Source organism: Oryctolagus cuniculus, chromosome 19 (genome assembly GCF_964237555.1).
Source record: "Oryctolagus cuniculus chromosome 19, mOryCun1.1, whole genome shotgun sequence".
Taxonomy (NCBI): domain Eukaryota; kingdom Metazoa; phylum Chordata; class Mammalia; order Lagomorpha; family Leporidae; genus Oryctolagus; species Oryctolagus cuniculus.
In genome coordinates, this window is record NC_091450.1 from 62,529,051 (window position 1) to 62,673,229 (window position 144,179).

General features: G+C 40.6%; 2 pseudogenes; both read left to right on the plus strand.

The window, feature by feature from the left end:
- Window positions 1–13,531: 13,531 nt before the first annotated feature.
- LOC127488734 (uncharacterized) lies at window positions 13,532–86,429 on the plus strand (annotated as a pseudogene).
- Window positions 86,430–141,428: 54,999 nt separating this feature from the next.
- LOC138846899 (structural maintenance of chromosomes protein 4 pseudogene) lies at window positions 141,429–142,718 on the plus strand (annotated as a pseudogene).
- Window positions 142,719–144,179: the final 1,461 nt, after the last annotated feature.

Genomic DNA, 144,179 nt, shown 5'->3' on the forward strand with positions numbered 1-144,179 from the left:
TCAAGAAAGGTAAGAACAATGTGGACATCAACCGAACTTCAGATATAAGCTATTCAGGAGCACCTTCTTGGCTTCTGTTCAATGGAGTCAAGTCTTACAAAGTTTTTGGTTCATGGATTCAGAAAATCATAGGCTATAATGTGCGGTTTAGAAGGAAGCTGTTTAGATATAGATTATGAAAACTTGTAAAATCTGAATAAATGTGTCATATTGAGGAAAGCATCATATTTATAGGTTTTTATCCTGTATTTACATCAAAGAATATTGCCCATATTGGAAAGAAGGGTTAGACGATGAAAGAAGGGTTAGACAAAAAGGAAGTGAGATACAAACTCACATCCAGAACAAGTTTATTCAAAGCAATAACCTTGAGAGGGGCCCAATACCAACATATATACAGGATGATGATGTGTCAGAGAGCTTGGATGCTTTCACAGGCTAGGCTGATAGAACATAAGGCAGCTGAGGCATTAGGTATGGCTGAGCTGGCTTGCTCAGGAGTTTATGCAGGCTAAATGAATGAGGCAGGTTTGAATGGTTTGAGAAAGAATCCAAGGGGCTAGAAAGTCCCTTGTGGGGGATGCACTTTCAGACATTTAGGCAAGGAGGTAAGACTCAAATGCTTATGTCCTGGCTCCATCATTTGTGACTACTGCTATTTTTTCATACATTTTATTTATATATATGAGCAAGTTTCATGTATTTTCATATATACAGATTTAATACCATGGTGATACTTCCTACCCTATCCTACCTCCCATCCACACTCTCAACCTGCCTCCTCTTTGCTTTTCTAATCTTTATTTTAATTTTTACAATGAAATATTTTCAGTTAATTTTATAAGCATAAGCTTAACCCTTCATTAAGTAAATAATTCAATAAACAGTAAAAAGAAAAAAACACTGTTCCTCAACAATAGAGACAAGGATTGTAAACAATCACAAAATATTAAAATGTCTATCTTGGTCTTATTCATTACATTTTTTGTACTATATCAGTTACCACAGATCAGGAAAAACATAGTATTTGTCTTTTGGGGACTTGTTATTTCACTGACTATAATGGTTTCCAGTTGCATCTATCTAGTTGCAGAATTTCATTCCTTTTTTTACATCTGAGAAGTATTCTGCAGTATTAGTGCCTGTGTGTGTATATAACTATATAACTATATGTATATATAAATTTGTTCATCTTATATAAAAAATGTGTAAAAAAGTAGAAGTACCTGGGATTAAACATGACAATAGGTCTGATCTGATTTCATCATCATTTAAAAAATCATCTATTATTTTTCACTTTATGTTTCTGTGTGGGAGCAAACTGTTGAAATCTTTACTTAATGTATGCTAAACTGATCTTCTGTATATAAAGAGAATTGAAAATGGATCCTCATATGAATGGAAGGGGAGAGGGAATGGGAAAGGGGAGGATTGCGGGTGGGAGGGACGTTATGGGGGGGGAAGGCATTGTAATCCATAAGCCATACTTTGGAAATTTATATTCATTAAATAAAAGTTAAAAAAAAAAACTTGTAAAATGTCAAGTAATTTCATGATTTCAAATGTTTATAAGGATTAAAAGTATAATTAATGAACTGTAAAAAAAAGTAGAAGTAGTCACACATGATGGAGCAAGGACATAAGCATTAGTCTTAGCTCCTTATGTAAATGACTGAAAGCACATATAACTATATATAACTATACATATAAAATAATATAACTACATAACATTTTTATTTATTTGACAGGTAGATTTACAGACAATGTGAAGTTTTTATTTATTTGACAGGTAGATTTACAGACAATGTGAAGAGAGACAGAGAGAAAGGTCTTCCTTCCATTGGTTCACTCCCCAAATGGCTGCTACAGCCAATACTGCGCTGATCCAAAGCCAGGAGCCAGGTGCTTCTTCCTAGTCTCCTATGTGGGTACAGGGGCCCGAGCACCTGGACCATCCTCCACTGCCCTCCCAGGCCACAGCAGAGAGCTGGACTGGAAAAGGAGCAACTGGGATGAGAACCAGTGCTCATATGAGATGCCAACGCTGCAGGCAGAGGATTAACCTAGTGCATCACAATGCCGGCCCAATAACATTTTCTTTATCCAGTCATTGGTTCATGGACTACTCAGCTGGTTCCATAGCTTAGTGCTTGTGAATTGAGCTGCAATAAACATGGGGGTACATATTAACTCTTTCTAAAAAAAATATTTATTTATTTGAAAGGCAGAGTTACAGAGAGGCAGAAAGAGAGAGAGAGAGAGAGAGAGAGAGAGAGAGAGAGAGAGAGGTCTTCCATCTGATGCTTTACACCCCAGATGGCTGCAATGGCCAGAGCTGTGCCAATCTGAAGCCAGGAGCCAGGAGCTTCTTCTGGGTCTCCCATAAGGGTGGAGGGGCCCAAGGACTTGTGCCATCTTCTATTGCTTTCCCAGGCCCTATCAGAAAGCTGGATCAGAAGTAGAGCAGACTGAACTCAAACCAGCGCCTATATGGGATGCTGGCACCACAAATTCTGGCTTCACTTGCTATGACGCAGCACCAAGCCCACAAATAACTCTTCCATATATCCAAAAGAAATGCAATCTGTCATTAACTAAGATATGTTTAGGTTCATACATGTCTATTAGCTGAATAATTCCAAGTAAAATTCAGATAGAGCAAAGGTAAACATTGCTATTTATAATTTTCTAATATTTAATTTATATACATACATACACACACAAACATATATATAGTTTATATATATATATATATATGTTTATATAAATGTTACACCAACATTTATCTATGTAGGTGCTCTCTACTTATCAATGCCTTGTCAATATCTTCTCTATCCTCAGGGCATCTCTTTTGGAGTAGAAATATTAATCCCAATGAGGAGGTACTAAAACTATAGTTTGAAAATTAGATTTAAGGGGCCAGTGTGGTGGCTCACTTGGCTAGTCCTCTGCCTGTGGTGCTGGCATCCCACATGGGCACCAGTTCTCGACATGGTTGCTCCTCTTTCCAGTCCAGCTCTTTGCTGTGGCCCAGGAAGGCAGTAGAGGATGGCCCAAGTGCTTGGGCCCTGCACCCGCATGGGAGACCAAGAGGAACCACCTGGCTCCTGGCTTTGGATCGGCATAGCTCCTGCCATAGCAGCCATTTTTTGGGGGGGGGGGTGAACCAACAGAAGGAAGACCTTTCTCTCTGTCCCTCTATCGCTGTCTAGCTCTGTCAAATAAAAAATAATATTAGATTTAAAGAGAAGACAACCATGCAGAAAAATATGTAGCCATTGCAAAATGCACAGAAGCCTTGAAGAAGGTATTTAACCTAATAGGTTAAATACTTGTTAATTAGGAAGAATCTCTGTCCCTAACAAGAATAGTCAGGATAATTTAGGTGTCAGAACAGTAAAATGACCTCAGAACTCCCAGTGGCTGAGTAACATAAAAGATTCTTCTAGGACAAAAAGCAGTTACATTCAAATAATACTTTCTAACAACATTCTTCCTTGAATGATTTTAATCTACTGAGAATTTAAATAAAATATATGCAGACCCTAATTGTAGTTTTCTCTTGGCTCTAGGGAGACCCTCCCCACATAATGACTTGAAATTTGTGATTTGACCTTAAGATCTCTCCAGGAATCTGGCTGCACATTTGCCATAGCATGAAGAGAGCTCTGAGCTTGCAGTTCAGTGTTGGATTAAGAGGAAAATAGGCCATTGCAGGAAGTGTGACAACTTACCTGACTTAAAAACATACTACCAAGATATAGTGCTCAAATCACCATGGCATTGACATAAATACACACACACACACACACACACAAATACACACACATTGTCTTTCAATTAAGCAAATACATAAATCTTTTCTAAAAATCTCATATCTGTTTGGCTTACATTGAGAAATTTCAATCAACTATATGCATTTAGGTTATAGTTAGGAAAACTGCGTTAAGAAACTAAGAATAATTCAGAGGCATTTTACAGAGAGTGTCCTTCTCATACTGATGTTTAAGAATTCAGTGAAAAATCCTTAACAACTTTGATCATATTCTTTATCTTAGTCTTTCTAGGCTGAAGAGAGAATCATTGACATAGAAAATTTGAGCATAGTTTAAGAAATGATGTTGTAATATTTAAAAGTTAAGAGATAGGAAACACAGAATGAAAAAAAAAAAGAGAAAATCTGACTGACATCTAAGCCCAGAAGAATGTTGGAGACACATTATTTGAAAATATAACTGTGGTTTTCCAAATCCCCCAGTGCAAGAAACAATGTTTCCAAAGTATGGGTGTGCTAAGCACAGTAAGTGACAAGAAATCTACACCTACAGATCAAAGCATAACTTCTTAATAGAAAATAGACAAATAAAGTTATAAAACATCCATAGGAAAAAGATGATTGAAGAATGAATAACTCGACTTACAGAAAACATTTCAGTATGTGAAACCAGAGGCAATTGAGTAACATCTTTGAAGTACTGAATGCAGTCACTATAATCCTACACATATCTGGACAAATTAGCTTTCAGGATTGACAAAAAAATGAAAACATTCACATGGACATAAACAAAGAGTTGAATTAAGAGATCTACATCAAATGTGAGGTAAACCATGTCCCTCAAGAGGAAAGGACGTAATTTCAGAAGAGTTAGATGCAAAAAAGAATAGTGAGAAATACAATGTGAATTACACATGTTTATCTAATCATCTATTTAAGATAATAAACATGATGTCTAATGTGTGGAGCTGAAACAAGAAAGGACTCCAGTTCTGAGTAAAAACAGCTGTAAGTCAGGAGAGAAGCGATTATAGTTTCATTATAACACTCCCTACAATCTTGAAGAAAGAGGTAAAAACTTAAACTTATAATTTATTAAGAAAAAAAGTCTGAGTAATGTGTAAAGATAATGTCTAGGATAATAAAAATTGTATGCACAAATCTCCAAAAGGGAGGGGATGAAAACTCCATAAAATAAAATTCTGAATTACTAAGGTGGAAATAAACATAGATGTGTTAATGATAACAATAAACATAGCTAAATAAATTCTCTGAAAATTACCAGAATTTGTGCTGCCATTGCAGTGGAGTAGGTAAAGTTGTCACTGTGACAACAGCACCCTATATGGGCACTGTTTCATGTTGTGGATGCTCCACTTCCAAGCCAGCTCCATGTTAGTGACCTGGGAAAAGCAGCAGAGGATGACCTGAGTACTGGGGGCCCTACCATACAAGTGAGAGACCTGGATGAAGCTCTTGGCTCTGGGTTTGAACTGACTCAATTTCAGCTGTTGTGGCCATTTGGGAAGAAGTGAGCCAACAGATGGAAGATCTCTCTCAGTCTTGCTCTCCCTCTCCGTCTCCCTCTCTCTTTGTTGTTCAGTAATTATGGCTTTCAAATATATCAATAAATATTTTTAAAAAATTATCAGGAAGGGTATGATCAACAAACTCAGCTTATTTCCAGTTTTTAAGAGAAACACCAAAATATAAAACAAAAGCCAAGGTTATGAAAATGTTAAAGTAAAAGATGGGACACATTATTTCAGCAAAACACTAAAAAAAGAAACAATCACTAAATCTGACAAAACAGACCTTAAGCAATAAAAAATATTTTTAGGGAAAAATTATCAATTAACGAAAATATGCTGATCTGAGCCTTATGTACCAAATCACCTGAAGATATATAAATCAAAAAGTATAACTGAAAAAGTAAATAAAGCTAAAATCATAGCAAGGCTCTCTACTGTTAAGCAGTTAAAGATAAAAACTCACAATGAAATTAAAAAATCAAATAAACAAATTCAAATATGCCTACATGTAAAATATAAAGCACTTGTACAATTCAATAACATTCTCATTCTGCTGCACCACTCCTCAAATCTGCATAAGTCTGTGAAAATCTACGTGCTACTGCTACACTTTAAAGTAGTCTTCAACAATATCAAGACACCTTGTGATTTTGCCCATGTTGTAATTAGGTAAAAAAAAAATACGTTTTAGAGCTATTAAATATTGCAAAATAGCATGGATCAAAATAACACATGGTACCTCAATTAAGCTTTTATAAAATAGAGTAAAATCACAATACTTGTTGATTGAAAATAAATCATTAATATGTTTTTAAGATATAAAATAGATAAATATGGTAGAACTTGAAGGTATGTGGCCCTAAGCAGAAGGAGGATGATAGAAACTGATGATGCTGTGTTAGCCATCCTCTGAAACTTTACCTATCATTTCTGGGCATGTATTCCATTGATATGTTAAAAGCAATTTTTGATGTGAACAGATTTTCAAATTGATAATGGGAGAGTTTATTTTGCTTTTCTACTAGAAGCAAATAAATTCTGAAATTCTCTAATATTTTAGTAAGTTTTAGCAGATTCACATCAATTCACTTTGATTACTTGCAAGCTTCAGTTAATCGTGGATAACTGACTAGAATTGCAAAACCATAGAGTAAAATTTCTAGGCTGAGTTGATTGTTTTATAGAACAATAAAATGTGACATGAACTAAAACTGCAAATATCAGATGACAGACATAATTTTTATCCTACCTAGCATCTACATTCCAGAGCATTCTTCCCCTTTTCCAGAATGTGTATTAGTAGCCTAAGGCACTCCAAACAGAAGAGTGAGGGTTTTAAACATCTTCTTTGATGAAGATCATTCTCAGTTTTCACCCAGGCACCTGCCTCCTTTTGCTAGTCATCTCTTGGTGGATACTGGTTTTCGTTGGATACTGGATTCTTCATACCTATAAAGTCATATATGCTTGTATGATGTTTTAAGACACTAAATTGAAAATTGGTATTTAAGTTTTCAATAAATTAGATTTAAATACTTGTATTTTTTCTTTAAGTTATTTTAATAAGTAGTAATAATTTTTTTCAATTTATGTACTTAAAATTTTTTTAGTATTTTGTAAATGAAATTTTAGTGATGTTCTTCAAAAATACTCCTTTTATGTACTTGGAACTCTATGACTTTTCCAAGTAAATTTTCCAGTGCTTTTCACAGCAATCAAAATATAATGTATAGCATTACACTTGAATCTTTTTGTATTTTAGTTGGTGATTGAGTTTATTCTGTGTATTGCATCAATAACTTGTCCTATGTCATTTCTAGCACAGGGAACCTGGCTCCATTCTGGCTTGTGCTTTCCTTTTAAAGTTATCAACTACTCATTTATTCTGAAAGTTGTTCCAGCAACTTTCCCACTCATCACTTTTCAGAAACCACTAGGCCTTATTGTCATAATGCTCATCTCTAGATAATATATATATATAGTATATTAGATATTATAGACATATTACATATATAGTGTGTATGTTTTCATGATTCTCATGGAATTAAAATATTTTCTTGGATTTTTTAAAGTTTTTCAATTACAATTCTCTCTACCAGTATTTTCTCACTCAAACACTGATCCTATCATACAACTCTGTTGTTCAGGGGATTTTACATTGCTGGCCATGTGCAACAGATTTCTATTGTTTTTTTCATTGCTCTCAACTTTGTATATCATCAATATCCATGTGGAAGACAATTTGAGCATACAAACATGTTCATTTTTTTCGACATTCACAGTGTAATGTCATGAAATCACTCAAAATTGTTCTTTTAGCAACCTATTTTTCTAGTCTATCAAAAATGTTAGGACATTATACACACATTACTGAGGATACTTTTTTAAAACAGTTTCTTGTTAGGGACTCACAATTCATTCACATTAAAATTTCTATGCATTAGATTGAGACAGTATTGTATAAGCTTTATGATACTGAATTAAACTGAATAAGATTTTCTTGTGTTAAATGCCTGATATATTTCTATATTTTAAAATATAATTTTGGAACTATTTTAATCTCTATTACATCTCCTTGTGATGCTATTTCTGCATTTACCAAATTTCCCATTGGTACACCCAACAGTAAAAAAAAAAAACAATGTATATGGAAATGTATACATTTTTCTATTTTTAATGCTATATTTAAGTTTATTATAAGCATCATAAAAATCAATAACCTAATTTATGCCAATTCTAGCACAGGAAACTTCAGGATAACTTGGTTTTCTTTATCATTGTTTGGTCATCAGTTTTCTAATTTTCTGGAACTTCTCCAAGCAAATTTTAGTTCACAGTATCTGAGCACAATCTTGGGCCAAGCCCATCACTCGCATTAGCAGGGGATTATTTTAGACTTTATGGACTTTTATGGAACTTGATATTAAGTTTTATTTTAGAAATTTAGTTTAATTTTTTTGTTTCATATTTGAATAAATAGAGCTCACTTTTTTCATTAACAATCTATTGTAGATAAAACCCAGCTCTATGAACTGGTGGCCATGATGATTTAAATTTTCATTGTGAGATCATCATCACCCCCAACATTCTATGGGTGTCCTGGAAACCTTCATGTACATAGTGTCTTTGAGCTATCCTAGTGAAGGTTGATCATTCTCTCTTCTCAAGGTAATACACAGATTTATATGTAGAAATAATATGTGTAAATATATATGTGCATTTCTGGATTTTTTATAGAACTCTGAGCAATCATTTATTAAATTTTGTTGATTATTCAAGTTTTCCACTGTGGTTCTAGATACTATGCACATCCTGGCAATTATATCAGTAAGTGGCTGGATCATGAAATGATTTTTGGCCCTAAAAGTTTATATATATATTTTTTTCTTTATTTAATTTTAGAAATTAGTAGACAAGGGGACAACAGAGGGACAGGGAGAGTGAGTTACAATCTGGTACTTCACTCCCCAATTCCATATTGATCAGGAACTGGATTATTAGGGAACTCTGAGCTATCATTCCTTGATTATAAAAAATATATATAAGTATATTAATAATTTATACATTAGTATATGTTTGTGCATATATAAATTTTGAAGGTATAGTTCTAGATACAAATATCTGCTTGATTAGTTATGCATGATCTTTATTTCTATTCCTTAATTTTTTTTCTTATTTTCTCTTTTTAATGTAGAAGTAATGGACTATTTATCACAAAAATCACTTACATGTGCTTGTCACATTATTTTTGTTATCAAGTAATTGAATTTCATGCACAGTAATGAAAATATAATTTCTATTTTAAATAGTACACCTCATTTCAGATTCTGTTTTGGATTTCAGTTTATTCTTTTTTCTTTTTCTTTTTTCTTTGAAAGACAGAGTTACAGAGAAAGAGGGACAAAGATCAAGATCTTACAACTGCTGGTTCACTGCTCAAATGGCCACAATAGCTAGGGTTGGGGTAGGCCAAAGCCAGGAGCCCGGTGCATCTTCGGGGTCCCCCACATGGGTGGCAAGGGCACAACTACTTGGGACATATTTCAACTGCTTTCCCAGGCTATTAGTAGGGAGCTGGATTGGAACTAGAACAGCTGGGCCATGAACCAGCACCCCATATGGGATGCCGGGTGTCGCAGGAGGCAGCTTAACCCACTATGACACAATGCCATCCCCTCTTTGGATTTATTCTTATCACCCCTGTATATGATCAGTATAATGTATAATCAGTATAACTTAATGAAAGGCCATCTTATGACTAAACCTATCAGTGTGTTGGCCTGACTTTTATGTTGGAAGGTCTTCAACATACTCAAAACTGTGATAATTTTGTTGACCACTTTTATGTATGCAGTTCCATCAAAAGCACTTTTGGACCATAATATAACTTTCCCTTCCCATATGATATAGTTTTAAGTTTTGTGGGATATGAATGTAAATAAACTTTTGATAATGGTATTTTTAAATATCTATAGAAGTGAATAGCTTTCATTTAAGGTTTTTCTGGGAAAGGGCTTGATATTTTCTTTACTTATCATTTTTGATCTTCTCTTTCACTTATCACATTTAATGCACACTTAATACACATTGGTTCACACAATTTTTTGTATATCTTTATCACACTGTTGTTGCCCCTATATTACTGCTTACTGCTACTTATGGTAATCAGAATATGTTATATACTGACATATGCAGTTGTTTTAATTTTTTATTCTATATACACGTAAAATCATGTATACATTTATACATAATGATGTTGTAGTGCAAGCCAATCCTAGTACAGAGAACCTAGCCCATCATGGTTAACTTTTTCATTGTGGATTCATCAATTTATGAAAATTAAGTTTTCAACTTTCCTTGATTTACTATTTTGACTTTAAAAGTTTTCTGATAGGCCGGCGCCGTGGCTCACTAGGCTAATCCTCCACCTTGCGGTGCCGGCACAGCGGGTTCTAGTCCCGGTCGGGGTGCCGGATTCTGTCACGGTTGTCCCTCTTCCAGGCCAGCTCTCTGCTACGGCCTGGGAGAGCAGTGGAGGATGGTCCAAGTGCTTGGGCCCTGCACCCCATGGGAGACCAGGAGAAGTACCTGGCTCCTGCCATCGGATCAGCGTGGTGTGCTGGCTGCAGCATGCTGGCCGCGGCAGCCATTGGAGGGTGAACCAACGGCAAAGGAAGACCTTTCTCTCTGTCTCTCTCTCTCACTGTCCACTCTGCCTGTCAAAAAACAAAAGTTTTCTGATAGTAAAATAATGTACTGGACTATTGTGCACCAAATTCCTTTATGTCTGTTGATCATTGTATTACTTATACTCTTCCTTCTAATAACAATTATTAAAATTTATGTTCTGGCTGGCGCCGCGGCTCACTAGGCTAATCCTCCGCCTAGCGGCGCCGGCACACCGGGTTCTAGTCCCGGTCAGGGCGCCGGATTCTGTCCCAGTTGCCCCTCTTCCAGGCCAGCTCTCTGCTGTGGCCAGGGAGTGCAGTGGAGGCCCTGCACCCCATGGGAGACCAGGATAAGCACCTGGCTCCTGGCTCCTGCCATCGGATCAGCGCGGTGCGCCGGCTGCAGCGCACCGGCCACGGCGGCCATTGGAGGGTGAACCAACGGCAAAGGAAGACCTTTCTCTCTGTCTCTCTCTCTCACTATCCACTCTGCCAGTAAAAAAAAAAATTATCTTCTACAACATATATTATTTTAGTTAATCATGACTTTTAATTCAACTGTGTGACCTATTTATCTTATCAGTCTCCTGTTGGCCGGCGCCATGGCTCACTTGGCTAATCCTCCACCTGTGGCACCAGCACACCAGGTTCTAGTCCCAGTCAGGGTGCCAGATTCTGTCCCGGTTGCTCCTCTTCCAGTCCAGCTCCCTGCTGTGGCCCGGGAGTGCAGTGGAGGATGGCCCAGGTCCTTGGGCCCTGCACCCACAAGGGAGACCAGGAGGAAGCACCTGGCTCCTGGCTTCAGATCTGCCCAGTGCATTGGCTGCAGCGCACCGGCCATAGCAGCCATTTGGTGGGTGAACCAATGGCAAAGGAAGACCTTTATCTCTGTCTCTCTCTCATTAACTCTGCCTGTCAAAAAAAATCTCCTATTATAAGTTAACCCTACTACTATTAAATTTAAACCTTCTTGGGTGGCTTTTTTTTGTGATATCAACTTAATGGAAACTATATAAAATCTCTTTGTAACTATTTTATGCCCCTAAACTCTCACAGCTATGTTTTTTTCTAAGATTTATTTATTTATTTGAAAGGCAGAGTTTCAGAGAGGCAGAGGCAGAGGCAGAGAGAGAGAGAGAGAGAGAGAGAAAGAGAGATCTTCCATTTGCTGGTTCACACCCCAGATGGCCAAAATATCCAGAGCTGCATGTATCTGAAGCCAGGAGCCTGAGCTGTTTTCATGTCTCCCATGGGAGTTCAGGGGTGCAAGGACTTGGGCCATCTGCTTTCCCAGGCCAGAGCAGAGAGCTGGATAGGATGTGGAGCAGCTGGGATAGGATGGGACATGAACTGGTGCCCATATTTGATGCTGCCATAGGAGATGGCAGTTTTACCTGCTACGCTACATTGCCAGTCCCTCTCAGAGCTATCTTGACCCATTCAGTCATTCTCAATTCTCAGTTTTTATGCTATTTGAGCTTATCTAGAATTCTAGAGGACTATACAGTTCACTTTAATTTTGAATTTCCAGATTGTAACTATAGATACAAGTAATTCATTTTCTCAATTTTTTTTTGGTAATTACCAAGATCTTTGCTTTGATTTCATTATTTTTCCTTTATTTTCCATTCTAATTGCAAGTTAACGTACTTTTTTCAAAAAATACCCTTATATATGTTTATAATTTTATTATTTATTTTTGTCTTCTTAAAAATGATCTATTTATTCATTTATTTGAAAGTCAGAGTAGCACAGCATGTGCACTTGTGAGAGAAAGAGAGAGAGAGAGAGAGAGAGAGAGAGAGAAAGAGAGAGAGAGAGAAATCTTCCATCAGCTGGCTTATTTCCCAAATGGTTGCAATGGCTGAGGCTGGGCCATACCGAAGCCAGGGATCAGGAGCTTCCTGGAGGTCTCCCATGTGAGCAGCAGGGGCATGAACATTTATGCCACACTCCACTGTTGTCACAGGCACATTAGCAGGCAGCTGGATTGGAAGAAGACTGGACGGGATTCTCCTCAGTGCCTGTATGGGATGCTAGTACTGAAGGTGGTAGTTTAGCCCACTACAGTACAATGGTGGTCCCTGTCCTTGTCATTTAATTATTGCTCCTCAAACTAACAGTTCTACTCATAGTAATCACAATATAATATATACCCTAGTATGATAAAAATGTTATCTTTACTTTATGCTTGAATATATGAATATTGCCTGATTATGTCATCAAATAGCAGTGTATACCAGTGTTAGCATTGTGACAGTGGTCATGTTTGTTGGATTTTCATTATGCTGTCAATGCACAAAAGTTTTTTAAGAAAGTCAAGAAATTTTTATCTATGAAACTTATTGGATCATTTAGTGCCATGGTGCCCTTTTACTCTTACAAGGATTTCTTTTCTCTTTTTGGTATTGTAATGGGACTGTGTTTCCCCTTGATGTTGAACTTTTCAATAGTATATTTCTAAATGCTGGTGTTGTTCAACTAATATCATTTTTTACAGCCAGAGTAGACAATGAGAGAGAGAAAGAGACAGAGAGAAAAAGGTCTTCCTTTTCCATTGGTTCACCCCCCAATGGCTGCTGCGGTTGGCGCACTGCAGCTGGTGCAATGTTCTGATCCGAAGCCAGGAGCCAGGTGCTTCTCCTGGTCTCCCATGCGGGTGCAGGGCCCAAACACTTGGGCCATCCTCCACTGCACTCCCGGGCCAAAGCAGAGAGCTGGACAGGAAGAGGACTGTGCTGGTGCTGCAGGCGGAGGATTAGCCTATTGAGCCGTGGCGCTGGTCACATAATTTCATCATAACATTTATGTCCTTTTTTCTTTTCACTTTGAATTCAATGCTGTTACCTATATATAATTTTAGTTTCTTATAGTATCTTGGTCCTAGCATCATGAGTCTGTATATTTTGATTTTTGTTTCATTATAAGTTTAGCAGCACAACCTGTCTTGGAATCTTTCCTGTAAACAATATCTGGACAGTCTAATAGTAATATTTTTTCAAGCTATTGAATCATACACTTTCTGCATATTTGGAATTTTTAGGACACTCCAAATTTATCATTAGTTTTGAAATTTTCCATTCTTTCATTCTAAATGAAGGAGATCTTCCATGAACATTCTTCTCTTCTTTTTTTGCCAGGCAGAGTTAGACAGTGAGAGAGAGAGAGAGAGGGAGAGAGAGAGAGAGAGACACAGAGAGAGAGAAAGAGTTACAGACCATGAGAAAGAGAGACAGAGAGAAAGGTCTTCCTTCCATTGGTTCACCCCCCAAATGGCTGCTACAGCTGGCGTGCTGCACCGATCCAAAGCCAGGAGCCAGGTGCTTCCTCCTGATCTCCCATGCAGGTGCAGGGCCCAAGCACTTGGGCCATCCTCCACTGCCTTCCCAGGCCACAGCAGAGAGTGGGCTGGAAGAGGAGCAACCAGGACAGAATCCAGTGCCCCAACCGGGACTAGAACCCAGGGTGCCGGTGCTGCAGGCGGAGGATTAGCCTAGTGAGGTGTGGTGTCAGCCATTCTTATTCGTTTTTAATTTTTATTTAATAAATATAAATTTCCAAAGTACAACTTTTGGATTATAGCGGCTCCCCCACCCATAACCTCCCTCTCACCTGCAACCATCTCCCACTCCCTCTCTCATCCCATTCATATCAAGATTCATTTCCAATTACGTTTATATACAGAAGATCAATTTAGTATATACTAAGTAACAATTTCAAAAGTTTGCACCCACACTGAAAAACAAAGTATAAAGTACTTTTTGAGTATAGTTATGCCACTAATTCACATAGTACCATACATTAAGGACAGAGATCCTACATGGGGATTAAGTGTTGTTGATTTAACAATTGACATTTTCATTTATGATGTCAGTAATCACCCGAGGCGCTCGTCATGAGTTGCCAAGGCTATGGAAGCCTCTTGAATTCGCCAACTCCAATCTTATTTAGACAAGGCCATAGTCAAAGTGGAAGTTCTGTCCTCCCTTTAGAGAAAGATACCTCCTTCTTTGATGGCCCATTCTTTCTGCTGGAATCTCACTCGCAGAGATCTTTCACTTAGGTCACTTTTTTACTTTTTGCCAGAGTGTCTTGGTTTTCCATGCCTGAAATACTCTCATGGGCTTTTTAGCCAGATCCAAATGCCTTAAGGGCTGATTCTGAGGCCAGAGTGCTGTTTAAGACATTCGCCATTCTATGAGTCTGCTGTGTATCCCACTTCCCATGTTGGATTGTTCTCTCCTTTTTAATTCTATCAGTTAGTATTAACAGACACCAGTCTTGTCTATGTGATCCCTTTGACTCTTAATCCTATCATTATGATCAGTTATAACTGAAGATCACTTTGACTAGTGGTATTGGTACATTCCACCTTGATGGGATTGTATTGGAATCCCCTGGCACGTTTCTAACTAAACCATTAAGGGTAAGTCCGATTAAGCATGCCCTAAACTGTACATCTCCTCCCTCTCTTATTCCTAATCTTATATTTAACAGGGATCACTTTTCAGTGAAATTTAAACACCTAAGCATAATTGTGTGTTAACTAAAGAGTTCAACCAATGGTATTAAGTAGAATAAAAAAATACTAAAAGGAATAAAGTAGTAATTTATTCTTCGACAGTCAGGACCAGGGCTGACCAAGTCACTGTTCCTCATGGTGCTCATTTCACTTCTACAGGTTTCCTTTTAGGTGCTCAATTAGTTGTCACCAATCAGGGAGAACATATGATATTTGTCCCTTTGGGACTGGCTTAATTCACTCTGCATCATGTTTTCCAGATTCCTCCATTTTGTTGCAAATGACTGGATTTCTCCTATGCCTCCATTGAATTTCAGCATCATTTTTTCCAGATCTGAGAAGAACGTCTTTGGTAATTTGTTGGGTATCACATTGAATCTATAGTTTGCTTTAGGGAGAATGGACATTTTGATGATATAGATTCTTCCAATCCATGAGCATGGAAGAGTTTTCCATTTTTTGATATCCTCTTCTATTTCTTTTTTTAAGATTTTGTAATTCTCATCATAGAAATCTTTGATGTCCTTGGTTAAGTTTTTTCCAAAGTATTTGATTGTTTTGTAGCTATTGTTAATGAGATTGATCTTAGCAGTCCTTTCTCAGCCATGGCATTGCCTGTGTATACAAAGGCTTTTGATTTTTGTGCATTGATTTTATATCCCACTACTTTACCAAACTCTTCTATGAGTTCCGATAGTCTCTTAGCAGAGTTCTTTGGATCCCCTAAAAAAAGAATCATATCATCTGCAAAGAGGGATTGTTTGACTTCTTCCTTCTGAATTTGTATCCTTTTAATTTCTTTTTCTTGCCCATGGCTCTGGCAAAAACTTCCAGTACTACATTGAATAACAATGGTGAGAGTGGGCATCCCTGTCTGGTACCAGATCTCAGTGGAAATGCTTCCAACTTTTCCTCATTCAATAGGATGCTGCTGGTGGGTTTTTCATGAATTCATTAGCATTCTTCTATAAAGTGCCATTTTCTTTTCTTGATTTAACTTCCTATAATATATACTGGTTCTTTTTTGGCTTTTAGAAATAATTCAAGACTTTTTTCTCTGTATTCCTTTACATTTGCTTGGTAATTTGTAATTATTCCTACCAAACTACTCAGCTCCACAAAAATTAATCACAATTTACAGTAATATGAACATCACTTATTAATTTTTCTTTGATTTTATTATTATATTAGTATATGTCATCAGTATCCCATTGTAAACAAATAGACGCATTGTTGGTTACCATTTGTATTAAGAGTTTATCAACTCAATGAAAGCATGTAGATTTTTCGGGCCATTTCAAGGGTACAGTCTTTCAGCATTATCGATGTACAGCGTATTCTTTCATCAACTGAAGTTGAATTTCTTTTACTGCATTGTGATAAGACTCAATTTAATGATGCTTTTGCAATATTCCACAGTGTCTTTGTAAACAATGTCATCTTTGCATTATTATTTTCTATTTTTTTTTTCACAGGCAGAGTGGACAGTGAGAGAGAGAGACAGAGAGAAAGGTCTTCTTTTGCCATTGGTTCACCCTCAAATGGCCACCGCGGCCAGCATGCTGTGGCCAGTGCACCACGCTGATCTGATGGAAGGAGCCAGGTACTTATCCTGGTCTCCCATGTGGGTGCAGGGGCCCAAGCACTTGGGCCATCCTCCACTGCACTCCCTGGCCACAGCAGAGAGCTGGCCTGGAAGAGGGACAACCGGGACAGAATCCGGTGCCCCGACCGGGACTAGAACCCGGTGTGCCGGCGCTGCAAGGTGGAGGATTAGCCTAGTGAGCCGTGGCGCCAGCTATTATTTTCTATTAACTTAAGGAATGATATTTGCTTGATTTCTAATTCCAGAGTGTTATAACATTCATTATTTTAATTTTAATTTTAAAATATATATATACAGGTAACAAATTTATTTAATTCACAGTTTTAAGAACATAATGATACTTGCCACCCTACCTTCACTCCCTCACCCTCACCTTCCCTCCTCTTTCTTTAATATATTCTGTTTAATTTTTCTAATGACATATTTTCAATTGACTTTATCAACTTTTTCAATTGATAAGATTAACCCACCACTAAATGAAGAATACAAAAAGTACAAAGTAGAAAAGCCACTTTTTTCAGGTGTATAGACAAAATCTATAAACAATAATCAAATCTCAAAATGTCAGCTTCACACATATACATCATATGTTTTGCATTCTGTGTATTAGTCAGCAAAATCAGGGAAAATATATTTGTCTTTTGGGGGCTGGCTTATTTGTTAAGCATAAGGGTCTCTGGCTGCATCCATATTGTGGCAAAAGACAGGATTTTTAAATTCTGTTTATAGCCAAGTAATATTCTATCATGTATGTATGTCACAATTTCTTTATCAGTCGTTAGTTTATGGATGTCTGGGTGATTCCATATATCAGTTATTGTGAGTTGACCTGCTGTAAACATGAGGATACAGGTAACTATTTCATATGCTTATTTAATTTCTTTTCCCAAGAATGGAATGGATGAGTCATATGACAGAACTATTTTCAAATTTCTGAAGAATTTCCATATTGTCTTCCATAATGCATGTTTGAGTTTATAAACCCACCAATAGTGTATCTGGGTAGCTTTTCCCTCATACCCTCAATATAATTTATTTATTATTTTTTAATTTTTGGATGATACCCATCCTAACTGTGATGACATGAAACCAGCTCATTTTGGCTCTTTTTTTTTTTTTTTGACAGGCAGAGTTAGACAGTGAGAGAGAGACAGAGAGAAAGGTCCCCCTCAAAATGGTCACTGCAGTCGGCGTGCAGCGCCAACCCGAAGCCAGGAGCCACGGGCTTCCTCCAGGTCTCCCATGCGGGTGCAGGGCCCAAGCACATGGGCCATCCTCCACTGCCTTCCTGGGCCACAGCAGAGAGCTAGACTGGAAGAGGAGCAACTGGGACAGAATCTGGTGCCCCAACAGGGACTAGAACCTGGGGTGCCAGCGCCACAGGTGGAGGATTAGCCTAGTGAGCCATGGCACTGGCTCATTTTGGCATTTATTTGCATTTCCCTGCCTAGTGATCCTGAGAAACTTTTCATGTAAATGTTGGCCACTTGTTCCCCAACACCAGTTGTTGAAGAGACTTTCCTTTCTCCAGGGAGCAATTTTAGCTTATTTGTCAAAAATTAGTTGGTTGTAGATATGTGGATTATTTCTGGGGTCTATACCTGGTCCATTGGCCCACATGTCTATTTTTGTGCCAACACCAGGCTGCTCTGTAATATCTTTAATTCTGGTAATGTGATGACTCCAGCTTTATTTTTATTCTTTATTCTTTAGGATTATTTTAGTTATTCAGGATTTATTGTGATTTTTATATGTATTTTATGGTCTTTTTTTCCAAGATCAGAGATGAATGTATTTGATATTTTGATTGAGATCACATTGAATCTCTAAATTGATTTTGGTAGGTTGGGCATTTTTATAATATTAATTACTCCAACCCATATGCATGGGAATTTTTTCCTTTTTTGTGTCTTCTTCTATTTTCTTAATAATGTTCTGTAATTTTCATTGTAAAGATTTTTCACATCCTTTAAATTTATCTCAACTTATTTACATTTGATAGTTATTGTGAATGAGACTGATCTTATAAGTCCTGTCTCAGACATGGCATTGATTGCATATGCAAATGCAATTGTTTATTTTGTGTTGATTTTATATCCTTCAAGTTTGCCCAACTTTTTTATGACTTCCACCAATCTCTAAGTGGAGTCTTACTGTTCCCTAATGGATAGGATCATATGATCTTCAAATAGGGATAATTTGACTTCCTTTTCCCCCATTTGCATCCCTTTGATTTCTTTTTCTTATTTAATGTCTCTGGCTAAAACGTCCAGGACTATATTGAATAGTAAGGGTGATATTAAGCATCCTTGTCTGGTTTCAATAGAAATGCTTCCAATTGGAAGTAGAAATGATTCCAATTGGAAGTAGTTCTTAAAGAGTTTGATAGAATTCAGCAGTGAAGCTATCTGTCCTGGTTTTCTTTCTTGAGAAAAGAAAGCTTCATGGAGCTTCATGACAGCTTCAATCTCCATGTTGGTCATTTGTCTGTTCGGTTTTCTGTATTTTTTATGCCTCAATTTTATATGTTTTTTGTGTGTTTTGTGCTTCAATTTTGTATTTTTCAAGAAATCTATCCATTTCTTCTGGATTTTCCACTTTGTTGGCATACAGCTGTTTGAAGTAATTCCTGGTTTTTCTTACTCTTTCTGTTGTATACCTCATAACATCACTTTCTGCCTCTCTGATTTAATTCAGATATTCTCCCTTTTTTAGTTAGTTGGTCTAATGAATTACAATTTTATTTTTTTCCAAAAAAAAACAGCTCTTCAGTTCACTGATATTTTGTTAAAATTTTTTTAATTTCAATTTTGTTTATTCTCATTTACTTTCTTTCCTCCTAGTATTTGTATGATTGGTTTCTGCTTTTCTGAGATGGAAATGCATTGTTAGAGCATTTATTTGATACCTAGGCTCAATTAAATGTGATTTTACATAGACATTCTTATTAAGAGACTTAGGCAAATATAATCAGTCATCTCTACTGACAATATACATAACAACAATAACAGTAATGATAAAGTGGAAATAAAATTTCTTAAAAGAAATATTTCTGGATATCTGCAGGAAAGAGTAAATAATGGTATATTGTTGACTAAAGACTTATGAAAATTGTATAAAGAGCATAAGGAAAAGAGTACATATGAAAAGGCCATGTTGGAGCTGATGGCTCCCACCCTTCTGCTGGCCTGTATTCAAGCTTGGGGCATTTTAAAGGAACTAGGATAATGCCTAAACCCTGGTGCCAGTACAAATCAAACAAATCACCAAAAAGTCTATCGACCGCAGATTAATTTGAGTGCATACTGGAAAAATGGGTCAACCACAATAGCTAGAGCCTTAGTTGATACTGGGGGTGGGGGACTTCTTAATTTATGGAAACACTAATAGCTTCAAAAAAGGGGTGCTAATTATTATTACTGGGATTGGAGGAAATGAGATAACAGCTTAAAAAGTAAAATTAACAATGAAAGCAGGAAAATTACCTTGGAAAGAATATTCTGTAGTATTTGTACCTATTGCAGAATGTATAATGGAATATATATAATTCAAGGTATGACCTTAAATTGACTTGAAGAAAAGCACCAATTTGTTGTAACAAACAGATATTAAAACAGTTTTAGGAGCCAGTATTGTGATGCAGTAGGTTAGTCCTCCACCAGCAGTACTGGCATCCCATATGGGTCCCTGTTCTAGTCCTGGCTGTTCCTCCTCCAATCAAGCTCTCCGTTATGGCTTGGGAAAGTAGTAGAAGATGGCCCAGGAACTTGGGCCCCTGCACCCACATGGGAGACCTGGCAGAATCTCTTGGCTCTTGGCTTTGGATCACTGCAGCTCTGGCTGTTGTGGCCATTAGGGGAGTGTACCAGAAGATGGAAGAACTTTCTCTCTTTCTCTCCCTCTCACTGTCTGTAACTCTACCTCTCAAATAAATAAATAAAATCTTTAAAAGACAGTTTTAGTAGGTAAAGCCACTATACCACTGATGATATTACCACAACCAAGATGGCTTCTTTAAAAGCAATATTGTATTCCTGGAGGAAATTGCTGATATTATTAATAAATACATACAGTCAGGAACATTGACCTACACTATCTATATACTGCTACTAGATATCTACTGTGCTATTTACATAGTTCCACTATATGCCATAGAACAATGGGAGAACATTTAGATGAAAGTAGCATAACTGGAATGTGAATAGCCCATTTTATCCAAGGCATTATTCAGGAAACGACTTTAGAAAAAGTATAAGAAACATTACATGACTTATTACACACATGAAAAGCAAAAAGGTGGGAAATTAATCCAGATAAAATTCCAAATCCTCTCAAAATGTTAAACTTTTAGAAAAACATTGGAATTTGCTAGTGCCGTGGTTCACTGGGCCAATCCTCCACCTGTGGTGCTGGCACCCTGGGTTCTAGTCCTGGTTGGGGCACCAGATTCTGTCCCAGTTGCTCCTCTTCCAGTCTAGCTCTCTGCTGTGGCACAGGAAGGCAGTGGAGGATGGCCCAAGTGCTTGGGCCCTGTACCCACATGGGAGACCAGGAGGAAGTACCTGGCCCTTGACTTTAGATCTGTGCAGCACGCAAGCCATAGCGGCCATTTGGGGAGTGAAACAATGGAAGGAAGACCTTTCTCTCTGTCTCTCTCTCACTGTCTAACTCTGCCTGTCAAAAAAAGAAGGAAATACATTGGAATCAATGACATCAGAAAGATTCTCCATAAAGTCCATCAAAAAGTTAATCTTATAGACCCTATAAATGAAAAGGAAACCCAAAGATTTATAGGAATCCTCACTTATTGGAGGACTCCCATTCTTCATTTGAGACAATTTTTATAACCCCTGTATAAATTTACAAAGAAAAAAAGTAATTGGGGACAGAAAAAAAAAAGATTAAGGCATTTGAAAAGGTCAAAGCTGCTACAAATCTGTCTGGTCTTTGAAAGAGAGACCAATGTAAATTCAGGTTTCTGTGTAACATGGTTATGCTGATTGGAGTTTATGGCAAAAGCAAGGGAGAATTTTTTTCCTTGGGATTTCTGTCTATATATGAAATGGAGCTAAGCTAGATAAACATGGAGTTGTACAATTATATGAAAAAATAGGTAATGAAAGATCCTCTCTAAAAAGTAAATCAATTCCTGCCTTGCAAAAAACATCTCTCCTGTTTGTTGAAATGCAAGATACAGAAAGTTAACTGAGGAGCAGAAACAACATGCTTGGTTCACTATTGAGATGGCAAAATGCATAGGGCAAATGTGTTGCTGGCTGGTGATTGTATGTAACCTTTGCACAAAAGTGATTTTAGAAACCACTGGTAAACAGTGAAGCAGTCAATTACCTGAACTAACATTAGGTCCTTGTTAATGAAAGGAGAGGAGAATGTCACATTTTCAATGACTCATGGGCAGTTGCAGATATAATAGCTACATAGATGCCTATTTGGAAGGGTAAAAATGGAAATTCATGAATGGGACTTATGGGGTAAGCAATTGTGGTAAGACATCTTGAACATTTCATGAAATACTGACATCTCAGTTTTCCATATAGATGCCTTTGCCACTTTGAATTCATCTGAACATGTGTATAATGATCAAGGGGAACAACTAGCTGAAATTGTATCTAATAAAAAAATCAAAAGAAAAGGACTATTCCCTGGCAAAATGGGTACACCATCATTCAGGCTACCTGGAAGCACAAGCTATGCACAGGTGGTTATTAGCCAAGGGAATATCATTTATCCATTTTAAGCAAATAATAAGAAGTTTTTAAAAATAAAACACCAAGAATGGGGAGTACTACTAACAATTACAGGATGATTGGCTTAAAGAACTTCACCAACTCAAATCTGGCAAATAGATTATATAAGGCCTTTACTTACTAATAGAGGGTGTCAATATATTTGTACTTGTGTTGATATGTATTCTGAAGTATTAGGAACTTGTCCTTATCAATGAGTTACTCTGAAGAATACTTGCTGTACATTGGATATACTCACTCTATATTTTGGGCCCCTTTACATTGTCAGAGTGACAATGGCTCCCATTTTAAAGGAAATTGAATAATATTGCAGGGAACACAATTTAGAACGGATGTATATTCTTCACCATCCTTAAGCAGCACACCTTACTGAGAGAATGAATGGTCTTTTTAAAATAAAGTTTAAGAAAACAGATTATTCTTGTACAAATTGACAAGATAATTTATTTTTAGGATTAAAACCAATAAAATGGACCCACAAAGAGAGACTACTCCTATAGTCTTAATGATGGCTTCAAATTTACAAATTCAAGTTCAATTCAAAGCCAGAGTCACCATTAAGTGACATATTCGAGATTTTTTGAGCTCAAGCTCCATACCAGGGGACTTTGCGGTCATCAGGTAGTGATGTAAGTGCTGTATTAGAAGACTGGGTTGATATAGAATTAATTAGAGGAATACCAACTGGATCAGGCATTCAAATTCCTTACAGGGTATTTTGGACATTTACTACCTCAATCTACCTTGGCAAAACAAACAAAATCACAAATTGCAGAAGGCATAATAGACTCTATGTAGGCAAAGTTCAAGTTTGGATTCACAACACTGGGAAGGAGCCTTTGCATATCCTTCCCAAGGATTATACTGTCTAGCTAATCATAATTCCTTATAAAGTGGGTGTTTTGGGAAGATTGTCACAGGCCCCAGATGTCACCACACATGAGGGAGGATTTCACTCCACAAATATTAAAATTGGATCTAAGTTTTGAGTAAAGAGACATGATAAAGATAAACCTAAGGTAATTGAGGTAATTCCCGAAGGAAAATATACTATACTGGTGACTTATTCAGGACAAGATGAATTAAAAATAATGCCTACTAAGCAATCATTTTTGTATGAATAGAAGTTTTTACAGAACTGCTGATCTTAAGTTGAGTCTTAATTTATGGGCACAGACACTGAGATCCCTCCTCAGGTTGAAATTTCAATTACGTTAGATTTAAGCACTGCTATATTTGCTTGATCATAGTTTTACTTAATAGCATGACATGATTTAATTTCATATTCGTGCACATTTTCTGTCTTATAAAAATTTTATGAACTTTTCCCAAACATATCTCCTTTATCCCCTAGAATTTCAGGACTTCCGCAAGAAAAGTTTTCTTTGCTACTCAGAGCAATCAAAATAGAATGGGGATTGCCACAGCAGCTTTATTTTACATGTTTAGGTTGTCTTTTAATTGATTGTTTTCATGCCTGTATGTCATCAATACTGAGATTTATGTCAATTGTAACATAGTGAAACAATCCTCCTTTTTCTTTTTTTTTCTTTTTTTCTTTTTTTTTTTTTTTACAGGCAGAGTGGACAGTGAGAGAGAGAGACAGAAAGAAAGGTCTTCCTTTGCCATTGGTTCACTATAATGGCTGCCACGGCCAGCACACTGCTGCTGGCGAACCACGCTGATCCGATGGCAGGAGCCAGGTACTTCTCCTGGTCTCCCATGGGGTGCAGGGCCCAAGCACTTGGACCATCCTCCACTGCACTCCCTGGCCACAGCAGAGAGCTGGCCTGGAAGAGGGGCAACCAGGACAGAATCCAGTGCCCCGACTGGGACTAGAACCCAATGTGCCGGTGCTGCAAGGCAGAGGATTAGCCTAGTGAGCCGTGGCGCTGGCCAACTCCTTTTTCTTTTAATGTGATGTCACCAGGTTCTTGTTCATTCCAGAAGTTGTTCTAGCAACTTTCATTTTCATATTTTTTTCAGAATCAACCAGGCCATAGTTTCCTCATGCTCACTTGCAGGGAACAGAGTTTTGTACTTTTTTGTCATTCTTTTGGTGTATGGATTTTTTCCTGTTTTTGAATTTCCCCAGTATGTGAATCTATAAACAGGTATACTCTGTTTAAGTCTAATCTATGATTCTTGGTATTTTCTTGATGAAAATTACTGCAATTTCACCTCCTGCCTCTTTCTTATGTTTAAAGAATTGATATTGTCCTAGCTTTCCCTGTATTTGTGTTTGTGACTTCAGTATTGCTCCTTCCAAATCACTGAGTTCCAACCACAGGAACGTGTGCATAGATGTCTTCTTACACTATGCATCGTTTTCTCATTTTTCTCTTCCATTGTATTGTGTTCATGTGTGCTCTTCATGTACTTCTCTGCCAAAGCCACACTTAGTGTTTCCTCAATGTGGTCTTGCTGAAATGAAATGAAATGAAATGGCCATTCACTTGTGTGGTCAGTTCTTGCAGGAAAAGTCTCTAAATCATCTCACAGTTTGGATGTATCATTTCCTCCTAGCCATCTTGTGAGAAAGCATCCTTTCCCATTACAAGATTTACATATGCATAAGAAAATTACATGCTCTCAATTAAATTTGCACACCTGTGGAACTGTGGACTTTCTACTTTTTACTTGTTGAATAAAAAAAGAAAGAAAGAAAGAAAAGAAAAAAGAATGTTATACTTGGGCCGGTGCTGTGGCACAGCTGGTAAAGCCACCACTTTCAGTGCCGGCATCCCATACAAACATTGGTTCAAGGCCTGACTGTGTCACTTTAAATTCAGCTTTCTGCTATGGCCTAAGAAATCCTTAGGCCACTTTACCTATGTGGGACACCTGGAAGAAGTTCCTGGCTCTTGGCTTCAGATCCACCCTGCTCCAGCCATCTGGCCATTGCAGGCATTTGGGAAGTGAACCAGCAGATGGAAGATCTCTCTCTCTCTCTCTCTCTCTCTGCCCTTTTGTGTCTCTACCTTTCAAATAAATCTCTTAAAAAGAATTCTATATTACTATAGTTTTCATAATAACATTATTTAAAAATTTATTGATTGAAATGACTATCATTCCATTTGATATTTGTTTATAGCCCTTGCCTATATTCCCACTGAAGTAGGGTCTTTTATTTTGTATTTTTTGATCTCTTTATTTAGTGGAACATTAAGTCCTTGACTACAAAGTTAATTAAAATATCTTTAAAAACAAAAATTAATTCCTTTGACCAATTTATTTTTTAAAGATTTATTTATTTATTTGTAAGTCAGAGTTACACAGAGAGAGGAGAAGCAGAGAGAGAGAGAGAGAGAGAGAGAGAGAGAGAGGTCTTCTATCCAATGATTCACTCCCCATTTGGCCACAATGGCTGGAGCTGTGCCAAATCAAAGCCAGGAGCCAGGAGCTTCTTCTGGGTCTCCCACGCAGGTGCAGGGGCTCAAGGACTTGGGCCATCTTCCATTGCTTTCCCAGGCCATAAGCAGAGATCTGGATTGGAAATGGAGCAGCTGGGTCTTGAACCGGCACCCACATGGGATGCCAGCACTTCAGGCTAGGGTGTTAACCCACTGTGCCACAGCACCGGACCAACCAATTTATTTTTGTTGACCCCAGTTACCCACTCTGGTCTTGCTCCTAGCAAACTACGGAGTTACAGTATTGCTGTGGTAATTTGATCTCCCTGTCAAATTTCAATTGTATTTCTTTTGGCTTCCATTTGATTTAATACATCTACATCTAAAATAAATGTCTCAAAAACCCCAAACATTGACTTTCCTAAAGGCTGTCATCTTGGATGCCAGTTTCATTATCATCATGTCCATAAAATTATTACATCAACTGTGTGACTTTCATGTACACACTTTCTAAGCACCACATTGGAATAGGGAAACTTATACATTGTGAGATCCATCTATTCTTTGACCATGTATTGGTCCTTTGGAACACCACACTAAACAAAGCTTTTGAAATTTCCATCGGGTCCGGCCCATGGCTCACTTGGTTAATCCTCTGCCTGTGGCACCAGCATCCCATATGAGTGCTGGGTTCTAGTCCCAGTTGCTCCTCTTCCAGTCCAGCTCTCTGCTGTGGCCCAGGAAGGCAATGGAGGATGGCCCAAGTGCTTGGGCCCCTGCACCCACATGGGAGACTAGGAGGAAGTACCCGGCTCCTGGCTTCGGATCGGCATAGCTCTGGCCTTAGCAGCCATTTGGGGGATGAACCCATGGAAGGAAGACCTTTATCTCTGTCTCTTTCTCTCACTGTCTAACTCTGTCAAATTAAAAAAAAAAAGAAATGTCCATTATGTTAGAGTGAGCCACTGCTAATATTTTCTTAGCCATGGTTTAGCTAAATAGCAAGAATTGACATGGACTTATATTCCTGCATATTTTTTATAAACTTTAGGACCTTTTACCAAAATAACATTTTTATCCCCTAGAATTTCAGGATTTCTGCAAGTAAATTTCTTGTTGCTACTCATGGCAATCAAAATGTAATGAGGAATATAATAGCTGGTTTATTTTAAATACTTGACTTGTCTTTCATGAGATTATTGTCACATGTGTATATCACCAGTAACCATTTTTCTGGCAATTCTCACGTTTTCACTTTGATTGTGATGCCTCCAGGTCTTTGTCCATTCTGGAAATTATTCTATCATCTTTTATTTTTCAAAAGCAATGAGGTTCCAGTTCATTCATAGTCACTTGCTGGGAATATAGGTTTCTACTCTTTGATGATTCTTTCTGTATTATGGGTTTTTCCTAGTTTTGAATTTCCACAACATGCAATTCTGTATCTGGTATGCCCTGTAAGTCTAATCTCCTATGAGGCATGATATTTCTTGATGAAAATTTAATTATACTAAATATTTCACTGCTGTAATACAGACAGATACGTGAGACTGGGAGGAAGACTGAGTCACTCTCAGATACCCTCAGTTCTGGTGGGCTGGTAACAAGTTAGCCTGGTTCTAGGGGCAAGAGAACTCATGCTAACACCTCACAAGTCTTAAATTTGAAGGAAGTTGGCACAGAAAAAAAAAGCAACTCATTTGTATGTTCAACATTTCCATGTAAAGACTAAGTCATCTCAGAATTTTGATGCACCTATAGCCATGTTGGGGAGGGGGCTTTAAATAACATCCTCAGTGCAGACACTTGTACATAAATACATTATCAAAATCAGAAGTTTTTGATGGCACCGCGGCTCACTAGGCTAATCCTCCGCCTTGCAGCGCTGGCACACCGGGTTCTAGTCCCGGTTGGGGCGCCAGATTCTGTCCTGGTTACCCCTCTTCCAGGCCAGCTCTCTGCTGTGGCCCAGGAGTGCAGTGGAGGATGGTCCAAGTGCTTGGGCCCTGCACCCCATGGGAGACCAGGAGAAGTACCTGGCTCCTGCCATTGGATCAGCACGGTGCACCAGCCACAGCGTGCCAGCCAGCTGTGGCAGCCATCGGAGGGTGAACCAACGGCAAAAGGAAGACCTTTCTCTCTGTCTCTCTCTCTCACTGTCCACTCTGCCTGTCAAAAACAAAGACAAAAACAAAAACAAAAAACAAAATCAGAAGTTTTATGTTCTTTTTAATATATTTATTACCTTTTCTCCAATCATGTTGATCATTAATTTGTTTAAAATATATATTAACTTCCATTTTATATCCATGAAACTCTTTACAAATTATAGTATTTTCACTTACCATAGATTTCAGCAGATCCACAATTGGGAGGGGACATTTCATAGAGTCAGCATGTCCATAATAAGGTGACAAGGCTGTAAACACAATGACAGTGCTTTATTTGCATTGTTCTCTCTAACACTCCCTATCTCTATCTCTATCTACCTCTATATCTCTTTCTATCTCTATTTCTCTATCTCTATCATCTCTGTCTCTATTTCTATTTTTATCGCATTGAAATCCTCCCAGGCTTAGGAAGAAATGTTTTTTTTAATTTTTAAAAAAGATCTTAATGTGCTGTACATTGAGATTTAATGCTATAACGAGTACTCAAACAGTATTTTTCACTTTGTGTTTCTATGTGGGTGCAAACTGTTGAAATCTTTGCTTCATGTATACTAAACTGATCCTCTGTATATATAGAAAATTGAAAATGAATCTTGATATGAATGGAAGGGGAGAGAGAACGGGAAAGGGGAGGGTTATGGGTGGGAGGGAAGTCATGGTAGGGGAGCCAATGTAGTCCATAAGCTGTACTTTGGAAATCTATATTCATTAAATAAAAGTTTAAAAAAAGATTTTATTTATTTATTTGAGAGGTAGAGTTATAGACAGAGCAAGGGAGAGGCAGAGAGAAAGGTCTTCCATCTGCTGGTTCACTCTCTAAATGTCTGCAATGGCCAGAGCTGAGCCAATCTAAAGCCAGGGGCCAGGAGCTTCTTTCAGGTCTCCTACATGGTGAAGGAACAAAGCATGTGGGATGGTGTGGGATTAATTAGGTCAACATTTTATATAAAATAGGTTGTTTTTATAGTTCTGCAAATAGGTGTTCACCATTCAGTTAAAATATAGTCATGAAGCCCTTGTGTAATTTTGAGGAACACAAAAATTAATTTTACAATATAAAGTACATCTTGTAAAAGCTAGAGACAAAGAAACATGTATCTCAAAATATCTAATTATTGGGGAATATTTTTAGCCTGTATTCAAGGCAAGAAGAGGGGGAAGAAACAAAAGGAACACCATGGCCAAAAAGCCAGGGGAAGGAGTGATCATTTGGCAGCTGCTTGGGATGTACATATCCCACATTGATGTGCCTGGGTTTGAGTTTTGAATTTATACTGCACTCCCATTTCCTGTGAATGGGCAACTGGAGGGAAGCAGGTGATTGATTAACTTGTTGGGTCCCTATCATCTATGTAGGAGACCCAAATTGAATTTCCCCCAGGCTTTGGCCTTGGCCCACCCTTGGCTATTGCAGATATTGGGAGATTCTCTCTCTCTCTCCATAAAAGATATTTAATAAAATAAAATCCAATCTTTTGATTAAATAAAATGAGCTATGACTAGAAGAGACTAAACTCTTATTTTACTTATGTTATATATCTATATAAAATCTTTTATATAAAGTTTTTCTGTTCATGTTTATATAAAATAACTGTGCATGCATCTTTGATGTATGTCACTAAATAATTTATGGCATATTTTCAAAAGAATTCAATACTGCTGTATACAGAGTGAATTAACTTGCACATTTTAGGTCTGAAATTTGGTGATATTTTTCCTGCATTGGACAGTGAAAAATAATAAATCAAATGGAAAAACAAATTTAAAATTTGGAGCCAGAAAAAAGTACAAAATTTGGTTGTGTCAAGAGTATTTGTATTCTTAGGCAGGGTTGTGGCTGTTAAGGTGATGGTAACTAACATCTTTGACAAAATCGTTTCATGTTCTATGTGTATATGTATGAATACAAGGTGAAGGCCTCTACCACCTGGAATTGTGTAACTGGCCTCATTTACTTCCACATATTGATATGATATGTTTAAATTCATTGTGAGACTTCAAACTTTAATGTCCCTTCCAACTTTTATATTAAGCATAAAAAGAGGCTGGCGCCACAGCTCAATAGGCTAATCTGCCTGTGGCACCAGCACACCCGGTTCTAGTACCAGTTGGGGCACAGGATTCTGTCCCGGTTGCTCCTCTTCCAGTCCAGCCCTCTTCCGTGGCCCAGGAGTGCAGTGGACAATGTCCCAAGTCTTTGGGCCCTGCACCCGCATGGGAGACCAGGAGAAGCACCTGGCTCCTGGCTTCGGATCGGTGCAGTGCACCGTCCGCAGCGCGCCAGCCACAGATTCCATTGGAGGGTGAACCAACGGAAAAGGAAGACCTTTCTCTCTGTCTCTCTCTCTCACTGTCCACTCTGCCTGTCAAAAAAAAGAAGAAAATTGAAAGTTATTTTTGCCTGTTTAAGAAGCACTAATGGGTTATCTTGAAATTGGTCAAGAATAAAGCCATGGTGTATGTTATGAATGATAATTTGTTAAAGTTATTGTAAGTTATCTGTATTTAGCAGCATATATTCATCAAAAATGATCTGAACTTGATTTTGAAGACTATTAAGAAGTTATGTTCAGAAGTTTTAACATTGATGAAGTAATTATTTGCTGTGAAAGAAACAAATATTGAATTAATAAGCAAAGATGGTTTGATACCTTTGGGTTTTATGAGGCTGCTGAAAGTAAGTTAAGCAATTCAATTCACTTGAAAGAAAAACATGTTTAATATCAATAGAAACTTTGAAGATATTGGTGCAAAAGATACAACCTCAGAGATTGGTCAGTTAACATGGTACATTTTTGCTCACTCTGTTCAATGTGGATTTGAAGTACAGAGGTGAAAACAGTAAATGTGACATTTGAAAACAAACAGAAAAGAACCCTATACTTGAAAACAAAAGTTGTGACACGTTAACATAGATTACATGGATCATCGCCTCTTTTTGCACTCATTATTCTTTAAAAATCCATAGCTGTGTTTTGTTCTGATAATTGCAAATTTTGAACATTTACTTGGCTTGTTGTTTAATGATATTGAAGAATGGCTAAAAAGTAGATGTGTTCATTTACCAATAATATTAACCTCCAGACCATAACATACAAAGCCTTGTAGGAGCAACTCAGTAAAAATTGGTGAAAGGAAGAATGAATAATGTTATTTATGCACTTCTGTGTACCAAAAACTTAGTTGTTAGTTGTTTCCTTCAACTTGTTAGCTTATTGCAATCCCATTTGTGCATTTTTCCTTTTATTACCTATGCTTTTGGGGTCTTACACAAGAAACATTTGCCTAGGCCAATGTCTTGCAGCATTTTCCCTATATTTTCTTCTAGTAATTTGATGGTTTGGGGAATTAAGCTTAGATTCCTTTTCCATTGTGAATTTATCTGTGTATATGTTGTAAGGAAGGGATATTGTTTCAAAATTCTGCAAGTAGAAATCCAATTTTCCAAACATGGTTTGTTTGAAAGGAGTACCCTTTTTCCAGAGTATGATTTTAGGTAGTTTGTCAAAGATTTGTTGATTGCAGATGCTTGGGCTGATTTCTAGGGTTTCTATTCTGATTCATTGCATACATGTCTACTTTTATGATAACACCAGGTTGTTTTTTCTTATAATGGCCCTGTAACTAAATAACTTCTTGGTTATCTTAAAAAGAATGCAATGTTGCTATTATAGAAATAATTATATTGCAAATTGTAGGTCTGAAATTTTGAGGCATTTCCTGCATTGGACAGAGAAAATATTAAATCAAAGACAAAACAAATTAAAAATTTAAAGCCCCAAAAAGCTCAAAAATTGTGTCAAATGTACTTGTATTCTTAGGCAAAGCTGTGGCTCTCATGGTGATAAACAACATTATTTTTTGACAAAGTCTTTACCATGTATGAATCCTGAGTTGTGAGAATACCTGGAACTATGTAACTGTCCTTGTTTACTTTCACAGGTTGATGACAGACATTTTTAAGATCAATGTGAGACTTGGAACTTTAATGTCTTTTATATTAAAAACAAAAACAATAAAATTGATATGTCTTGCTAGCTGGTATTATCATACCTCTGGCTATGTATTTATTGTTTAAGATTGTTTTGGATATTTAGGGATTTTTATTTTCCCATATGAATTTTAGGATTTTTTTTGGTTCTGTGTAGAATTTCCTTGGAATTTTCATTGGAATCACACTGACTATGTAAATAGCTGTGGGTAGTATGGACATTATGATTATATATTATTTTAATTCATGAATATGGTCAATTTTCCTATTTTTGTATTTTCTATTTATTTCAATTTTTTGTAACTTTCATTGTAGAAATCTTTCACATTCTTGGTTAAATGTATCCCATGGCACTAGAATTTTTATAGGTATTATGAATAGGACTGTTGTTTTAAGACCTTTTCCAGACAGAACATTGCTGGAGTTTAAGAACGCTATGGATTTCTCTGCATTGATTTTATAACCTGCAACGTTGTCAAATTCTCTTATCAATTCTAATAGTTTCAGTGGATGTTTTTTTTGGTTCCCATGTATAAAGGATCATTTTGTCTTCAAACAGGGTTAATTTGACTTCTACCATTCCAATTTTATTTGTTTGGTTTCTTTTTCTTACCTAATGACTGTGGCTAAAACTTCCAGAAATATATTAAGTAATAGTGGTGACAGAGGGTGTCATTGTCTGATTTCAGATCTTAGTGTAAATACTTGCAGCTTTTCCCCATTCAATGTAATTTTAGCTGTGGATTTTTCATACGCTGCATTGATTGTGTTAAGGTATATTCCTTCTATACCCAATTTTATTATAAAAGAATATTGTATCAAATGCTTTCTCTGCATCGATTGAGGAAATTATGACTTTAGCCTTCATTGTATTGATATAATATATCAAATTTATTTATTTATATATGTTGAACCATTCTTGGCTCTCTAGGGTAAATCCCATTTAGTCTGGGTGGATTATATTTTTGATGCATTGCTTAACTCAATTAAGTAGTAATTTGTTCAGAATTTTTGCATCCGTGTTCAACAGAAATATTGGTCTGTAATTCTCCTTTTCATTGTACTTTTACTTGGTTTTGGAATTAAGGCAATTCTAAAATTTAGCATCCTAAAATGATTTTGAAATGGTTTCCTCTTTTCCAACTGTTTTTGGAACACTTGAGAAGTATGGATATGAGTTCTTCCTTAAACTTTTGGTATAATTAAGTAGTGGTATTAAGCATGCAGGTCAGGGCTTTTCTTTGTTGAGAGGAACTTTAACCCCGCATCAATATCAGTCTTGGTTATTGATCTATTCATGTTTTCTATGTCTTTGTGTCTCAGTCTCGGTAAATTGTATGTGTCCAGAAATATATCAGTTTTTCTAGATTTTCCAATTTTTTGTCATATAGCTGTTTGTAATAATTCATAATTATTCTTTATATTTCTGTGGTATCAATTGTGACATCTTCCTTTTCATTTCAGATTTTTATTAACTTGTGTCTTCTCTTTTTTGGTTAGTTGGGTAAACGATTTTTCAATTTTATTACTTTTTTAAAAAAACTTCATTTCACTGATCTTTTGTATAGTTTTTATTTGTTTTTTGTTTATTTCTTCTGTAATTTTTATTATCTTTCCTCCTAGTAATTTTGGGGTTTTATTAAATTGTTGTTATTTTTGTATGTCATGAGGTGCATTGTTAGATCATTTATATGATATCTTTAATTTTTGTTATAGCCACTTATTGATATAAACTTAACACTGCTTTTACTTTGTATATAAGTTTGATATGCTGTTCTTTCTTTGTCATTTATTTAAAGGATTTTTTTTATTTGTCTTTTGATTTCTTCTGTGATCCACTCTTCATTCAGGAATATGTTGTTTATTCTCTATGTGTAGAATATTTTCTAGAATTTCTTTGGTTGTTCATTTCCACCTTGATTCCACAATGATCAGAAAAATTATATGATTTGGTCCCACTTTTTAAAAACTTGTTGAAACTTGTTTTATGACCACAGTTCATTGTAGGGAGTACTCAGTTCATTGATGAAATGAATTTCTATGCTGCAGCTGTGGGATGGAATGTTCCATTTGGTTTAAATTGTAGATGACCTCTGTTTTTTACTTTGCTTATTTTTATCTTGTTTATCTGTCCTTTGATGAAAGTGGTGTGTTGAAGTGCACCATAATTATTGTATTGAAGCTTATGTCTCGTTCTAGAACAATTAACATTCCTTTCATAAAATTGAGTGTCTTAGCATTTGTTGCAAATATACATGCCATAGTCAAATCTTCTAATTATATTGATCCCATAATCATTATATGACTTTCTTTGTCTCCTTTAAGAGTTTTTTTTTTCGTTTTTTCTTTTTTTTTTAAGTGGGCGGCCGGGGGTGGGGTGTTGGGGGGTGCCAAGCCCCGCGCTCACGCTGCCCAAGCAGCAGGAGGGGAGGGAGGAGACACGGGAGTCGCTCGCGCTGATCGTGGGGACAAAAGGTGGGGTCATGAGGAGGAGAGGCACCGCTGCAACCCCTGCAGCCGCCCCTGCAGCCACGGCCTCCTGCCTCCTCCGCCTGCCTGCCAGCTGCCCGAGGCCCCGGGACACGGCGCCCCCAGAACCCCGCAGGCAGCCCTCAGGCCTCCTTCCCCGGGCAGCCACGGCCGCCACCTCCGAGACTTTGTTTTTTTGAGCTCGGCTGGCCCTGAATCAGTTTTTTTTCTTAAAGTCTATTTTGTGTGATATAAGTGCAGGTACTCCTACTCACTTTTGATTTCTATTTGCATGTAATATATTTTTTCCACCTTCGAATTTCAGTCAGTGTGAATGTTCATTGGTAAGTGTGTTTTGTGTAGCTGGGTCTTGTTTTTTTTGTTGTTTTTTTTATCTACTCAGCCAATCTGTATCTTTTAATTGTGTAATTGAGCCCTTTTACATTCAAATTATTGTTGATATGTAATGAATTTGTTCAGCCATTTTCCCATAAATATCACTGTTGTTTGTTCAGAATCACCACTGTTCTATTTATTTATTTATTTATTTGGACAGGCAGAGTTAGACAGAGAGAGAGAGACAGAGAGAAAGGTATTCCTTTTCCATTGGTTCACCCCCCAAGTGGCCGCTATGGCCGATGCATTGTGGCCCTCGTACTAGGTGGATCTAAAGCCAGGAGCCAGGTGCTTCCTCCTGGTCTCCCATGCCGGTGCAGGGCCCAAGGACCTGGGCCATCCTCCACTGCACTCCCGGGCCACAGCAGAGAGCTGGACTGGAAGAGGAGCAGCTGGGACAGAATCCGGCGCCCAACTGGGACTAGAACCCCAGAGTGCCAGCGCCACAGGCAGAGGATTAGCCTAGTGAACCATGGCACCGGCCATCCACTGTTCTATTTTAAAGAATTATTTATTTATTTGAAATACAGATAAAGAGAAGGAGGGAGAGAGAGAGAAAGATCTTCCATTTGCTGGTTCACTCCCTGAATGGCTGGGCCACGCTGTAACCAGGAATCAGGAGCTTCTTCCAGGTTTTCCACATGATGGCAGGGGCTTGAGGACTTGGGCCATCTTTTGTTGCTTTCCCAGGAATATTAGCAGGGAGCTGGATAAAAGTTGAGCACTCAAGGCATGAACTTGTGCCCATATGGTATGGCAGCACTGCAGAAAGTGGCTTCACCTCCTATGCCACAGTACTGGACCCACCACTGTTCTTTTGCTGGGAGTTTTCTGTCTTCACCTTCTTTCATGATGCTGATTTCTGTTCTCTGTTTCTGTATGTAATACATCCTTAAGTATTATTTGTAAGGCTGGTCCAATGTTGAAGTATCAGAATTGGAGCAGCCAGGACTTGAACTGGTGCCCATGTAGGATGCTGGCACTTCAGATAGTAGCTTTACCAGCTACACCACAGTACTGGCCCCTGTTTGTTAATTTCTTATGTGAACCATTCTAACAGTGGTCTGGTGAAACCTCATTGTGGTTTTGATTTGAATTTCTAATGGCTACTGATTCTAAGCATTTTTTCATGTGTCTGTTGGCCATTTGAATTTCCTCTCAAAAAATGCCTGTTCAAGTCCTTTGCCCATTTCTTAACTGTATTTTCTGTTTTGTTGTTGTTGTGTTCCTAAGCTGTTTATAGTTTCTGAATATCAGTCCTTTAATAGTATCATGGCTTCAAAATATTTTTCCCATTCTGTTGGTTGCCTCTTCACTTTGGTGACTTTTTTTTTCAGTATAGAAGGTTCTCAGCTTGATGCAATCCCATTTCCCAAATTTAGCTTTGATTGCTTGTGTTTCGTGTGTGTGTGTGTGTGTGTGTGTGTTTTACCAAGACATCTTTGCTTATGCCAATGTCTTGCAGAGTTCCCCCAATATTGCCTAGTAATTTGATGGTATTGGGTCATAAATTTAGGTCTTCGACACATTTTGAGTGGATTTTTTTAAAGTGTAAGGAACGGTTCTTGTTTCAAACTTCAGAATGCAGAGACCCAGTTTTGCCAGCACTGTTTATTAAAGAGACTGTCCTTCTTCCAGGGATTGATTTTAGCTGCTTTGTCAAAGATAAGTTGGTTGTAGATGCATGAATTGATTTCTGGAGTTTCTAATCTGTCCCATTGGTCTACACATCTATTTTTGGGTAGGTCTTTATTTCACCTTGAATGATGGATGAGATCTTCCCTAGGTATTCTGGGTTGGGTTTGAATCCAATTGCAAGAAATTGTTTTCATTTTGAAAAGGTTTGTTCATGATTGGTTCACTAGTTTTGTTCCTCCCTCATTCATTATAGAATACTCCAGCCTCAGATACTCCCTACTTTGAGTTGCCTCCTGACTGTAAGGAAAACTGATGTAAATCAGCTTGTGTTCTCCATGTTGGGGATTCACATGATGTTAGTTACTTAATTCTGACCACTACTTCTCCCTCCATGATGTATTTTGATTTTGGCACAGGCAGCTATGGAACAGATTTCATGCTGAGATAAAATATGCTGGCAGATTCAGATTCCCATCAGAAAACTCTCTAAATTATTTGGCATTGGCCATAATGCTAGTGTCCTATTATCTGTACATAGCAGAAAAAGCCACAAAATACACAAAGAAATATGGGGGAAAGTTATTGGTGAAATAACATCTGAAACCCTGTTCAATATTAATCACTATGGGCAGTTGTATCCTGCAATCTTAGTGTTTGTGTAGTGTTTGTTAACTAAAGTTGTACCTAATACACTATTACTAATTAAATATGCTGCATTGATAAATGCTGCATGATAAATGATGTTTCTGTGTAATAAAAAAGAGAAAAATAATTTAACTCTTTGATACTGAGAAGCCTAATAGGAAAAAGGTACACAAAAATCTGCATCAATTGAGAGTATGTTATAAAGTCTTGCATACTGAACCATCAAGAATCATGGAGAACAATGAATGTTTGGTGCAGCAGTTAACATGCTGCCTCTTGGGATTTCTGTATCCCATATTGGAATGTCTGGGTTCTCATATTGGCTCTGATTCTGATTCCAGCCTCCTGCTAACATGAGCCCTGGAAGACAGCAGGTGTTGATTCCACTACTTTGATTCCTGCCACTCATGTGGGAGATCCAGGTAGAGGTCAATGCTCCTGGCTTCCGCTTGGCCCAGCCTTTGCCATTATGGCCATTTGAGGAGTGAACCAGTGAACGGAAGACCTCTGTCTCTTTCCACCTTTCAAATATATTCTTTAAAATCTGGAATTGAACAGAAGTGAGAGTTAAGAGAGTGATGATAAGCCAACTAGTCAAGTCTTCCAAACATGAGGGGGTAGTAAATGATGTAATGTGATGCCATCAACTTTAAGAATTTCAAATATCTTTGTTTCATCAGTGAATCTTAATAGTGTTCATCATTGAAAAGAAAATTTTAAGATATTTATTTATTGAAAAGGCAGAGTGGCAGAGAAGAAAATACAGAAACTTAAAAAATTCACAGTGCATAAAATATCCAGCACCTAGTAGAATCACATAGATAATAAATGTTGAAAATAGATCTTTGTAAATAATAGAATAGGAGTGGGAGAAGAAAGATGGGTGGGAGTATGGGTGGGAGGGAGGCAGGGTGGGAAGAATCCTAAATTAGTATATATGAAATGCTGAAGTCTGTATTCCTTAAATAAAATTTTAATAAATAGATGAATAAACAAGTAAATAATAGTTTGTGGAATGCCTGTCTATTGACAAAAAGCAAACACAACTGAAGAGGCCAAAAATTTAATCTAGATAGTTTCAAACAATGTTAATATATCTGTTTAATGGATCATTACACAGTCATCAAAATTAAGCCTTTGAAAACTATTGCTTTGTGACACAGAGTGATGTTTGGTGCAGTGGTTAGGATGCCTGCATCCAACCAGAGTGCTTTGGTTCAATACTCATTTCAAGCTTCCTGTTAATGCAGATCCTGGAAACCAATAGGTAATAACTCAAATAATTAGGTCCCTGCCACCCACATGAGACCTGAATTGAAATTTGGCTCCTGGATTTTGCTCAGCCTGGTCATTGTAGGCATTTGGGGAAGTGAACCCATGAGTGAGAGTGCCCCCCTGAAATAGCTAAACTTAAAAAAAATACGAACTAGATAAACATTGTAGGTACCTTATGATTATTCCCATGTAAAAATATCTGGATAAGTAAAGTGGCAAAATTACAATAATTATGGTTTTATCAAGCTAGTAGAACCTGGGATGATTTTTAAAAAATTATTCTTTTTGAATGGTGTTTATTTGGATAAAAGGGAAATACTAAAAATTCCATCATCCAGGAAATCCACCACCATTGTGAAGTAGGTTCTGCTTTATTTCTGGTGTTTCCACCTCTTAGTCTATTCTTTGGGCAACTTTTGTCAGTCACATAGTGTTGAAATACCATAATCTATTTGCCTGAGTAATATTTGTCATGACAGCTTGGTTGCAACGTTTTCATTGGGAGAAGAAATGATGGAGCCATGTCATTACCCAAATTCTCTCTTATGTGTTGAGCCTAAAATTTTTAAAATAATAAAAAAAGAAGAAACCCCTGTGTGTATCAGTATTGTTGCATTCATTCTGTCAAAATATTTATATTTTTGTCAAAACAATGTTTAAAATGTTATAATGCATTTATAAAATTTTTTATTCATCTGTGATTAGTTAAGAATTTACTGTACATGGGTGAAATAGTCATCTTTCCATTTTATTATTATTTATAGCCCTTGCCTATATCACCACTGAACTAGGGCCTTTTTACTTGTTTATCTATTTAGTGGAACATTTACCCTGTTGACTGTAGTGTTACCTCAAATACTGAAAAAAAGAAAGAAGAAGGAAATAAGGAAGGAAGGGGAAAGTCAAGGGGAGGGAAGGGAGAGTGAAGGGAGGGGAGTTGCTAGGGAGGAAGGGAAGTGTTATATTTTAGAATTGTATCTATAAACTACATTTAACCTGCCCTCTTTGTCTTAATATTACATTGCATAAAAGAATAAAATATTTCAGAAGAAAATAATATGTTTTATGCAATATCATATAGTCATCTATAATTGTTTTTGAGAGCTATCAATAAATTATATGGAGTGACATTTTGCCTAGTTATTAGCATGCATCCATCTCATATCACAGTTCTTGGATTGCTTACCTCCAGCTTCCTGCTAATGCAGACCCAGAGATGTAGCAGATGATGGAGCAAGTAATTGGGTCTATGCCACTCATGTGGGAAACCTGGATAAGTTCCTGGCTTCTGGCTTCCACCCAGACTACCCCTTGTCATTTCAAGCATTTGGGAAGTGAACCAGTGTGTGAAAGTGATCTCTTTCCTTGGTATTTCTGCTCTGTACTCTCTCTCAAATAAATCAATAATTTATTAAAATACAGGATAAAACATTGTAGGTACATTATGCTAATACATGTGTAAAAATATTTGAGTAGGAAAAAGGCTCAAAGTCATAATACTTAGGATTTTGTCAAATTAGCAGAATGATAATTTAATTTTTTGCTTTAGTCTAAAAAATCATTTTTTAAAAAGGAGAAATGATCAAAAGGATCAATAAGAAAAAACAAATCTGAATTCCATAAACCTAGAAAGGCACTGCCAATGAGGGACTAAGTTCTGCTTTGTTTATGGCCCTTCCCCATTTAACGTATTCTTTTCATGATTTTTAAAAATCACATGGTATTGCCACACCGTAATATGCTTGCATAATATTTGACATTATAGTCTGTTTGCAATCTTTCACTGAAAAATAATGACAGATCCACGTCATTACTCAGCGAGGTGACCAGAGTTGAAAGTAAGATGTCTGGAAAGTGGGTAGGGGCGGGTGCACACCCCAGGGAGACTGCAGGGCACAGGAGCATAAGGGCTCCTCAGGGGCTCTAAGATGTGAAATCTCCACGTGTGGCACTTAAAACATGGCGAGATCTGTACCAGGAGGGTCAGAGATGGGTGGCAGAGTTCCTGACCTCTACGCTCTAATCCTGAGCAAATGAAGTTTGTCTGAGGGATTGGATTTGCATAGGTGTCTGTGCCCTAAGCTGGAGGTGTGATGAGACCTAGCAGGGTGCATTCCCTTTTGTAATTCTCCCAATCTGAGCTTTGATTTGGGCAGTGGAGGAGAGGCTGAAGCCCAGGATGGATGTGCTGGGGTGCAGAAGAGGGGCCCAGTGATAGTCAGGGGGCGTTCCTATTGCAGGGAGCCTTCCCAGAGCTGACCACAGAAAGCAATGGGGTGGGGAGACTGAGACTTGCGGTGATATTTAGACGGGCATGGGTAGGTCCTGGACGGCTGTAGACCCGAAGGAGAGAGAAAGCTGGGAAGGTCAGGAGCAGGCTGATGAGAGTGCACCGAAATGGAAGAGATAAGGCCTGGTGAGTGGGGAGGGCGGGTGCTCCGAGTGTCCCTGGGGTACAAAAGAGACACGTGATAGGGTGTTCAGGAAAGGGGGAATGGGCCACGGGAGAATAGCAGGGTCATGATTTGCTCCCGTTTCCGCCTTTCATGGAAGAAAGCCAGGGTCATTGCCTTTGGAGTCTAGAGGCCTGGGACACAGAAGGAGAGGGAATGTGTGAACCAAGAGTGGTTTGGAGAGGCGCAGGAGAGGTAGGCGCGACTGGGGTGGAGGGCGGTCCAGCGGGTACAAGCTCCCCTGGCTGGGCACCAAGCCTGCTCCGGGAGCCGCCACCACCACAGGGCTGGCAAGGGAGCCGCCTAGAGGGGCTTGGCCCTACGGCTGGCTAGGGGCGGCCATCCTTGGAGCCTGTCGGATCTGGCCTCCCTCTGCGCTCTGGGGCGCACCTCCTGCCTGCCTAGGGCAAAGACCTCCAGCACACGGGCGCGTGGGGCTCGGGTCGCCAAGGACATCCCAGGCTCTGCGCTGTCTGGGAGCCCACCGCGGCGGCGATGAGAACCGGCAGTGCCAAAGGGCAGTGGGGGAGGCGATCTCAGAGGAGGAGAGTGGGGACCGCCCGCCGGGAACCGGGACCCCACGCTCCTTCAGCCCCCGGTCCACTCCATGCGGGTGATCACTTCTCGACCCTGCCCTCATCCCCGCGGACTCCTCCTTCCCTACCGCGATCCCAGCCCCCCCATTCCTGCGACCACGCCTAACTGTGTGCTGCCCATCAGTCGCGTTCATCCCCCAGACCCCTCTCTGGGTGTCTGTCTCCAGTCTCCCGCAGGCCCAACCCTTCCCCGCCCCAACCCTCCCAATGCCTTCACCGCCTTAGCTTTTCCCAGCGCCCCTCTCCCTCTTTGGCTCCTGTCACTTCAAACCCGTATCCCTGCTGCTGTTTCTGCTCTGGCCACCTCCTGGCCAGCGTCCTCCCACAGGTGTCCTCAAGTCCATCCGTCCGTTCCGCGCAGACCATGCCCGCGGAGCTGTGGCTGCCTACTTCTCCTGGGCCGGTTGAGCATTCTGCTGACCCAGAGTCAGCCTGCGGATGTGAGCACGGCCACTGGGCCCGGGTCTCAGCTCTGTCTGGACATCCTCGCTTGCATGATGACCCCTGGCGGCCAGAGCCGGCACTGCAGCCGCTGCCACCTTCAGGCCAGAGCCAGGTGGTCCCTTTGGAATAGGATGCGACACTGTGCTCCCTCCCAGAGCTGTATCCACCCACTTCTTGGAAACAGGAATCTTCTCCCGAGTCCTGCATCTTAGGCAGCCATATACTGACTCAGACTCTCCCATTCCTCATCAATCTATTGCATTGTAACCTGGGCCACGGCTGCTGTATGCCCCTGATCCCCTGGAGTAAGTACCCCTAAACCATTCACTCCCCATTTCCCAGCCCTGCTCACTCACAACCAAGCCGAGCCCCAGGATACAGGCTCCAGTGCCTGAGACACTGCTGTTCACAGCCTATCAGTCCTATGGCACCAAGACAGCAGTAAACTGGCCAGCCTGATCCCCACCCACCACCAACATCAGCATCACTACCACCACTCCCTTTCACCTTCCTGCCTTATGCTTCTTCTACTTTCCTCCTAAGCCTGATTCAGAGGGTCTGACAAGTTGCCTCTCAAGCTGCTTTGGCAGAGAGGCCTGAAGCTTGGCAGGAATCTGGAGAACAGGAAGGAGGGAAGGCGTGGGTTAGCCTGGGAGAGAGGCTGGGGTAGGGGGTTCTGCTGAGAACCCCTTGTGAGGAAGAGGCTCTCTCACGGGTCTCTCAGTGGTTGACTTGCAGGGGGATGCAGATCCCGTGGCAGCAGAGAAGCTCTGCACATAAGGAAGGGAGCTGGCAGGCAGGTTTCTCACTTATCTGGCAATGTTGGGGGCTGTCAAAGGTACTTCAAAAACCTTGTGGGAAATAGAGCTATATGAGAAATTTACTTTGTGCAAATATTTTTGAAATTCATGCACAAAATGTTCACAATACACATTTCCCAATAACATTTTGAAGTCCTCCTGATACATCTTTGGAAGCCTTTAATGAGATGGGTCAGATGTATGCTCTGGAAGGGACAGGAGGTTAGTCCTGATGGCCTTTTTAAAAAAGTTGATTTGACAGTGTTATAGACAGTGAGAGAGAGAGAGAGAAAAAGGTGTTCCTTCCGTTGGTTCACTCCCCAAATGGACATCATGGCTGGTGCTGTGCCGATCTGAAGCCAAAGACAGGTACTTCTTCCTGGTCTTCCATGCGGGTGCAGGGCCCAAGAACTTGGGCCATCCTCCACTGCCCTCCCAAGCCACAGCAGAGAGCTGGACTGAAAGAGGAGCAACTGGGACTAGAACCCAGCACCCATATGGGATGCCTGTGTCACAGGTGGAGGATTAATCAAGTGAGCCACGGCGCCTTTCATGGTCAGTTTTTATTTTTATTTTTTTTTAACATTTTTCCCATTTATTTATTTATTTATTTTAACTTTTATTTAATGAATATAGATTTCCAAAGTAAAGATTATGGACTACATTGGCTCCCTTTCATGGTCAGTTTTTATTTTTATTTTTTATTCATTTATTTATTTATTATTTATTTATTTTTAACATTTTTCCCATTTATTTATTTATTTATTTTAACTTTTATTTAATGAATATAGATTTCCAAAGTACAGCTTATGGACTACATTGGCTCCCCCCACCAATGACTCCCCTCCCACCCACAACCCTCCCATTTCCCGCTCTCTCTCCCCTTCCATTCATATCAAGATTCATTTTCAATTCTCTTTATATACAGAAGATCAGTTTAGTATACATTAAGTAAAGATTTCAACAGTTTGCACCCACATAGAAACACAAAGTGAAAAATACTGTTTGAGTACTCGTTATAGCATTAAATCTCAATGTACAGCACATTAAGGACAGAGATCCTACATGAGGAGTAGTGCACAGTGACTCCTGCTGTTGACTTTACAAATTGACACTCCTGTTTATGGTATCAGTAATCTCCCTATGCTCCATTCATGAGTTTCCAAGGCTATGAAAGCTTTTTGAGTTCTCTGACTCTTATCTTATTTAGACAAGGTCATAGTCAAAGTGGAAGTTCTCTCCTCCCTTCAGAGAAAGGTACCTCCTTCTTTGAAGACCTGTTCTTTCCACTGGGATCTCACTCACAGAGATCTTTCATTTAGGTTTCATTTAGGGTTTTTTTTTCCCCCAGAGTGTCTTGGCTTTCCATGCCTGAAATACTCTCATGGGCTTTTCAGCCAGATCAGAATGCCTTTAGGGCTGATTCTGAGGCCAGAGTGCTGTTTAGGACATCTGCCATTCTATGAGTCTGCTGTGTATCTCGATTCCCATGTTGGGTCGCTCTCCCCTTTATTTATTCTATCGGTTAGTATTAGCAGGCACTAGACTTGTTTATGTGATCCCTTTGACTCTTAGTACTTTCATTATGATCAATTTTAAACTGAAATTGATCACTTGGAATAGTGAGATGGCATTGGTACATGCCACCTTGATGGGATTGAATTGGAATCCCCTGGTATGTTTCTAACTCTACCATTTGGGGCAAGTCAGCTTGAGCATGTCCCAAATTGTACATCTCTTCTCTCTCTTGTTCCCACTCTTATGTTTATCAGGGATCACATTTCAGTTAAATTTCAACACTTAAGAATAACTGTGTGATAATTACAGAATTAAACCAGTAGTATTAAGTAGAACAGACAAAAAAAATACTAAGAGGGATAATGTATTAAGTTGTTCATTAACAGTCAGGGCTATGCTGATCAAGTCACCGTTTCTCATAGTGTCCATTTCACTTCAGGAGGTTTCCTTTTTGGTGTTCAGTCAGTTGTCACCGATCAGGGAGAACATATGATATTTGTCCCTTTGGGACTGGCTTATTTCACTCAGCATGATGTGTTCCAGATTCCTCCATTTTGTTGCAAATGACTGGATTTCATTGTTTTTTTTACTGCAGTATAGTATTCTAAAGAATACATATCCCATAATTTCTTTATCCAGTCTACCGTTGATGGGCATTTAGGTTGGTTCCAGGTCTTGGCTATTGTGAATTGAGCTGCAATAAACATTAGGGTGCAGACCGCTTTTTTGTTTGCCAATTTAAATTCCTTTGGGTAATTCCAAGGAGTGGGATGCCTGGGTCGAATGGTAGGGTTATCTTCAGGTTTCTGAGGAATCTCCAGACTGACTTCCATAGTGGCTTGACCAGTTTGCATTCCCACCAACAGTGGGTTAGTGTCCCTTTTTCCCCACATCCTCGCCAGCATCTGTTGTTGGTAGATTTCTGTATGTGAGCCATTCTAACCGGGGTGAGGTGAAACCTCATTGTGGTTTTGATTTGTATTTCCCTGATCGCTAGTGATCTTGAATATTTTTTCATGTGCCTGTTGGCCATTTGGATGTCCTGTTTTGAAAAATGTCTATTGAAGTCCTTGGCCCATCTTTTAAGTGGGTTGTTGGTTTTGTTTTTGTGGAGTTTCTTGATCTCTTTGTAGATTCTGGTTATTAACCCTTTATCTATTGCATAGTTTACAAATATTTTTTCCCATTCTGTTGGTTGTCTCTTCACTCTCCTGACTGTTTCTTTTGCAGTACAGAAACTTCTCAATCTGATGCAATCCCAATAGTTGATTTTGTCTTTGACTGCCTGTGCCTCCCGGGTCTTTTCCAGAAACTCTTTGCCTGTGCCAATATCTTGAAGGGTTTCTCCAATGTTCTCTCATAACTTGATGGTGTCAGGACGTAGATTTAGGTCTTTAATCCATGTTGAGTGGATTTTTGTGTAAGGTGTAAGGTAGGGGTCTTGCTTCATGCTTCTGCACGTGGAAATTCATGGTCAGTTTTTAAACACTCAGGTGGTCTCAGAAATGCCAGAAATGATGCTGATTGGCATTTACATTTACAAACATCATCTTTTTCTTTTTAATCCTAATCTTCAGAGATATATCACGAATTTAAAGATGAAAAAAATGGAGGCTCAGAAGTGTTAGGATAAAGAACCAGGACTTTGACACTACTCTCTGGTGATTTGGTCCCATGTGTGTCCTATACACAGCCCCGGTCTGCTTTCCTGGGACCAGTCTGCTTTCCCTTAGAGACAGTCGAATGCTCCGCTCTTTCTAAAAGCAAGTTCTGCCTCTTTCATCACACCCCATACCCAGAATCCTGAACCTGTGCTTCTCCCTGTCAGGTGTGACCTGGGATTATACTGGCTGTACTGCAAGCACTTCATGAAGATGCCATGTTCCAGCATCCCTGTACCCCATCCTGGTGTTGCATCTGCTACAGTGGCTGGGCAAGCAAGTGCTATGACAAAGGTAGGAGGGGAGCTGGGGGCTGGGGACTTCCTGTGTCTCCAGGGAAGATCTAAGATTATTGAGTACCTATTGTGTTCTGCTCAAACCCTCAGATACATGATATTTAATTATTTTTAAATGTTGTATCTATCTTATTTAAGTCAATATTTAACATAACCTTAGAGGCAGGAAAGGTAGTTTCTAAAACTGTACTTATTTCTCAGATGAGTAAACCGTGGCCCAGAAAAGACAGTTTGAGTGAGACAGAGGGACATAGGCTGGCCAGGATTCTCCTAACTCCAAATTCAACATTGTGCCCTCATCCCCCAAACACCATGACACTATGCAGTAGGCTTCTGGTGTGAGCCACACTCACCAAGTCATGGGTCTGGAGGGCCTGCAAGTGGGGCCCAAGCAGGTCTGGGAGCCAGATGTGAGAGTCCATCCCACTTGTCCCATCTCCTCTCCAGATGAGCACATCTGTACCATGCAGGCCCCTGCCAGAATGGAAGGCAGTGCATGCATGATGAGAGTGGAGACTACCACTGTGTGTGCCCACCAAGTTTGCACAGGCATGAGCACAAAGCTGTGCTGGTGAGCAGGCAGGTGAGTGCTAGGCCCCTGGGCAATGTGGAAGTTAGACCATCAATCTGGTGTTGAGGAGAGGAAATAGGCAGCACTGTTGAGAGAGTGGAAACCAAGTGGGAGACTCAACTAGGGGAACTAAGATAGAACTGCAGCATTCACACCAGTGTCCTTGCTCTCTCAGCTAGCTTAGTACATTTTGATCCATGACATCAACAACAATCTATGGGGTTTGGGTGTAACAGGTGCATATGGGACAGCTTGGGTAGGGGAGGATGGGGGTGGAGTGGCTCAGGAGCCTAGGGCTTTGCTCATTCTCCCAAAAAGCTGGCTGTGACAATAAGGGATTGTCCACATGACAGCCTTATGCCCCCTGTCTGAATGAGGAGCTGCACCTGGCTGGACTTATCTTTGTTTCCTTCTCAAGCTTTGACACCTGTGAGGTTAATGCAAGTGCACTCATCCTGACCCTTGCCTTTGGTCCAGACCCTGTACTATCTGCTTGATGTTGGATAGTCTCTTTAACCTTCCAAGATTTGGAAGTTGGGTACTATTTTTATTCTCTTTTAAAAAAAGTGAGTTATTGGGGCTGGTTTTGTGGAATAATAGGTTAAGCCACTTCCTGCAATGTTGGCATTCCCTAGTGGGGAGTCTCAGCCATGCATATGCACCCTGTTTCTCCAGTTTCCAGTTTCCTCTTGATTCTTTCCTAGTGAACTTAAAGAAGGTCATATCCCTATTGGTAATAATATTTTAGATGATTTTTAAACAAAAGACTGTTCTAAACCTGATGGCTTTCTCTTCTCTGAAGATCAGACTGCTCTTAGAGATCTTGGACCTCTCGATCTCCAGGAGCATCCAGTCAAGACCAAAAATCTTAAAGCTCTTGATGTTTCATTCATGCACTCCTTTCCCCCAGCTCTCCATTTTCTCACACCAGTTCTGCACAGGCATGAGGTGGCAATGGCTCAGATCAGGACACAAATGGAGGGTGGTGGAGCTGACAGTAGAAAATCTACATTCCTGCTGTCACACCTGAACAGATACATCCTGTGATTAGCCCATCTCCTACCCCACACTATTTTCCTGGACAAGCACCCAACCCCCAACAGCAGCAGCACATCAGCCCTCTCCGAGCAGGGTAACACTACCAGGATGCACCTGTGCAGCAGTTGGATGGCCACATCTGTATCCACAGCAGCCAGAATGTCATGGAAGAAACCTGGCTTATTTTCCAAGGAAGAAGCAGGGACACTCAAGGCATCAGGACCCCAGTTCTCTAGCCAGAAACCATAGGTTCTCCTTGGCACTGATATAAAGCACGTCAGAGAAGACACCTGAAAGAACCACGGGGCTGCCCCTGCAGTAGAGGAGGTGAGACCTGAGAGTGGGCATCCCTCAAGTAAGGACAGTTCATGGCTTTGATGGATCCCAGTGCCTCAGCCCACATGATGGTGTTTAACGGGCCTTGATTCTTCCTGGAGCTACAAAAGGGGGACAGGATGGCCAACACCTCAAGACCATGTGGAGGGAAGAAAATGGATAGAGGTGACTGTGTTCCTGTGTCCACACAGCCTAGTGCCCAAGGCTTGCTTCTCCTTCCTTCTCCCTTCCTGTGCTATGCCTTTAACTTACCTGGTAAACAGCATGAACAAGGGCACTCCAGACCCACTCTGCTTCACTGAGGATTACACCCTCCCCTCAACTCTGTATAGTCTCCAGCAGGCAGGATCTGATGGCACAGACACTCCAATGAGTCTGCAGCAACTCAGTACCTTGTGCCTCATTTCTTATCCTGGCAAATGAAGAGAGTGACTGAGTTTGAAGACTGCACTTAAACATGGGTGAGTCCATCAGAGGTGACACACCATAACTCCAATTCCACCTAGCATTTACCCAACAGGAGCCTAGCACATTAGAGGCACTAGCTCATTCAAACCCCATGACAACCTCATGAACTTGGTATCATATCCTTTTCCCAGCTTTCATAAGTCTCTAGTGGAGGAATGTACCCTGAGCCCTCCTAGGGCCTTAAGAGTGGTCTACTAAGCTAGAGAGCCCCCAAACCCAGAGGATGAACTAAGTGTGCTGCACCAGACAGTGAGTGTCCTGAGAGGTAAGCTTTGTTATTCACCTCATTCTTAGTGCCTGAAATAACGCTCTGGACACAGCAGACATTTGGAAAATGATTGATGATCATAGGATGCCAAAGGGCCCCCCATCTAGAGAAGCTGCACATTTACCTTGTGGGGTAGAAATGATGTCAGTCTTGGAGAGAATATGGAGTTGAGTGGAGAAATCATGGGAGATTATCCTCCTTGATGAGTTCAATACTCTGGAATGGGGCAAGGGGGAATCTGATGAGCTTAGCAGACTTTATAAGGCTTCTGAATGACATTTTTGACTCTCCCAGTGGGAGATGTGGGAGGCCCTCCTGAGTCAAATGGGTACCAAGACTTGTGCAGAACTAAGCCTGGGGAAATCCTCCACTGGCCCTAGATGATTTAAGGCTCTCTAAGATTCTGGAGGAACTCCCAGTCACCAATACCCCTCTGGGCCTTATGAGGAGGCAGGACTTAAACCACTGGATACCCTAGAAGGACCAAAGCATGACACTCAGTTCTAGATAAATGATGCTAGAATAGAAGCAGCCACTTTACAGAGATGCAAGTTTCTGTTTGAAGTATCAGGGACACATGGGCAAGCAGGCAGTCAAGTTTCAAAACCAGGCACCCACCCTGAGATTGTCATGGAGGATGTAGGCTTCCTGCACTTCCCTGTACAGCTGGGCATCAAATGTCTTCCTGGAGAGGGTGTTGTCCTGGATGGCATCAAACTGGATCCAGGATTTCTGAGTGTCCAGGCCAAAGCCCTTGGACAGCTGATGCATGCATGTGCACGCACACACACACACACACACAAGCATACACATACATAGACATAAAAATACACACATATCCACACACATACACATACATGTATACATTAACACATATACACACAAATACATATATATATATATGAACACACAAATACACATATATACATATACACATACATACATAAACACACACATATATACACATACACAAAAACACACAAATATGCACACAAATGCACATACACACATAGACATTTACACATATACTTACATACACACACAATCACATACACATACACACACACACACACAACCTCAGACATCCAGGCTAGCATCATGGGGACCTCAGTAGCCTCCTGGATTGTTGCCTTTTATACAGGGTCCCCTTAATGTGTCATATGACTCTGAGTTGGCAGCTGCTGGCAGTGAGGGGTGCACATTTTGGCGAACTCCTTCTGGATCAGGGAGGGAAGAAATTGCCCTTTGGCTATAGCTCAGAAGCTGTCATATCTGTCTAGCTCAGGTGGCAGTCTCTTCAACCTAGGAGTTAAAAAGTCCCTCATCCAGGTTATGCTTCTCTCTGGCTCCCTCTTCTGAGGTCTAGTAGATACAGAATCATTCCATTTTTTTCTTCCATCAGCACTGATAACCTTTTGGTCTAAAGATTATAATGACCCACTTTCTTGATGCTCTTCCCCTTCCCAGATGGAAAATTCCCCCAAGAGGCTATTTCTTCTACTTTTGGGAATGCTGACCCCTAAAAGGTGTCTGACACATAGCGTCTGGATGCTGGGTTAAATCAGCTGCAGCTACACTTTCAATGTCTCTAAGCAAAAGACTGGGCTTTTGGTACAACTGCCCAATTCTGTTATTTCCTATGTTTTCCCTCAATTTCTTAGCAGTAACACACATTCCTAGAATTATCTCCCTGCTGAAAAAGAATCAAAACATCTTTCTTCTCTAGAGACAATCCAGGCTTCCAGAAGCTGTTCATCTGTGATGCCCCCACCATGCTTGCCAAAGACTCATCTACTGGGCACCAGACTCATATGAGCCCTACCCTGGGAAAGTGGGTTAGGTCCCAGAAGCAACTTCTTTCTGCTTTTTAAAGAATATTAATTAATTTATATATTTATTTATTTATTTATTTACTTACTTAAAAGAGATATGGCAGTGGTGGGGGTTGGTGAAAGAGAGCTTCTATCACTAATTCAGTCCCCAAATGGTCATAACTGCCAGGGCTGGGCCAGGCTGAAGCCAGGACCCAGGAATTTCATCCGGGTCTCCCATGTGGGTAGCAGGGGCCCATCCACTTGGGCCATCTTCCACTGCTTTTCCCAGGTCATTAGCAGGGAGCTGGATCAGAACTGAAGCAGCTGTGACACAAACTGATGCACATATGGGATGCTCGTGTCACAGGTGGCAGCTTTACTTGCTGTGCCATGACTCTGGCCCTGGTAGTTTCTTCAGCTTCTGTTCAGCAGAAAGTGGGTCTCTGGAAAACAAACAATGAAAATACATAGAGGCAAGCAGAAGGCAGAGAGCTTTTTCAGGTTGAGATCTGGTTCCAGGCTATTTCTAAGGCCCAGCTGTGCTATTCCCTTTGGATCCTAACAATTCATCTGAAGTCCCTGGTATAGATTCTTCATTGTTTAAGGTAGCTCCAGTGGGTTTATATACTTATATAATTTTATATAGCTTACATCCCAAAAGTCCCAAGAAACATAATTATAAAATTCATTTGAAACATTCTAGCCTTGTCTTTCCTGAACTAGTGGAAGAAAAACCAGAACAAGGCAAAACCATGAGGCAACTGTGACAGAGACAATTCAGCTAGTGATAGGGAACACTGGATTGAGCTGTGGGGGAAGGGGTTGGTCAAAAGCTAGGGAACATTTACAGCTCAGGAGTCACCTGGCTAGGAGTTTCCATTCTGTGTATGCTTCTACTATGTTTGCTGCAGTGAGAGTCACAGGCTGTGACTGCTTCTCAGCAGGACTGAGAGGACTTTATATGCCATTCACAAAGTTCATAAAGGGCTAAGGGCCTGGGGGATGCTGGATAAACCCCATGGCCTCCTCTGTACTCCATAGCCCCTGAGGTCCATGAAAAGACAAACCCAATGGTCTGGACTGGCTAGGAGAGAGCTGCCTGAAGATAAGGGAGAGGTGCAACTTTTCTGGAGAAATGGAGTGTTGGGGAACAAGGTGCAGATGAAGTGGCATCACCACCTCTCAGACTGCAGCCTACTGAGCAGATCATGCCCCCACATCCTGGTTTATAGGAAACTATACACAGGTCTGTGGAAGGAAGAGCAGGCCATGATGCACATGCCAGTCATTTTTTTTTGACAGGCATCAGCAGCAATGCCAAGACAAGACCACCTATGAAAGCCATGCCCACCTAGTGGTGCATGAGGCAGAGGGCAATGGCCAGCTGCAGGGTTAGGTTCCAAGCCTCCTGGAAGCTCCAGACAATGTTAAGCAGTAGCCCAGTGTCAGTGCCTAGTAGGGTCAGGTCCTCTCCAGCTGGAGCGTGCCTGGGTCCCAGTTGAAAAACTTTCTCATACAGGATGTGCAACACAAACCCCGTGGTTAGCAGCGTCACCTTCTGTGGATCATACCCCTACTGATACTGCAGCATAAAATCCAATATGACCCCACAACTAGCCCTGGGTCATACAGCAAATCATGGCTCAGCAGCTCCTGCCCTTCTTCCAGATGGCCACCAAAATGGAGAGCAACAGGAACCCTGAGAATCCCTATTGTCCCTACCAACTCTGGTAAGCCAAGTGCCACAAAACAGCTCCATGCAGAGCCCTCCATAATGAGGGCATTTCCTGTCAGTATAGCATGGCCCCAGTAGGATGGCTGTAGCCCATGGGGAAGGTAGCAAGTATCTGGGGGCTGCTGGAGCTTACAGAAGCCCTGCAGGTCATCAACAGTGCCAGGCAGCATCATGGCCAGTAACCAGGAGACACTACAGCAAAGGATGCATGAATTAAGGTAAAGGACTCCTTGGGGTCCCCCAGCAATCTGGAGGCCCCCCCTGGATAGGTCTGGCCATCATTCAGTGACAGTGCTGCTTATGTATTCTGGGAATTTCTCAGAGTGAGCTAAGTCTTAGCATTAAGATGAAACCTGAACCTCTGGATGGACATCTGGATTTCTAGGGCCTCTTGGTATTTTCCAGCTGGCCCCTCAGCTCTGTTGCTGCATGCTCCTCCCCACATAGACCCATGTGCAGAGTTCCCCATTCTCACCATCTTTATGGTCCATAGTTGTTTTTTTCTGAAAGGCAGATAAAAGAGAGAGAGAGAGAGAGAGATGGAAAGAGAGTGAGGGAGAGAGATATCTCTTCCATGAGATGGTTCACGCCCCAGATGGCTGTGATGGTCAGAGCTGCACCAGGCTGAAGCCAGGAGCCAAGAACATATCTGAGTCTCCCACATTTGTGCACTTGCCCAAGAACTTAGGCCATCCTCTGCTCCTTTATCAGGTATGTTAGCAGGGAGCTGGGTTCGAAGCAGAGCTGCTGGGACTTGAACTTGCAGTCTTACTATGAAATCTCTGAAGGTAATATGACATTTCTCATGCATATTTTAGAATATTTATGTTTTACTTATGAAGTTTGACTGTAATGTTTCATGTTTACTGTTTCACTTGCTGATCATGTCTATTAGGTGTAATCTGTAATTCTTGCACTTTGATGTCCCTATCTTTCTTCAAATTAGGGAAGTTTTCTGCTATTATTTTGCTGAAAATGCCTTTTAATCCATTCCACACCTTCAGGAATACCTAAGACACATATGTTTGGTTGTTTGATAGTGTCCCATAATCCTCAAACACTAGTTTTAGTTTTCTAATTTTTTTTTTCCTTTTTTGGTTTTAATAAGATATTTCCCAGTATTTTTTTTCTACCTTGGATATTTCTTCTGCTTCACCAAATCTGTTCTTAAGGCCCTACATTGTATTTTCTACTTGAAATATTGAATTATTCATTCATAGTATTTCAGTTTGATACATCTTCTATCTCTTGGCAAAATTTTTCATTCATGTCATGTATAGATTTCTTTGTCTAATGTATATGTAAGTTTTGAGTACACTTATGATAATTTTTTGAATTCCTATTTCATGCATTTCATTAACCTCTTCATGTTTAATTCTAATATTGAAGTGTTGTGTTCCTTTAGGGGAGACATATTATCTTCCTTGTGCATGTTCCTTATATTTTTGCATTTACTTTTTGGCATTTTTGGAGACATTTGTCGGTGTTCTCCTCTAATGGCTTTTATCTTCCAATTCTTCCTCTGTGGCTTAGTGGAGTGTCTGCTCTTTCAGGTGATATCCAGAAGTGTGCGCTTCATGGGGCCAGGGAGCTCTGGGCAATGCATGAGAGTGGGTCAAGAGTCCAGGGTGACACCAACTTGTATCTGGTAGATTTCCTGTATTCTCAGGAGTTGGGAGAGTATGATCCTGTCAGCTGGAGAAATCACAGCCTCACCTCCTACCTTCCAAGATCATCTATGCCTTGGGTTACCCAACAGTGGCTACAATCCCCCCCCCACTCCCGCCATGCAGGTACATGCACTACACAAACGATCTGTGCAGTCTTCAGTGTGAACATGGAAACCTCAGGAATGGGTCAACCCTAGGTACTCTGGGAATTCTGAGCCTCTGAAGCCAGACACAGTGAATGTTCAGAGACCCAACCATACCCCACACCTTGTTGTGCAGTCACAGAATCCCATTAGTCATATTGCACAAGGTCCCCATAGTCACAGACTACAGGAGAGCTGCTCTCAGCTCTGTAAGCCTGTCCTGTCCGTGGAAAGAACAGAGGCACTCCCAGAGCCAGAAGCCTATTGGTACTCCACCTTGGCAGTTTGAAACCAGGATCCTGTTTTAGAGTGTGTGTGTGTGTGGGGGGGGGGTACCTCATAGTCTTAAGTGGGTGCCCAGACACATGCATACTCTACAGGGGAGACCAGTCAGTGGGGACAGCAGATTTTTTTTATTTTTTATTTTTATTTGTTGACAGGCAGAGTTAGACAGTGAGAGAGAGAGAGAGAGAGAGAGAGAGAGAAAGGTCTTCCTTTTTCCATTGGTTCATCCCCCAAGTGGCTGCTACAGCTGGCGTGTTGCGGCTGGTGTGCTGCAACAATCCAAAGCCAGGAGCCAGATGCTTCCTCCTGGTCTCCCATGTGGGTGCAGGGCCCAAGGACCTGGGCCATCCTCCACTGCCCTCCCAGGCCACAGCAGAGAGCTGGACTGGAAGAGGAACAACCAGGACAGAATCCGGTGCCCCAACTGGGACTAGAACCCAGGGTGTCAGCACTGCAGGCAGAGGATTAGCCTAGTGAGCTGCAGCACCGGCCCGGGGACAGCAGATTTATCCCTCTGATAAAATCCCCTAGTTGCATATATGCATTAGCTACAGCAGTCTCTACTCACACTGTTAAGATGGCACTTTCTTCCTGCTAGTCACCAGGGTACATTTACAGGAAGATGGTAAACCAGTGTGCTCTCCCTTCACAGAGTTAAGTGGGAACCCTGCCCCTTGCCAGAACTCCAAGCTGGATGCTAAGTCAGTGTGGTCCATAAGATTCTCCCTCAGGCACTATCACCAATGACACAGGCTGCCACAGTTGCCTCTCACCTTGCTCGCAGATGGCATCTCCTCCAGCCCCCAGCTATGGCAGCTGTGGTGCTGTCCTCACTCACTTCTGCGTGTTTTCCTGTCCACACTGCTCCATGGTGTCTCTCTTCTTTCTGTGGAATTTCTCCTGAAAACTTCTCTGCAACTCTCCCCTAGGAATGCACTTCCTGTGCTTTTCTTCTGTTATCTTCCCGTGGGCAAAATCAGCATTTTTTCCCTTAATCAGCCATCTTGAATTCTCATTAAAAGATTGTTTTTAATTTAAAAGTTTTTGGGACTTACAATATGCTGTTTGTTAAGATTTCAGAGAGCTCATGTGCAGAGATAATATTAAAGGCATTATTTAAGAAACTGATTATGGACAGAGATCCTACATGAGGAGTAAGTATACAGTGACTCCTGTTGTTGACTTAACAATTTGACACTCTTGTTTATGGTGTCAGTAATCTCCCTAGGCTCTAGTCATGAGTTGCCAAGGCTATGGAAGCCTTTTGAGTTTGCCGACTTCGATCTTATTTCAACATGGTCATAGTCAAAGTGGAAGTTCTCTCCTCCCTTCAGAGAAAGGTACCTCCTTCTTTGATGGCCTTTTTTTTTAAACTGGGATCTGTCCTTAATTTGTTGTCCAATGTGAATTAATGCTATAACTAGTACTGAAACAGTATTTTACACTTTATGTTCTGTGTGGGTGCAAACTGATGAAATCTTTACTTAATATATACTAAATCGATCTTCTGTATATAAAGATAATTGAAAATGAATCTTGATGTGAATGGAATGGGAGAGGGAGTGAGAGATGGGAGGGTTGCAGGTGGGAGGGAAGTTATTTGGGGGAAAAAGCCATTGTAATCCATAAACTGTACTTTGGAAATTTATATTTACTAAATAAAAGTCTAAAAAAAAGAAGTTGATTATGTGCATGGAGTTACGGTTGTGTTTTGTTAACATTTGTAAGTATTTTTTTTTTATTGTGGAAATGTGTATTTGACTAAAGCCATATTTGGCTATGGAAATACATTTTGTAGTCCAAGGTATACAGTTTATAAGTGTTTTTAGATTATTATATTAAATTATTGTTGCATTAAGCTTAAAATAATGAATAGGATTACATTTAAAGAAATTATTGAATGGTCACTTTTTGTGAAACTCAATGTTTAGTGTGCTGTTTTTAAGCATTCCCCATAAATCACTACTTGGGAAAATTTTACTTTGTTCACCAATTAATATAATAAATGATAAGAAAATAAGCATATTAATGCTTGAAAAAACCATAGATAGATTTCAAAATGTTGTAACAAAATAAACTAATCTTCTATTTTACTTTCCTTGAACTTTTTGAAGTAACTTCATGCATGATAATTATTTAAAATAACTCTTAAAATGTTTCTTATTTTCATTTTGAGAGATAGACACACACACACACACAGAGAGAGAGAGAGAGAGAGAGAGAGAGAGAGAGATTCCATCCACTGGCTTAATCCCAAAATGCTTACAGTAACCAGGGCTGGGCCAACCAAAGCTAGGAGCCCAGAATACCATTTGGGTCTCCGACAAGGCTAGTGTGCCCCAAACACCTGGCCATCAACTGGATCTCAATGGCATTATAAAGAAGCTGGATCAGAAATGGAGCAGCCAGAGTTCAAGCCAGCCGCTCCAATATGGAATGTGGACATTGCAAGTAGTTACTTAACTTACTGCACTACAATGCCTATCCTTAAGAAACTTTTCTTAAAGTTTTATTTGTTTGGAAAAGAGAAAGCGTGCTTTCACCTGATAGTTCACTCCTGAAATGCCTAAAACAGAGTTGGGCAATCCAAAGCCAAGAGCTAGAAACTCCATGTGTATTCCCCACCTGGATGGCAGGGATGCAAGTGCATGAACAATCATCATGTACCTTCCCAGTAAGAAACCAGATCATAATCAGAGTAGCCAGGACTTAAACTGGCACTCCCATATGGGACGTGAGCATCACAAGGAATGACTTAACTCATTGTACCATAATACACACCCCTTAAGTAACTCAAAATGTGTTTGTATCTGCTGGATAACAGACATGGCTGTCTTTGTGCCACTTGTCAGTTTTTAGTGAGGATACTTTGTTTTAAAGATTCAGCTATCAGGTATACCAACAAATATTTCTTTTTAACTCCTGCTACCTGCCCAAGAAATGTCAGATTTGCTCTTGTTACTTTCTGCTTCCCCCCAGAATGCCATTTTGTTTGGGAATGTAAGCTGGCAAAGCCAATACAGAAGACAGTATGGAGATACCTCTGAAACCTGAATACAGACCTGTATGTCCAGCCATCTCGGGGAATTTACTCAAGGGAAATGAAATCAGCATATGAAAGAGCCATCTGGGCCGGCACCGTGGCTCATAGGCTAATCCCTCTGCCTGCAGCACCAGTACCCCAGGTTCTAGTCCCGGTTGGGGCACCGGATTCTGTCCCAGTTGCCGCTCTTCCAGTCCAGCTCTCTGCTGTGGCCCGAGAAAGCAGTGGAGGATGGCCCAAGTCTTTGGGCCCTGCACCTGCATGGGAGACCAGGAGGAAGCGCCTGGCTCCTGGCTTCGGATCGGTGCAGCACGCTGGCTGTAGCGGCCATTTGGGGGGTGAACCAGCAGAAGAAAGACCTTTCTCTCTGTCTCTCTCTCTCACTGTCTAACTCTGCCTGTCAAAAGAAAAAGTCATAAAAAAGAGCTATCTGTACCTCCATGTTTATTGCAGCTCAATTAACAATAGCAAAGATATGAATCAACCCAAATCTCCTTCAACTGAAGACTAGATAAATTAATTTGGGGATATGTACACCATGGAATACTACAGAGCAGTAAAAAATGAAATCTGGTCATTTGCAACAAAATGGATGAATCATGAAAACATCATACTCAGTGAAATAAGATAGTCTGTAAGGAACAAAATACTGTTTCCCTGACCTATGATAACTAATAGAGCACCTAAAAGGCAACCTGTAGAAGTGAAATTGACACTCTGAGAAGCAATGGCATTGAACAGCCCATGTCTTGACTGTTGAGGAAGAGGTTTTTTTTAATTTTTTTTATTTTTTTCCATTCTTTTAAAAAAGATTTATTTATTTATTTGAAAGTCAGAAGAGGCAGAGAGGTAGAAAGAGAGAGAGAGAGAGAGAGAGAGAGAGAGAGAGAGAGAGATCATCCATCTGCTAGTTCAATCCCCAATTGCCAGCAATGGCTGGAGCTGCACTGATCTGAAGCCAGTAGCCAGGAGCTTCCTCCAGGTCTCCCACATGGGTGCAGGGGTCCAAGCACTTGGGCCATCTTCTAATGGTTTCCCAGGCCACAGCAGAGAGCTCGATTGGAATTGGAGGAGCGAGATCTCTAACCAGCATCCAAATGTGATGCCTGTGCTTCAGGTCAGGGCATTAACCTGCTGCACCACAGTGCCAGCAATTCCTTTTTCTTTTCTTTTCTTCTTTCCTTTCCTTTCCTTTCCATTCCTTTCCATTCCTTTCCTTTCCTTTCCTTTCCTTTTTCCTTTCCTTTCCCTCTTCTTTTCACTTCTTTTCTTTTCTTTACCCTTTTCTCCTTCATACTAATCATTGCACTCTTTACTTACCATAGAGTTAACCATATGTGTATAAAGTTAATTGAAAATACATTTTAGTTAAAAATAAGAGTGAGAATAAGAGAAGGAAGAGGAAGAGGAGTAGGAGTGGGGTTCAGAGGTTAGGCACTGAAGGAATAATCACCATGACCCTAAAGTTGCAATTGTGAAAAGTATGAAGTTTTTAATTGTAAAGCTTTCTAGTTCTGCATATATTCCTGTGGACTTCTACAGGTACAATTTAAAAACTTGCCATGGGATTCCAAATCCTCTTAAGCTAGGTGGTAAAAATAGCATTTTAACTGTTAAAATGAGCATATGGATAGGGTTAAGTGTTAAAGTGACTACATAGACCAGATTATTTATTAAAGTGATCATATAAATAGGATCATGTGTTTAGTAATAATAATAGATAGAATTTACAAGGAGTGAATGCTCCAACATGGGAAGCAGTCTTTACAGCAGACTCATAGAATGACAATCACCTTGAGAGGCACTCTGACCTCAGAATCAACCCTGAAAGCATTCAGGTCTGCTTGGAAAGCCCAAGAGAGCATTTCAGGCATGCATTTCAGGCATGGAAATCCAAGACACTGTGGCAAAAAAAAATGTCCTACATGAAGGACCTTTGTGGGCGAGACTCCAGTGGAAAGAAGTGGTCACCAAAGAAGGATGTACTTTTCACTGAATGGAGGAGAAAGCTTATATTTTGCCTATGGCCTTATCAAAATACTGAAGGAGTTTGTGGATCCAAAAGACTTCCACAGCCTAGGCAGCTCTAGTCAAGGGTCTTGGGTGATCAATGACATTATATATTAGAGTGTTAATTGTTAAACAAGAGGAGTCACTGTGCACTAACTTCCATTAGAGGATCTCTGTCCTCAAAGAGCTGTATTATGATACTTAACAGTAAAACATGTTCTCAGTGAATTGTATTGGTGCATTAAATGGAGGATAGTCTTAGGTCACATAAATTATAGTTATGTCTAAGTGCTCACAAAATATGTATCAATCATGAGTTCCTCATTAAAGACAATTAAGTTTCTAAAAAAAACAAAATTACCATTGAAATGCAATGGCTTTGAACAGCCTTTGTTTTTATTTAACTTTTATTTAATAAATATAAATTTCCAAGGTACAGCTTTTGGATTACAATGGCTTTTTCCCCCCATAACTTCCCTCCCACCCACAACCCTCCCATTTCCCGCTCCCTCTCTCATCCCATTCACATCAAGATTCCTTTTCAATTATCTTTATATACAGAAGATCAATTTGGTATATGTTAAGTAAAAATTTCAACAGTTTGCACCCACACAGAAACACAAAGTGTAAAGTACTGTTGGAGTACTAGTTATACCATTAATTCACATATTACAACAAATTAAGGACAGAGATCCTACATGGGGAGTAAGTGCACAGTGACTCTTGTTGTTGACTTAATAATTGACACTCTTATTTATGGTGTCAGTAATCACCCGAGGCTCTTGTCAGAGTTGCCAAGGCTATCAAAGCCTTTTGAGTTAGCCAGCTCTAAACTTATTTTGACAAGGTCATAGTCAAAGTTGAAGTTCTCTCCTCCCTTCAGAGAAAGGTACCTCCTTCTTTAATGGCCCATTCTTTCCGCTGGGATCTCACTCACAGAGATCTTTCATTTAGGTCATTTTTTTTGTCAGAGTGTCTTGGCTTTCCATGCCTGAAATATGCTCATGACCTTTTCAGCCATATCCATGTGCCTTAAGGGCTGATTCTGAGGCCAGAGTGTTGTTTAGGACATCTGCCATTCAATGACACTGCTGTGTATCCCGCTTCCCATGTTGCATTGTTTTCTCCTTTTTAATTCTATCAGTATTAGCAGACACTAGTCTTGTTTATGTGGTCTCTTTGGCTCTTAGTCCTATCACTATGATCAATTATAACTGAAACGGATCACTTTGACTAGTGAGATGGCATTGGTACATGCCACCTAGATGGGATTGAATTGGAATCCCCTGGCATGTTTCCAACTCCTCCATTAGGAGGAGCAATTGAGCATGTCCCAAATTGTACATCTCCTCCCTCTCTTATTCTCACTCTTATATTTAACTGGGATCACTTTTTAGTTAAATTTAAACACCTAAGAATAATTGTGTGTTAATTACAGAGTTCAATCAATAGTGTTAAGTAGAACAACACAAAAAAAATACTAAAAGGGGTAAAGTATTAAGTTGTTCCTCGACAGTCAGGACAAAGACTGATCATGTCATTGTTTCTCACAGTGTCCATTTCACTTCAACAGGTTTCCTTTTTGGTGCTCAGTTAGTTGTCACTGATCAGAGAGAACATATGATATTTGTCCCTTTGGGACTGGCTTAATTCACTCTGCATGATGCTTTCCAGATTCCTCTACTTTGTTGCAAATGACTGGATTTCATTTTTTTGACTGCTGTGTAGTATTCTATACTGTACATATCCCATAATTTCTTTATACAGTCTACTGTTGATGGGCATTAAGGTTGATTCCAGCTCTTACCTATTGTGAATTGAGCTGCAATAAACATTGAGCCATTAGACAAGAAAAACAAATTAAAGGGATACAAATTCAGAAGGAAAAAGTCAAACTATCCCTCTTTGCAGATGATATGATTCTTTACTTAGAGGATCCAAAGAACTATACTAAGAGACTATTGGAACTCATAGAGGAGTTTGGCAAAGTAACAGGATTTAAAACCAGTGCACAAAAATCAAAAGCCTTTGTATACACAGGCAGTGCCACAGCTGAGAAAGAACTTCTAAGATCAATCCCATTCACAATAGCTCCAAAAAAACAATCAAATACCTTGGAATAAATTTAACCCAGGACATTAAAGATCTCTATGATGAGAATTACAAAATCTTAAAAAAAGAAAGAAATAGAAGAGGATACAAAAAAATGGAAAAATCTTCCATGCTCATGGATTGGAAGAATCAACATCATCAAAATGTCCATTCTCCCAAAAGCAATATATAGATTCAATGCAATACCAATCAAAAGACCAAAGACGTTCTTCTCAGATCTGGAAAAAATGATGCTGAAATTCATATGGAAGCACAGGAGACCTCAAATACCTACAGTAAACTTGTACAACAAAAACAAAGCCAGAGGCATCACAATACCAGATTTCAAGACATCCTACAGGGCAGTTGTAATCAAAACAGCATGGTACTGGTACAGAAACAGATGGATAGACCAATGGAACAGAATAGAAACACCAGAAATCAACCCAAACATCTACAGCCAACTTATATTTGATCAAGGATCTAAAACCAATTCCTAGAGCAAGGACAGTCTATTCAACAAATGGTGCTGGGAAAACTGGAAGCATGAAGCAAGACCCCTACCTTACACCTTACACAAAAATCCACTCAACATGGATTAAAGATCTAAATTATGACATTGGAGAAACCCTACAATATATAGGCACAGGCAAAGACTTCTTGGAAAAGACCCCAGAGAGGCACAGGCAGTCAAAGCCAAAATTGACAATTGGGATTACATCAAATTGAGAAGTGTCTGTACTGCAAAAGAAACAGTCAGGAAAGTGAAGAGGCAACTGACAGAATGGGAAAAAATATTTGAAAACTATGTAACAGATAAAGGGTTAATAACTAGAATCCACAAAGAGATCAAGAAACTCCACAAAAAACAAAACAAACAACCCACTTAAGAGATGGGCCAAGGACCTCAATAGACATTTTTCAAAAGAGGAAATCCAAATGGCCAACAGACACATGAAAAAATGTTCAAGATCACTAGCGATCAGGGAAATGCAAATCAAAACCACAATGAGGTTTCACCTCACCCCGGTTAGAATGGCTCACATACAGAAATCTACCAACAACAGATGCTGGTGAGGATGTGGGGGAAAAGGGACACTAACCCACTGTTGGTGGGAACACAAACTGGTAAAGCCACTATGGAAGTCAGTTTGGAGATTCCTCAGAAACCTGAATATAACCTTACCATACAACCCAGCCATCCCTCTCCTTGGAATTTACCTAAAGGAAAGTAAATTAGCAAATAAAAGAGCTGTGTGCACCCTAATGTTTATTGCAGCTTAATTCACAATAGCTAAGACATGGAATCAACTTAAATGCCCATCAACAGTAGACTGGATAAGGAAATTATGGGATATGTACTCTATATAATACTATACAGCAGTAAAACAAACAAACAAACAAAAAACATGAAATCCGGTCATTTGCAACAAAATGGAGGAATCTGGAACAGCCCTTGTATGGTCTTTTGTGGAACAGTTTTTTTGTTGTTGTTTTTTGCTTTTAGGTTTTTTGTTTTGTGTTTTGTTTTTTCTTTCTCTCTTTTTCTTTTTTTTTTCTCATACAAAGTGTTGAACTCTTTACCTAAAATAGGGTCAATCTTTGTTTAAAGTTAAATGAAAATAGATCTTAGTAAAAAACAAGACTGGGTACAGGAGAAGGAAGTGAAAGAGAGGCAAGAGTGTGGTTGGGAGGGCAGGTGTTATGGGAAGAATTTCTATGTTATTAAGAGATATTTATGAAATGCATGCAAATATATAAATAAATAAAATATGTCCCTGTCATGCTTCATTTCAAATGAAATGAAAAATATAATTTTAAAAAATTGTGTTTAAGCTATACAAATATCATTTATTTCCTATATACAGATTCAGGATCATAGAGATACTTCCCTCTCTACCCTCCTTCCCACCCATGCTCCCACCCTTCTTCCTCCTCCCTCTCTTATTCCCACTCTTAAATTTTTACAAAGACGTATTTTTAGTTAATTTTATATTCATATGATTAATCCTACACTAAATAAAGTTCACAAAATAGCATGAAGAAAAAAGCACTGTTCCTCAACAGTTGAGACAATTATCAAACTTCAAAATGTCAATTTCACAGCTATACATTTGAAAATACCTGAAAAGCACACATTTGGCACAGCAGTTAAGATTCATCTTGGATGCCCACATCCTACTTTGAAGTGTCTGGGCTTAGTTTTGGCTCTGTTCCTGATACAAGCTTCCCACTAATATGTACCCAGGGAAGTAGCCAGTGATGACTCAAGTCCTTATATCCCTGCCACCCATGGGTGAGGCCTAATTGGAGTTTATGGTTCCTGAATTTGGCCTGGCCCATTGTGGACATTTGAGGAAACAAGTGAGCTACCAAGTGGGAAATTCTCTCTCTCTCTCTCTCTCTCCCTCTCTCTCTCCCTGTGTGTGTGTGTTTGTGTTTGTACATCACTTTATCTGCCTCTTTTGCTATCACATGAATAAAGACATAAAAATGTTAAACCATGAAAAACAAGAAAAGAAGAACATTGGAGAAGTTTGCAAACGTGTAAAACAAGCATCAAACTCCCAAACACCCAGTGAGCAATAGAAGAAACTACAAGAGAAATTAGAAATTTTCCTATTATTAAAAATGAAAATGCATGGGGCAGGCATTCTGGTGCAGCAGATTTACCCAAAGCTTGGGACGCCCCCATGGAAATGCCATTTCAAGTCTGCATTACTCCACACTTCCGATTTGGATTCCTGCAAATGTGCCTCTGAGGTGTATCTGGGTTTCTGCAATTCATGAGGGAAACCTTGATGGAATTCCTGGACCTTAGCTCTGACATGGCCTTACCCTGCCTGTTGTGGGCATTTAAAGAATGAATCAGTAGATAATACATCTGTCTTGCCCTCTCTATATGTCACCCTGTCCATTTGGAAAAAGAAAGTGAATTAATATCATTTTTTTAGTTTTTTTCAATCCTCAGGTCTTTAAAAAATGTGTTATACTGAAAAGTTGTGTGTACTGTTTTTAACATTCAGCAGAAAAAGGAAATATGACCATCTTCTGAAAAGAGTTTCCAAGTACTCTGAGATCCCAATTTAAGTGACATACTTTACTGAAGTGTCTCCACATTAAACACTTTGCATTTTGTCCCTAGTTATCATAAGATGGGGTCTGTTTGTTTCCAGTATCATTTAAAATAAATATTAGCAACAGACACAAAGTTGTCTTTACCCCATTATGTAAAACACACATTATTTCTGGATGCATCTGGCAGCATTTATGTTTGGTAGAGAGTTAGGATACTGCTCTATGGCCATGGGTAATTTGAGTACTCCTTGGAGAGCCCAAGCTAAAACAGAGGCTCAGACTGAAGATGTCAACCTTGCAGGCAGTGTGTGGTTCTCAGTGGGTGATCAAGGTGTAGGTATCTATTTCTTCTACAGAAGTCGTGACCCACTTTCACCAAGATTTATCCTTCCTCATCCATGTGCAATGGCAGGTAGCTGTGCTATATCACATGAACTACACACTGCCTTCTACACTAATTGGCCCTCATGTCCCACAGCTTGTTTTTTCCAATCATGCCTGACACCATCAACAATTATTCTTAAAGAATTTGTATAGAGGTCTTGACTTAGGCACAGAACAGGCTGGGGCTTTGCTGGAGCCATGTCCTTCATTCTAAGCATGCAGATAATTGGCAAAAATTGCCCCAGAATAATAGCCATTAGACAGATAATTAACCATGAGAATAAAGAGCTGGGCCAAGGGTTCCATATCACTGCCAGTGTCCTGTCACCATGTTTATCAGCAGAGGCTGCCAAAACAACTCTGTCCTCAGGGAGCCATTTTCCAGGACCAGGCACCCAGGATCTAGAAATTGCAGAGCATGACAGGCCTGCCTCCTTTACTGGGTGACTCCAGAGAAATAGTGATGCAGGGAGCAGTGTGGTATGACCTGGTATCTCTTCAAATTCCTCCCCTATGCTCAACAGAATGTGGGAGTGCAAATAATTAATTGAGGCCCAGCACATAATTCACCGCTGGGTGGGTGATGTAGAAGTATTTATTTTTTACCTTTAATTGGGGGTATTCAGACCATGAAACGTACTACTCAGATCACATGACTTTGGCACTGTTTGGTGTGAGGAACTAGTCACTGAATAGAAATAAATAAATAAAATATAGGAATATAAATAAATATATAAATATATGTATATGCACACACTCAAATCTTTTTTTCAGAATTCAGAACTTTTTCCATAGCATACATACCACTCCCAGCTCACTCACAGTTGGTGGAATTGACAGCAATAACTGGTAGTGTTGAAAAATCCCAGCTGATGTTTTTATAGCAAGAAGAATGCACTGGCTGGCGCCGTGGCTCAATAGGCTAATCCTCCACCTAGCGGCGCTGGCACACTGGGTTCTAGTCCCGGTCGGGACGCCGGATTCTTTCCCGGTTGCCCCTCTTCCAGGCCAGCTCTCTGCTGTGGCCCAGGAGTGCAGTGGAGGATGGCCCAAGTGCTTGGGCCCTGCACCCCATGGGAGACCAGGAGAAGTACCTGGCTCCTGCCATTGGATCAGTGTGGTGCGCCGGCTGCAGCACGCCAGCCGCGGCGGCCATTGGAGGGTGAACCAATGGCAAAAGGAAGACCTTTCTCTCTGTCTCTCTCACTATCCACTCTGCCTGTCAAAAAAAAAAGAATAAGAAGAATGCACTAAGCCCCATCCTGATTGTGTTCTTTTTTCTGTTGTTGCTCTCCCTATGGCTGCTGCAGGATTTGCTCCTCATTTCCTGTGCCTGCAGCTTTCCTTTCTGAGAAAGTTGCAGTTCTGACATCCAGGAAGCAAAGGAAGAAAATTTTCTTTCCAAGATCAAAGTGTTGCTTTAGTAGATCTGGCATTGAAAAACTATCAGCTGTGCTAACTGAAGTTGAAGTAAACACATAATTGCAATGGCCAGAATCCTTGTGTCTCTATGGTTCTCCCTGTGTTACACTTCTCATGAGACTTTTGTGTCTGATCTGATGGTTCTTCTGGTGGCTTCTTTCAAGATGACCAAAGTCCATGGGCTCCTGCACCAACCTGGGAGACCTGGATGAAGCTCTTGGCTCCTCCTGGCTATTGTGGCCATGTTGGGAGTGAACTAGCAGATGCAAGATTCTCTCTCTCTCTCTCTTTTTCTCTCTGCACCTCCCCCAAAAGCTTTCAAATAAATAAAATACATCTTGAAAAAATGAGTATTACTCCATTATATTACATGTCTAGCAATGGTTCTGAGCCCTCTCAACTGTATTTTCCTGCATCTGGGAGAATCCAGGCTCACCATCATTAATTCTGCATGTGGCAGGGTTAGAGGGAAGAGGAGATGAAAAATCAATACATGTGCCAACTCATGTATTTTACCCTGAGAAACTACATAGGTATTACTTTACCCCTATTTATTTGACTAGAACTAGCTATAGGCAACAACATAATAAAATCTAACTTGTTTCTAGGAGAAGAGAAATAAAATACTCATTAACAACCCTGAAAAATCAACATCAACAAACTCCAGGTCCTCAAATAGTCAGTTGAATCTCCTTCTGGCTAAGAATAAGTGTGATCTTAAGGGAAACAATTAAAACTCTCTATTCAGCCATAGCATAGAACTAAAAGTGTTTTGAATGATGCACAACGATATCTTCAGTTTTGAAGTCATCACTTTAAACACATAAATGTTAAAGAACAGTTACTTAGAATATAGATGTAAAAATGCAGGGGGCTCCAAACGAAAAGGAAATAAAGTTGCTAAGCCTTCGCTCAACAAGGCCTCTAAGCTTTTGCTCAAGTTTGACAAGGCCTCAAAGCCTTTGCTTGAGTTTGCTGCACTTCTGCATCTCAGTGACTCAGTGTTTCCAACAATCTAAGATGGCCCTCAGGGGAGGTACCTAGCCTGACAGGAGACTTCCGTATTCATGCACAGTATGTGTCCTCGGCTGTGATAGGCCCTTGAGGGCATGCCCGGCTTGTGTCCTGCCTTACCTTTCAGCTGGTTGGCTCAATTCCCTTGTGCCCTGGACAGCCCCCTTTCTGTGTCTATAAAAGCTCTTCCCCTCCCAATAAAGTCAAGAACCCGGCTGTGCCCTGGGCATTGACTAATCTCCCGGCTCTGGTGTGGTTCCTTTGCCATTGACACTCATCATCCCACTCGGCCCCTGAGCTCCCCAGGCTGGCCCTGAGGAGCTCTATTGGACATGCTGCCCCGTGATGAGCAGCAAAAAAAGATATGTAGTTTAAAAATAACTGAAGGAATTAAAATGTTTTAAAAGAAAACATTCATTTAATGAAAATTAGATTAGTAGCGTGGGACAGAAACAAGAGAAAAATATGAACAAAAAAGAAAACTCAGAATATCAAATCAAAACTATTTTTTATTTTTTAAAAATATTAACAATTAAAATATATACTCATGGGATACCACATAATGTTTAATACATACACACATTGAATAATAATAAATTGAGTTAAATATGCATTTTTGAGCAATTAACATTTCATTATCATGAAAACTTTCAAAATATTTTCTTCTAAAGTTTTTAAGAAAAATATATATTTTTATAACATGTAGACATTTTACTGTTTACTGTGCAATGGAATACCAGAACTACTTACTTCTAAGTAACTTAGTGTTTGTTAGTTAAAATTATTCCATCTCTCACACCCCTCAGTAATCCCCACCATTATATTTTTAAATTCTGTAAGCCTTTTTAGATTCCACATATGAATGAGTAAGATCACCCAATACATGTCTTCTTTAATTTTGTTTGGCTAATTTCACTTAACTGACCTCCAGTTCCATATATGTTGTTGGAAATGAAAATTTCCAGTCTTGTTTATGACTGAAGAGTACTCTATTGTGAAAGCATACCGCATTCCTTTATCCATTCAGGACTGGGTAGACAATGAGATTGTTTCTCTTTCTCAGATATTATGAATAGTGCTGCAATAAACATGGGAATGCAGGTATCTCTTCAACAACTGATCTTATTTCCCTTTGATAAACACCCAATTGTGGGATAGCTACATCGTATAATGTTGTTTCCAGTTTTTCCAGGAAAGAGCACATTTTTCCTCTATAACTGTACTAATAAATATTCCCATTGACAGTGTAAAAACCTTCTCCTCTCTTCATCCTTGCCAGCCCGTGTTATCTTTTGTTTTTCTGATTATAGTCAATCTAACTGCATATGTGTATATGTGGAATCAGTCTTACATTCCCAGGACGAATCTTATTTAATCATGGTGAATAATCTTTTTAATGTGCCTTAGGAGTTTTTTTGGCATATTTTGTTGCAGACTTTTTCATCTATCTCAAGGATACTGGTTTCTAGCTGTCTTTTTTATTCTGTCTTTGGCTGACTTTTGTATTACAGTGATATTGTCACATAGATTGAGTTTGAAAGAGTGTCCTTTCTCTCTTTCTGCCTCTGCCTTGCTGTAACTCTGCCTTTCTACTTTAGATTAGTTGGAGCTTCTGTTAACTATATACATCTCTTGAATACTTAAGCAACTTCTGTTACAGTCAGCTCCATAAATCAATTTTCAGGAAGGTGAAAATAATGGAAAATGAAGAAAAGGAACTAGACTACAGACAGTGAGTATTAATTACAACATGGGGGCAGAGCCAAGATGGCGGAATAGTGAGGGCGCGCACCGATAGTCCGGGAAAATTTAGTTTAATAAAAGGGGAGTTACGGTAGCCTCAGAAAAAAGAACCAGGAAAATATTGCAGAGGAAACTCTTCTGGATCCAGTGGCCGTGAATCGGAGGACCTACTGGGAGAACAAGGTCGCCCACCGCGCGGAAGCCAAGCCGCGGGACCGAGCCGCAGGACCGAGCTGCGGAAGCCGAGCCGCGGGACCGAGCTGCGCAACAGCAGGGAGACTTGGGACGTCCAGGACTCTGAGTCCACACATCGGCACTGGAAGGGGAGCGGACCTGCGTGGAGAGTGTGGGAGCCCACAGTTCGGGACACCAGCGGCAGACTCAACACACCAGCGCTGGAACGCGAGGTGAGCCGAACCTCAATAGCCCGAGACACCGGCAGGCAAGTGGAGAGAGGAGACTAGAGGGAACGACCCCCCGGGGGGGGGGGAACTTCACCAGGCTAACTGGAAGAGAGAGAGAGGAAAAAAAAAAGGTGACTGGTACGGACACGGGTTTCTCTCTCTCCGCTCACCTCTCAAGGGCGAGCAAGACAAAGAGCAGGCGCCATCTTGGACATACGTCATAAGCAGAGCGACCTCAGGTCTGCACCGGCCCTGAGCCTAGCAGAAAAACCTGACTCTGGGCGGGGTGAATTAACAGGAGATTAGGACCTAGTAAATTTGTGGTGCTACTGAACTGAGACTGTGAAAAAAGAGACGGTGGGGGAGAGAACTCACGGAATTCATGTGAGCACTCTCCAGAGATGCTACAATTCCGTAACTTTGGCAACCCAGTGGGAGACTGAAGGAGAATTTGAGCCCACTCTGAGGGCCGAACAGATTCCCTGTGTGGTCCTTGGGAAAGAGCTTCCGATCTCTGGCTCCTGCGGGTATATCATTTGCCTGCTAACTACCTCCAACTTCGTTCAGCTGTGCAGAATAACTTCCCTTTTGAATCAAAAAAAAAAAAGAGAGAGAGAGAGAGAGAGAGGTTTACCACGCCTAACCTGGGAGTGTCACCTTTGGCACACCAACAGAGCTCTCAGGCCACACCCATCTCTAGCCCTAAGGCTCCATCAAAAACAGATAGTCCACTTAATCTAGAGCCATAGTATAATAAGAAAAAGCACCACAGTGAAGAAACCAAATATCTCCAATATGCCAAATAACAAATGCAAAAACCAAGGTAATAAAAACAAGGAAATCACCATGAAGCCCTCAAATGAAAAAGACACCCCAATTCAAGATTATGAGGATGATGACATAGAAGAAATGCAAGAAGCAGATCTCAAAAAATTGATAAGAACATTAAGAAGTTCTCAAAAACAAATTCTTGAACTACAGAAATCCTTAATGGACAAGATAGAAAATCTCTCTCGTGAAAATGAAATATTAAGGAGGAATCAAAATGAAACAAAACAACTAGTACAATAGGAAACTGGGATAGTGACTGAAGTGAAGAATTCAATAGATCAAATGAAAAACACAATAGAGAACCTTACAAACAGAATGGGTGAAGCAGAAGAGAGAATATCGGACTTAGAAGACAGAGAACAGGAAAGGATACAGTCAAACCAAAGAAAAGAAGAGGAAATTAGAAATCTAAAACATATTGTCGGGAATCTTCAGGATACTATTAAAAAACCCAACATTCGGGTTCTAGGAGTTCCTGAAGGCATGGAGAGGGAGAAAGGATTAGAAGGCCTTTTTAGTGAGATATTAGCAGAAAATTTCCCAGGTTTGGAGAAGGACAGAGAAATCCTAGTACAGGAAGCTCACAGACCCCTAATAAACACGACCAAAAGAGATCCTCACCACGACACGTTGTAATTAAACTCTCCACAGTGAAACATAAAGAAAAGATCCTAAAATGTGCAAGAGAGAAACGTCAGATTACTCTCAGAGGATCTCCAATCAGACTCACAGCTGACTTCTTATCAGAAACTCTACAAGCTAGGAGGGAATGGCGAGATATAGCCCAGGTATTAAGAGAGAACAACTGCCAGCCCAGAATATTATATCCTGCAAAGCTATCATTTGTGAATGAAGGTGAAATAAAGCCTTTTCATAACAAACAGAAATTAAATTTGTTGCCACTCGTCCAGCCCTGCAAAAGATGCTTAAAGATGTGTTACACACAGAAACAAAGAAACACGGTCATCAATATGAAAGAAGGTAAAGGAAGGAAACCAAGGAAGGAAAGCTCACAGCACAAGATCACAGGGAATTCAAAGCATATATTAGAACTTATCTTTGGCAAATGGCAGGGCAAAGTTACCACTTATCATTAGTCACATTGAACATGAATGGCCTGAACTGTCCAGTTAAAAGACACTGATTGGCTGATTGGGTTAAGGAACAAAACCCATCTATTTGCTGCTTACAAGAAACACATCTTTCCAACAAAGATCCATACAGACTGAAAGTGAAAGGCTGGAAAAAGATATACCATGCCAACAGAAATTAAAAAAGAGTGGGCGTAGCCATCTTAATTTCAGACACCATAAACTTTACCACAAAAACCGTTAAGAGAGACAAAGAGGGACACTACATAATGATTAAGGGATCAATTCGACAGGAAGATATAACAATTATCAATGTATATGCACCTAACTACAGGGCACCGGTTTATCTAAAAGATTTGTTAACGGACTTAAAGGGAGACTTAGACCCCAATACAATAGTACTGGGGGACTTCAATACTCCACTCTTAGAAATAGACAGATCAATAGGACAGAAGATCAACGAGGATACAGTAGATTTAAACGACACTATAGCCCAAATGGATCTAACAGATATATACAGAACTTTCAATCCTACACCTAAAGATTTTACATTCTTCTCAGCAGTACATGGAACCTTCTCTAGGATTGACCACATACTAGGCCATAAAGCAAGTCTCAGGAAATTCAAAAGAATTAGAATCATACATACCATGCAGCTTCTCAGACCATAAAGGAATGAAGTTGCAAATTAGCAACTCAGGAACCCCTAGAGCATACGCAAACACATGGAGATTGAACAACATGCTCCTGAATGAACAATGGGTCATAGAAGAATTTAAAAGAGAAATAAAAAATTTTCTGGAAGTAAATGAGGATAACAGCACAACATACCAAAACTTATGGGATGCAGCAAAAGCAGTGTTAAGAGGAAAGTTTATATCAATAGGTGCCTACATCAAGAAATTGGAAAGGCACCAAAGAGATGAGCTTTCAATTCACCTCAAGGATCTAGAAAACCTACAGCAAACCAGACCCAAATCTAGCAGGAGAAGAGAAATAATTAAAGTCAGAGAAGAAATCAACAGGATTGAATCCAAAACAACATTACAAAAAATCAGCCTAACGAGGAGCTGGTTTTTTGAAAAAATAAACAAAATTGACACCCCATTGGCCCAACTAACTAAAAAAAGAAGAGAAAAGACCCAAATCAATAAAATCAGAGATGAAAAAGGAAGCATAACAACAGACAACACAGAAATAAAAAGAATCATCAGAAATTACTACAAGGACTTGTATGCCAGCAAACAGGGAAACCTATCAGAAATGGATACATTCCTGGACACATGCAACATACCTAAATTGAACCAGGGAGACATCGAAAACCTAAACAGACCCATAACTGAGACAGAAATTGAAACAGTAATAAGGGCCCTCCCAACAAAGAAAAGCCCAGGACCAGATGGATTCCCTGCTGAATTCTACCAGACATTTAAAGAAGAACTAACTCCAATTCTTCTCAAACTATTCAGAACAATTGAAGAAGAGGGAATCCTCCCAAATTCTTTCTATGAAGCCAGCATCACCTTAATTCCTAAGCCGGAAAAAGATGCAGCACTGAAAGAGAATTATAGACCAATATCCCTGATGAACATAGATGCAAAAATCCTCAATAAAATTCTGGCCAATAGAATGCAACAACACATCAGAAAGATCATCCACCCAGACCAAGTGGGATTTATCCCTGGTATGCAGGGATGGTTTAATGTGCGCAAGACAATCAATGTGATACACCACATTAACAGACTGCAGAAGAAAAATCATATGATTATCTCAATAGATGCCGAGAAAGCATTTGATAAAATACAACACCCATTCATGATGAAAACTCTAAGCAAACTGGGTTTGGAAGGAACATTCCTCAATACAATCAAAGCAATCTATGAAAAACCCACAGCCAACATCCTATTGAATGGGGAAAAGTTGGAAGCATTTCCACTGAGATCTGGTACCAGACAGGGATGTCCATTCTCACCACTGCTATTCAATATAGTTCTGGAGGTTCTAGCCAGAGCTATTAGGCAAGAAAAAGAAATTAAAGGGATACAAATTGGGAAGGAAGAACTCAAACTATCCCTCTTTGCAGATGACATGATTCTTTATTTAGGGGACCCAAAGAACTCTACTAAGAGACTATTGGAACTCTTAGAAGATTTTGGCAAAGTAGCAGGGTATAAAATCAATGCACAAAAATCAACAGCCTTTATATACACAGACAATGACATGGCTGAGGAAGAACTTCTAAGATCAATCCCATTCACATAGCTCCAAAAAAACAATCAAATACCTTGGAATAAACTTAACCAAGGACGTTAAAGATCTCTACGATGAAAATTACAAAACCTTAAAGAAAGAAATAGAAGAGGATACCAAGAAATGGAAAAAATATTCCATGCTCATGGATTGGAAAAATCAATATCATCAAAATGTCCATTCTCCCAAAAGCAATTTATAGATTCAATGCAATACCAATCAAGATACCGAAGAACTTCTTCTCAGATCTGGAAAAAATGATGCTGAAATTCATATGGAGGCACAAGAGACCTCGAATAGCTAAAGCAATCTTGTACAACAAAAACAAAGCCGGAGGCATCACAATACCAGATTTCAGGACATCCTACAGGGCAGTTGTAATCAAAATAGTATGGTACTGGTACAGAAACAGTTGGATAGACCAATGGAACAGAATTGAAACACCAGAAATCAACCCAAACATCTACAGCCAACTTATATTTGGTCAAGGATCTAAAACTAATTCCTGGAGCAAGGACAGTCTATTCAATAAATGGTGCTGGGAAAACTGGATTTCCACGTGCAGAATCATGAAGCAAGACCCCTACCTTACACCTTACACAAAAATCCACTCAACATGGATTAAAGACCTAAATCTACGACCTGACACCATCAAGTTATGAGAGAACATTGGAGAAACCCTTCAAGATATTGGCAGAGGCAAAGAGTTTCTGGAAAAGACCTGGGAGGCACAGGCAGTCAAAGCCAAAATTAACTATTGGGATTGCATCAAATTGAGAAGTTTCTGTACTGCAAAAGAAACAGTCAGGAGAGTGAAGAGACAACCGACAGAATGGGAAAAAATACTTGCAAACTATGCAACAGATAAAGGGTTAATAACCAGAATCTACAAAGAGATCAAGAAACTCCACAAAAACAAAACCAACAACCCACTTAAAAGATGGGCCAAGGACCTCAATAGACATTTTTCAAAACAGGACATCCAAATGGCCAACAGGCACATGAAAAAATATTCAAGGTCATTAGCAATCAGGGAAATGCAAATCAAAACCACAATGAGGTTTCAACTCACCCCGGTTAGAATGGCTCACATGCAGAAATCTACCAACAACAGATGTTGGCGAGGATGTGGGGAAAAAGGGACACTAACCCACTGTTGGTGGGAATGCAAACTGGTCAAGCCACTATGGAAGTCAGTCTGGAGATTCCTCAGAAACCTGAAGATAACCCTACCATTCGACCCAGCCATCCCACTCCTTGGAATTTACCCAAAGGAATTTAAATTGGCAAACAAAAAAGCGGTCTGCACCCTAATGTTTATTGCAGCTCAATTCACAATAGCCAAGACCTGGAACCAACCTAAATGCTCATCAACGGTAGACTGGATAAAGAAATTATGGGATATGTACTCTTTAGAATACTATACCGCAGTAAGAAACAACGAAATCCAGTCATTTGCAACAAAATGGAGGAATCTGGAACACATCATGCTGAGTGAAATAAGCCAGTCCCAAAGGGACAAATACCATATGTTCTCCCTGATCGGTGACAACTGACTGAACATCAAAAAGGAAACCTCCTGAAGTGAAATGGACACTATGGGAAATGGTGACTTGATCAGCATAGCCCTGACTGTTAATGAACAACTTAATACATTATCCCTCTTAGTAGTTTTTTTGGCTGTTCTACTTAATATGACTGGTTTAATTCTGTAATTAATACACAGTTATTCTTAAGTGTTGAAAAATTAACTGAAATGTGATCCCTGTTAAACATAAGAGTGGGAATAAGAGAGGGAAGAGATGTATAATTTGGGACATGCTCAAGCTGACTTGCCCCAAATGGTAGAGTTAAAAAATACCAGGGGATTCCAATTCAATCCCATCAGGGTGGCATGTACCAATGCCATCTCACTATTCCAAGTGATCAATTTCAGTTCACAATTGATCATAATGAAAGGACTAAGAGTCAAAGGGATCACATAAACAAGTCTAGTACCTGCTAACACTAACCGATAGAATAAATAAAGGGGAGAGTGATCCAACATGGGAAGTGAGATACTCAGCAGACTCATAGAATGGCAGATGTCCTAAATAGCACTCTGGCCTCAGAATCAGCCCTAAAGGCATTTGGATCTGGCTGAAAAGCCTATGAGAGTATTTCAGGCATGGAAAGCCAAGACACTCTGGCAAAAGATCTCTGCGAGTGAGATCCCAGTGGAAAGAACAGGTCTTCAAAGAAGGAGGTACCTTTCTCTGAAGGGAGGAGGGAACCTCCAGTTTGACTATGACCTTGTCTAAAGAAGATAAGAATCGGAGAACTCAGAGGGCTTCCATAGCCTTGGAAACTCATGACTGGAGCATAGGGAGACTACTGATGCCATAGACAGGAGTGTCAATTGGTAAAGTCAACAACAAGAGTCACTGTGCACTTACTCCTCATGTAGGATCTCTGTCCTTAATGTGCTGTGTATTGAGATTTAATGCTATAATGAGTACTCAAACAATATATTTCACTTTGTGTTTCTATGGGGGTGCAAACTGTTGAAATCTTTACTTAATGTATACTAAACTGATCCTCTGTAAAAAAAAAAAAAAAAGAAAGAAATTATCAACTCCCAACTTGACTCTCACTGGGATTAAACATGACAATAGGTCTGATCTGATTTCATCATCATTTAAAAAAAATCTTCGGCCGGCGCCACGGCTCACTAGGCTAATCCTCCACCTAGCGGCGCCAGCACTCCAGGTTCTAGTCCCGGTCGGGGCGCCGGATTCTGTCCCGGTTGCCCCTCTTCCAGGCCAGCCCTCTGCTGTGGCCAGGGAGTGCAGTGGAGGATGACCCAGGTGCTTGGGCCCTGCACCCCATGGGAAACGAGGAAAAGCACCTGGCTCCTGGCTCCTGCCATCGGATCTGCGCGGTGCACCGGCCGCAGCGCGCCGGCCGTGGCGGCCATTGGAGGGTGAACCAACGGCAAAAGGAAGACCTTTCTCTCTGTCTCTCTCTCTCTCCCTATCCACTCTGCCTGTCAAAAAATAAATAAATAAATAAAAATAAATAAATAAATAAATAAAATCATCTATTATTTTTCACTTTATGTTTCTGTGTGGGAGCAAACTGTTGAAATCGTTACTTAATGTATACTAAACTGATCTTCTGTATATTAAGATAATCGAAAATGAATCTTGATGTGAATGGAAGTGGAGAGGGAGTGGGAAAGGGGAGGGTAGTGGGTGGGAGGGACGGTATGTGGGGGAAGCCATTGTAATCCATAAATCGTACTTTGGAAATTTATATTCATTAAATAAAAGTTAAAAAAAAGTTATGACCCTCAAATTTATATGCTCAACTGTAGGATACCAAAATATAAGAAATTATAAATATAAAAATTCCCAAGATTAAATTTTACAGTTTTTCTTTTCTCCCCAAATTCAAGGCAGGAATAAAAAAAAAAACATATACTCAAAAATATAATCTCCATAAGTTAACAGAAATTTTACAGGTTTCCAATTGAAGGAAATCAGTGATTCACAAAAGTGGAAATAATAAGCTGATATTAACTTTAACTGAAAGATTTGAAGCTAGATAACTGTGGAATCTCATCTACACAACAAAGATAAAGCCTGAAACTCAGTGTCCTTACTTTTTTTTTTAAAGATTTTATTGATTTTATTAAAAAGTCAGAGTTACAAAGAGAGAAGAGAGGCAGAGAGAGAGGGAGTTGTTCCCTCTGTCGGTTCACTCCCCAGATGGCCACACCGGCCAGAGCTGCACCAGGAGTCAGGAGCCTCCTCCAGGTCTCCCATGTGGGTGCAGGGGCCCACGGATTTGGGCCATCCTCCACTGCTATCCCAGGCCATAGCAGAGAGCTGTATCAGAAGAGGAGCAGCCAGGACTAGAACCGGTGCCCATATGGGATGCCAGCACTGCAGGCAGAGGATTAACCTACTGTGCCACGGTGCTGGCCCACTCAGTATCCTTATTGAGGAACTATGTATTCATTCATCAAAGTGATATATATTTAGAAAGATTAGATCAGTCATGACCTTTATCTGATAGAAATATTCTTAAAAAGACTTGTATGAAATAATTTGTTAACGCCGATAAAAATTTGAATAAGATAAAATGTGGAAGGAAGGATAGCTATGAATGAATAAACATTCATCATCTTTTTATCTACCACTTATCTATAATTATCTAAATTTTGATCCATAATCTATCCACATATGTATGCTTACATCTAGATAGTATTATAGGAATGCCTGAGATTGTAATAATTATGTTGAAGAGGATTCTTGAACTATAATAGATATATTACAAGGAAACCCAAAATAGAAACATGGCCAAGCTCAGAGTCAGATGAGAGGAGTGTGGTAAGTAAAATCTTGCAAAGGTCATACCTAGGGAGGAAGAGAGTGTGGGAATCTCAATAGCCTGGTATTTCTTATTTGGAGAAGAAAAACAACAAGGGTAAGAATAGATTTTTATGGCAAATGTACCAAATTAACTGTTTTTACATTATATATTACCATTAAAAAAGATAGTGATATGCCTCACATTGACCTCCCCCCAGAAAAAGTGTGTTGGGGGTGATGGCACCAGAAAAGAGACAAAATATGAGGAAACATAAAACTAGCATAAATATTGATAAACTAAAGGCCAGTGGTTAATTACATATTAGATATAATTTATTAGAAATAGGAAAGATAGTTTCACATTACCTAAAATAATAGTTAAATAATGTTTAAAAAAAGGTAAAAAATGGCAGAGACACAATAGGCATCAACATAAAAATATTAAGTGTCTCTGTTAACATCTGATATGTGTAATATAATAATGAAGTTATTAAATATGATAAAGATATGATAAAGATAGACATTATGTGTTTACATAATTTCTAAATTAAATATAACAAATTACATGCACCACTCAAAATATCAATTAATTATATACAGTCAAAACTATTGAAAATTCAAACTGATAAGGAAATTAAATTTTGGAAGTGTAGAATGTAGTGTATTCTACTTTAATAATTAGGTAAGTAGTGCAAGATAAATATGTATTAAAATTAAGTCAAGTTACTAGTAACATTAATACATATGATTTTTGTATGCATTATTTGACTAATATGTATGATTTGAATATATCAACCACACTCACTTTTGTTTTTCCATGGAGCATTTCCACACATGGCTGTTAAGGCAAAAGCAGCAAATTCTTTGCTACTCCAAAATAAAAATACAAATAAAACTGACAACCATAAATTTCAGCACTCTTAAATATAATCAAGAAATTGAAGCATAATGTCCATCCACTGATGAATGAAAAAATGTAGCACATATATGCACAGTGGATTACTATTCAGCAATTAAAAAGATGACATCGTGCCATTTACAATAATGTATATGGAACTGGAGATCATTAGAAACAAGCCAATCACAGAAAGAGAAGTACTCACTTCATGATCTCACTTCTATGCAATAATATAAAAAGATCAATGTTATGTAGATAAATAGTATAATGAGGGTTCACAGAAGCTGTGGAGAGTAAAAGGGAGGAGATGTATTGAAAAGTATTTAATTGGTACCAGTTATGGTTCCATAGAGGAAAGAAATACTGTTGTGTTTCACAGTATGATATTATTGATAATGATAATTTATGGCATATTTCTCTAAAATGAGAAGAAATTATTTAGTATGTTCTCACCATTAAGAAATATTAAATATTTGAGAAGATGTATATGTTTACCCAAACTGGAAATTACAAAATAAGGACAGATATCAAACATCTCCCAATATCCCATAAACATGAAGAATTTTACATATCAGTGAAAACAAAAACCCATAAAATTTACATTGTTATTCAATGCATTCTTTTTTTAGATTTATTTTATTTATTTAAAAGACAGAGTTATAGAGAGGTAGAGACAGAGAGAGGTCTTCCATCCGCTGGTTCACTCCCCAGATGACCACAACAGCCCGAACTGTGCTGATCCGAATCCAAGAGCCAGGAGCTTCTTCCAGGTCTCCCATGTGGGTGCAGGGGCCTGAGGACTTGGGACATCTTCTGCTATCCCTGGCCAAAGCAGAGAGCTGGATTGGAAGAGGAGCAGCCAGGACTAGAATTGGCACCCATATGGGATGCCAGCACTTCAGGCCAGGGCTTTAACCCACTGCACCACAGTGCCGGCCCTGAAAACATTCTTAATACAATGCTTAAACCATTCACAAAATCATCTTCCCATCCTTGCTGTTTACTCATATCTCTGCTTGTTAATGCCCCCTTTGAAATTAAATGAGAAGGCTGATCAGTTATTCTTGTGGATTATAAAATGAAAGTTGATATGGAAGGTAAACTACAGCATGATGGCTAACAAATTATAGTATAAGGATAAATTTATTCTCTAATACAAAAACACATTTCAGGACATCAAATTTTAGTGCTTAAAATGATTTCAATGAAGGCTTAAATGAATCTTCAAAAATATTTACAAGAGGGAAAATAAATTAATGGTCTTGGAATTAAGCCTGTGTCTTGCATATCAATTATGGGAGAATACGCAGATTACCTGATTTTTAATATTTTACACTTGAAGAGAGAATATTTTATGGACGATTTGAGGCTTTGCTGTTTGGATTATGCTATATAATATAGAAAAAATGATTAGTTGTTTGATTATGTAGCGCTGTTTCTAAGCGGCTGTGTAGATGGGAAAGCCATTCAAATTACCTATCAGTGAATATAAAACATAAATTAAGTACATTGTGATAGCTTTATAACATTCAGAAGAAAAAGCAAAAAAAAATTAAGAAAAAGTAAGTTCATTCCTCTAATGCCACCAAGAATGGGCTAAGCCAAAGCTGGAAGCAAAGAACTCAATCAAATATGTGTGTTATGTATGCAAATACTTGAGTCATGGCTGCATTAGCAGGAAGCAGGAGCTAGAAGCAGCATCTGAATATTGCTCTCAGGCACTCCAAAATAAGACAGGATTCATAACTGGTGTTTTAGACAATAGGCTAAATGCCTGCTCTCTGAAACAATTTTTGTTTTATTTTTGAGTGAAAATTTCCAAGATATAGAAATCATGTTTATTATACAAAATATTATTTTTGAAATATTTAACAGTAAGTTCAAATGTATTATACTCAAATATACCATTTGATGTCAAACAAAATTTTTGACAGATGAGCAAATATATTCTACATATAAATCATTATTTGGTGGATAATGACCACCAAATGAGCCATATTACATTTTTCATTGTTTTGGCAAAATTTGCCTTTGAAAACATGTCACTGAGAATGGGACAATATATTTCTTGAGTAAATTCATTCATGGATAGTGGCAAAAAGGGGGACAATCATTCAAAATATTTATCCTGTTTTTACTTTTATTTATATAAGGGGAAAATGTCATACATTTCAAAGGTATAGGATTTTATTTATTTATTTATTTGAGAGTTAGAATTACAGAAAGAGGCAGAGAGAAAGGCCTTAACATCTGCTGGTTCACTTCCTAAACGCCTGTCACTGCAGGAGATGGGCTTATCTGAAGCAAGAAGCCAGGAGTTTCCTCTGGGTCTCCCACATGGATGTCAGGGCCCAAGCACTTGAGCCATCCTCCACTGCTTTCCCAGGCCATTGGCAGGGGGCTTGAGTAGAAGAGGTTCAGCTGAGACATGAGCCATTGCCCATTAGGATGCTGGGACTGAAGACAGAGGCTTAGGCTACTACACCATGGTGCCGGCCCATAAATACAGTGTTAAGAGCAAAAATACTCATTCTTAGCTCATTTTTTAATTTTATTCAATACCTATCAAATTCTCTCTTCTATTGAGTCTCTTTTTATCTTTATTATGGATGCCAGTTCCCTGATTTTCCTTTATTCTATAAATCTATATAATCTTCTAGAGAATTCCCTTGTCCTGTCTTGTGGATATGCCAGCATGAAACATGCTCAAATCCTTACATGTGATTTGAGGTCAGAATCAACTTTTTCCAATCCACTTTCATTATAAAGAATTGTATCTTCTGGTTGTTCACTGTTCTTCCGTAAGTCGCTAATGCATTTTAAATTTTTCATCAAATTTTGTCTTCCTACATATTTTTGTGCTACTAAAATCTCCAAATTCATATCCATCAGCAGAATGGCTTTTATCATTTATAAATGGAAATAAAAATAATTCAGTTTAATTTATTTTTCAATTTTTAATTTTTCTTAAAATGTGTATTTCTTTTTTCAAGAAGTCACTGAGGGAACCAGTAATCTCAGTATGAATATTATCTCACATTGCAGTTCTGTCTTACCCAGTATTGTCTAAATGTATCTCTCATTTATTGTCTTCAGTCTCATTATGCAGCTATAAGAGAGAAGCTAAGAATGGATAATCTATAGGGACAAGAAATTTACTGTTTTTCAGTTATGGATGCTAGAAAGTTCAATAGCATGGTGCTCACATCTGGCAAGGTTATTCTTATGTCATCTCATGAAAGGAGGTCATTCTTGTTATGTCGTCTCATGAAAGAAGGCAGAAAGTTTGGAGAGTATGTTCAAAGGACAGGAAAGAAAGAAACTCAACTTACCACCTATCAGAAAGCCACTGCTCTGAGAAAATCATTAATCCATTAATGACATAGTCACCTCTTAAAAATCTGAGGATTAAATTTCCTACAAATGAATTCTGGGGACACATTCAAACCAATCACTTATCTAGTAAAACTATTTGTTTCTTTTCCCCAATACTTTTTACCCATGTTTTAAAGAATCATAAAAAGGAAACTTGCCTTAGTTCTTTTTATAATTTCATAATACTACCACTATGTTGATCTTTTCAATAGAAATCTCATCTCAGTGATGTTTGTTGGTGCAGGAAACAGGTGGGAGTAGAGAACGTTTGGAAACCTAAGTATTGCAGACCTCAGATTTAGGTTCATAATCTTGAAGATAAAAATGAGGTTTATGCATCACTCCTTGTATGCATAGTAATAAGGAGATTGTGAATAAAATTTTTATTAATGAAACTGACTTTAGTTAAATCATGTAAAAGTGAGGTTTATTTTTATAGTTTATACTTACTTTATAAAGTCCATTATCACAAAATTTTATGTAGATTACATAGATTTCAAAAAGTCTTTATAAAACTGGTTTATGATAAAACACAGTCATGTGAAAGCATAAATGTAATGCCAAAGCAAATAAGGCTCTAAATCTGGCTTCTTTAGCACTATTGCTCTTTTAGGAGGGATAATTATGTGCAAAAGGATATGCTCTTTACATTGTATGATACTTAGCATCATTTCATAGCCTCTACTACTGCTGGGCTACCACAAGCCAGTAGCCACCCGCTTTTGCAGGAATAGCTCCCAAAAATCACTCTAGACTTTGACCAATGTTCTCTGAAGCCCATTAGCACCCACCCCTGAGAACCATTGCTGTTAGTGCAATGGAATTCTGGAACTCTCTACAATCAATGAGAATCCTGTCCACAAGGCCAAGTTCTACCTTGGCAGAACTCATCATTTTTAATGTTATCTTCTATTTAGACTAGGTAATTGTTTTTATTGTTTTTGGTGCTTATGTTTCTTACAGTGTACCTGGCCACTCTTTCCAGTGTTGGAATTTTTCATGGAGAGTAATTTTAGGAATTAAAAAAGACCTGAGAAATCAAGTGTCTGCTAAATATAAGACTAATACAAAATATATTTACATTTTTATCTTCAGATTTTACAATACACAGATTCTAAAATTTGGAAGGAATTTAAATTACAATGTGCACTTGCTCTTTATCAATATAAAGTAATTATTGATATTTGAAACTTTTTTCTTCTCTAATCATTTTTGAGTGCTTTAATACATATAATGTGTAGTGTAATATGCTACAAAATACTTACTATGGCAACGTAGTGACTATACGGTGACAATGATAAGATAAAATTTAAACATAGTAGCTTTTATATTTGGTTGAGGGAGTTAATGAACAAAATGTACTATGAAGAAAGACCTTGAATCAATTCAACTGTAAGAGTAGAGAAAACTTCATGAAATGTTTAAACATACTGTAATCCTACTCAAGCCCTGTCTTTAAGGTTTCTCCATTTCATTCATTTTGAATATGACCATCAGATCACCCTTTCTCAATTATATATTTCATTGCCTTCAAATTCTTAAAATATTTCACTCCACTAATATAAAGGTTTCAAATATATGTATTCAATATATTCAAAAATATTTTGGCATTCTATCATCTCAGACTCTATTTCAAAGGTAATATTTTTAGATTTCATAACTAAGGGAATTTTAATATTTGAGAAAAACAGCAAAATGCATACACTTAAAACAATTTAAAAGCATCATAAAAACAATCATGAGTGATTAATATTTGTCTTTTAGAACTGTTACCAGGTGCTTAGCAATAAATTTAGGATATTAATAAGACTGTGGATTCTTGCCACGAATTCAGAGAATTCTGAATACTGGCACAAATAAACAAGGTGGCATGATAAGTTTTAAGTTCTTTATTCAGTGGGCGAAATGCATAAGGGAGAGAGTGTCCTATCTAAAAGCGAGAGGGAAATCTGGATTCATACTGAGCACCAGGAGCCAGCTATGTGGAGGAACATGCAGGCCAAGAAGCTTGGGGTGGGTGGCTCTAAGGCCATGTGCTCTGAAGACTCAGAGCAGCAAGGGTTTGCAATGGCTAAAGAGGGAGAAAAAAAAAAAAAGAGCCAGGCCCAGGCCCAGTGTTCCAGGCCTTTAATCCACTTCCAAAGGGGAGTGGTTAATTAGTCTGATTGGCACGTGGATGCACTGGTGTGGTCAGGTAGGGGCATGAGGTCACACATGGGCATGGTGAAGGTGTTGTCTTCCAGCTCACAAACCTTATCAATTTTATCCTATATGCCTGCCTACAACAGAACCACTAAATCTTTGTACTTGGTTCTTTATTGAACATCATTAATTTTTATAGATTTACATCTTGTATAACAAAATAGTTTCAGTTTCAATGGCAACATCCAGCTTGAAGTGCATTTATTAACTGTATATTTAGTTTCCATGAACCATGGCATTATTAAAGGAAATATATTTAAACAACATATTATTCTTATTTTTAAAAAATCCTTTACATTTTTATTTGTTAAATGTCTTTTTAATTGTTAATGTAGAAAGAATAGATTTTATGCAATTTATAGGTACAACTACAGAAACAACCACGATTCCATCATTCCTCTGCTCCTCCTTATCCCCACTCCTCCATTCCTTTCTCTCCATAAGTTTTTGAATCTAAAAGCCACAGACTTTGCCTTATAATATTTGCAATACAAGGAACAGTTCATGGAATTGCAGAATCAGCAATCACAGTGGAGCTTGTTAACCTGCAGAAATTTAGGTTGTTCTCACACAAATAAATCAGATCTACTTTCCACAAAATCCCCAGAAACTTCACAGGCTTATGAAATAAACATGCTCCTAGACTGTAACCAGTTTTGCTTAAATAATGCACTGAAATGTTCTCATACTCTGACAAGAAAATAAAGCATGTTTTCTCTTTTTGTTTAGAAATACAACACAGCAATAAAGCAAGTTTGGAGAATGAAATTAAAGAACAAATACAATGCATAAAGAATTCCAGGCCAGCAGCGTGGAGCTGCTACCAAGTGGGCTCCAGTCCTCGAGAGTGCCTCCACGCAAGGCAAGGCTCAAACCAGGCTCTTCCCGGAGGGGCAGCGGCAGGAACCGGTGGAGGCCAGCGCACCGCGGGCTGCATGGACAGTGGTGGACGCCAGGCAGAGGCGGCGCTTCTCTCCAGGCACACATGGAGTCCCAGAGGCTGTGGCTCCAGGACCCACTGCCCTCGCTGCCCCTCCCCGCACCGCTGCCTCCCTGGTCACCGCGCCCAGCGCGCCTGTGCCCAGACTGGCCCTCGCCCCTGTGCCCTGGCCGGGTGGCCACCGCCAGAGCAGGCGCGGGGGCAGGAACCGGCCTCCGTGATGAAGTTCAAGCCCAACAAGGCGCGGACCTAGGGCGACGCAGGCTTCCGGAAGCGTCGGAGAGACTGGGCTTCCAGAGCCGGCAACACTGGCTCCCAAGACCAGTGCGTTGTCCCAGGTGGAGTGGAGCCCGGGAGGAGCCTGGCGGTGCTGCAGTGAGAGGTTTACCGGAGGCTGGAGTCTAATGAAAACTAGGCAGACTCCTGGGCATATTTGAGAACCAAGCCCCAAAGCAGAGGACCTATGTTTGTGTTCTCATAGTCACCGCACTATCAGAAGACTGGGAAGACGCAATACAGAAAGGAAGAGACACTGGTCAAAAGCACAGGCTGCAGGCAAACTTCCCGGTATCATAAACCTGTTTTTGCAGAATTCCTGCGAACACTAAAGCCAGGTTGTCCCCCACACAGTGCAAACGCCAGTCCCTTCCCTCCAGGATAATAATGCCTTGTCTGCGTGCCATCTGCTGTGAGATGGAACTGGGCAGACCTCTGCCACCACGTGCAGTCTCATGGTGGGGAGGGGGGACTTCATCTTCCTTAGCAAACCTCTGCATAATGCTTCTAAACTACTTGGATTTGCTACACAGCGATTTCAAACAATTTTCATGTTTTTCAAATGCCTTCAAATCGTCTTTAAAAAACCATTGTAAAATATGTAATAAACCAAAACCATGTGGAAATATTTTAGATGTCTTCAATTCCCCCCATATTATTTTGGTAATCATTTTTTTTCACAGCAGTAATTTTTGTCCACTTAACATAAGCATCGTTTAATTTTCACATCTAATTATTGTGGGTATATTTTCCCCTTAATTTTTTTGTTATTCGTGTCATTAACATATTAAACAAATCCTTCTATAGTGGAAATTAGTGAAAAATACATTTGAAATTAAAGGAAACCATCCTTCTCAAAACTTGCTTCATAAAACCAAATCTGTAATTCTTAAATTTGAAATGTGGGCTGTTTATGTTTGGTTCCATAACTATTTTGACCCCCGTGGCTCTTTGGGGAATTTATCGACTCTGTCATCATAGCTGCCCTCATGGCACTAGATAGCTGACACGGCTGTTTCACAGGAAGTATCATTCTAAAGAGTTGGTGAATTTTAGGGAAATACTGTTAGCAAAATGCACGTATGAGTACATCATGAGAGTTATTTAGCACACTCAATCACCATTTCCCTGTATAATTGTTTTACATAGAATACTGCAAAATGCTATTTCCCTCTATATAAATTAAGTAAAACATATTTTCAGTTTTTAGGTTTAGTGATGTGGCAGGGACTATTCCCCTAAGATAGAAAAATCATTGGCTAGGGGCTGGTGCTGTGGTGCAGTGGGTTAACACCCTGGCATCAGTTCTATCCCAGCTGCTCCTCTTCTGATCCAGCTCTCTGCTATGGCCTGAGAAAGCAGTAGAAGATGGCCCAAGTCCTTGGACCCCTGCACCCATGTGGGAGACCTGGAAGAAGTTCCTGGATCCTGGCTTCAGATCGGAGCAGCTCTGGCCGTTGCGGCCAATTGGGGAGTTGAACCATCTGATGGAAGATCTCTCTCTCTCTCTCTCTCTCTCTCTCTCTCTGCCTCTCCTCTCTCTGTGTAACTCTGACTTTCGAATAAATAAACATAAATTAAAAAAAGAAAAATCATTGGCTAAAGGCAGAAATGCTAGGGTCTTTCCAGCAGAGGCTTTCCAAGAACAAGGGGGCAGAGGGAATGTTCTGTTCCAAGAAAAGCCATCTTGCAACATCAACAGTTTTTAATATACCTATTTGCAGCCTTGCAACAATTATATAGGCAGTGCTGTAGCCCTAGAATATCTAATCAAAATATGTATAACCAAATATATAAAAGAAAACTCACGGTTGGTGCCCTGTTTTGTTCAGTGCCCAGTCTCTATATACAAATCCTCTGGTTCTGCTGGCATAAAATAGGGAATAAAACCTGCTTCCTGCTAAGAGCCTTGATGGCCTGCTTCTCTGTCCAAGTTTCCTGCTATAGTGGCACCCCTTCAGTTGATATTCCATGCTTACTAATAACCTGAGGATTGGGGTCTGACCTTGTACCCCCAGCCATGATGATTGTACTGCAGTGGAGAAACGCGGCCTTCTGCTGTTCAGTTGTTACAGACAAGGGCTGCTCAGATCTCATTTTTCTAGGTGTGAGGCACCAAGACATACCTGAGCTTAGGATCATCCTCACATGCCTTTATCCACACTCAAAGTATCCCATCTAGACCACAAGAGTACTTTGTGGGAGACTTCTGCACTGCCCCACCAGGTCAGAAAGGAAGGGAGAAAAAAAGCCTCTGAGTAAGGTGTGTAGTGGGTGAGGGTAGGATCATTTTTATGTAGACTTCAGCTTTTTTAATTGATTTGCTGACGCAGTAGAAACTACCCAACATTGTGTTTTTGTAAACATGAACTTTTCCAACCAGCTAGCTGCCAACCCATGTTCTGTCAAGCACACCATCGTAGAAAACTGAATGGGGAAATGATCATTGTACCCACTGGATAATTTTGCATGGTTTCATTTGAGATAATTGGTAAGAATCTTAACATTTTACATTTGGAAACTTCAAATAAAAATAGAAGTAAAATTTAAAAGAAGTGTAGTAATTTAAAAGGTTAATTTTTTTAACTTTTATTTATGAATATAAATTTCCAAAGTACAGCTTATGGATTACAATGGCTTTTCCCCCCCATAACTTCCCTCCCACCTGAAACCCTCCCCTCTCTCGCTCCCTCTCCCCTTTCATTCACATCAAGATGCATTTTCAATTATCTTTATTTACGGAAGATCAATTTAGTATATATTAAGTAAAGCTTTCAACGGTTTGCACCCACACAGAAACACAAAGTGAAAAATACTGTTTGAGTACTAGTTATAGCATTAAATCTCAATGTACAGCACATTAAGGACAGAGATCCTACATGAGGAGTAAGTACACAGTGACTCCTGTTGTTGACTTAACAAATTGACACTCTTGTTTATGGCATCAGTAATCACCCTAGGCTCTTGCCATGAGCTGCCAAGGCTATGGAGGCCTGTTGAGTTCGCCGACTCTGATCATATTTAGACAAGGTCATAGTCAAAGTGGAAGTTCTCTCCTCCCTTCAGAGAAAGGTACCTCCTTCCAAAAGGTTAATCATTAATCACTAAAAGGATATAAAGATTTAGCTTTTAAAAATATAGTGTGAAATTCCATAAAATATTATTCTAGAAATAAAATAAGATTTAATAGTTGACTGAAATAATTTAATGGGCTGTATAATAAGTATGTTAGTTAGACAAATAATGATGAGTATATATACGCTGAAAAATTAAATTTTCTTTTAAAATCATTTATTATTTTATTGATTTGAAAATCAGACAGAGGGAGATCTCTAATCCTATTTTTCACTCATCAAAATACATAACCTAATATTAACTATAAACTATTTATGTTAAAATGCCACAAAGTAGTAATGCCTCAAATCATTGCTCATGTATGTGGCATTATTTAGCATTGTCAGATGATATATCCATTAATATGTAGATGTTAGTTCTCCCCTATTTTCTTCTATTTCCTTATATTTACCCATATTTCTCTTTTCTTTACTATTTTACCCTTATCTATCTTCACAATTTTCTCCTCTCTTTCATTTTAGTGATTTCCAATGAAAAGGAAAATTGCAAAATTCTATTCAAAGACTGAAATTAAAAGGGATTATTTGAGGTGAATTTCAAAACAGGAGGTGTGCTATTTTAATGTACAATAAAATATTATTGACTTTTTAATTGATTCAGTAAAAGGAAAACAGGAAGACTCAGCTGAAAGATGGGAGTGGAATATCGGAAAGGAAGTGCAAACTAGGGTATCTTTCTCTCATTCCTATAAACTCTCAAAAAAAAAAAAAAAGCCTTGCCCTGAGCAGGTAGCAAGATAAAAGTAATCATTGTTCCTATACTGTGCCCTTTTTAAACAAATTCTGAATCACATGTCAGAAATCTATTTAAAATCGCTAACTCATAAAATCCTAAATAGCATGCACCTGATTATTTTAATATCTGCCTATGGGCACTCTCCCCTTGAAGGTTTTCCTTTTATCAGAAACAATACATCACAACAACCAAATACAACCAGTGCAAGAAAAGTACTGCATAATGTAGAAGAATTTAAAGGACAATCTTGAGGAAAAAACTTACAGCAGAAACTTGCAAATAAGTTGTTCTCATAGAGAGTAAGAATCATATTGTAAAATATGGTTTAATCTGGTGTCCTTTGTTAAACCTCTATTATAATCATTCATACATTCCAGAGGAGATGAGATACTATAAACTTCTACATAGAAACTACCAGTGCTGATACTTCTAGACACACTAAAGGAAAACAGACTTGGGGTTTCCATGATTTTCACCCCTTTTAATCAATGCTATTATTTAAATCCTTTACTCAATGTCTCCCCACACATTTTTTTCTATATTTATGTTAAGCACAAATTAGAGAAAGGAAAGTCAGTTAAATGGAAAAAGATTTCAAACTTTAAAAGCTTTTATAACCTGAAGGCTGTAAATAAAGATGATGTTGGATTTGCAGTTTTGGCAGAATTAATCAGTCCCTAAACTCAGTGCAAAATGTTGAGCTCAGATAACTTGGGCAAAATAAGATACACTTGTGTTTTTTTAAGATTTATTTTGTTTATTTGAAAGAGAGAGGTAGAGACAGAGAGAGAGGTCTCCCATCCGCTGGTTCACTCCCCATAGGGCCACAATGGGTGGAGCTGTGCCAATCCAAAGCCAAGAGCCAGGAGCTTTGTCTGGGTCTCCCACATGGGTTCAGGGGCCCAAGGACTTGGGCCATCTTCTACAGCTATCCCAGGCCATAGACAAGAGCTGGATCAGAAGAGGAGCAGCTGGGACCAGAACCAGTACCCATATGGGATGCCAGTGCTTCAGGCCAGGGCTTTAACCTGCTGCACAACAGCAGATACACTTGTGTTTTAATGATAATCTGTTAAAAATGAACTCAGAGATGGTAGTAATGTCTTTCTACTTCAGCTGCTAAACCATAAGAGGAAGATAATATCTTCAGTTGCACAAAGTTGTTATGAGTATTCTATGAGAATATATAGGGTGCCTAGGACATCATTTTTTAAAAATCATTTTTACTTTACTATCAGAAAATGGGGTGATTTTAATAGTTGCAATTTTAGTTATATTTAGCAAAAAATACAGAAAATTTAAAACTTCATATTCTTGTCATTCAGAATAAGGCACTTTTGAAAATCTTGTATTTGCTTTTTGTTTCATCATTCTATAGTTTTTTAAAAAATGAAATGCTCATCATACAAAATTGAAACAGTACAGTAGAAAACATAAATCGATTTAAATCATAGCAGAGAAACTGTTATCACCTATTTCAAATGAATGAATGAATGTTATTATAACTACATAGAGCTATAGGATAGCACAATTAGAAAAAATATACAAAGTTTAAAACTGTCTTACCCAGCATCTTAGCCTGGAGTTTCTCTTTAGAAAGTTTAACCCCGGCCAGCGCCACGGCTCACTAGGCTAATCCTCCACCTAGCGGCGCCGGCACACCGGGTTCTAGTCCCGGTCATGGCGCCGGATTCTGTCCCGGTTGCCCCTCTTCCAGGCCAGCTCTCTGCTGTGGCCAGGGAGTGCAGTGGAGGATGGCCCAAGTCCTTGGGCCCTGCACCCCATGGGAGACCAGAAGCACCTGGCTCCTGTCATCGGATCAGCGCGGTGCGCCGGCCGCAGCGCGCCAGCCGCGGCGGCCATTGGAGGGTGAACCAACGGCAAAAGGAAGACCTTTCTCTCTGTCTCTCTCTCACTGTCCACTCTGCCTGTCAAAAAAAAAAAAAAGAAAAAAAGAAAGTTTAACCCAAACTTTCTGATCTCTGAGGAAATTTTGTGTTACACTTCCATGCTGTGATTTTTATTTCCACATCACATTCCAATATCACTATTGATAGCCCAAAAGTAAATCACTGCTTTGGGTTTTATAGCCCATTATATTCAATTACATATGCAGTTTTTATTTTATGTCAATAAAATGTCTTTTAAGTCCTTGAATTATTGTACTGTTTTCTTTCTACAGCCAATATGTTTTATATGCTTAGAACGTAAACATTTCCTGAACTAGGTCATTTTAAATATCATATGTAAATGACAATCACCATGCCAACTGTATGTTTTTGTTTACACTGTATTCAGAGCTATTGCTGTCTTTTCAACATTATATGTATGGTGGAGAGAGAAACATTTACCAAAGTAATATACTTCAATAAATGTTTTTGGTATAAAACAATACTAGAAACTTTCAGAGTGGACATTGTGTCACAATGGGTTAAGTCACTGCTTGCAACACCCACATTCCATATAAGCAGAGTCCTATCTCTGCTTCTAATACAGCATCCTGCTAATTACCTTAGGAGCACCAGATGATGACCCAAGTACTAGGGTTCTCATTAGTACTAGATTGTTATCATTATAAAAACTTAAGAGAGTTGAATAAATCTTATTAAAGTCATAGATCACACTGCACACACATGTACACACACATACATATTCTGTCATGTGGAGACTGTCATATAATTTGTGTTTTTATCCTGTATTATCCGTCTTATGTGCTTAACAAGACTAGGTTTTAGAAGAGTAAGAAATAAAGGCAAACAAATGAATTCCTCTTAACATAAATTTTATTTTAATTTTTATTATTTATTTGAAAGGCAGAATCACAGAGAGACAGAGAGATGTTCCATCCACTGGCTCATTAAATAATGGCAAGGGTTGGACCAGACTGAAGCCAGGAGCCAGGAGCTTCTTCTGGATCTCCCACATGAGTGCAGGGGCCCAAGGACCCAAGCCATCTTCCACTGCCTCTTAGACACAACAGCAGGGAGCTGGATAAGAAGTAGAGCAGTCAGGACTTGAACAAGCAGCCACAAAGGATTCTGGTACCACCACAATGCCATGCCACTCAACATACATTTAACACAATTAGAATTAAAGGAGGCACCATCCACATAAGGAAGAGTCACACTTAACTAGTTGCCAAACTGGGATAAAACCACAGACATCTTAAAAAATAACCCAGCCTTCTTTTTCATCTGTCTCATGTTTTAATGATGTTCCTTCTCAATTTCTGTTCTTTTGTATAGATCCAGGCAAAATTCCTTCTTAATTAACATTTTTATTAACTAATCACTATGGACTGTTTTAGCTGCTATTTTATCATATAGCTATATTTTAACTATTCCATTAAAGAAATACTGAACATTATCTCTAAATTTATCCTTTATAGGTATTTAATAATTCCCAGCAAAATTCCATGAAGTTATAGCAATCATTTTGTGAAAGCTAGTCAGGGATCTATTTCACCCAAACATAAAGATAAAATTTAATGCCAATACCGAGTTCAGTTTTTGCTAGAAGTCCAATCTTTGAAATGGGTAACCTCAAGAAATCATTATTTAACATATCCAAGATTTTAGCCAAAGTATTGGAAACATTTACTAACATATTTCAATCATATATGTGCTATTTTATGCAAGATGTCATCAAGAGGTTCAAAACCTTGCCATCTTAAAATTGGAATTGTGTGGTAGACATTAGGTATAACACTTAGGTCACCTATGAGGATATTCATGTTGAAGTGCCTGTGTTTGGTTCTCATTCTTGTCTCCAGGTTCCTGCTAACTTGGGTCCTGGGAAGCAGTGGAGATGGCTCAAGTGGTTGGGTTTCTTCTACCCACATGGGAGATCTGAATTGAATTTCCAGCTCCTAGTTATAGTTCTTGGTTGTAGGCAGGCTCTAGAGAGTGATGACAATAATGACAGCTCTCTGTCTTTCTCACTTTGTCTTTCTGTACTCTCACTCTCTGAATCTATGTGCATATTTTACATGTGTCTCTCTTCCTCTCAAAATAATAAATGAATTTTCAAAGATTATAGTATCAGTTTCCATTTCTGAAAAATAGTGCCTGCTGCAAGCTTTGATTACAAATAAGCTTGGCAAATCTGCTTAATTTTGGTAAAAGCAGTAAATGTACATTTGGGAAGACAGGAATACAATTAACTCTTGGGAGCTGGGGACCATTATGTACTGCACCCAGTCAGTTAATAATATAACTGTAAATCTCACTGGATGACATAATATAAATATATAATTTTTCATATTCTACATAGAAGTTTTATGAACTAATTCTATTTTCACAGTTCATTTATTTAAAAGGTACAGTGAGAATGGATTAAAGGGAGAGCAGAGAGGGAGAGGCAGAGCATATCTTCCATCCACTGGTTCTCTCCCAAATAACTACAATTGCCACAACCACTTAGTGGCCGCAGGAAGTGAAGGAGGAACTTGTTTGGATAACTGAATGAAAATGATGCAAGCAGAGGGAACTGCCGGGAGAAAGACCTGAGCAGACACATGTCCACAGTGTTTGATGTAGAGCAAGGAAGTGAATATTCTGGGGATGGAATGATAAGAGGGTGAGCAGGAGATTCCAATGTCAAAAGAACCAAATGGTACAGGTCCTTACTACCATTCTGCTTTTACTCCACACCAGATATAAGCCATAAGAGGGTTTTGAGAAGAGCAGCAACATGTTTTATGTCACAGCTTAGCGGGATCAGTATGGTGCTGAAAAGAGACATAAGTAGGGGAAGGCAAAGGTTAAAACAGAAAATACTTAAAAGTTCATTATACTTTAAAAAAGTAAGATATCATTGTGGATGTGGCCAAAGAGGAAGTTGTGGAGATGCTGGGAATGTGTAGGATTTTGGATATACATTTTCAGGGCAACAGAAAGGACTGATGGTATACAGGGTGGCAGAGAAAAGAAAGAGAGAAGGAATGTAAGAGAAACAGATTGGGGTGGATAAATTCAGGAGTTTGATGTTGACACACATTTGAAATGGCTAGACACCCAACTGGACATGCACAACAAAGCCTTGACTATGATTTTTTGAAGTTAAGTAACTAGTCCAGGAAGTAGATATAAATTTTGGAGACAGCATATAGATGGCTTTGAAGTGTTGACACTAAAAACGGTCACCATATTCTACCAGTCTCTCACCAGGCCACTTTTTGTTTCCCTAATCTCAGTGCTTCCTTGACATATCTGAGACCATGTAACCGGGGGAAAAGGACTGGAGAATTCTCAGTTTCTTAACATACTCACTTCCATTTGTTTAAAGTTTCCTGAGATTTGTTCTCCAGCCCACAGGGCACAGATGCAGTTTTGATTAGAGATCTCATGATCTCTCATGAGAGCAGAGACTGTTGGTCTTCTCCATTTTGCTTTTGAAAGCACATATAAGGGGGATGGTGGGGTGGTACAGTGGGTTAAGTAATGGTCTAAAGCACTGGCATCCAATATGGGCACCAGTTCAGGCACCAGATGCTCCACTTCCAATCCAGCTCCCTGCTATTGTGCCTGGGAAAGCAGAGGAAGATGGCTCAAAGACTTGGACTTGTGCCACCCACTTGGGAGGCATGGATGGAGTTTCAGGCTCCTGACCCTAGCTGTTGAGGTTATCTCGGAAATGAACCACTGCGTGGAAGCACTGTGTGTGTGTGTGTGTGTGTGTGTGTGTGTGTGTGTACACTTCTCCCTCTGTAACTCTGCCTTTCAAAGTTTAAGAATCTTTTTACAAAAAATGAAATTACTAGGAATTCTGTGAGGAGTTGCTGTCTGAAGAAGCTTTGAAATAAACACAATGAACATGGAGCAATGCAAAAAAGTGCCCAACATAGCAGAATGCCCTAAAGAATTCCAACCCTCACTAAAAGTCTAAATCCCTGCAGATGGCCGGCGCCGCAGCTCACTAGGCTAATCCTCCACCTTGCGGCACTGGCACACCGGGTTCTAGTCCTAGTTGGGGTGCCGGATTCTGTCCCGGTTGCCCTTCTTCCAGGCCAGCTCTCTGCTGTGGTCAGGGAGTGCATTGGAGGATGGCCCAAGTGCTTGGACCCTGCACCCGCATGGGACCAGGAGAAGCACCTGGCTCCTGGCTTCAGATCAGCGCGATGCACCAGCCATAGCGCGCTGGCCATGGCGGCCACTGGAGGGTGAACCAATGGCAAAAAGGAAGACCTTTCTCTCTGTCTCTCTCTCTCACTGTCCACTCTGCCTGTCAAAAAAATAAAAAATAAAAATAAAATGAATCCCTGCAGAGATGTCCCTCTTGGGCTTCCTCCAGCAGATGCTAGGATGGTTAAGGAGGCTGGGAGACTTCCGGGGAGAACTGTGGGTGTTGGCACTATTTCCCCACAAGGAGGGAGTGAGACAACTGCCTAGGCATGAATGTCAGTGATTTCCACCCCCACACTGAATCCTTTTGAGATCTTCTGGGGCATGTGGACTGTCAGTTTGAACTCAAACCCAAGAACCAACATGGGCTTGCAGAGGACTCTGGATCCTGACTGGTTCTAGAGGTTTGCGATCAGGAAGGGGCTCAGGCTGGGTCCCTGGAGTGGTCTGTTTGCCCATGAAAGTCACTGTTACTCCCTGATCCTCCTGTCTTCCTTTCTAGACCCCCTAACACTGCTTCCTCCCTGGAGACCCTTCATTGCCAGCCTCTGGGACTCCAGACGGTGGTTTCCTCCTAATCCTCCTTGGATGCTCTGGGCCTTGGCAGTTCCCCTTTTCCCACTCCTCCTCCCTGGCTTCCTCTTGCTACCCCCCTGCACCATTTCCAGGCAGTGTAGCTGCCTCCTCCTCCTCCTTGCCCTCAACCACAGGCTTTCCTTGTCATGAGGGATTCCATTTTCTTTTTTATAATCCTTTATATAAGGGGAACAAATTTCATGTCTTTCTTATACATGGATTTAGAAGCATAATACTTCCCACCCTACTCTTCCTCCTGGGCATATTCCCAGCCTCCATCCTCCTTCCATTCTTATTATTTCCTTTAATTTCACAATGACATATTTTCAGTTTATTTTATAATTGTGAGATTAATCATTCATTAAATAAAGAATCCATTAAATAGTTCTAAGAAAAAATACTGTTCCTCAAGAGTAGAAACAAGGGCTATAAATATCAATCAATTCTCAAAATGTCAGGGAAACTTTAGTGGAGTGGGTTCAGCCACTGCCCGCAGCACTAGCATCCCATATCAGCAATGGTTGAGTCTCAGTTGCCCCACTTATGATCCAGATCCCTGTTAATGTGCCCGAGAAACCAGTGGAAGATGGTCCATGTACATGGGTCCCTACACCCATGTAGGAGACCCTCATTAAGGCTCCTAGCTCCTAGTCTAGGGTGGCCAATCCCTGCCCATTGCAGCCATCTGGGAAATCAACCAATAGATGCAAGATTTCCTCCCTCTCTCTCTCTCTCTCTCTCCCCCTCTCCCCCCTTCTTCTCCCTCTGTCTGTAACTTTGCATTTCATATAAATAAATCTTTAAAAATAAAAGAGATATTTGGGGCTGGTATTTTGGCATAGCAGGTAAAACCATTGTCTGCATTGCCAGCATCCCATATGAGTTTGAGTTTCAGTCCCAGCTACTCCACCTCTGATCCATCTCCCTGTTAATGGCCTGTGAAAATCAGAGGAAAATGGCCCAAGTGCTTGGGCCTATGAGACACACATGGGAGACTTGGTAGAAGCTCTTGGCTCCTGACTCTAGCCTGGCCCAGCCCTGGCCTTTGTGGCCATCTGATGATTGAACCCTGATTTTCAAGTACATACATCTTTAAAGGTGGGGGGGGGAGTTTGGGGCACCAGAGGATTATGGGGAGAGGAACCTCAAAATGCAGAGATCTCTAAGGGAGATACCAGACCCTGCCCAACCCAGAGCAGAAGGGCTTTGGATGGACCCATCCCTCCCATGACTACTGAGGAGGAGGAGGCAGAATGTTGACCTGTGTGGCTGAGGCAAATGCAGGGGATACTGAGGGATACTGGGAAGGCACAGCCCAGCTGGGGGCTGCAAGATTGAGCTCTGTATTTGAGCTCAGGGTGATTGGATGCAAGCTCCCACCTCTGAGGTGAAGATGGTGGGGACAGTTCCACAGAGGTGGAGGCAAAATTCACACTGGCTGTGGTGGCTTCAGCCAAGGCCTCCACTTCTCCACATGACACAGGCAGGGTGCAAGGGCCAGGATAACTGTTTCTGAAGCCAACCCACCACAGTCCCCTCCCAACCTCCATCCTTGATCAGCACCTAGGTCCTTCACCAGCCTCTCTGTCTTGGTCCTTAGTACTACTCAGGACCATGATAACCATGAGCGCTAAAGGATTCAAGTCACCATCACCCAGTCCTTAGCCAACAGCAACTGGACCAAAAGTGCTAACTGGCTGTTTTAACTGCTCTTTTAGGGCTTTTCACATTTCCATAATTTTTAGGAAAATCATATTTAATTTGCTATGTATATTGGTTCAATTACATGTAATTAAATATTCTTCCAAATAGCAATTTCTAAAGCCATGTAATGGGAATAAAAATATTTTTAGAACAAAGCAGCACCGTGCACTGATAGAAGTGAGAGGCGGCAGTATATTAGCCATACACAGTCACAGGCTGGAAGAGGACACCACATCCCATGCAGGACCATGTAGAGGCTGCACTCAAGAGTCAACTGAATAAATAGAAGCTGTGTTCTGGCTGCTCCACTTCCAATCCAGCTCCCTTATAATGTGCCTTGGAAAGCAGAGGAAGATGGTACAAGCCTTGGGACCTTGAAATCACATAGAAGACCTGGAAGGCGTTTCAGACTCCCAGCTTTTGCCTGACCCAACCCTGGCAATTGCAGCTATTTGGGGAGAGAACCAATGGATGGAAGATCCCTTTCTCCTTCTCTAACTGCCTTTCCAATAAATAAATCTGATAGATTAAAATACATAAAATGTATGGCTGAAAAATGTTGATGGCGAGTAAGTCTTTGTGGAAAATGAAATGAACTGTTAGTCCTTGGGACAGTGTAGGCTGCCAAACATGACAGAAATCTGCATGTATGAGGAAGTAATTTATGTTAGAAATGTCCTTGGCAATTGGATTAAGATGGCAGATTACAGAAGGAGCTTACTGCTCCAGTCTAGGAGAAGATAGTTTAAATAGTGGAGAGAGTGCAGTCTCAGGGAAGAGTTAGGGAGAAAACAGCAGAAGAAACTCCTGGAAACTTAAAGGGACACAGCGGACTTACATGGAAGTGTGGACATGCACAAATCGGGACCTCAGCCACTGAGAGTCTTGGCAACAGCCTCGGAGAGTGAGGTGAGGCCAGACTACAGCAGCCCAAGCCACTGGTGACAAAGCTGCAGGAGAAACTTGTAGGGAACTGGCTTGGAGCCTTACGGGTGGTAGCATAATTGCCAAACTAGAGGAGCAAAGGGGGGGCACATTTCTCTCTACAATCACCCTGTAATAGTACCCTGTAACAAGCCGATAGAGAGTGCATGCCATTTTGGATATACATAACAGCTGCAACAGCTCATGAGCGTGCCCAGCAATCAGCGGAGCAGTGACTCCTGAGTCTGGAGGGGAGAACTGACAGGGGGCTGGGTGCTCATGATGGTGGGAGGCTTGTGTGCCAGGACAGTGTAAACACTGAAGCTGTGGACTGAAAACACTGAGGCTGCATGGGAAGGCTCACAGTGTGGCTGGGACTTTGGGCAGTCACCATGGGAGGCTCCACGTGCACAGGGCTCCCTGGTTCCCTGGTGTGGGACATTGGTAGGGAATCTGCTTACACCAAGGACTGCACAGATCCTTTGTGTGGTCCTTGTGGAAGCACTGATGAATATTTATTTTATTTGAAAGGCAGAGTTACAGGGAGAGAGGGAGAGACAGAGAGATCTTCCATCTGCTGGTTCCTCCCCAAATAACTGCAATGGCCAGGGTTGGACCAGACCAAAGCCAAGAGTCAGGAGCTTCATCCAAGTTTTCCACATGGATGTGGGGGCCCAAGGGCTTGGGCCATCTTTGGCTGCTTTCCCAGGCACATGAACAGGGAACTGGATTGGAAGTAGAGCAACCGGGACTCAAACAAGTGCCTTTATGGGATGCTGGCCCTACAGGCGGAAGTTTAACCTGCTGTGCCACAGTGCTGACCCTAGCACTGATGAATATTCTACCCACTGGAGCTAGTGCCCAGGCATTGGTCTCCTTTGAGGAGAGGAAATGAGCTGAATCTGCAGTAGCCAACAAAGCAGAAGAAAGTTCCCCTCTTATAAAAAAATAGATTTATCATACTAGGTATCACCTTAACAGTCCCTTCACCCTGGAACACTAAACAGAGCTGCCTGTCCACACTCATTACATACTTCAAGGTATTCACCAAAAGCAGACACTCCATTAATCCACACATAGTCCAAAGATAAAAGACACCACAGGGGCCAGCGCTGTGGCACTGTGGGTTAACACCCTGGCCTGAAGTGCCAGCATCCCATATGGGTGCCATTTCAAGTCCCTGCTGCTCCATTTCCAATCCAGCCCTCTGCTATGGCCTGGAAAAGCAGTAGAAGATGGCCCAAGTCCTTGGGCCCTTGCACCTGCATGGGATACCCGGAAGAAGCCCCTGGTTCCTGGCTTCAGATCAGCACAGCTCCAGCCATTAAGGCCAATTGGGAGTAAACCATCAGATGGCAGACCTCTCTCTCTCTCTCTCTCTCTCTCTCTCTCTCTCTCTCTCCTCTCCCTGTGTAACTCTTTCAAATAAATAAATAAATAAATAAATAAATAAATCTTTTTTTAAAAAGACACAACAGCAAAAATACAAAGTAAGAAACCAAAGAATATCTCCACAAATGCCAAATAATAAATGCACGAATTCAAGAAACAAGAATAAGGAAAACAACACAACATGGTGCCCCCCAAAAATACAACATTTCAAAACTAGAATGTGAAGATATTGAAGAAATGCCAGAAATGGAATTCAAAATCATAGGATCACTTAAAAGTAGTCAGAAGGAAAGGGACAAACTAATGAAATCTGTACATTACATGAAAGAAATTCCTCCCACAAAATTGAGATCTTAAAGAGAAAACAAAACGAAATCTTGGAAATTAAGAATTCAATAGAATAAAAAATGCAGTGGAATGCCTTAATAACAGACTCAGTGAAGCAGAAGAAAGAATGTCAGTCTTAGCAGGCAAATTATAGGAAATTATACAGTCAGACAGAAAAACAAGAAGAAATTAGAAAATTGAAAAAAAAAAAACACTGTTGGTGATCTACAGGCTACTATCAAACGACCCAAAATATGGGTTCTAGGAGTTCCTGAAGGCATGGAAAGAGAGAAAGGATTAGAAGCCCGGAGCTAGCGCCATGGTGCAGTATGCCTGTGGCGTCCTCATCCCTTATGGGTGCTGGTTCTGGTCCCAGCTGCCCATCTTCTGGTCCAGCTCTCTGCTATGGCCTGGGAGGGAAGTGGAGGATGCCCAAAGTCCTTGGGTCCCTGCACTTACATGGGAGCTCTGGGGGAGGCTCCTGGCTTCGGGTCAGCACAGCACCAGCCATTGCAGCCATTTGGGGAGTGGACCAGCAGAGGGAGACCTTTCTCTCTGTCTCTCCCTCTCACTGTCTGTAACTCTAACTCTCAAATAAAATAAATCAAAAAAAGAAAGGATTAGAAGGCATTTTTAGTGAAATAATAACAGAAAACTTCCCTAATTTGGAGAAAGAAAGGGACATTCAAGTACAGGAAGCACATTGAACTCCCAATAGACATGACCAGAAAAGATCTTCACCATGACACATTGTAATCAAACTCTCCACAGTAAAGTATAAAGAAAATATTCTAAAATGTGCACAAGAGAAATGCCAGATTACTTTCAGAAGATCTCCAATTAGACTCACAGTGGACTTCTCATCAGAAACCCTGAAGGCTAGGAGAAAATGGCAAAATATATTCCAAGTCTTAAGAGACTAAAACTGCCAGTGCTGTGGCTCACCAGGCTAATCTTCCACCTGTGGCACCAGTACCCTTGGTTCTAGCCCCAGTTGGGGTGCCGAACTCTGTCCTGGTTGCTTCTCTTCCAGTCCAGCTTTCTGCTGTGGCCTGGGAAGGATGTGGAGGATGGCCCAAGTCCTCGGGCTCTGCACCTGCATGGGAGACCTGGAGGAAGCACCTGGCTCCTGGCTTTGGATCGGCAGAGTGTGCTGGCTGTAGCGGCCATTTGGGGGGTAAACCAATGGAAGGAAGACCTTTCTCTCTGTCTCTGTCTCTCTCTCTCACTATCTATCTCTGCCTGTCAAAAATAAAAAAGAGACTAAAACTGTCAACCCAGAATACTGTACCCTGCAAAGCTCTCATTGATGAATGAGGATGAAATGCAGACATTCCATTACAAACAGAAATTCAAATAATTTGTTATCACACAGGCAGCCTTGCAACAGATGCTAAAGGATGTGCTGCACACAGAAACACAGAAACATGGTCATCACTATGAAAGAAGCTAGAGGAAGAAAATCTCCCAGTAAAAGTACAAAGGAAATACAAAATAAAAAATCGGAATATTTATGGAAAAATGGCAGGGCAAAGTCATTACTTATCAATAATCACATTGAATGTACATGGCCTCAACTCTCCAGTTAAAAGACACAGACTGGCTGAATGGATAAAAAACAAAACTCATCTACTTTCTGCTTACAAGAAACACGTCTCACCAACAAAGATGCATACAGACTGAAAGTGAAAAGATGGAAAAAGATAGTCCATGCTAATAGAAACCAAAGAAAAGTTGGTGTAGCTATCTCAATAGGAGACAAGATAGACTTTAACATAAAATCTATTTTTTTTTTTTTGGACAGGCAGAGTTAGTGAGAGAGAGACAGAGAGAAAGGTCTTCCTTCCATTGCTTCACCCCCCAAATGGCTGTTATCGCCAGTGTGCTGTGCTGATCCGAAGCCAGGAGTCAGGTGCTTCCTCCTGGTCTCCCATGCGGGTGCAGGGCCCAAGCACTTGAGCCATCCTCCATTGCCTTCCTGGGCCACAGCAGAGAGCTAGACTGGAAGAGGAGCAACCGGGACAAAATCTGGCACCCCAACCGGAATTAGAACCCAGAGTACTGGCGCCACAGGTGGAGGATTAGCCTAGTGAGCCACAGCGCTGGCCATGATGAAATCTATTAAAAGAAAAAAGGGCACTATGTAATGATTAAGGGATCCATTCAACAAGAAGATGTAACTATTTTAACATATATGCACTAAATTAGAGGACACCTGGTTATTTAAAATAAATGTTAAGGGATCTAAAGGGTGATATAGACTCAAATACAATAATAGTGAGTGACTTCAATACCCCACTTTCAGCAATGGACAGATCAATCAGACAGAAAAGCAGCAAGGAGACAACCGAGATATTTGGCACTAATGACCAAATGGACCTAACAGGTATCTACAGAATTTTTAATCCTGCAGTTTCATAATACACATTCTTTTCACCAGTGCATGGAAATTTCTGTAGGACTGACCACATGCTAGGTCAAAAAACAAGTCTCAGCAAATTTAAAAAAAAATCAAAATTATGCCATGTATCTTCTCACGTTGTGGCAAAGCAACTTAGCACAAAGTTTGCAGCCAGATCGCTGAAGTTCCAACCCCAGCTCCACTGCTTACCTCAGTCCTGTTTGGTTTAGGGCCTTGGTTTCTCCATCTGTGAAATGGAGAGAGCAGAACCCTGCCAGGGATGTGGGATTAAAGGTGCTGGTGTCGTGAAGATGCAGCACAGAGCTCCCTAGAGGCCTGACCCTGCCCGTGCTGCTGACCTGGCCACCCTGGGCTCCCCAACACTCCCCGTTATCACCTCTAGGGGTGCAATCTGCTCATCTGGAAAGTGGGCGTGAGGAGCCTCTGAGGCCTCATGGGTCTCTCGGTGACCATTTGGGTTCCTTGGCTGCAGGGGCAGGAGGTGCAGGTGACCGCAGGCTGAGCCTGGCCGTGGCAGAGCTGGCCTTCCCCACCCTGTCTGGCCTCCCGGCCCGGCTCACCCTAAACGTCTTAGCTGCTGACAGCGTCTGTGGCCGAGGAAGCGCCGAGTACCAGCAGCGCGCACATCTCTGAGTGGCTATGTCAAGCCCAGGTAGCTGGCCGCCGGGCTGGGGGCTGGGGGAGATGCCTGTCCTGCACATCCCATCCTCCTGTTGTGTTTTGGGGCCAAGAGGATGTGAGGAAATCCTGCGCCTTGAGCCCATTTTGCAGGTGGGAAGACAGGGTCTCGTGCCGAGGTCACACAGCAGTGCCAGGTGGCTGGGATTTCCGGCCACAGAGCCTGCTCCCCCAGTGACATCGCATGCACAGGTGCCCAGCGAGGTCACCGTTGTTCCCACTGTGGATGGGGACACGGTCGTCCCGGAGCTCATTCTGGCCCCTGTCGGGCATCCGTGCCCCCCAGCAGTGGCGCTGCCATCTGGTTCTGGCTCTGTCGTGGGGGTCTCGATGTCCTACTCCAGCTGTGCTCCCAAGGGAGAGCACGGGTCTGGACCCAGACAACTGGAGTGTCCCAGCAGGGGCCAGAGCAGATGATTTTACCACCCAGGCCTCTGTCCCCTCTCTGCCGAAGGGGCCGGCTGTGCAGAGCTTCCGTGGCTCGTGGCTAGGGATTGCTGAGGACGGCTGGCAGCGGGGTGGGTGCCGAGACCCAGCGGCTCTGCCTTTCCCTCAGCGCCCTGCTCCGGATCTCAGCCAAGATGGGCACAGCGGGTGCCCTGGGTCAGGCCAGGCTGAAGCAGGTGACCTGCATCCGGGGCACTGCCGGCCTGGATGGTGGGATCGAGGCAAGCAAGGGTTAGGACCTCAAGGTGCATCTGAACGCGCCCCAGGAGACCACGGAGCTGTTCAGCTTCAGGTGTGATGGGGGGAGGGGCTGAGGGTATGGGAGCTGGGACATATGTGTGACCACGTGTATTCAAGTGTGTGTGCATGAGGCTGTGCCAGGGATGAGAGATGGGTGGGGGAGGGGAACTCCCTTACTCATCTACTCAGTTTTGGGTCCCTTTGGGGCCTGTTGTCCCCCCCGTGAGGGAGGTGATTTCCTCACCTGCTGCCCACCTCCTCAGTACCCACATCCTTTCTGTGCACCTGAAGGTTTACTTTGGGGATGGCATTCCAGATGGCCCATAATAAAACATGGACAAGGGTAAGATTGAGGCAGTGAGTTTAGCCACCAACTCATATTGGAATGTTAGGGTTTGGGTCCTGGCTACCCAACACTTCTGATTCAGCCTCATGCTAATGCACCTGTGAGGCAGCAGATGATGGCACAAATATCTGGGTCCCTGACACCCACATGGAAGACACAGATGGCAGACAGCACCCAGCATTTGGGTTCAGAGCAAATATTTCATCATGTTAAAAACAATCAGACTTCGGCCGTTCTCTCTGTCAGAACCATCTGTAGAATATCTTCTATTTGTGTGCATACTTTCTTTGAGAAAAAATATACCTACATATATTTTGTCTGAATTATAGGAAAATTTCTGGAAATCTCATGTTAACTAACAATAATAAAAAATTGGTCTACAGCGTGGCATAGCGTGTGCAGCTGCTGCCTGCAATCCCAGCACTATATAAGGGCACCACTTCGTGACCCACCTGCTCCATTCTAATCCAGCACCTCTCTAATGGCCCGGGGAAAGGAGTAGAAGCTGCCCCAAGTCTTTGGGCCTGTTAGCCACATAGGAGACATGGATGAAACTCCTGGCTCCTGGACCTGGCCCAGCATTGGCCATTGCAATGATTTGGAGAGTAAACCAGCAGATAGATGATCTTGTATTTGTCTATCCTTCTTTCTGTAACTCTTTCAAAATAAATAAATATTTTTAAACATGAAAAATCATATTAAATATGTTATTGCAAAAAAAATTAGAATTTAACTGAAATTCTTAGTGTGATATTCTTATTTTTCTGTGAAGTAAACTATATAGCTTTTTTCTTTTTCTTTCTTCTTTTTTTTTTTTGCTATAACTGAGTACTTAAATTCCCCTTTGGGTTGAAGTTCTTACTCTCAAGTTAATGCCGTCCTAAAAAGTAAATTTTAAATCTGTATTATTTTTTAAAAGACTATGCATGAATTTCACTTTTTATGGCAAAATAAACTACCTTTTAATTACAATTTCCACACAAATTTTTAAAGCACCCTAATATTTCTATTGAGTGAGTTTCATGGAAGCAATAAACCCACAAGATAGAAGTAGAGGTGGAAGAGATGCTGGATGTCAGTCTGATCCATATGAATGCTTTCTGAGACTCTGAGGAACCAAAATGACCTCAGCTCCTTTTTGTGCCAATGACTGGTCCTTCCTCTAGTTTTCCACCCCTTGCATTCAGAACCCTAATTCCTCCTGTTAAAGATGAGGACCTTTGTTCTCCCTGGGCACTTTGTGTTCTCAGGAAGCTGGCTGCCTTGCCCTCTTCTCTCCATCTTAGGTACTTTCTCCTCCCTACTACAAGCACCATAAAATATAAGCATTCTGATTCAAGCCCTTGAAGCTTGCTCTAGAGTTAACTTATTTTCACAAAGATGCCAATAATATTTCATGGTTTTCACAAACACCAATCACATAATATCTACATTTTATACTTAATTTGATGCTGCATATCCTAGAAATCACCTTTCTTCAGAAATTTGGGTACTTCGGTTTGGGAAATAAATGTGCAATGGGAACATAAAACAAAGATTGGAAATAAATATTCACTGAGTGACCCTGAGGCTGTCATTTTTCTCTGGAGAGGAGACCCGGCAGCCATGGCTAACACTATGGGGTCAGGATTGTAGGTTGCAATCACAGGCACCCCAGGATGTTTTCTGTAAGACTTATTTATTTGTGGCCGGCGCTGTGGCTCACTAGGCTAATCCTCCGCCTTGCAGCGCCGGCACACCGGGTTCTAGTCCCGGTCGGGGCACCAGATTCTGTTCCTGGTTGTCCCTCTTCCAGGCCAGTTCTCTGCTGTGGCCAGGGAGTGCAGTGGAGGATGGCCCAAGTCCTTGGGCCCTGCACCCCATGGGAGACTAGGATAAGTACCTGGCTCCTGTCATCGGATCAGCGCGATGCGCCGGCTGCAGCACGCCGGCCATTGGAGGGTGAACCAATGGCAAAGGAAGACCTTTCTCTCTGTCTCTCTTTCTCACTGTCCACTCTGCCTGCCAAAAAAAAAAAAAAAGATTTATTTGAGCAGGTGGCGCTGTGGCACAGTAGGTTAATCCTCTGACTGCAGTGCCAGCATCCTGTGTGGGCACCAGTTCTAGCCCCGGCTGCTCCTCTTCCAATCCAGCTCTCTGCTTTGGCCTGGGAAAGCAGTAGAAGATGGCCCATGTCCTTGGGTCCCTGCATCTGAATGGGAGACTGGGAGGAGACACCTGGATCCTGGCTTTGGATCAGCACAGCTCCAGCTGTTGCAGCCATTGAGGAATGAATTGATGGGTGGAGGACCTTTCTCTCTGTCACTCTCTCTATCACTGTCTGCAACTCTGCCTTTCAAATAAATAAATAAAAATTCTGAAAAAAAGATTTATTTATTTGAAAGCCAGAGTGACACAGAGTGAGAAGGAGAGGCAGAGAGAGAGAGGCCTTCCATCTTCTAGTTCAATCCCCAATGGGCCATGATGGCTGGAGCTGCACCGATCCAAAGCCAGGAACCAGGAGCTGCTTCTGGGACTGTGACATGGGTTCAGGGGCCCAAGGATTTGGGCCATCTTCTACTGCTTTCCCAGGCCATAGCAGGGAGCTGGATAGGAAGTGGAGCAGCTGAGACTCAAACCAGCAACCATATGGGATGCCAACACTGCAGGTGGTGGCTTTACCAACTAGGCCACAGTGCCAGCCCCATAAGGATGTTTTAAATTTTCTCACACTCATGGTAGCTTTTCCTCCAGGTAAATTTGGGCCATTATATAATACAAGAAAATCTTTTTGAATTTTTTCTGATTTGGAGAATTTTAGATGAATTAATATCAGATCTGATAATTCCCATAATATAAGCATTACGGTAGTTTCTCATTGTATACTTATATAATTTAAACTTAATTATCAACCATTATTAGCCCCACTTCCATCATAATAATAATAATCTTTCTTGTCCTCAAACCTTAGGGCTTTTGCACTTGCCTATTTCTATGTCAAAGACTTCTCACTGGATTTTTGCCTAGTTCATTCACCTTCTTAAAGATACCCTTTCCAGCCATTATTGAAATTGCTTTCAGGAAGCAAGGGTAACACATAAAGGAGAGAGAAATATGATATGGGAGACCCAAGAAAGAGTAGGTTCTGGGCTGGCGCCACAGCTCACTAGGCTAATCCTCCGCCTTGCGGCACCGGCACACCAGGTTCTAGTCCCGGTCGGGGCGCCGGATTCTGTCCCGGTTGCCCCTCTTCCAGGCCAGCTCTCTGCTGTGGCCAGGGAAGTGCAGTGGAGGATGGCGCAGGTCCTTGGGCCCTGCACCCGCACGGGAGACCAGGAGAAGCACCTGGCTCCTGTCATCGGATCAGCATGGTGTGCCAGCCGCAGCGCGCCAGCCGCGGCGGCAATTGGAGGGTGAACCAACGGCAAAGGAAGACCTTTCTCTCTGTCTCTCTCTCTCACTGTCCACTCTGCCTGTCAAAAATAAAAAGGAAAAAAAGGAAAAAAGAAAGAGGACAGGAGCAGGCAACAGAAAAACACCTGCTACACAAGCATGTTCGGACCACCTAACTGGGCACTTTTCAGTGGTCATATTTTGATTTTGTTTGCTGCCTTTACTGATTTCTTACATTATATTCACCATTAATAATATGAGTTTTTCAATTCAGAGGCAATTTTCATGGATGTTGCTGGATGTCATGTATCTTCCTGATCACTTTCAACACGTTACCTGTACCAGTGCTTGGCCGCTTAATAGAATTATTTACTGAATAAATGAATATATGCAAAGAAGAATTAGAAATGAAATGCAATGGGAAATTCTGAGAAAATTTAATGCCAAATGTACTACCTACATCTTAATAATTATCTTGAACAATAGCCTTCCACAGCCATACACTGAAATGATTTTCCAAGTTATGGAAGACCTTCAACACTTTTGGCATTGCAAATAAATCACTATCATTTAATAGTTTCATCCTTTATGTTATCATTTTGCCTATATGAAATCTTCACACAAAGACAATTTCTTCTCTTTAAACATTTAAATTGTTTTCTTCACTAATAAACTATTATCTCTATTAAAATACCAATAAAAGCTAAGTAAATAGGGTACAGGATTTGATGTCTAGTAAAGGGTAAGGGGCACAGAGGCAATTGTGGTGTTTCAAATACTCACTAATAATTAAGTTTAATTTTATATTCAAAAAATTAGGATTTCATAAAAATAACTTTAAGGTCTAGTAATAGTAAATATTTCAACTTCACTGGATAGAAAACAGACCATATATCTATTAAACAAACTAACAATGGTTGAAGAAGTATATTTATCAAATTATCAATAGTATATAATTGAAAATAATAATAAAATTCCCTGTATGAAGTTTAACAGCATAGGGAAAGATACAAGGACACAAAGGTATTCTTACTTTTTCCTCAACTTTTATCTTTGTTGATGTATTGTTGACAAAATAGAATGTATTAAACATGTACATGATCACTTTCTAATAGAGTTGCCACAGTCAAGCTAATCACCACATACATCACATCACATCACATCACATCACATCACATCACATCACATCACATCATTACCTACTGATAACTGTAGTCACCATGTTGTACATTAGGTCCTCAGTACTTACTCATCACAAAACTGAAGGTTTATTTCCTTTTATCTACTGCCCTCCCAATCTCATATAATAATCCTTTTACTCTTTTATTATATGTTAGACTACTTAAAAAATCATCCCACAAAACAATTGAAATCACGGGTATTTGTCTTTCTGTGTCTTCAGGGTTCATTCATATTTTTGCAAATGGCAAGAGCTTTTGTTCTTTTTATGGCTAGATAACACTATTATATATCCATGTGTATATAATATATACATGTATATATAATGACATAAATATTATTGATACACATTTTCTCTAAATTCATCTGTCAGTTGAACACTTACATTTTTCCATATTTTAGCTATTGTGAATTATGCAACTATGAACCACGGAATGCAGGTGTCTCTTCAAAATACTGATTTCACTTACACTGTATAAATTTCCAGAAGTGGAAAGGCTAGACCATGTGGCAGTTCTATTTTTAGTACTTTGGGGAATCTCCATGTTGCTTTCCATAGTGCCTGTACCAATTTACGTCCTCACTGATAGTACACAAGTGTTCCTTTTCCCACAAATCCTAGCCAAGACTTGTAATCTTGACTTTGTAATAATACTCATCCTAAGAGCTGTGAGGTGGTATCTCATGATTGTTTTGATTTTTCTTTTCCCTCATGATGATTGATATTGGGTGCCCTTTCACATGCCTGCTCACTATTTTATTTGGAAACATCTATTTAGGTCCCCTATTCATTTTCTAATCTGGTTTAAACACATATTCATTCTTATTTGTCTACCTCAAGTACACTTCCACTGTAAAGGCCATGCCATTCTGTCATGTCACTCTATCATTCCTCTGCTTCCAGAACATGTTTATCTTCCTCACTGCACTTTCTTTACTCTGCCTTGTACATTGGACCCATGTTGATACAACCTAAAATTATCTCCAAAGAATGTTGGGTAACAAGTAATTGTTACTCATCTTTGAACTTCAATTCCAAATGTCTAGCATAATATAGGGCCTTGGTAAATGATGATCTTTTAAATGATTTGACTCTAGATATCTATTTAAAATCCCTATAATCTTGCAAAGAGACAAATAGTACATATTTACATAAGATACAAAAGTTTAGGAAGTGATTAGACCTTTTTAGAGTGAATGATCCTTCTATGTGTTTCTATTGAACACATCTCATTTCCACCCACCCTGTTTCCTCCTTTTCTAGTATCTGCTTATCAATCTGTACAAATGCCATAGTATCAGAATAGCCTTGAATTTCCTCTATTTGAAAATTTTAATGGGCACGTTAAATAATTAAAACAACAAAGTGACTTTATTTCCATGGAAATGAGCTCTTTTGTGTAGGAAAACAGGAAATGGTTTTTCCGAATAACTATTGATATTCTTTTTTTTCTTTCTTTTTTTTTTTTTTTTTGACAGGCAGAGTGGACAGTGAGAGAGAGAGACAGACAGAGAGAAAGGTCTTCCTTTTGCTGTTGGTTCACCCTCCAAAGGCCGCCACGCTGGAACGCTGTGGCCAGCGCACCGCGCTTATCCAAAGCCAGGAGCCAGGTGCTTCTCCTGGTCTCCCATGCAGGTGCAGGGCCCAAGGACTGGGCCATCCTCCACTGCACTCCCAGGCCATAGCAGAGAGCTGGCCTGGAAGAGGGGCAACCAGGACAGAATCTGGTGCTCCGACCGGGACTAGAACCCGGTGTGCCGGTGCCGCAAGGCGGAGGATTAGCCTATGGAGCCACGGCGCCAGCCACCAAATAACTATTGATATTCTGTGGTCTTTTTTACCTCCAGAATTTATTTGGCTACCTATCTCAGTTTCTACTAACACAATTTGCCACTTACATTTATTAGTGAAGAATTTCACCATTAGGAAATTAAATCTTCCATATTCAACTTGGGGTAATTCCAAAAGTAGATTTTTGTGGCTGCTTTTTAATAAAGATCTTAGGCTTGATAAAGTTTCCCCCAGCAACCTCTGTTTAATGTCTTCAAACAGTAATAAAAATCATTATAATTTTAGAGGTTTTATAGTTTTCTTGGTGTATTGAGAAAGCATTTAAAATATTTTAACATTAAAATAATTTGAATTTACACAACACTTTTACAGACTCCTGCTTGTCTTGTTCCCAAGGAACTGTTTTATTGCTTTTTCAACTAATCTCCTTAAACTTGTTAAGTACTTTCCACCAACATTTTCCTTTTATTAAGCACTGAAATAGTAACTGTTATATGAAAAGAACAATGTATGACATTCAGAAAGACAATTAAACACCAAAAACACATTGTATCTACACCCACCATAAAAACTGACAAACAAAAAAATGCACTAGAAATATGAATTTTGCTGTTTTTTAAAGAAGAGAGTCATGAAGTAGGAACTTTGAAGGAGTCCTCCCACTACCAACAATGTCAAATAATGATCAATAGTTTCATAAAAAGTGATGGCAAATATGAGAAAACAAAATTCTCCACACAGAAAGTAAACATTCCCTTCAGTGGATGGGAAAAGCTACCACAAAGTGGAAGAGTGTGAGAAACATTTAAATAAAAAATAATCTTAAAATAAACATAATTGTATGAAAACCCACTTGAAATCAGAACTTATAATACTAAGTTGAGCCGGCGCTGCGGCTCAATAGGCTAATCCTCCACCTGTGGCGCCGGCACACCAGGTTCTAGTCCCGGTCGGGGCGCCGGATTCTGTCCCGGTTGCCCCTCTTCCAGGCCAGCTCTCTGCTGTGGCCAGGGAAGTGCAGTGGAGGATGGCGCAGGTCCTTGGGCCCTGCACCCGCATGGGAGACCAGGAGAAGCACCTGGCTCCTGTCATCGGATCAGCGCGGTGTGCCAGCCGCAGCGCGCCAGCCGTGGCGGCCATTGGAGGGTGAACCAACGGCAAAGGAAGACCTTTCTCTCTGTCTCTCTCTCTCACTGTCCACTCTGCACAGCTAGTAGAAAGTGAAAACAGAATTGGTTAGATATAAGAAACGAAAGAAAATCATAAATTACCTCAGAAATAAACTCAAAGTTTCCAGGAGATCAGACATAAATAAAATATAAAAAGAACACTAAAAAGTTAATAAAACAAAGACAGTGAAAATGAGATAAAGAAGTAAAACAAGGTGCTGAAAAAGGTAACAAAAACAGAATGCCCCCAAAAGGATTGTCTTTGTTTTATTGGATGTATTGATGAAGAAAAACTGTAAAAAATAAATGAATACTTGTAACTTTAAAATTCCAAACTCAATAAAAATATTGGAAAGTCCACCAGTGGCTTGGAAACAAAAATAAAACAAGCACAAATGCGTATGTTAGTAAAATTAGCATATTGAAAAAATCCTAATAACTTTTATGTCTCCCCATTAAACAATTTTAAAAAGCAAAATATAAAAAATAAAACGAATCAGCAGAAGACAAATGGGCCTCGGTGAATCAGCAAGCCACCTAAAACCCCAGAGGAGGTGCAGTGGGGCAGAGCCATCCAATGAATGCACCAATGGCTGCTGTTTTCAGTAGAGGCTGCAGTTCCGCTGTCCCACACCTGGGGGCGCGGTTCCAGGTGGCCGCCCAGCGCACCAAGGCAGGTGCCTGGCGTGGCCCCCAAGACTTCAATGAGCGATGAGCCCTCCAGACTGGAGGCTCAACTCCGGGCTCGCTGCGACCCCCGCGCGGCGTGGCGCGGCGACGGTCCCCTTGCATTTCCCCTTTCAGGCCGCTAATCCTGAGCAGGACCGGTGGGGACGTGGAGCTGCCCTTCCCAGCGCCAGGCCCTCAGCTCACGCCAGACTCCCCGCGCCGGCGCTCAGCCTGCGCCCCGCGAAGCACCTGCCTGTCCCTCACTTCCTGCAAATGCGTGGAGGCAGCCAAGGACCTCGAAGGATTCCAGTAACGGGTGTGGGAGCTCCCGCTGTCAGACCCCAAACCCACTCAGCTGTGGAGTTCGCGCTCCTGCGGGACTGCTCTAACCCGCGCTCCAGATGCCAGTCGGGGCGTCGCTTCCGCTCCGGGCTGAGGTGGGGGAGGCCTTGGCGTTAACTTATGGCGCCGCACCAAGGAAGAGGACGTGGCAGGGAGAAGGGCTTCCGATTACCTGGATCCTCACTCCTCTGCGGGGCTCTCCTGAGTGTCGCCAAGGCTGCCGCTGGCACCCCGCTCCTGCAGCCTCCGTACCAGCCCTGGGCAACCACCCGGCGCCCCCGCGCCCTCCTTCACTGCCGCACCCAGCTCGCCCCGCGGCGCCCGGCGTTTTCCCGCCTCGGAGGTCTGCGCGGTTTTCCTGGAGGCCGCCCCTGCGCCCTGACCGCCAGGGATCACCTGTGGGCGGCCGGGTCCTCCGTGGACGCCTGCTGCTGAACACCTGCCTGCCCCCTGAGGGCAAACCAGAGTCCGGGTCACCAATACCTCTTGGGTGATCCATTGCGTTGCTTCCGCAATGGAAGCGAAATTTAGTTTCTTTGTGTATCTACTACATCCTGTCCCGGGCATTAGGTGTTCTTAGCATTTCTATCTAAAAAACGAAGAAAGCGGGCTTGCAGCTACTATTCCTGTGTCACTTTCACAAGTGTTCTCCAGAGGCTTGTGTGTTTTTTTTTTTTTTAATATTTATTTATTTATTTGAAAATGTTACACAAGAAAGAAGGAGAGGCAGAGAGAAAGATGTTTTCCATCTTCTGGTTCACTCCCCAATTGGCCTCAATGGCCAGAGTTGTGCCAATTGGAAGCCATGAGCCAGGCACTTCCTCCTGGTCTTTCCAAGCAATGCAGGGGCCCAAGCACTTGGGCCATATTCTACTGCTTTCCCAGGCCATAGAGAGAGCTGCATCAGAAGTGGAGCAGCCAGGACTCGAACCAGCACCCATATGGGATGCTGGCACTGCAGGCGGCAGCTTTACCCACTACAGCACAGCGCCGGCCCCTTGTGTTTATAAACTCACACTCACAGAATATAAACATAAACGAGTGGCTGATTGACCTAAGTACTCGCTGCTGAACACCACTGTCAGTGAAAATGAGGCTGAAATAAACCCACAATGAAGTGCAATGTGAGGTGGTAGTTCAAGGGAGAGCAAAGACAGGAAAATGCTTAAAGAAGCCTAGTCCTCTAAAAGTGTCTTGCCAGAGAAGCCTCAAATGTAGCAATTCTAGGACTCTTTCAGAATAAGTTTAATCACAGCACACTTGTTAATATTAACACTTAGGTTTGTTTTTAAATAAGATGCATACAATGTATGCATCTTATTTAAAAATCCAAAAACGCCTATTTGGATTTAAAATTTCATTTCTAGAAAAAATAATTTTCCTTTTCACATAGAAATACAAATAAGTAATTTTTAGTATTTCAAAATAATGCTCTTTAGAGGATGAATTTCCTTGTAAATATGATATAAACACCCTTAAAAGAAAAGCAAGACCAACGTTAAAGGGTCACTGAGGAAAGAAAAATCAAATATGCCCAAAACATGTAATACAATATCTGTATAAAATATCTGTATATGAAATGATGTAATATTATACATATATAAGTATAGATATTAATACACAATGGTAATTCAAAAGTTTGTGGGAAAATGGGATTAAAAAACAAGCTTATTTTACTATAAAAACTTTCAAAATCTATGCATAGTTTTTTCACAATATCATTTACCATAACCTTTTGAACACCTTTGTATTTAATTAGTGCATTCTAATAGAAACTTTGCTTTTTATAGTCAGATTTATTTCAAGATTTAACTCACTTGAAAGGCAGAGTGACAGAGTAGGGGAGAAAGAGAAAAAGATCTTCTGTCTTTCCCATCCACTGGTTCAATCCCAAAGTGGCCTCAATTGCTATTGAACCAGGTGGAAGCCAGGAACTGGAGCACCAATTGGGTTTCCCACAAAGCTGGTAGGGGCCCAAGTGATATCATCTAGCCTTATTAATAATTTTGGATATTAATAAATTTGTGGGTTTTTGCTCTCTATTCAGAGAATTCTGAATATCAGCTCAAATAGACCAGGTAACATGGTAAGTTTTTAAGAATTTTATTAAGAGGCCGGCGCCGCGGCTCACTAGGCTAATCCTCTGCCTAGCTTCGCCGGCACACCGGGTTCTAGTCCCGGTTGGGGCGCCGGATTCTGTCCCGGTTGCCCCTCTTCCAGGCCAGCTCTCTGCTGTGGTCAGGGAGTGCAGTGGAGGATGGCCCAGGTGCTTGGGCCCTGCACCCCATGGGAGACCAGGAAAAGCACCTGGCTCCTGGCTCCTGCCATCGGATCAGCGCGGTGCGCCGGCCGCAGCGTGCCGGCCGCGGCGGCCATTGGAGGGTGAACCAACGGCAAAGGAAGACCTTTCTCTCTGTCTCTCTCTCTCACTGTCCACTCTGCCTGTCAAAAAATAAAAATAAAATAAAATAAAATAAAATAAAATAAAAGTTTATTAAGTGGGAGAAATGCCCAGGAAAATGAGGGGTTTAATTAGAAAGAAGTCTAGAAGCTGAGTAGGAGCCATACCAGGCAGAGAGCAGGCTGGGCACCATGTGGAGCAAGCATGCAGGCAGGAAAGCAGAGGCAGGGCAGAGGCCAAAAAGCAGAATGCCTGAAGGGTGTGGCAACAAGGGGAGGGTCCCACCATGCTCCAGGCCTTTTCTCCACTTCCAAATGGGGAGTGGTTATGTAGTCTGATGAGCAGATGGGTGTACAGGTGAGGTCAGGTAGGGGCATGAGATCACACAGGGGTGTAGTCTCAGTTCACAAATCTAATTGATTTGATCCTTTCTGCCTCCCTATATCACAAGTACTTGGGTCATTTTCTGCTGCTTCTCCAGGCACGTTAGCAGGGAGCTGGACTAGCACTTTAATATGGGATGCTGGCATCACAAGCAGCAGCTTAGCCTGCTGTGCCACAATGCCAGCCCCTGAAATAAATTTATTATTTATTTTTAATATTTGTTTTTATTTATTTGAAAATCAGTTACACAGAAAGAGGAGAGGCAGAGGGAGAGGGAGAGAGAGAGAGAGAGAGAGAGAGAGAGAGAAAGTCTTCCATCCATTGGTTCACTCCCCAATTGGCTGCAACAGCTGGAGCTGTGCCAATCTGAAGCCAGGATCCAGGAGCTTCTTCCAGGTCTCCCACACAAGTGCGGCTGCCCAAGGACTTGGGTCATCTTCCACTGCTTTCCTAGGCCATAGCAGAGAGCTGGATGGGAAGTGGAGCAGCTGGGTCTCAAACTGGCACCCATATGGGATGCCAGTGCTTCAGCCCAGGGTGTTAACCCCTGCGCCAGAGCTCCAGTCCCAGAAATTTAATTTTTAATCAGGAGTGAAATATCTTATAAATCTGATAGTGCAGAACTGTCCCTTTTTTCTGGTAATTAGCACATACAAAATAAAACTATTAGTAATTACTAACAAATCAAGGAAATATACATAAGATTTCAATAGTTAGCATTAATTGATACTTTATTCAGGTGTATTTGTTGAGCACCTACTGTATTCCAGGCACTGAGCTAGGAATGGGAAAATACTACATGAACAAAACTGAGTAGTCCCCATCCTTTGTGGAGACTTAAAGTCTACTTGGGGAGATATAGAACTAAGCAATGAGTGTGAGAGATGAATAGAGTGACCAAGAGTGAGGGGAGCCCATAAAATGCATTGTATTTGGAGCTTTTTGTTCAAATAAGGGACAAGGCAAAAGGTCTAAAATTAAGTGAAATGTTCAAACCCAATGGCAAAAAAAAAAAATAGAATATAACATCCTCTCCTTAAATGTGATGAGTACACAAGGTTCCACTCTTTAAAAACATCCCTTTTTTGGCCAGTGTTGTGGTGTTGTAGGCTAAGCCTCTGCCTGTGGTGCTGTCATCCCATATCAGCATTGGTTCTTGTCCCAGCTACCCCTCTTCCCACCCATCTCTCTGCTTATGGCCTGGAAAACAGTGGAAGATAGCCTAAGTGCTTGGACTCCTGCACCCATGTGGGAGACCCAGATAAAACTCCTGGCTTCTGGCTTCAAATCAGCCCAGCTCTTGTGGTGATTTAGGGTAGTAAACCAGTGAATGAAACCTTTCTCTCTCTCCCTCTCTCTGTAACTCTACTTTTCAAATAAATACATTTTTAAAAACCATTTAAAAACATACAATTTAGTGGCAGGAGTTTGTCATAGCAGTTACAGCACCGGGTAGGCTATCCATGTCTCACATCAGAGTACCTCAGTTCTATTTCTGCCTCCAGCTGTGACTGCAGTTTCCTTCATGCAGACTCTGGGAGGCTTTGGTGATGACTTAGGTAGTCAGGTTCCTGACACCTACATGGGAAACCTGAACTGAGTTCCTGGCTTCAGCCTTCTCCAGTCCTGGTTGTTGCAGACATTTGGAGAGCAAACCAGCAGATGGGAACTAGCTCTCTCACTCCCTCTAAGATTTGTTTGCGTTTCAAATAAAAAAAAACACTATTTTTATTGTTCAAAATTATTTATATTTTAATTTTTATTAATATAAAGAGAAAATATTTCATGTTTCATAAGTAAAATTCTAAGATGATGACCATACTTCCCTTCCCTCTTTCCTACCTCAACCTCCCTCCTTCCTTCCTTTTTTCTTTAAATTTTGAAAAACATAATTCCAGTCCACTTATAATCATAGACTTTCTACACCAATACCCATAATATTCAACAAGTAAAAAAATAGAAAATGCACTGTTCCACAGGAGTGTAAGCAAGGGATAAAAACAACAAGCAAATCTCAGGATGCCTGTTCAGTTTCTATACATTTTTTGCATTCTATATTAACTACTGCAACTTTCTTAACTGGATATAACTCAGCTGAAACAAAACAGCACACATTTCCTAAGTTTGATAGAGTATTTTAGCTTTTATTCATTTCCCTCTGCTTCATTTCAGAATAAGCAAAACTAGCCCGTAATAAGTGATGACCAAGAAACTCTTTTCTTTAACCAAAGTCCCATTAAATTAAAACAAAGAAATATCTGATGATACTGCTTAGCTCATTAACTATTTGCACTTTAGATACAATTAATTTAAGTGTTTTGACATTGACATTTCAATTTTATAAAAATATTTTTATTTATTTATTTAACTGGTGGAATGTCAGAGAGAGAGAGAGAGAGAGATTTTCCCTGTACTATTTCATTTGTGAAATGGTCACAATGGCTAGGACTGGGCCAGACTGAAGCAGGAGGCAGGAAGTCCACCTGGTTCCTCATGAGAGTGGCAGGGGCCCAAGTACTTGAGTCTTCATCTGCACCTCCCAGGCACATTAGCAGGCAGCTATCAGAAAAGGAGCAACTGGGGACCCGAAGCAGCACTCAACATTTGATGGGCTCTCAGGCTGCCTTTGTGAACAGGAATTCTGTCCAGATCAACAGATGAAATGATGAGAAGAGAGCAATGGGTCCTCAGCCCTACAGCACTCAAAAATAACAGAGACTTTCCTCACCAGAAAAACACACTGGGATAGATTTTATTTTCCAATACATGATTTTGAAATATATGCAATATACTTATGAACAAAACTGTGTCCACTTGGATGTGAAGAAGTGGCAGAGAAGCAAATGCCATTGTTATGCAATTCTATTATTTTACATTTCCAAATGCATTAACTCTGTGAAAAGGACTCTCATTAGAACATACCTCTGTATTATGTTAGCTTGATAATATATTTTTCACATTGTCATAATGATTTTTTTTTTTGACAGGCAGAGTGGACAGTGAGAGAGAGAAACAGAGAGAAAGGTCTTCCTTTGCCATTGGTTCACCCTCCAATGGCCGCCGTGGCCAGCACACTGCAGCCGGCACACCGCACTGATCCGATGGCAGGAGCCAGGTACTTATCCTGGTCTCCCATGGGGTGCAGGGCCCAAGCACTTGGGCCATCCTCCACTGCACTCCCAGGCCACAGCAGATAGCTGGACTGGAAGATGGGCAACCAGGACAGAATCCAGCGCCCCGACCGGGACTAGAACCTGGTGTGCCGGCACCGCTAGGCAGAAGATTAGCCTGTTGAGCTGTGGCGCTGGCCTGCACTTCTTCTGATCTAGCTCTGTTATGGCCTGGGAAAGCGGTGGAAGACATCCCAAGTCTTTGGGCCCCTGCACCAGCATAGGAGACCCACAGGAAGGTCCTGGCTCCTGGCTGCAAATCAGCACAGCTATGGCTGTTGGAGCCAATTGGGGAGTGAACCAGTGGATGGAAGACACCTCTCTCTCTCTCTCTTCCTCTTCCTCTCCCTCTCCTTCTCTGTGTAACTCTGACTTTTAAATAAATGAATAAATTTTTAAAAAAAGACAAGAAATTTTGAGACATGAATAACTAAACTATAAACACACATCAAGGGCCCCAGGGTGAATCTTTATCATAACGAATCTATAGGCAAAGGGACTTCATTTTGGTGACAGTGAAAATCAAGGTCACTGGCTGTTTTGGATTTTAGTACAAGAATTAAATTACTATGAACTGCAAAACAAAATCACATTACATTATCAAATGCACATAAATTTGGTAAGTAGACTGAATAAAATGCATGTTAAGTGAAGACTTCTCAGGACAGGAGATAATTAGGGCAATATAGACAAATGAAACACTTTTTAGCAAAGCTGAAGATTATTACATTCCTACTGTACTTGAAACTCAAGTGCCACTGAGCAGTACAAACTCAGCTGTCAACTAAGACAAGAAGGAAATTTTCCAAAATTTGGCAGCAATCCTTCAGGGATCAACATCCAGAAATGTGGAAGGTGAACAACTATGGCCTTCACTTCAAGGCAGGCTGAGTGTGGAAGTCAGATACTTCCATGGAAGAACATCCGCTGGTTTCATCTGCTGTATCTTTCATTTTTTAAAATGGTTTGGCACACATAGATGAGACCTTTTCATACAAAAGGGGTGGGTAGAGCACAGCCATCAAGTAAAGATTTCCAGAGGGACTGTTTGGACCCAAGTCTGAGAGCAAGTTGGGGCCTGAATGGGTTTGGAGGTGAGGAGGTTTCTTAGGATAAAAGATCCAGGACCACTCCCCCTGCCCCTCCCCACAATGTCCCTACAGCATTCTAATTTCCACAGCTCAATAAGCTCTCTGTCCCACTGACCTCAAGAGTTCAAAGTCCTTCAAAAGATCCAGGTACAAGTGGAAGCAAGAAAACACAATTTTTAGTTTGAGTAATTTAGGGTTGGGTTTCTATCCATGGGGTCAGTGAGAACCAGAGGTGAAGACTGAGAAGGAATTGGGTAAAGCCTGTGATGGAAGTGTGGTGGTGGGAGCTCCATGGTGACTATGTGCAGAGAGCAGCATCTATGTCTCCCTGGTCAGCAGCAGATCTTGCTACATGGTGACCATGGAGACCCAGGACTCCCAGCTGCTGGGTAGGCCTTGGGAGGGGGCTCTGATTTGAGGCTTTTCGTGGATTCATGTCTGCTGCTCTGTCTTGTAGCTATATCCCCTCAACACTGCTGGAGAACCTCTTTCAGAATACTGGGAACAACATAAAGGCCAAGAAGAACAAGCTAACAAGAACCTCCAGTGGGCCCTTAATGCCTTGGCAGAATGTCTTGTTCCATCAAGCTGTATGCTGTGACTCAGAGGTTTGCTCTGAGACCTGCTCACACCTCTCCAACTCAAGGATCCTGTTCTGGGTGAGCAAGCCTGTGGCTTTGAAATCATCTTCAAGCTGGTCACAATAGCAATCTTCCATGCAGAACTAGCAGCAGGGGAGATGGATCCACCAAAGAGGAAGCTAGCTCTTAGGAACTCCCATTTAGATCATCACCAAATGATCCCCACTATCACCATGGGCTCTGCGCCAATGAGAATATATTATTTGAAACCCCTGTCCAATAAGTGCCCTCATAGGAGGACCCCATAAGATATTATCATATCTTTGAGAAATAATGCTAGATATAGGAATGGTATCATAATGGGTTGTTATAGGGGAGGTTGACTTTCATTTTGTAATTATTTATTTATTTGAAAGGCAGAATTACATTGAGAGGTGGAGAGAAAGAGGGAAATCATCCATCTGCTGGTGCACTCCCCAAACAGCCACAACAGCTCTGGTGATCCAGGTAAAAGCCAGGAGCACGGAATTCCATCTTGGTCTCAATGTGAGTGGCAGGGTCCCCAGTACTTGAGCCATCTGTTGTGAGGCACACAGATTATAAACACAAAGAGACTTTTGAGGTCAAATTAGGAGCCTTTATAAGCCAGCTGGTGACTGCCTTCTCATGGAGCAAGTCTGGAGAAGAGAACCCCGAGTTGCAGTGATGGGGGGTTTAAAGGCAGAAACTGCATTTTGGTGGCCTTGGCCATTATCAAGCAAGAAAGCAGAATTATATAAGCCAGAAATTTACCAGTTACAGCTGGATGAGCAAACTGATATCTATTACTTGTTTCTCTCAAAGGAACAGTCCCTGCTCTGAAGCAAACAAACAAGGTGACTTATAACCACCTGAGCATGTTATGCCCTGTGGGAAAATTTTAAACTTCAAGCCACCCTATCACATTCCCCACTGGTTTTGCTTAGGAGTCAAACCATTGACTCTCCTTGAAGTCCTTCTTTTTCCTCCTGACTTGATTGTTAGTAATGAATTCAGAGCACTAATGATTTGACTGTATCCCATCTACTAGTAATATACCTTGAGAGATAATTGAGGATGCATGGCCCTAAAAGAAGTCCTTTAAGTACAAGGGTCAGTGGTCTAGCCAACACTGAAATAAGTGTTGTCAGCCAAGGTGACCATGAGAACAACTTTTGGTACCAATTACCCTTGCTTTTTTGTATTTTTTAAATTGTTTTTGAACCAGTGTTAAAATGTTTTTAATCACCCCTGAGTGGTTAGTGTAGAAACAGCAAGTTTCTCCCAAGGCCATGTATAACCCTCCTTGCTTTGGGAATAAAAGCCCCTTTGATTCTGTAGGGCTACCTCAGCCAAGGAGTCTAGTGGAGATTTAAGCTGAGTTATAGATTTTTTTTTTTTAAACTCCATTAGGCTACCATCCACCTGTCTGCTTAGGGCCTTGAAATTGTGTTGAGCTGTGACCAGGGTGGAAGTTCCAACTGCAGTGGAGGCTGCAATCCTTAATCCAACCAGCAGAGGGACCTCTTATCTTGGTGGCGGAATCCCAGATTTTTTCTTCTACCTTCTCCAGAATAATAGTACACTTGGGGTATTATGTGTACAGGCAAAAATAGTTCTGACTGATTTGACTTATTGAGTCCCACCTTTAAGAGGCAAGGGGTAATTTCCATGGTGCACAAAAACTAGGTTCCCTCTGGGGCTACCTGGTAGTTTTGATCTCCAAGCCTGGAGGGATTCAAGGACATAGATTGACTACATGAATCCCGATAGGGAGAGTGTTGGACTCAAAACCCTGTAATTAGTAGACAGGTGTCTTTACCTTGGAGATCGCCAAGGGTGAGTTTTGGTATTTTCCCCATTGGCAAAGGTTTTATTGATGGGCTTGACTGGTAGTGATGTTCTGAATTTCAGAAGAATTAATGTCCACAGAAGCATTAGCTCCCACACCTATGTAATAAGGGGGTTCTGGGTTTAAACATAGCCAACAACCCCAGGTGGCAATAGGATTAGTTTTATTTAGGAAGCTAAAAACAGAAGTCAGCATGCCCAGTAGGGGATGACAGGGTATGTTTAACTCCATCTGCTTTGTTGGCCTCCTTGTAACAGATGTTAAGGATGACGTTGGCAAAAGGACTGGAGTGTTGCCAGGTGTGGATTGGGGAGCAGGAGGGAGCCTTGCAGGTGGTAACTGTGGCCTTGTCTCCCTTCTCATCCCAATGGGATTAAGGTATCACTTTGGGGAATAACATTGAATGGTGAATTCTATTCCTGGTCATAGCCAAGCATATACAGTCTAAGTCCTCAAGTGTGTCCAGTTACCCACCCCTTGCCTGTCCATCTTTTACTTTTTTGATAATTGGATTACACTGGCACTTTTGGCAATATTTTATTTGGGTCCTCAGGAGAAGCTTATAAGGTAGACTCAGTTCAGCCTGCTATGGGCCCACAATGTCAGCTAGCACAGTGATTTGATCTATTCCCTTATACCCAGGAGACCCTTGGGGACCAACATAGAGCTGGTGTGTTGAGAGATCTTATTCTACCCAACCTTTCCCAGAATGCAGAACCAGTGGGTAGGGCCCTACCAAGTAACATAGGCGTTGCCCATGATAACAAATTCTCTCACTACTGGATCCAAACAATTTACAGAGGTCAAAATGAAACCAGAGGTATGCAAAGGAATTTTTTTTTACAATAACAGTGCCATCCCCAGTCCTTCACAATTCCCAAGTATAATTTACTAATTTTTGTGGATGAGGTATGTCCACACTCTCCCCAGTTGTTAGCATGTTAAACACATAAAGCACGGGAAAGTCTTGTCTATAGCAATTCTCCTGTAGAGCTGGCAGCCCATCACTCTGGGGCTTCAGATGATGAGGCTCTTTTCACTTGAGTGCAGTGGATCCAATGGCATTTTTCTGCTACTTTTACTGTCTTTGGCATGCTCAAGATTACAGGCAAGGGTCCAGTCCACCATGCCTCAAGGGTGAGGGCTTGTGTTTCTTTATCCACACCAGTTCTCTGGGTTGAAAGTTGCAGATGTTGGCACCAAGGGTCAATGGGGGAAGATCCGGTCATGTGGCTCGCACCAGAGTGTATGCTTGTTGGAAGACCATCTGAAGAATCTGTAAGGATTTACGAAGTGAGTCATTGTCTGATTTTGCCAGCTGATCCTCCTCTAGTCTGGGGAGTAGGGGTGGCAGTCTCCCAAATGTTATTTCGTAGGGAGTTAGACTTCTAACATAAGGAGTATACCATGCCCATAATAGGGTGAAGGGAAGGAGGCTCACCCAATTCTCATCAGTTTTTAACTTTACTTTTTCAGTTTTTTAAGGGTCCTATTTACTCTTTCTACCTATCCCAAACTCTGGGGTCTATAGGCACAATGTAGCTTCCAATTTATTTTTAACACTTTAGCTAGTAATTGAGTCACCTGAGCGATGAGCATAGGATCTTTGTTGGACCCCATTGTTAGTGGGAGGTTGAATCTGGGGACAATCTCAGAAACTAATTTCTTGACTACTACTCGGGCTCTTTCTGTCTTGGTAGGGTAAGCTTCTACCCACCCAGAAATGTGTCAACAAAAGCGAGAAGATAACAGCAGCTATATTTTCTTGGTAATATCTCAATAAATTCCACTTCCCAATGCTCTCCAGGGGCTCTCCCCAAAGCTGTATCCCTTCGGCCAACTCAGCTTTTCATCTCATGTTTACCTGGGCACAGATATGACATCAGGATGAGACACAGCACATCCACTGATCGAGTCCAGGAATGTAATAGTGGCATTGCAATAACCCTGTTAATTTTGTGCTACCTAGATGGGTGCTGTGGCAAACTTGTTCTATGTCTTTGGCCGACTACCTCTGGGAGGAGTGGCCTCCCATCAGGAAGGCACACCCATCCCTCATGGTCTATCATAGCCCCCAGTGACTATTTTACTTTTTTTCTCTTCTGTATAGACGGGGGCCTTCCTTTGGCAGAGTTTGGCTGGGCACAATGGGGAAAATCTGGAGGGACCCAACTGGTTTTAAGGCAACTTTCCAGGCTATTTTATTCACAAATACATTTCCTTTGTCCTCTGCAGACTCCAAGTTTTAATGTCCCCTGCATTGAATGATGGCTACCTTTCTTGGTAGCAACACTGCTTCCAATAAGGCCAAGATTCCAGCTACATTATTTATCTGTTTTCCTCCAGAGGTTGACAGCCCCTCTCTTTATACAGAGACCCATGAACATGGGCAGTGGCAAAAGCATACCTTCTGTCCATGTACATGTTGACAGATATTTTTCTTAAACCTGAATTTAATTAATTAAATATATTTAATTTAATATTTGATTATTTATCTTGAACCTGAATTAATGTTATTAACTCAGCCCTCTGAGCTGGTATTGGGTGATTTTTGCATTTGAGAGCCACCTCTCAGGGGTCTACACAATAAAGCTTCCACTGAGTTGGGCACCACTATTTGTAAGTGCAAGGTGTCTAGCGTGTAACAAATCTTCCTAAGCAGATGAATCAGTTAATTCACAAGCTTTTATTGGGATTCCGATTCCAGGCGAGAGGTTCCTGGTCCCAACAAAGTGGGGGCCAGGGAAGTTGTGCATCAGAGGTTGGGAGGGCTCCTTTTATAGATACAGGGCATGGGGGTTAAAGGTTGAGGCAGGTCTGATCCTCATTGGTTGACCTGTAGGCACCCGCGAGAACCTTGACAAGGACTTTTCTTCCCCGGAAGTACAGGTAGGGACTCTCCATTCCTGGAAGTATAGGCCTTCCCTCCTTGTGGATCCCAAAGCTACCAGTAAGTCCTGGCACAGAGTCAGCTTTGATTCTTCCTTGGTGAGGATAGTCATAGCTGCCATAGCCCTTAAACATCCTGGACACCCTGCAGCTACATAGTCCAATCTTTTATATAGGTAGGCCACTGGTCTTTTTTATGTAATCAAGGCTTGGGTTAGGAGCCCCTTTGCAATACCTGGAACTTCTGTCACATACAACCAAAAATGCTTTGACAAATCTGGGAGGCTCAGGGCTGGGGCACCCGTGAGGGCCTTCTGTAGGCCTTGGAAGGTCTCATTCTCAGTCTCAGTCCACTGGAGAGTGTCTGCTCATCACCTAGTGCTGGCATATTGGAGTCAAACAATTTTTGTTGTTGTTGTTGTTTGCAAAATCTGGAATCCAAAGGCAACTGTAATCCATGGCCCCTAAGAACTGCCTGACCTGATGTTTTGTTTTTGGTTGGGATATTTTATGAATGGCCTTTACACAGTTGGAAGACAATGATCCCCTCCCTTTTTTTAGCTCATATCCTAAGTAGGTGGGCATACAGAGCTGAGCCTTCCAAGCAGATACATGGTACCCAAATCCACCAATTTTTAAGTCCTCAGTGGCCTTAAAGCATTCAGCCTCAGTTTTTGTTGTCAAGAGGTGGTCATCTATATGCTGTAGCAGTACAATGTCTGGTTGTTGCCTGAAGCAGGTCAAGTCTGGCTTAAAGCCTCATCAAATATGGTACAGAATTTTTAAACCTCTGTGACAATCTAGTCCATGTTAACTGTCCCCATAAGCCCTTTTCAGGGTCGGTCCACCCAAAGGCAATAATAGGTTGACTTAATGCAGCCAAAGGAAGACTGACGAAGGCATCCTTCAAATCCAGGATGGAGTACATCTGGTGGCTAGGAGGCAAGAGCCTTAGAAGCGTATATGGGTTAGGTACTGTGGAGTGGATAGTATCAACCCACTTGTTGACCTCCTGTAGATCTTGTACTGGCCTGTTATCAGAGGTCCCATGCTTTTGGATGGGTAACAGAGGTGTATTCCATGCTGACTGGCAGGGAATGAGGATGCCTGACTTTCAGTATATGTCAGTGTGAAAAGCTATCCCTCTGTCTTTGGGCTTATTGGGTATTGTTGAACCCGGATTGGTTCAGCAAAGCTGGTTAAATTGGACAACAATGAGGGGCCAAACATCAGGGATTTTGTTTTTTAATCTCTCGAGATAATTAGTGTTTAGTGAAATAGACTCAATTCTTGTCATCAATAGATACTCCTCAGACTGGAGACATGTAAAAAAGGTGGAGGGTAGACTTGATTTAAAATACAGTTCAGCCAAGTCCCCATGGAAAGTTATGCTGGCCTGCAGTTTTATAAGCAAGTCCCTTCCCAGCAAGGGATAGGGACAACCCAGTTCCCCTTCCCAGGTTGGTGATCCAAGTCCTCATTCATGAGTATTTTTTTTTTCTGGTAGCCCCTTGAATAAGAGCCTTTTCCTCCATAACTAGTACTTCCACTTTTTGTAACACTGAATGAGTTGTTCTGGTGTCTATTAAAAATCTAATAGGCTTGCCTCATACTTCTAATGTGACTATGGGCTCCTGAGGCCTTAAAGTTATGGAGCCCTGGCCCCATCAGTCACCTCTTTCATCAAACTGGCTCATGTTTTGATCTTTATTCCTTCTGTTTCCTTCAAGGGCACTCAATTGTTTAATGTCCATCTTTCTTGTAAAAGGCACACTGATCTTTTCTTAAGAGTAATCTTGCCTTAGTGTGCCCTTATTTGGCCTGACTTCCAGGGTTTCTTTCCTGTTCTTTAAAAGTCACTGCCATAACCCTGACCATCATTTTGTCTGGGCAGTAACAATGTCATCTCCATTATTATAGACCCATTGAGCCACCTCTACCTATTCAGAAAGAAGCTTTTCCTTGAACCCCTTCAATCTTTGTAATTACATCTAATATTGGGGGCTGACTGGGATACACAGGTCACATTAATGGTGTGACAATTTTCAGGGGCTTTTGGATCTATGGGAGTAAACACACAGTATGCTTCAAAGAGGCTCTCAAGCAAAGGTGCTGGGGACTCATCAGGCTTTTGGATGGTCTCGATTACCTTAGAAAAATTAATTGGCTTTTTTGCTTCTGTGTGTACCCCCTTTATAAGAATCCGGTGATACCGATTGAGAGCCTCCTTACCTCTATCATCATTTGGGTCCCAATGAGGGCATCTAAGGGGAAGTACTCTCTCCCGTCTGATGTATTCAGAAGAAGGCTGTCCATCGTGGCCCAAGAACTGTTTCTGGCCTTCTCGCAGCTGCGATCTCTCTCCTCTGAGGTGAAAAGAGTCTGAAGAAGCTGCTGGCAGTCATTCCATGTTGGTCAGAGAGTGAAGAAAATAGACTCATGAAGAGAGATTATACCCTGTGGTTTTTCTGAGAAAGAAGGGCTTTGCTGTTTCCAATTATACAGATAGCTAGTGGAAAAGGGAACATAGACCATGCAGGGAGGTCTGCCTTCCCCTAATGGAGAGGTGACCTAACATAAAGGGAGGACTGGAGCAAGGGGTTGAGTGGAATCCAGAACCTCTGACACCTGTGGGTAAAGCTGACACCTCATCCAACTCTATGCTTGCAGAGGGCTAATGGAGAGCTGGTCTTCTCCTGACCCTGATAGTGGACTGAGGATGTTCCAAGGTCCTCAGAGTTATAAGGGTCAACAGGCCCACAGGGGATGTTGGAGTGGAAGAGTCGGGGCAGTCAGGTCATCAGCAGGGTCCCATATGGTGGACATGGAATGCCTGGAGGGGTGACTTATCCTTTCCTTGGGCTGCCAAAACACTCTTTCCTTTTGATGACCTTACCTGTTTCTTCAGGTTGGCTTTTAGCCATGTTAGAGGGTTGAAAAGAAAATCCATCCAGACCTCAATATACATGGCCTGGCCAAGAAGACCTGGTTTTCCAAAAATTACCCTTTGAATCTGTAAAGCTATAAAGAGATTAGTGGTTCCTTCCAGTGGCCACCCAACATTAAAGGTTGGCCACTCTTGTCACAAAATGGTGGAAATCAAGAACATTTATATCATATCCAAAAGATCCAAGTACATGTTTTTGACATCATCAAAGTTTTGTAGGAAGAAACCCAACAGGGGGTCAGCTGGAAGAAAATACCCCTGTCCCATTTCCTTAACAAGTAAAACACTGAGCACACAAGACACAACATGAACAATAGACAAAGATGACTCTTAGGCAAATTAGGCTTAACCAAAACCAGAAGTCTTACACAAATTAAACTCAACCAAAATCAGAGGTCTGAGATGACATCTCAAACTCAGACCTGGTTGTGGAAGTAGTGCTGCATCCAGCCTTCCAACAACCCCAGAATGGTCGATCAACAGGCCAGATATCAGAGGAAATCAAAAAATGACTTCTACTCACTGAATGTTGTGGGGAACACAGATTTAAAAAAAACACAATGAGGCTGGCGCCGTGGTTCACTAGGCTAATCCTCCGCCTGTGGTGCCGGCACCCCGGATTCTAGTCCCGGTCAGGGATCCGGATTCTGTCCCGGTTGCTCCTCTTCCAGGCCAGCTCTCTGCTGTGGCCTGGGAGTGCAGTGGAGGATGGCTCAAGTGCTTGGGCCCTGCACCTCCATGGGAGACCAGGAAAAGCATCTGGCTCTTGGCTTCAGATTAGCATGGTGTACCAGCCACAGCACACTGCCAGAGCAGCCACTGGGGGGTGAACCAACAGAAGAAGGAAGACCTTTGTCTCTCTCACTGTCCACTCTCCCTATCAAAAAAATAATAATAAAAAAACACAATGAGATTTTTGAGGTCAAATTAGAAGTCTTTATTAGCCAGCTGGTGACTGCCTTTTCACAGAGCAAGTCCAGAGAAGACTTGCAGTGATGGGGGGTTTTAAAGGCAGAAACTGCATTTTGGTGGCCTTGGAAGTTATCAAGCGAGCAAACAGAAGTACAGAAGCCAGAAATTTGCCAGTTATAGCTGGATGAGCAGACTGATATATACTTCCTGTTTCTCTCAAAGGAACAGTTCCTGCTCTGAAGCAACAAAGATAATTTATAACCACCTGGGCATGTTATGTATTGTGGGAAAATTTGAAACTTCAAGCCACCCTGTCACACACCCTCTGGTTCCTTACCATAAGCAGGGAGCTGGATTAGAAATGGAGCAGCCAGGACTTGCACCAGTATTTCAGGCAGTGCCACAATGCCAGCCCTGTGAGAGTGCCAACTTTCAACAGCTGCTCGGGAATGTCACTTATGAACAGAATACAAATCATTGCCATATACATTATAAACCAGCCCTGCCTCTCACCTGAGACTCATATTTAGCTATTTCTGCATTTATGAAATGACTTAGGCATTAAATCTCAGTTTGGGCCAGGGCAGTGGCTTAGTAGCATTTTGTATTAAAATCATTTATAGAAAAATAAACAAAGGTGAAAACACTGATAATTTCCATTGTATGAGCAAATAACAAGATACCGATATCTGGAGGATAATCCTGGATTGAAATGTGTGTCATAATTGTGGAAGGGCTGTGTGTATGAGAACATAGGGAGTAGAGCATTGAGTCTTTAGCTGGTGACTGCTTCCAGCTTGTTACTTCAATGCAGTTAACACTTTCCATTAAAGCATCTAATGCAAAATTATTCTTTTTTATGTTTTAAGAAGCAAATAAGTGAATTCTTCAAAGATTCTGTGTTTGTCTTCAAATATAGTATATTTCAAAATATACTATATGAAATAGTTTTGAGGAAATAAAAATAAAAAATAAACAAACTAAAAGCAGTCCTTTACAACTTCATAGTAAATATTTGATAGTAATAAAATATTTCTGGAGAAAGTAGCAATACTATAATCTCACTAGCTGTTATATCCCATCTATAGTGCATACATTTAAGAACAGAAGGCAACTGAAAATCTCTTCACTCTGCACCCTGTGCTTTGCAGGCCTCACACATCTGCACAGAGCTCTGCAACACTTACCTTTGACATTCTACAAGACCGCAACAATTCAGAGGACATGACCTGGACAGAATGTTTACCAGCAAGGGCTCCTCCACTAATGCACCTTTAAATTTCTTCCTGTTTACTTTTAAACCTTTGCCTTGATTCAGTCTCCTTGAATACACCCATAGTTTGTTAGAGCATAGATATTTTCTTTGCACTGCTCTGCTGTTCCCAAATAAATCTCATTACTCCTTGGAGATTCTGATTGTTGTGTTGTTGCATATTGGTGGAAGCTTTTCCAGATCTTCATTCATTCTCAAAAGTTTAACTACCGTGCTTGTTTATACAGCATTTGTGTTGGGTGCAAAACACCCAGCCCAGAAGATGTAAGTAAGGAGCTCACAAAGGAAAACAATATGTGCATAATAGATACTTTTTCTTAAGGGTATCATGACAATATTCCTAAAAACCACTGACATCTGTATCTATTTACTTCCAAAATTTTAAGACCTTATTTTTCTATATAAATGCTTTGACAGGTATTTTTATACTTTTGAGCTGTAAAACCAACTGATTTACATTCTGTCAGATTCATCAAAATTCTATTACTGCTATTACAGCACTACAGGTGCATAATTACATTTGATCAGTACATACTTTTGCTGCCCAAATGTCCTGATAAGCTGTTCCAGTAAAACGGGAATATTAGGAATGGATCAAACATAAAAGTTATTCATATAAATGTTGCAAATATTTTGATGTAGAGGTGATTTTAAGACAAAATCCTTCAAAATGTTTATATATTAGTTGATATTGGTCTTCTCTGTAAATTCCTGGAAATATCATTTGGTGTAACTCCTAAGAGAAAGCTGCATCATAGATTTAGGCACCACATCATTTTTATTTTTGAAATTCATTTCTATTTGAGGGGCACATATTGAATCTCAACAGGGTAAGCCCTAGCTTGGGATGCCTACATCTCATATTGGAGCACCAGTCTAGATCCTACTAATTTCTTTCTGGTCCACCTTCCTGTTAATGAATCCTGAGAGGCAGCAGAAGATGATTCAAGAGGTTGGGCCTTTGTCACCCATTTAGGACACTCAGATTCAGTTGTGGATTCTAGAATTCAGCCTTGGCTACTCTCAGCTGTTGCAAGCATTTAGGACAGATGAGAGATTAAATTAATGAAAAGAAATTGATTTTTGAGACACACACATGCAGAAAGATAGAGATATTCACCCTAGCATCATCTTGAGGACACTACAAAATTCATGGAATTAACACATACACTAATTTTTGGTTTTAAATGCAGTATTTTCAAAATATGCATTTTTTGTACACTTTTTTAAGACCTCTCATATTGTGGATTTCAAACATTTTTACACTGGAATAAACATGTACTAAATTCATTTTCCACAAATTTTGAAGTACCCTCATTCCCGTGATATCAAGGGTTGAGAAAGACAATTTATCTGAAGCCTTAACTTCTCCTAAAAATGCACAACCTTGTCCAATTCTTAAAAAAAACTTCACCCTCTTCCTAATATAGAACACAGATATTTCTCCAAAGTACCTGATCAACTTCCTAAGGCTATAAAAAATAAAAAATACAGGAGAGTCTGAGCAGGTATCACAGCCTACAGGAACCTATGCAGTGTGCAGGTGTTTGCTGCTGCAGTCAGGACACATCTTGGGAATTCCACATCCAGTATTCTTGGAGAGCCTGGTCTCCTCCCAGCTCTGTTTCTGATTCCATCTTCCTTCCAATGCACACTTTGAGGGGTAGCAATGATGGAGCAAGTTCTTGGGTCACTGTTATGTGTATGGGAGACTCAAGTTGAGTTCCAGGCTTGTAGCTTCAGCTTGGCCTGCTCTGGATATTCTCTGGATATTGCAGGCATTTGGGGAGTGATCCAGCTAAGCGGAAGATATTCTTTCTCTCTCTTTTTTTCAAACAATAGAATCAACAAAATTTTTAAAATATAAACAAGGCTTTGAGTTCTGGCATTGAAAATTAAGGCAATTCTTTATTCAATATGCCATTTAGTGGTGCCTTATCCACAAGGATATTCTCTTCTTCCTTTACCCGAATGTTGCCAATCTTCACCTTGTTTTGCAGCATTGCTATGTCAATGTTGTTTTAACAAATTACCTCTCAGAAGGGTTGGACAAATTACATATACATGCTCAGTAGCAATGCATAGGAGAGTCTATGATTCTGAAGTATGCCAACAGTATTTTCAAATTATTTTGTTTACTTAAGGGTAAAAGAAACATTTTTCTGTAGTTTTATTCTGTATTTCTCTGTCCATAATATGGGTGCTTTTAGCTCATGTTTTCTTAATGGGCACAATCCCTATCAGCCACCTTGTTAGGAAAGACACCTGTCTGACCAAAGGCATCTGTGTGAGACTCCAGGTGTTCAGTGACCATTAAAGAATAAATTAGTACAATGACCACCATAATTAGATATAAGCTTTTCCCATGCCCATAAGGCTCATTAATATCTCTCATGGTCAGTACCACCAGAAAGGACACTCATGCTTCTATCTGCAGCACCGGGTTCTGCCTGTGAATGAGAATCACATTGTACACACCCAGGAGGATCATGTGGACTTGCACAAAGAAAGCACTGACATATGGAGAGGAACTCAAAATTTGTTAGCAGAAATTCTAAGGTAAAATAGAGAGGCAGCATAGAATGGGAAAATCATACACAGAAAATGAAGATTTGACCTGGACTCAAGGTGTAAAACAGTGACAGCATATTTTAGATGGCTCATATTTCTATTCCACTTTCAAAATTGTTCTTCTGGAAACAAGAGTCCTATAGTTGTTTTCATGAGCTATTATTATGTCCCATCTCCTTTTTGTCTTCTGTAAAGAGGGGAATTTTGCCTTATCTTTCAAAGTAGGGATTGCAAGTTTCTCAGTATGTGCTATTACACCAAGATTTATTGACTGTACATCAGTGGATAGATTTTGATAACTTTATCCAAAGACATTTTCATGTGAGCAGTGAGAAGAGTGAGTGCCCAAGATGTGCAAACACTTGCAGGATCCTTTTCCCATGAACTTAGTTTCCTCTTCCTCACACTGTCCTCAGAAATCAATAGGATCCTCACTTCACAGGTGACAAAGCAGAGGAACTGAGGAGTTCCCCTGAAAAATGAGTATCAGGGGTTGTGACAGCAGGGGCATGGGGAATAGTCCCCTTATCTGACATACAGCTGTCAGAGGGTATCCGTAGGAGGCTGAATGCAGACAGAGGTGTGGTAGCAGGATTTCTATACCAAGACACAAGGCCTCTTACAGGAAGTAGTCTTTCAATACACCAGCATAAGGCCCAGGTGGAATTTCTTATTCAAAATCCTGAGCCCTGAACAAAGAAGGGTTTTCCCTTATGAATGGTTTTAGCCTCTTTGTCTCCCTTATATGGTTACCTGCATCCATATGATTGGATATTCTAATGTTACATGGCACACACAGGATTTATACAATACTGTACATGCATGCTATGTAGTTACTGAAATTTTTGTTTTACACACATACTGAGCTGTAAGCTGACTGGCAAGGGTTAACATCATTGCTCTGTACTAAGGAGCTGAATCGAAAATGGTTGCATATAAGCAGATGAGGACTGCAGTTGAAGCCTTCATAGGTAAGCAGATAACAACCACATTTCAATTCCAGGACAGATGTCTCCCTTTATCTTATTCTGACCTTGGGAAGGCTTCTACTACAACTTTAGTCATGTCAGTTAGAAACAAGTTTAATTACAAGATAAAGGCTTCTGCCCCAGTGTCTGGCCAGGCAGCTCAAGTCAGCCTCAGTACCCTATGGAGTCAGCTCGTCCTGAGCTACAGGCAACTGCCCACTTTGGTAAACCAGCATCACTGTCAGTGTTCTTGGCACATCATAAATTCAGGTAGATGAAGACTCTTGACAGGACAGAGCCAATTTCTCAGCCCTACAGGGACTCCTTCCACACTGACTCAAACTTGACACACCCATAGGGATCTCTCATTTTTCTTACAGATTGTGCTTGAAGGGCTTCAAGGTAAGACGAGAACTCCAACCAGGACGCTGCCCTGGCCCACTCTGGGTTGTGGGGACACTCCTGCAGAGACTCTGTGTGACCTCATGCTGTCAGCATATGTCCTTCTCATGTGGTCTGCCCTGCCAGGAAGTAGTCCCCATGTAGGGAATGCACAAGACTCCTGCATGGCCCCTGCTTATCTCCACCTCCCTTTCTCTGCTCTCCAGCTGACTCCCACTAGATTCACTCCCTTTACTCAGATAAGTTCAAGTCTCACCCCTCACAGAGGCAAGAACATGTCCCCACTGCTCCATAGAAATCCATGAATCTGGTATTTTGACTTTTAGAAACCACTTTCCTCATCTGAACAGACACCTGCAACTCTGACATAAAGAAAACAATGTAGCCCATTGCAATGGTTGGAACACTGTGCTGGGGGTGAAGGCCCTCAGCCAGCCTCATCACCGAATTGCAATGTGCAGTATCATCCAGGAAATGTTGGATTGACTCACTGTGAAAGAAAAGCTTTGCAAGTCAACTCAAGTCTGTGCAGATCACCTTACCAAATGCTGGAGTTGCAAGCACCCAGGCTGGAGGTGGTGACTGATATCCCATGAAGGTGTGACAGAGCCATTAATGGTCCATGAATGCTGCAGCAGAGCTGTCCATGAAGCAGGGCATGGAGGTCCATCCAGGAAAGAGGGTGCCCTGTGACAGCCATGTGGTCCTTTAAGGCAGATGACAAATAATACCAATACAACCAAGCAAAACACCAATACCAAAACCCAGAGCTGGAGTGCAGTGAATCAGGTCCCAGCTCCTGCTCCCTTGCATTTAACCAGTTTCATGGCTGCAGCATCGCTGCCAGTCACTGCTCCTTTTCTCTGCTTCCTGACCACTGATGGGGGTTCTGGAAGCCAGGGCCGAAAATGCTGTCACTACCCCCTCACTGCCTGTGTCTACTAACTCAGGAAAGGGACACTCCAATCCTAGTAAACTCAAACTCACAGAGAAATAAGAGAAATTCCAAGAGGGCAGTCATGTCCAGGGCCAGCCCAATCCCTTCTCACTGAAGCTCTTTATTTTCATACTAAGAGCAGAGAATGAAGGGAAAAGGCCACCCTCCACACTGACAGTTCCAGCTACTCTTGGGAGAACTTTCTCAGGAGTTTCCTGTCCTGCCTCTAGTTCTTAGAACATTGGGCATGATGTATGGGCTCATCTTCTATACACAGGATCAGCATGTGTTTAGTAACCAACATCCTTTGGCAAAACCTGCTGTCAATCTCAGAGAGCAAAGATTCCCAAGGGAATAAGAAGTCTCATCCATAGTCAGTTCAGGGAGCAGAACAAGTGACAACTGCTCCTCCTACAAGCCCCTCCCTTCCCTTCTCCTTCATCCCTGACAAAGGCATTTCTTCCTGGAGGGAACTCCAGTGTAGACAAATATCTCTGCAGAGATACAGATTCCTGGGCTGTGCAGGGGAACTGCAAAGTGCTTTCACATAGAAACAATGTAATGTAGGAAAGCTTCCTAGTTATTGTAATAGAATATTAATTTCAAAACAATTGGAATAATTTATCAGGAGCATCTGGGGATGCAGTCCGAGTTGGGACCAGGGTAACTGAGAAAAACAGCATCCCACCACAGGCAGGAGAACACTTTATCTTCAGTAAGTGCACAGGACTGTTCTCAGGAAACCTCACAATCACCACAGAACAGGCAGGGGTGTGGATTCTGCCATGGAAGTGAAGCTCTGAACTTCCCACTGATCCTACCTTTCCAGAAAGGCCTCTCCCAGTTAGACCCTGGCTTCTGCCTCCTGAGCGTTTGTGTCTCCAATTATATTTGCATTATTTCCAATCTTGAGGACAGAAAATGAATGCATTAAGTAACAATTAGAACAGCCCCATCCAGCACCTGTGGTTCCAGAGCATGTACTCCCTCATTTGTTCCATCTCCTCATTCTCTAAAGAACAAGGCTTGAGCTGAGAGGGGAAAGCCTGTGTAGGTATAGTTGAGGAAGGCTGGGCACAAAGAAGGAGGAAAAGGAAAATTCTTACCAAGCTGCCCTGAGGCTTTTCACAAACAGCCACCTGAAGAAGGGAACACATCAGAAAATGAAAACGTGCTGTACACTGAGGCTTAATGCTATAACGAGTACTCAAACAGTATATTTCACTTTGTGTTTCTATGGGGGTGCAAACGACGGAAATCTTTACTTAATGTACACTAAACTGATCTTCTGTAAAAAAAAAAAAAAAAAAAGAAAGAAAGAAAGAAAGAAATTATCAATTCCCAACTTGACTCTCACTGGGATTAAACATGACAATAGGTCTGATCTGATTTCATCATCATTTTAAAAAAATCATCTATTATTTTTCACTTTATGTTTCTGTGTGGGAGCAAACTGTTGAAATACTTAAGGTATACTAAGCTGATCTTCTGTATATTAAGATAATCGAAAATGAATCTTGATGTGAATGGAAGGGGAGAGGGAGTGGGAAAGGGGAGGGTTGTGGGTGGGAGGGACGGTATGGGGGGGGAAGCCATTGTAATCCATAAGCTGTACTTTGGAAATTTATATTCATTAAATAAAAGATAAAAAAAAAAAGAAAACTGATGGATCCTAAGGGGGATTGTAATCATCTGCATAGGGGCTGAAGGACTCTGCGATGACTGGGCAGAATGCAGATTACCTGGTCTCTGACAATGGACCACTGTTGCTCCTGATGTCCCTGCAGTTCCTGAATTTTCCTCCTGGGATTGAGATTCACTTTCGTCAGATGAAGAACAGTTTTTGCTATGATTTCACATCATGTGCCCATGTGACCATTATCCTCACACATGTACACAATACATTCACACAGATCAAGTATCTTGGTTCTAAAGACACAGTGGAATTTATGCTGTTGCTGTACCATTTCCTTATCCAGAGTATAAACCTGCAGGGTTCTGAGTTGATTCAATCCCCTTACCCATTTTCACTATCTTCCTAGTTGATCCTACCTTGAATATCTTTTCTCATAAAGCCCTGTTCTTTTCCTGACATTTCCCTATTTCTCAAGAGTAGCAACAACTGGATTTATAGAATGACACAATCATGTGTTATGGATGTCACCTGTCTTACAGAGAACTGCCTTCCTAAGGACAATGGCAAAAATCACCACCCCCAGCAACATTCAGCTGGTGTTAGGGATCAGCATGTGTTTAATAACCAACATCTTCTAGCAGTTAGTATAATTTCACTTGCTGTGTTTTTTCCTTATGTGAGTTCTTTCCGTGTGTCTTCAGATCATTTGTTTACATTTCTCTGTTAATCAGGCCTAAGCATTATTCAGAGTTAAACAGAATCCAACACTGATACCTGGAGCACTGGGTTTTCAGTCTATGAATCCACTTGGTTTCAGCATTTCTCCAACTCCAGTTTCAGGTCCTCTGCTTTCTGACGGCTGCCTCTCCTTCTCCAGCAGCTCCTGGTGGTTCCTTGCCAGCTCTCTACAATGAAGTTAATGATGCTCTTCCAGTCTCCAATATGCACAAATAAGTATCAAAAAGCTTTATGATTGAAACAGCAAAGCAAGTTACAGAAATCAAAGCAAGAAAACTAAAAAAAAAGTCTGTTTTTAACTGAATTCACACCGGTTTTTGTAGAAACCCTTATAAAGTAATTGCAGGAGCCTAGTTTGAACAACAAATGCTTCATATAATGTGCTGGTATCAGTGAATAGAGAAACAACTTACCCTTCCTTGACCACTTTTCTTTCTGTATAGTTTTATTTTTTTATTTATTTGACAGGTAGAGTTACAGACAGAAACAAACAGAGAGAAAGGTCTTCCTTCTGTTGGTTCACCCCCCAAATGGCTGCAGATCCGAAGCCAGGAGCCAGGTGCTTCCTCCTGGTCTCCCATGCAGATGCAGGGCCCAAGCACTTGGGCCATCCTCTACTGCCCTCCCAGGACACAGTAGTGAGGAGAGCTGGACTGGAAGAGGAGCAACTGGGACTAGAACTCGATGCCTATATAGGATGCTGGCACCGCAGGCAGAGGATTAACCAAGTGAGCCATGGCACCAGCCCCTCTTTCTATATAATTTTCATAAAGAACAGTCACACTCATCTCCACTAATTTGAATTCAGCTTCTTGTTTGGCTATCACAGAACTCAATGTATTATATTTGTATTCTTGGTTTCTTTTTAGTTGTTGTAAAGAATAAAGCCATTATGTTTGTGTGTCAATTTGTAGCTAAACACTTGGTTAGGATAAGTAGAGGAGAAGGGTGAGGATCCTAGAGACAGAAAGCCATTCTGCTGCTCAGCGAAAACTCATATTTTCCATAATGGGCTTTCTACCCTAAAAACAACATACCTTCTTCCAGTTTCCATACACTGCAGTTCAGGTTCTCTGCTTATCTTCCTCCACTTCATTTATATCTCAAATTATTAAGAGAAAGATGAGATGTTCAAGAAGTTACGGTTGTACAATATTGTGAATGTTTAAAATTGCTTTTTGTTAAAATGGTTGGTTAATTGTACTTTACATATTTTCTGCTAGAATACATATATTTTAAAAACTTGAAAGCAAAGTAATCTTTTCGGTTCTCTGATTTATGTCATCAAAAGGAGTAACTTTTGTGAGCTCCTCCCTCTTGATATTTAGCTGAGCTTTTTCTTCTAAACCTCCTTGCCTTCAGACTTCAAATTCACTCCCATGATATGTGAGTGACTAGTGTCAAACATTCACATTAATGACTTAATTCCCAGAAGAAAACTCCATGTATATATCACACAATTTTGACTTTCTACAATATAATGTACTGTTCTGCTTCAAATCTAAAGCATACAATGAGAATCCTATAGTAAGTATAGGTAGTTTACATCTCAATGTCCTGATGTGTGTTCATTGAAAGCATGCCATTCATGTCTCTGAACATTTTTTCCCAATATCTGCACACAGGAAAGAAACAAAACATGACTACAATTTCCATAGAGACACTCAGTAATAAGTTGAAAAGATAAAAGGTCAATGAAACATATCCCTTGATACCTTTCTATCTGAGGGGAAAGAAGTTGATGCAGGTTAGGAATAGGAGAAATGTCAAGTATGTAAGAAATGAGGATCAACAATAAAAGAAACCACCTTGAGGCATGATCATTCAGTGCATCTTCAATATTCCCACTTAGGATGTAAAGGGATAGATGGCTAAATGATGGGCAAAGTAACAAAGGCAGAAAATGGTCAAAGTCAAATGATTCAAGTGAACTTTCCCTAAAGGCATGAAAAACAAAGAAAATAAACTTAACATCTCAGTTCACATTGAGAAGTTCCTATTCTGTATTAGGAGAGGTTGGGACTGCTCTACTTGGCTTGATATCCTCTTCCTTACACACATATTTTCAGTTTATGTATGCAGGCTGGCATGCAGTGCTGAATGTTTAGATAATAAATCATACTTCCTGGTTCAATGAATTTATAAATTCATTGTAGAATTAGTACAGCACTTGAGCAGCTTCAGCAAGAAAGTTCAAACTCCCACACTTTTACTGCCATGAGGAGAGACTGTTCACCTCACTCCACCCAAGACATAAAAAGTGTCAAGAGCCAAATTATGACAAAATGTAACCTGCAATCACTTACCACATCCTGATGCTCTGCATGCTGATCTCTTTTATACTCATCTGACCATGAGTAATTTCAGTGAGGTTATTTCCTATATCATCAGCATCTTCAAGCTTTTTTTCATCATCCTTTAAGAAAGCACATTGAATCACTATCAGTCATTCTTTGGTTTTTACATCAGCTTCTAGGATTTATTGCATTTAAAAAAAGATTTATTCATTTACTTGAAAGGCAGAGTTACAGAGAGGCAGAGGCAGAGGCAGAGAGAGAGAGAAAGGTGTACCAACCACTGGCTCACTCCTCAAATGGCTGCAATGGCCTGAGCTGTGCTGATCCAAAGCCAGGAACCAGGATCCTCCTCTGAGTCTCCCATATGGGTGCAGGGGTCCTAGGATCTGAGCCATCTACTACTTTCTCTGGCCATAGCAGAGAGCTGGACCAGAAGAGGAGCAGCCGGGACATGAACCAGCACCCACATGGAATGCCTGCACCACAGGCAATGCCCCTACCCACCATGCCACAGCACAGGCTCCTAATGTGTTAATAAAGGAATCTTGGTTTAAATTTCAGCTTTCCATCAAAGAGACTCCTTTTGTGTCTGAATTTTGATATTGTTTCTTTGATTCACTAATATTTATGTGTATGGAATAAAGGAACATAATTAAAAATATTAATTCAAATGTTGACCAAAATCTATCTTAAATTGTGTGACTCAAATATCAAATAAAAGAACCTTATTTTATATTCAAGACCTTTTCTTTGATAGATTATATAAAAAGAAACTTGATTGCAAGAAGCAATAGCAAAATAATCAAATTATGAGGTATAAATGATTCAGAGAGCAACAAAATAACATAAAAATCAAAAGGAGAATGATACTTTTTTCCAAAGACAATTTTACAGATTCAGGATACTACATCATGACATTATTGATATTTTCAAAATTTTTCTGTAAGTTAACTAGAAGGAGATAAAAGCAATCTCTGATATGATGATGTGGCTGAGAAAGCTGGTACTGTAGAAGCTGAGGTTAAACTATTACACAGTATCATTGTAGAAATCAATAACCATAAACTCAAGGCCCAACAAGACAAACTTGATAAAATAAATAAGCAGTTAGATGAATGTGCTTCTGCTATTACAAAAGCCCAGGTAGCAATCAAGACGGCTGACAGAAATCTTAAAAAAGCACAAGAATCAGTCATTCGTACAGAGAAAGAAATAAAAGATACTGAGAAAGAAGTAGAAGACCTAACAGCAGAGCTAAAAAGTCTTGAAGATAAAGCAACAGAGGTCATCAAAAATACAAATACTGCAGCGGAGTCCTTACCTGAGATCCAGAAAGAACATCGTAATTTACTTCAAGAACTGAAAGTTATTCAAGAAAATGAACATGCTCTTCAAAAAGATACACTTAGTATTAAGTTGAAACTTGAGCAAATAGATGGCCACATTGCTGAACATAATTCTAAAATAAAATATTGGCAAAAAGAGATTTCAAAAATATCACTGCATCCCATAGAAGATAATCCTGTTGAAGAGGTTTCAGTTTTGAGCCCCAAAGACCTTGAAGCAATCAAGAATCCAGATTCCATAACAAATCAGATTGCACTTTTGGAAGCCCAGTGTCATGAAATGAAACCAAATCTTGGTGCCATTGCAGAATATAAAAAGAAGGAAGAATTATATTTGCAACAGGTAGCAGAATTGGACAAAATTACTTACAAAAGAGATAATTTTGGACAAGCATATGAAGATCTGCAGAAACAGAGGCTAAATGAATTTATGGCAGGCTTTTATATAATAACAAATAAATTAAAAGAAAATTATCAGATGCTTACCTTGGGAGGGGACGCTGAACTGGAGCTTGTAGACAGCTTGGATCCTTTCTCTGAAGGAATCATGTTCAGCATTCGACCACCTAAGAAAAGTTGGAAGAAGATCTTCAACCTTTCTGGAGGAGAGAAAACACTTAGTTCTTTGGCTTTAGTATTTGCTCTTCATGATTACAAACCCACTCCCCTTTACTTCATGGATGAAATTTATGCAGCCTTTGATTTAAAAAATGTGTCCATTGTTGCATTTTATATATATGAACAAACAAAAAATGCCCAGTTCATAATAATTTCTCTTCGAAACAACATGTTTGAGATTTCAGATAGACTTATTGGAATTTACAAGACTTACAATATAACAAAAAGTGTTGCTGTCAACCCAAAAGAAATTGCATCTAAAGGACTGTGTTGAATTTATTCATACTGAAGACTTCAAATCAAGTTGGTATACATTTAGTGTGTTATTGATTTTCTATTTGTAATGAATTGTATATATATATATATATATATATATATATATATATATATAAAGGTAGTGACCCTGTCACCATGGTGTACAGGACCACACCCAGACTCCAGACATCAGCCTTGTACCCATTGAACTCCTCATCTAAGAATTCCTCTGGGGCACAGTATTCAAAGGTCCCACACAAATACTTCAGGCATTCTCCATCAGCCAATTTGCAGCTGAGCCCAAAATCGGTCAACTTAATATTTAGATTGGCATCTAGAAGGAGGTTTTCTAACTTTAAATCTCTGTGCACGATGTGCTGCATATGGCAGTAATGCACAGCTAATAAAGTTTGGTTAAACAGCTGACTTATCTCTTCATCTTGTAGGTAGCCTCGTTCTATCATAAAACACCTAGGGTCCCCTGATTGCATACTCCATAAAAATATAGGTTCTCTCTGTTGTGTGCCTTAGCTGCAACAGTTTTATAATGTGAGGGTGATGCAGCCCCTTCATTATTTCTGCTTCTGCACACAACTGCTGGAAGCTGCAGGAGTGCTGGTCACCATTCTCAATGATCTTCACAGCCACCTGGGTCCTGCTTTCCCAATGATAGGCCAGTTTCACCTGCCCAAAACTGCCCTGGCCAATGATCCTGAGAACCTGGTACCCATCCAGGACCTCCTCCTCACTGTTGAAGGCTGTGAGACCTTCCATTGTGGGGATACTCACCCCCTCCCCCCACCCCTGCAATCTGACACTTGGAACACTTACTAATCACCTAAAGTAACAACAAAAACTGTGAAACAAATTAAAATCAAACAAGCAAAATTGAAACAAAAATTAACAAACTGAATATGCTAACAGATAATGCTAACTATATGAACTACAGTATACTAATCACTAAAACTGTATCAAAATTAAGAATTAAAAGTTATAAAACACACAGAATACTAAAAATGATTAAGTAAAGCAACACCAACTATGGTAACTATGGTAACAATTCTAATCAATAAGTCTTATAATGTTCCTATCTAAATCAAAGGATTAAAAATGAGAAAACAATCAGAAAATGGGAGAAACACAAGAATGATAAAATGAACACACCATAAAATACATTTAGCTTGTGACAACAAAAAATAAATAAATAAATAAATAAATATTTAAAGAAAATAAAGACACAAGAATACAAAGCAAAGATGGGAGGGGGAGAGAAATTGAAAAAAATAGAAAAAAGAACAAAACAAAATGGAAAAAAAAAGGAAAATAACCACTAGGGTAAAAAGAACAAATAGACCAGACAAAACAACAACACACAGACAAAACAACAACACAAAGGGCAAGACAAGGGAAAACCAGTAATGTCATCCAAGTCCTTCAGGCAGTCTCCACAGAGCTTCCTGGGCCAACTGAACAAGAACCTAGGCCAAGCCAGGGAACTGTTAAGGCAATT